The sequence below is a fragment of the Amborella trichopoda genome, chromosome 2 (assembly GCF_054954075.1).
Source record: "Amborella trichopoda isolate Santa Cruz 75 chromosome 2, AtrichopodaSantaCruz75HAP2 v2.0, whole genome shotgun sequence".
In the NCBI taxonomy this organism is placed as follows: domain Eukaryota; kingdom Viridiplantae; phylum Streptophyta; class Magnoliopsida; order Amborellales; family Amborellaceae; genus Amborella; species Amborella trichopoda.
The window spans coordinates 38,186,161-38,330,339 of NC_142337.1; the positions used below are offsets into that span (position 1 = coordinate 38,186,161).

The 144,179-nt window shown below is 40.9% G+C and overlaps 1 protein-coding gene across 13 annotated transcripts; it reads left to right on the forward strand.

The window, feature by feature from the left end:
- Positions 1-44,627: 44,627 nt before the first annotated feature.
- Positions 44,628-105,289, forward strand: CHR4 (chromatin remodeling 4). Of its 13 annotated transcripts, XM_088860069.1 has the most exons (12): positions 44,628-44,922; positions 45,030-45,140; positions 45,460-45,712; positions 65,223-65,482; positions 68,218-68,319; positions 68,426-69,193; positions 85,629-88,403; positions 93,273-93,433; positions 97,695-97,809; positions 101,756-101,823; positions 101,909-102,611; positions 102,872-105,289. In XM_088860069.1, exons 4-12 carry the CDS (start codon positions 65,267-65,269, stop codon positions 104,825-104,827), a joined length of 6,864 nt encoding a protein of 2,287 aa, XP_088716195.1. In that variant the 5' UTR covers positions 44,628-44,922; positions 45,030-45,140; positions 45,460-45,712; positions 65,223-65,266; the 3' UTR covers positions 104,828-105,289. The 13 variants fall into 13 exon arrangements, with proteins under 13 accessions (XP_088716195.1, XP_088716196.1, XP_088716194.1 ...); XM_088860070.1 differs by lacking the exon at positions 45,460-45,712 and having other exon boundaries at positions 45,030-45,150; positions 65,204-65,482; XM_088860068.1 differs by lacking the exon at positions 45,460-45,712 and having other exon boundaries at positions 45,030-45,150; positions 65,208-65,482.
- The last annotated feature ends 38,890 nt before the right edge of the window (positions 105,290-144,179 follow it).

Sequence of the window (144,179 nt, forward strand, 5' to 3'; positions counted from 1 at the left end):
CGTGTGCGAGGGGAGAAGATCCTCTCTCGAGCAACCGCGGAGGGTCTGCGTGCGTCGTACGTTTGGCGGGTGCACGTATGCGAGATCTCTTGACCATGGATAGGAACCAACAATGAGAGAGATTTTTACAGTGGGGGTATGTTAGGTGCTTGCCTCGCGGCTTGGGGTTTAAGGGACACACCCGAGTGGTTCACCCTCTTAGAACAATTACGAAGCCCTTCGACTGTCTGTCAGCGCGGTTTGGATGGGAACTCTCTTCAAGCTTTTCCAAAGGTCTCTCCTCTCTCTCTTGTGCTTGCAATTGTAATGGGGGTTCGATTATCCCTCTCTGTGGCAATCCTCTCAAAGGGGACTGACTGGCAAAAGGATGGAGTGCGGAGGAGGGGTGGTGAAGTTCTTCCTCTCCGCACGATTGCTGGCCGTTCGAGCGCTTGAGGTGGCCGAAGAGTTGGATCCCTCTTGGCTACCAGCTCAAGCTGACTCCTCCCGAGTGACTGAGGGAGAGAGCGTACACATATCTCGGCTCAACTCGATTGTATGAGAGGAAGTTAGAGCAGTGGCCCGAGGGTTAGAACCCTTGGGTTCGCTCATAACCATGCATTTATCGCAAACGGGGTTACTGCACGGGGCAGGTAACCCTTAGAGGAGGAGAGAGAAGAGGCCTAAGATGTAGCCTGGTTTAGGAAAGAGAGAATGAGACCGTGCACTCTGGGCATTTTCTCTCTCAGAAAGTTTTCTCTCTTTTCTCGACGGGATTAAGTGTTTAGAAGCAAAAGGCAAGTGAAAACAAGTGTGATGCCTCTATTTGAGTGATGAATAATTCACCCTTTTAAAATTGACCTAAGCTTGTTTTTATAGAGAACTCACCAAACAAGGGTGAGTGCTCAAAAAGTAAGCTTAATTAGAGTTAAAAGAATTTAGAACAAAACCCCGAAATTAGGTACAATGGCCAAAACGCGCCTAAAACCCTTTTTTACTAATGACGAAACCATCCCTCTCCCACCATTGCCAGATCTTGGGAGATTTTTTGGAAACTTGCAACGATGTTTCAAACAACTTTCCGTTATATGTTCAATGTTATGTTGATTCATAGCATTGTTTATGCCCTTTAATAGTGCTAAGGCAGCCCTTTTTACATGGGGTGGAAGTCTGGCTAGATTCGTGAACTTTGGTCGCCAATGGTATTCAACTTGTGACGCTCTAACTCTTTGCTTTATTTGTAAATGAAAGAGGAGACTGTCACAGTCGTTTGCACTAAGTTTGGTATGTTTTGGCCTTCATTTGCAACATTTCCTAATTTGAGAGGCCACCAAAAAAAGGGATTTCGGGACCGAGCGGCCTTGAGTTTTCTTGTAACCTTGGGATTTATGCTTATATGACCTTCGATTGAATGCAACAATTATACCAATTTTCTTCTCTACCAGAGATGGTTGCATTGAAATCGGTTTCATCATGATCCGATGAGCGGACCTCAAGCTATGCTTCACAAGGTTCGAGATGTCTTCTTCTTGAAACCTTGGTTTCCTTGGTTTCATGCTGACCTTCTTTCTAGAAGGAGTTTGACTCTGGGTTGTGCCATGGTGCATGCCCTATATCAAAATGACGGGGATGTTGTGATCTAGAGTATGTCCAAATTTGAGCTTTTTCTGATTGCGGACAAAATTTATGTGGACCTTTGAAGTCCATCCCGATATGTGAAGTCGCAGCCTCCATGATCGGGGACTGGATCAGAGAAGCCGCACTGTGACAGCGTAAAACCTACCCGTTTTGAGGCAATTTGGGCGTAGGACCCTTTTAGGTGGTCCGATTGAGCCCATATTTGGTCCTCGATGATTTTTTAATATTCTAAATGCAATAGCGGTAGTCTGGAATTTTTCTAAAGCAACTAGGATAGGGCTACATTTGTAAGATCTTTTCTCGACTTGATAATGCTCTCCCCAGGTTGTTCGATTCAAGGCTTATTTTGCAGTACAACTTTGGTCTGTTAGTGTCTTGAGTACCAGCAAGACCTAGTTGTCAATGGCTCTCTCCTTATTCGTACAAGAGATATGAGTATGTCAAAAATGACGTATAACAACTTGCCCCGACGGATGTTGCGCTTCAAAAGAAGCGAGAAGTGCAACATTCGGAATGAAAATTTTACAGTTTAAGTTCATCTTTTGAATCCTTACTAGAACATGTTTATTGCCTCTCAATGGATATTTTTCTTTTTAGCACTGGCATCAGCACGATCCATGAGTAGACCTTGTTGAGCTTTTCCCTTAGGGATGATCAAAGTGGTCTCTAGAAGTCTGGAGCCTCGCTTAGGGGCTTTTTCCCAATTCTGGGTGAATCCGTTTTCTGGGAGGTTGTGCTAATAGGCTACCTCATGGAGGGCTTTCCATTCCATGTCAACAGAACCTCCTGACGTCCCAGGTAGTGGGTTCCCTTGGTGGGTGTTGATCGCAATCTAGATGGTAAAGAGAAAATTTGTTTTGGCCTTAAGGCCGGTGGCGTTTGTTTTGGCACTGGGGCTAGAGAGTTTAGGGTTGGCACTGGGGCCAGTGATTTGAAGTTAGCATTGGGACCAAAGATTTGTTTTGGTGTTAGGGCTGTAGATTTTGAGATGTTGGTGTTAGGGCCAAGGAATTGGGGACTTGCACTGGGGTCAGTGAGTTGTTTTGACGCTGAGACAGATATTTGTTTTAGCGATGTCGCCAGAGGTTTGTTTTGACACTGGGGCCGATGATTTTGAGACTGGCAATTGGGCCAATGAGTTGTTTTGGCACTGGGTAGGAGATTTGTTTTGGTGCTGGTGCTGAAGGTTTGTTCTGGCGTTGGAGCCGGTGATTTGTTTGACGCTGAGGCTAGAGAGTTTGGGACTGACACTAGAGCCAATGAGTTGTTTTGGCGCTGGGCCGTGGATTTTTGGACTGGCACTGGGGCCAGTGAGTTGTTTTGACGCTGGGCCATGGATTTTGGGATTGGCACTGGGGTCAGTGAAGTGAGTTGTTTTGGCATTGGGCCATGGATTTTAGGACTAGCACTAGGCCAGTGATTTGAAGTCGACACTGGGGCTGGAGCTTTTGAGATGTTGGTGCTGAGGCGTGGGGTGTGATGTTAACACTGGGGCCGAGAGTGTTTTTGGCGTTGGGCCGAGAGTGTGGTGTTGAAGTTGGGGTCAGAGGTTTTGAGTTGTTGGCGTTGGGGACAGAGAGTGTGATGTTGGCAGTGGGGCAGAAGCGTTTGAGGCTAGCGTTAAGTCTAGAGTGTGGTGTTGATGCTAGGGCCGAAGGTTTTGAGATGTTGGTGGTAAGGGCCTGGTTTTTACTTTGGTCCTGGCGCGGATGAGGCGTGAGCACAAGGGGGAAGGGGGGGTGGAACCCTCTCTCAAACAACCACAGGGAGCCGTGCGTCTTGGGCACTTATGGATGCACGTGCACCGGCTCTCTTGAGTGCGGATAGGAACCAACAACGAGAGAGGTTTTTATGGCGGGGGTACGTTTGAACGCTTGCCTCATCGTTTGGGGTTTGTGGGACACACCCGAGCTATTCGCCCTCTTAGAACAATCATGAAGCCATCCGACTGTCTGTCAGTGTGGTTTGGACGGGGACTCTCTTCAGGTTTTCAAAATATTTCTTCTCTCTCTCTTGCGTGCAACTGTAATGGGGCTCGATTATCTCTCCCTGCAACGATTCCTTCAGAGAGGCTGACTGGCTGGTGGAAGGGTACTAGAGAACCCGAGGATTAGGACTCGTGGGCTCACTCGAGACATGGGTTGCTGCCTGGGGTAGACGACATTTAGAGGAGAAGAGAGAGAGGGCTCGAGATGTGACCCAGCTTAGGAGAAAAAGAGAATGGGTCCACGCACTCAGAGATATTTCTCTCTTCGGGACGGAACGAGGCCACTCACTCAGAGGTATTTCCTCTGTCTGAAAGTTTTCTCTCTCCTCTCGATGAGATTAAGGGTTCAAAAGCAAAAGAAGAGTGAACAAAGTGTTATGCCTATGTTTTAGCGATGAATAATCCGCAATAATCTGCCCTTTTACAAATGACTTAAGATTGTTTATATAGAGAACTCACCAAACAAGGGTGAATGCTCAAAAACTAAGCTTAATTACAATTAAATAAATTAGTATAAAATCCTGAAATTAGGTAGAACGACCAAAACTCCCCTAAAATATTTTATGTTGATGAAACCATCCCTGCCTAAGGGTCCTTCCACCATTGACAGATCTTGGAAGCTTTTTTTTGGACTTGTAGCGATGGTTCAATCGATTTGCTATTATATCCTCAGTGCTTGTTCGATTATGAGTGTTTTGATGCTCTTTAATCATGCTGAGGTAGCCTTTTCCCATGGGGTGGGCCAGCTTCATGAACTTTGGCCGCTAATGCCATTCGACCTGTGATGCTCTTAGTCTTTGTTTTGCTTGCATATGAAAGAGGAGACTGTCATAGTCGTTTCGCATCAAGTTTGGTCTATTTTGGTCTTCATTTGTGGCATTCCCTAATTTGGGAGGTCAACAGGAAAGGGGATTCTAACGGCCGAGAGGACTTTCTTTTTCTTGTAACCTTGGGATTTGTGTTTATTGGACCTTGGATCAGGCATTTTAATTATACCAGTTTGTAGCTCCTTGAGAAGTGGTTGCATTGAACTCGTCTTCACGATAATCCGATGCATGGATCTCGAGCTATGCTTCATGAGGTTCAAGATGTTTTCTTCTTAAAACCCTGATTTTTCTGGTTTTGTAGCCACCTTCTTTCTAAAAGAAGTTTGTCTTTGGGTTGCATCACAGTGCATGCCCTAGGTAAAAATGACGGGGCTACCACGATTTAAAACATGTCCAAACCTGAGCTTTTTCTGGTTTTAGACGAAGGTGTTGTGGGTCCTTAAAGTCCCTCTCGAGATGTGATGTTGCAGTCTCCGTGCTTGGGGACTCGTTCAGCGAAGGCGTACTGCGATAGTGTAAAACCTACCCGTTTTGAGAAAGTATGGTCATAGACCCCTTTTGGATGGTCCAATTGAGCCCAAATTTGGTCCTCGAGGGTTTTTCGACGTTTTGAACACAATGGTGACCATCTGGTACTGTTCTGAAGCCGCTAGCACAAGGCTACAATTGTAAGGTCTTTCCTTGGCATGATAGCACACCTCCCAAGTTGTCTAGTTTGAGACTTATTTCATGGTACAATTTTGGTCTATCAGTCTGTTGAGTACCAACAGGACCAAGCTGTTACCGGCTCTCTCCTTATTCATGTGGGAGATGTAAGTATGTCAAAAGTGACATATAACAACTTGCCCCGACAGATGTTGCACTTTGAGAGAAGTGAGAAGTGCAATTTTTGAAATGAAAACTTTATCGTCGAAGATCATCTCTTGAATCCTTACTAAGATGTGTTTAATTCCTCTCAACAGATGTTTTTCTTCTTGGTCACTGGCGTCAGCGCAATCCTTGAGGGGTATACTTTGCTGAGTTTTTCCCTGGAAGGTCACCAAAGTAGTCTCTATCGGACTGTGGCCACACATAGGGGCTTTCTCCAAGTCCTATTGGAGTCTGTTTTCTGGGAGAGCACGTTGATAAGCTTCCTTGTGGAGGACTTACCATTCCATACCAATGGGATCTCCTGATGGCCCAACTAGCGGGTGCCCCTTTGTGGGTGTTGGTCCCAATCTAGCTGGTAAGAAAAGAAATTTTTTTTTGGCCCTTTTACCAGGGATTCGTTTTGTTGGCACTGAGGCCGGAATTTTTGTTGGCGCAAGGGCCGAAGTTTTTTGTTGGCGCTAGGGCCAGATTTTTTTATTGGCGCTGGGGCTGGATTTTTTGTTGGCGCTGGGGCTGGATTTTTTGTTGGCGATGGGCCGAATTTTGTTTGTTGGTGCTGGGGCTGAAATTTTTTTATTAGCGCTGGGGCCAGATTTTTTTTGTTGGCACTGGGGCTGGATTTTTTTGTTGGCACTGAGGCAGAAGTTTTTGTTGGTGTTAGGGCTAGATCTTTTGTTGGCGTTGGGGTCGGATTTTTATTGGAACTGCGGATGGAATTTTTGTTGGCGTTGGGGCTGAATATTTTTTGTTTTGCCCGTTTGGCCAGAGTTTTTGTTAGCGATGGGGCAAGAGTTTTGTTTTAGCCCTTTGGCCAGAATTTTGTTTTGGCCCTTTAACCGAAGTGTTTGTTGACACTGGGGCTAGATTTCTTTTTTATTTTGTTGGCACTAAAGCAGGATTTTTTTTTTTAGCACTAGGGCCAAAATTTTGTTAAAGTTGAGGCCGGATTTTTTTTGTTGGCACTGGGGCCAGATTTTTTGTTGGTGCTAGGGCCGGAGTTTTTGTTGGCGTTGGGGCCAGAGTTTTGTTGCCGCTAGGGCCGAATTTTTGTTAGCACGGGGCTGGAAGTTTTGTTGGTGCTGGGGCCGGATTTTTTTTGTTGGCACTGAGGCCAGATTTTTGTGTTTGGATCAAGTGCCCTAGCAGGTTTTCACTTGAACCAGGTGGAAGTGGCACCATGAGGGTGGCTTTCATCAAGTCCTTTTGTTGAGGCATTTTTGTTCTTGACTTTGAGGTCACATCTGCCTTTTGATTTCCATTTTTACTCTTGACGCCCTTGCGGGTTTTCGCCATGCCCGGTTTTCTTGTTTACAGGACACTTTTTATCACGACCCTGCCCTTGACCCCAAATCGTACATGTTTGAGGGCGACAGAGTGCAGGACCACGACATGAGGTGGCGAACGCGACTTAGGTGGGAGTGGCTCAACGCATATAACAAGAAGAATCAAGAGCAAAAGACAAAATAAACTAAAGTCCATTCATAAAGACATATATTTTAACCTAAAAGCAAAGTCATATCTATTTATAATCATTCTCCAAAATTATTTACAATCAGTTTAACGCACTAAAGGCCCACAAAAAACAAGGTAAACACAAAACAACATCTCTGTGGTGCTGTCACCAAATACCTACTATAGAAAGCTTCTCTGAATCCCCTCACCAAGCCCCAAGCTTTGTGCACCCCAAGATTTGTGCGCCCCAATGCCTAAACAGTTGCCCTCTCACCCGGGCCAGAAGCTATCACTCTACAAGGATGAAAAAGAAGGGAAGGAACTAAAAGCCCAGCAAGTAGTTCTTCTACACCATTGCATTCCGACATATACACGGTAATAACAAATAACAGTGCTCACTAATTTACACAGCTATCGAGAAAATTTTCTCTATTCATGCCCTTCAGTACATTAACAATGTAAGAGTATATACAGTTCAATTATAGAATAACAAGCAGTGTATAAGCCATTAGTCATTTACTCTCTAACAGAACAGTAATGCCGACAAGTCACAACTTCACACAGTACACAATAGAAGTTAGAGAAGCCTGCTCCTGAAGTAGAGTTTTTATTGATCAGGCCAAGCCAATCATGTAACTTGGAACCTCTACCCTCGTTCAGGAGGGAGGACAATGATAAGTGGGTGACCCACTTCGTACTGTCCTCACGCACACACCCATCCTCAGCGTGTTTTGGGGTATTTGATAGGCAATGGCCTTGCAAGACACGACCCTCTCCTTATGCCTTTTTGACGAAAGGGCGTTACACTACCATTGAGTGTCCCAATGCATAATGCCCATAACATTTGGGGGGTGCGACCCTCCTTATTGCTCAGTTTTACTTCCCAACCCCAGTCCTATTATTGGGATCGAGCTGCAGTCAGTATTTGCCGGTGTAACAATATCCAACTACCAATGGGTGTCCCATTGCGTAGTGGTCAGTGTCACAGTATATCACAGTATAAATGTATCCAAGTGTTTCACAGTATTACAGTACCTTTTTCTTCCACCTCGGCCCACTTGCATCTCGATTCTTTTGGATTCAACTTTTACCCCCTTCAATGATGGGTATAAGAATTGGACAAAGGGACTCGTTTCCCCTTGGGGGCACCATTTTCTTGACTTGAGTGGCTCGAATGCCTTTTCGTGTTTTCATTTGAGCCCTTAGGATGTGCACCACTTCACCACAGCCACGGGGTTTTTTTTTTTTTGAGGCGATTTTAGGGACATGCAGCCGAGACCGTATATTGTAGTTTGGAGTCGTATTGCCCAGGTCAACATGAGAAGCAGTTTAAAGTCATGCAGTTAGGATGTGTGTTATAGTTTGAGGTCATATAACATGGACCATTGCGCTAAGCAGTTTAACGTCGTGCGGCCAGGACATGCACTATAGTTTTAAGGTCGTATAACTTGGATCATTGTGTGAAGCAGTTTAACGTCGTGCGGTCAGGACGTGCGCTATAGTTTCAGGTCGTATAACTTGGACCATTGCATGAAGTAGTTTAACGTCGTGCAGCTAGAACACGCGTTATAGTTTAAGGTAATATAACTTGGACCATTGTGCGAAGCAATTTAACATCATGCGGTCAGGACGTACGCTTGAAGGCCTTGGGGCCAACATCAGACTGGTGGGGTCGTGCTACTTTCATTTTCTCACGACAGCCTTGGGGGCGCGGGTCGGCTGAAACAGGCCTATCCTCTTGCACCACGATGGTGCAGCAGTGAGCGAAGTTGCATGTCCTAAGCTCCTCTGCGTCTCGTAATGGTTCGAACCTGTTTTGGCTCAGTAGGCCTTCCGAGGTAGAAGACCCTACTTTTCGCAGTCAAATTGGCACTTCCACACCCCTCACTCGTTTAAACCGCAAGCTCCAGTAATTTTTTTTTCCAGAATCGAGAATGATTCAAGTTTCTTTCTTGACTGGCTCACTCGATGGATGTGCGAGCAAAGCTGATCAACTTGGGGATAGTATGGTGTCTGGGGAATGTCTATTTCCCTCTCCTGCTAACGGCATCCTTGAACCTGCAGGTGTGTGCAGGATCCATAGTAGTGTTTGGGGTAGTTATAGGTCCAACCCCTTGTGAAGTAGGGGGTTGAGTATTTACAATACTCTCGCATTTAGTTTGGGAGGCCTTAGGACCTCTAGCATACAGGTGCATTTTTTTATGAGACCTTTGATTGTCTCAAAATTCATGTGCTCGTTTGGTCACAGCCTTTGGGCTGCTCTGAGCCGCAGGGTAGCATGCATGGTATTGGTGGCATTAGAACCACCTGTGTTGAGTCAGGGTCAGAAGAAACCGGAAGCAGTTGAGGAGAGTGAGGTGGGTTGTTGCCTGCCCCGTCTTGTCATAGTGACGGTCAAACCATCAGCAATGACAAATGTGTATAAGTACGCGGCGGTTGCAAGGCCATGCGGAATGACGTAGAAATTGCCAGAGTGTGGTGTGTGCAAGGGCATGCCAACGCTAGCGACACCCTTGTGCTACTTAGGTGGGGTTACCTTTTGAGTAGTGGTGCAAGGACCATGTTGAAGCTTGCGATTGGTGGGGTGCCCCCTAGTGACAGGGTGCTTATGAGAAAGGTTGGAGGAAGTTCCACCCATGCAACTGACATCAAGGGATTTCCCTTTAATGCCAAAGGAGGAGGCACAAGGGGTCTGAATGCTCGTGCGGCTAGTTTTCCTAGGTTGGACTAGGATAGCAGGGCTAGCTAGGCCACTCGAGTAGGATGTGAGAGAGGCAAGATCAGCCAATCCGCTTGCCACAAGTAAAGTCTCAAATATGAGGATGTAGAAATCCTCAATCTAGACAAAGGAGGGATAATGGGATCCCATTGCAATTTTAGAGAGAGAAAGAAGGGAAGTTGTTACCTAAAACTAATCCGAGACAATGATCGGGTAGCATGTCCCTAGTGGAGTCACTAATTGATCTGGGCCTAGTTTTTGTTTTGGTCCTCGCATGGACGCATGAGAGGGAAAACCCTTTCTCAAACAACTGCGGGATCTACGAGTGCTGGGCACCTGTGGGTACACATGCGTGGGCTCTCTTGAGCATGGATAGGAACCAACAATGAGAGAGATTTTTACGGCAAGGGTGTGTTTGAACGCTTGCCTTGCCATTTGGGGTTCGTGGAACACACCCGGGCAGTTCGCCCTCTTAGAACAATTACAAAGACTAGCGGTTGTCTGCCAGCGTGATTTGGATAGGAACACTCTTCATGTTTTCAAAAGATCTCTTCTTTCTCTCTCTCTCTCTCTCTCTCTCTCTCTCTCTCTCTCTCTCTCTCTCTCTCTTGCATGCAACTGCAATGGGGCTTCGATTATCCCTCCCTGCAACGATTCCCTCAAAGAGACTTACTGGCTGGTGGAAGGGTGCGAGAGAACCTGAGGACTAGGATTCATGGGCTCACTCGGAACTACACTAGTTAGGTGCCTCGATCTCGCCCTCCGAGTCAGGATGACCTGGTGGCATGGTTTTGGGTTCGAGATGAACCCAGGACCTGAGATCGCTCTCTCAGGAACCATCTAAGGAGGATGTGGGTAGGAATACCAACTGGTGAGAGAGGAATTTGGTCGTGAGGTGGGACTTACCTCACATGGTGAGTGACACACTCGGGCTAGCGGGCATGAGCGCCCCCTTAGATTATGTGGAATGTCCCCCTGGCTTGTGACCGGTTTGGAATCACCTCCCTTGACATGTTTCTTCTTTCTTACATACACACACACATTAAAGGTACAGACAAGTGGGTCAGAAGACCCCACCTTGTTTTAGGGTGCACACACATATGTGTGTACTTTGAAGTAAAATGGGAAAATAACATGGTAGAATCCACATCAATTTGATACCCTCACGGTGTCTTCTTAACAAAGGACCCTCAATACATATTTTACAGCAAAGAGAACAGGGAAAACTTGTCGTAGAATCTGTGTCAATTGGATAGCCTGCCGGCATCTTCTTTAAGAGGGGACTCGCGACACATTTTTTTTTTGTAAAGAATGAGGGAAAAGGGATGAGATGGAGAAACAAATGATGGTTTAGCTTTCACCCAGCTCTTCAAATATAAAAAGGTTAATTTTTTTAAAAGAGGGGAAAACGAAGGCTAATCTAGCTTTCATATAGCTCTTCAGAGATAAGAGACAGAAAAGTGAGACGAAGGCTAGTTTGTTTTTCACCAAAATCCTTCAGAGATAAAAGAGAGAAAGAGAGACGAAGGCTGGTTTGTTTTTCACCTAGATCCTTCAGAGATAAAAAGTACTTTTGAAAGAGAGAGAAAAGAGGGACGGAGGATAATCTGGCTTTCACCTAGCTCTTCAGAGAGAGGAAGAAGAAAAGAAATGAGAAAGAGAGGGTGAAGGTTAGTTTGGCTCTCGCAAAACCTTCCAAAAGGGGAGAAGAGATGAGACTGAAATAAATGAAAAGGAAGAGAGAAGAGAGGAAAAAGAGACAAGAGAGGAAAAAGAGAGAAAATAAAAGGAATGAAAAAGAGAATGAAGTTTAGCTTGGCTCTCGTTGAACCTTCCAAAAGGGAGAAGAGATGAAAAGAACGACAAAAGAAGAGAAGAGAAGTGAGAAGAAGAAAGTAGAGAGAGAAGAAAAGGAATGAGAAAAGAGAGAAAAGGGAGAAGAGATGAAAAGAATGAGAGAAGAGAAGAGAAGTGAGAAAAGAAAGAGAAGAGCGTGAAGGCTAGCTTGGTTCTTGCTCAACCTTCCAAAGGGGAGAAGAGACGAGAATGAAATGAAACAAAAGAGGTAAATAAAATAAAATATAGTAAAATAAAATAAAATAAATGAATAAAATAAAAATAAAATAAACTAAGGTAAGGTAAAATAGGATAAAAAGCGAATTGAAAGAAATAGAATAAAATAGAATAAAGGAAAATTAAAATAAAATGAGAAGGGGTAACATGAGAGAAGATAGTGGTAAAAGAAAGGAATAAAATAAAATAAAATAAAGTAAAATAAAATAAGAGAGAGAAAGAGTTTGTTAATGGGTTTTGAGAGAATGGATGAATGAAGAACGAAAACAGCACGAAAAGAAGTGGGCGAAACGCAATGAAAAGAAGCGAAAAGAAAGAACGAAAGGAAGAAATGGGGGCGACAGAAACAACAGACATGGGCAACAGGCAGGTCATCACGAGGGGGAGAGACAAGGATGACTAGTAAGAGGTGGCGGTGATGGCTCATGAGGGCATTAGAAAGTGGTGATTGAGGGATAGAGAGAAGGGAGTAGGGAGCGAGAGAGACAGAGAAGTGAGAGATTGGGGGGTGCGAGAGATGACTCGCGAGTGGTTGCAGGTGGGTGGAAGTGGACAATAGGGAGAGAGGGTGACAGCCTGGTTGCAAGCAGCAATGAGGTGGCTCGACAGGAGAGGAGGGCCCGGCAAGAGAAGAGGGCTCGACAAGAGAGGAGAGGACACGACAGAAGAAGAGGGCTCGGTAGGAGAGGAGAGGGTATGACAGAAGAAGAGGCTCTGCAGGAGAGGAGAGAGCATGACAGAGGCGGCTCGACAGCAGAGAAGAAGGCACGATGGAGGCAGCTTGGCAGGAGAGGAGAGGGCACGACAGAGGAGGCTCGATAAGAGAGGAAAGGGCACGACAGAGGCAGCTCGACGGGGTTAGGAGAGTGCACGACAGGGAAGATTAGGTGTGCGGCAGTTTCTGGCTTCCATCTGTGTTTGTTTTCTTTTTTTAGTTTGGTGAGCAAAGGGGAGTGGAGCAGGTGGGAGTGAGGATGCACAAGGGAAGAGAAAGTGGACATGAGGGTGCACAAGGGAAGAGAAAGTGAGCATGAGGGTGCACAAGGAAAGAGAGAGAGAAGAAGTGAGAAACATGGATGGGGGCTTGTGCTTCCATCTAGGAGAGTGAAGAGATAGAAAGAAGAAGGCAGAGAAAGGAAAGAAGCATAGGGAGAAAGGAAAGAAGAAGAAAGAGAAAGAAAGGAGCAGAGAGAGAAAAGAAAGAAGAGAGAAAGAAGATAGGAGAGAGAAGAAGATAGGAGAGAGAAAGAAGAGAGAGAAAAAAGAGAAAAAAGAGAGAGAAAGAGAAGAGGAGAGAGAAAGTTACCTTGCCCTCAAGGTTACCCATCCAAAAATCTTCTCTCTTCTGTCTCTCTCTCTCCAAGTAAAGAGAAACGTGACCCCAGATTCAAAGAGAAGCCCAAATTTTAGATTAAGTAAAGGAGGGTCTTTTACAAGAGCACATCACATGCTTATATAGAAAATTGGTCCAAACATGGCTGGATGCCCAATTCTTAACCTAATTGTGGAAAAATATGAATTAAATGAATTAACAAAAATTATGAAATTAGGAGCAAAATGATGATTTTGCCCCTCTCCCACAAATCTTGAAATTTCAATTAAGTCCCTATCATGGTCATGCAACCTTTGCAATCTTCCGGGGTCCTTCCGGTCTTCATCCACACAAAATATTATCACTTTCTTGATCGGCTCTGGAAGATGATCATTTTGATACCCATTTTGAGCAGTGGATCGAAATTTTGGGTCGTAATCACGAGCTATGAAAATCATGAGAAATGTGCAATCTTTGATTCAAGATAAATCCTGTGTCTCAGTTTTTTTTCATGATTTCTTCGTTGTATTTTGACGAGCATGGCGTCATGAGCATTTGGCGATGGAACTTTGCAGCTGTTCTTAGAAGACCTTTAGTCACGTTTTTTAACATTCTTAAGCCATTTCCAAGACTTTTGGAAATTTCACTTATGGATCAGGGCTTATTATCCTACTGCTTCCGTAGTCCACAGGAATTTTGGTACCTGCGGACCTAGGTCGCAAACTGCTCTGTCCTTATTCACATCGGGGATACAACTATTGAAAAATACTTTCAAACAGCTTGGCCCGCCTAATGTTGTGCTTCGAGAGAAGCGAGAAGGACAACATTCGGAATCAAAATGGTCCTTCGACTTTAGTATTCATCCTAGCCACCAGATCACATGAACACCGAAGGAATACTCGTGCGAAGCTGCTTCCCGGAGGGTTGACTAAGGTGCTTAGAAATTTGGCGGCCCATCTTAAGGGCTTGTAGACCCAGACATGGAGATGTTTGGGGGGAGAAGAGACGTTGAGGGATGTGTTTAAAGTCCTCACCCTTGTTGGACGTTTGAGAGATGATTTTAAAGTCTACACCCTGTTGTACATATTTGCGGTGTTGTTTGCTACTACACCAGCTTAGTTTTGAAAATTAGGGTACCTCTGTGGGCCCCATCATGACCAGTCCAATCGAGGGCTTTTTGTTGCCCTGTCTAGAATGTCGGGTCCGGTCAAGGAGGGGTTTGGCAAGGCAGCCTTAGAAGGGCTCTACCCCGGTTGTTGTTGGCAGGTATTGACCTAATTTGACAGTTTCTTGCCTTTAAGGGATGATTTTAAAGTCTCCACCCTGTTGGATGTATTGACGGCGTTGTTTGCTACTACACCAGGTTTGCTTGACCTGATTTGACAGTTTCTAGCCTATGAGGGATCTTGAGGGATGATTTTAAAGTCCACACCCCGTTGCACATATTGGCGGCGTTGCTTGCAACTACATTAGCTTTACTTAACCTGGTTTGACAGTTTCTTGCCTATGAGAGATTGTGAGGGATGATTTTAAAGTCTACACCCCGTTGGATGTATTGGTTACGTTGTTTACTGCTACTGCAAGTTTTCTTGACCTGGTTTGACAGTTTCTTGCCTGTGAGAGATGGTTAGGGATGATTTTAAAGTCTACGCCCCGTTGGACATATTGTTGGCATTGTTTGCTGCTACACCAAGTTTGCTTGACCTATTTGACAGTTTCTTGCTTGTGAACTTCTTGTTTTTGGGTCCTAATAATGGTATTCTATTACCGAGGATTTTTCTTGAAGTGCCTACTGAAGCTGCATGTGGAGGCAAACGCTACATCAACCTGCTTATTGGTCTAAGCGCCCTTTCGGGTTTTCACTTCGACTGGGGGAAGCAGTCTTGTAAAAGATGGTTTTCACCAACTTCCTTTTTATTAGGCTCTTTTGCCCATGACCTGACGCCCCTGTCTGTCCTTTTCCCATTCTTGTGCATAATGCCCTTCCAGTTTTCATCGTGCCTTGTTTTTATTTTACAGAACACTCTTATTCATGGTTTCGTGACCATGCCCGTCAGTCATTTTTACTCATGGTGCCCTTTCAGATTTTCGCCATGCCCGTTTTTTTGTGGGAGAGTGTTTAAGGTCATGCCTCCATGACCTGGGCTATGTTTTAAGGTCATATAGCCTTGACCATTGTGCGAAGTAGTTTAACGTCATGCGGCTAGGACATGTGCTATAATTTAAGATCATGCAACTAGACTGTGGCTATACAATTTAAGTCCTTGCAACATAGACCAGAATGGCAATGGATGTCTGTGGAGGCCATGGAACGAGTTTGGTGGGGGTTTGACTCATTTGGAGGAGATGGAACGAGACTATATATGCGTGATGGATGGCATTTGTATGGAAGATGGATAATGGTTGACCCACTAGCTGACGTTGAATATGGATGATGGAATGGCTCACCATGATTTCGTGAGCATGGGTATGACTCACTGAGGAATGTTGTGAGTTTATAAAGGCAATGGGGAGGAATTGAAAGTCGTATGCGAGCACGGACGGGCCAGCTCGGGGAAGCATGCGTGGAAGGACATGCAAAGGGTGTGTATGTAGCGGAGGGGGAACACGTATGTGGAGGTGTGTTTAAGGTCATGCCCCTGGGACCAGGGCTACGGTTTGAGGTCATATAGCTTGGACCGTTGCGCAAATCAGTTTAGCATCATGCAGCCAGCACGTGTGTTATAGTTTAGGGTAATATAACTTGGATCCTAGCTACATAGTTTAAGGTTTTGCAGCATGGACCGTTGTGCGAAGTAGTTTAACGTCATATAGCCAAGACGTGTGCTACAACTTAAGGTCGTGTAACTAGACTGTTATGCAAAGTAGTCTAATGTCATGCGGTCAAGGTGTGCACTATAGTTTACGGTCATACAGTTGGACCGTTGTGCAAAGCATTTGAATGTCATGCGGCCAAGACATGAGCTATAGTTTAAGGTCGTGCAACTGGATAGTTGTGCAAAACAACTTACCATCATGCAGCCATGATATGTGCTACAGTTTAGGGTCACACAACTTGGACCATGGTGCAAAGTAGTTTAATGTTATGCGGTCAGGACGTGTGCTACAGTTTAAGGTCATGCAACTGAACCGTGGTGTGAGTCACCATCTATGTGGGTAACTCAGTGAGGGGTGGACTCACTGAGGGATGTGAAGTGAAAGAGGCTCCATGGGGAACTGACTCACTGGGGATGAAAATGGCTAAGACCATTTCTAGGTAGTGGGTTCAGACGATTATGGTGGCCTATTGAGCGATGGTAGCTGGAAGCAGACTCACTAGGGATTAGGGAGTGAATGTGACTCCCTGATAATTAAAATGGGTTGACTTAGTGATCGGGGGCATGAACATGACTCCATGGGGATGGAAAGGTGATGAAGGTCGAACCTTACCGATGAGCACATGGACAGGCCGGCTAGAGAAGGCAAGCACGAAGGCCCATGAAAAAGGCATGGGTGCAATGGCAGAAGGGTTGCGCTCACACGACAGTCGAAGTGGTGATCATACACGACAATGAACATCGAGGTTCACACAGCAGCAGAATGCGCACGACAGCATGTGAAGAGAGGTGAGCTCGATGGGTTCCATGTGGAGATGCGCTCGGCAGCGGGTGCTCAGCAGCATGTGAAGAGAAGCGTGACGGAGGGTCACAGTCAAGGTGCACGACAGCGAACATCGAGCTGCACATGCAGCAGAACACGTACAACAGCATATGAAGAGAGGCGTGCTCAACTGGCTCTGTGTCGAGACACGCTCGGCAGTGGGCGCTCGGCAGAATGCGCTCAGCAGCATGTGGTGAGGGAGCACTTGGCAGCATGTGCTCGGCAGTTGAACATGTGCGACAGCTGGGGTGAAAAGACATGCTTGACGGGCTGCGCTCAGAGACGCATTCAGCAACCTGCACACGGCAGATGAGGCCAAAAGATCAGCTCGGTGGGCTGTGCTAGGAGACGCGCTCGGAAACATGCGCTTGGCAGCAAGGCATGGAGTCGTGCACGACAGTCTGGTAGAGGGGCGCGCACGTCGCCATGCCTCAACAGGTTGCAACGGAAGCGCCTAAGAAAGATGCTGGCCCAGGAGGCTGGATTCTTGATAGTCACCGATGCCCTAGTAGCCCAAGCCAAGGCCGAGTAACCTTCGAGCTCCTATTCCCGTGAAGCTTGTCACGTGATTCAAATCCATGAAGCATCACCCAGTTCGGGGCAAGTACCGAGTGGCCTCAGTCACGAGGACATGGACCCCCCGTTCGAAGTTGACCCTTTCATTGCCCGGTCTGGCCAGAGTCCAAAAATCCCCAGACGAAGAGTTGCAAGAGGCTCCAGAAGAGTGGGAAGAAGGTGGTCAGGCCACAGCTGAAGAGGATGAAGAGATAAACTTAGGCGGTGAGGTAGACTTAAGGCAAACTTTCATCTCAACAAAAATGTCCCCAAAAGGGAAAGAAAGTTATATCTCCCTCCTCCGAGCCAACCGGGACGTCTTCACTTGGAATTATCATGAGAAGCCCGGTCTAGAACCCTCAAATTGCTCTCCATTGTCTTGGCATTGATCCGTCTATCATACCCATAAAGCAGATCGATGTTGAGGTGAACAAGCTCAGGCAAGTTGGATTCATACGTGAAGTCAAATACCCGAGATGGCCAACAAATGTTGTCCCAGTCGAGAAGAAAAATGGCCAAATCAGGATCTGTATTGACTTTCGCGACTTGAACACTGCCTGCCCCAAGGACGACTTCCCCCTGCCGTTCATCGAGATGCTTGTCGATTCCAAGGCTCATTGCCAAGTCTTCTCCTTTATGGATGGGTATTTTGGTTATAATCAGATCAGAATGACACCATAGGATGAAGAGGCCACTGCAATTTTTACCCCAAAAGATGTCTTTTGCTACACTGTGATGCCTTTCGAGTTAAAGAACGTCGGTTCCCCGTACCAGCGAGCCATGACAACCATCTTCAACGATATGATCCACAAGGAGGTCGAGTGTTATGTAGATGACTTGGTAGTGAAATCTAAAACAAAGGACGCCCACATACAAGACCTTAAAAAGGTATTTGAACGGCTGCGGTGTCACCAACTCAAGATGAACCCCTTGAAATGTGCCTTTGGCGTACGCTCAGGAAAATTCTTAGGGTTCATCGTGAGGTACCGTGGGCTGGAGATCGAGCCTGTCAAAATCAAGGTAATCAAGGAAATGCCACTACTTACTACCTTGCATGAACTACGGTCTCTTCAAGGACAGCTGGCCTACTTTCGAAGGTTCATCTCAAACCTTTCAGGATGATGCAGTCCTTTTTCACACTTACTAAAGAAGGACACTCCTTTCATATGAGATGAGGCATGTCAAGCTGCACTCAATGACATCAAGCAGTACTTGTTGAATCCTCCAGTGCTCTCTATGCCAGTGTTAGGAAGGCCTCTCATCGTATACGTGACCGCCCTTGATGAGTCACTCGGGGAACAATGATTGGGGGAAAACAACGCTCTATTATCAAAAGCTGATCCTGTAAAATTTCTCATGACACGCTCATATTTGTCGAGACGCCTTGCCAAGTGGGCATTATTGCTGATGGAGTTTGATGTCACATATGTCCCACAAAAGGCCATCAAGGGCCAGGCCTTGGCTGACTTTCTAGTAGTACACCCCGTGCCGCCCGAATCTCCTATATCAAGCGACTTCCCTGATGAAGAGGTACTTTGTGCCGACCTTGCTCTTATGTGGGAATTATACTTCGCAGGAGCCTTCTAATCGAAACGAGGAGGCGCTGGAGTCGTATTCTTAACTCCTACAGGAGAAATACTGCCACTTTCTTTCTCTCTCGCTCAAGGCAATTCTCATAATGAAGTAGAATATCAGGCCCTTATAACTGGACTCAAGATAGCTTTCGATCTCGGCTTGGAGCAGCTCAAGATCTACGGCGACTCTGAGTTGGTTATCCGACAGCGCAAAGGGATTTATGATGTAAGAAAAGACACCCTCAAGCCTTATCACGATACTGTAAAATTGTATATGGCCCAATTTGAAGACGTATCCCTGAGTCACATCCCAAGGAGGCTAAATTCGCAAGCTGATGCACTTGTGAAGCTCGGTGCTACAATTCAGTTGTCCTCATCAAGAACCATGCTTGTTATGGTGGCGGAATGGAGACACATCGAGTTGAGAACTGAAGTCGATGCGGACGACGAGAGAAATATCTTCCTCGAGTGTCCTCCTTATCCATTTGGAGCACTTCTATCAGCCAAAGAAGTAATCAAGACCAAACAAGAAATAACATAGAGTTGAGGAGCTAAGGGTCGAAATCAAGAACCACAATTATTTGACCCAATATGCACAGAAATTGAGCAAGTCGAAGATTGGAGAGACCCCATTACTAGTTTTGTAAAACATGGCAGGCTCCCTGAAGATCATGTTGAACGTAATAGTATACGTCGAATGTCCACCAAGTGTTCCCTCCACAAAGGTGATGTTCTCTTTATACGGTCATCTGACGGCATTCTTCTGAGATGTGTAGACATCCAAGAGGCAAATAAGGTGTTATAAGAAGTACACTCATGCATTTATGGGCTGCACCAATTCGGTCCTAAGCTCTATGAACGAATATGTAGGTTGGGATACTACTGGCCTTCTATGATCGCCGATTCCTTAAGTTATGCTAAAAAGTGTCAGGTATGCCAAATACACTCCAACTTAGTTCACCAGCCTCTAGAGCCTTTACACCCTACGGTTGCATCATGGCCCTTCTCACAATGGGGTATGGATATTGTAGGGCCCATTGACCCCCCTTCCAGAATGGGCCATGTTTTCATTATAGCTGCAACATATTATTACTCTATGTGGGCTGAAGCAGTCCCCCTTAAGCAAGTTCCTGAGATAGCGATGGCCTACTTTTTTCGACATCATATCATATACAGCTTCGGAGTGCTCGACAAGATCATATCTGATAATGGCCCTCAATTTAGAAGTCATCACATCGATCGCCTAGTTAATCAGTTCGGTTTCGAATGGAGGTACTCGACTATGTACCACCCTTAGGTGAATGGATTAGATGAGGCTTTCAATAAGACTCTATGCAATGCTCTGAGAAAGTCAGTATCAAAAACAAGGAAGAACTGGCATGAGAGGCTTCCCGAAGCACTATGGGTTTATCGCACTACTATACGAAATGCTATTGATTCCACTCCTTATTCTCTGGTTTACGGGGGTGAAGCAGTTTTACCTTTCGAAATACAAATCCCTTCATTGCGAGTAGCTATTCACTAGGGAATAACCGAAGATAAGAAAGTCAAGCTCTGGTGTCAAGAACTAGATGCACTCAATGGAAAAAGGCTAGAGGCTCAACCGAACCTTGAACTCAACAAAGGGAGAATGAAGAGGGCTTTTGACAAATCTATCAAGATCTGCTCATTCACCTGTGGTGATTTAGTCTTAGCTGTCAAGAGGCCTTTTGTTATACATGGCCGGCGTAAAGGAAGTTTGAGCCTAAGTGGGAAGGTCCCTTTATAGTCAAAAAGTTCTCGCCCAATGAGGCCTACATACTAGCACATCCTGGTGGAGAAGAGGCGATGCCCCCTATCGGGGCGATACCTAAAGAAGTACTATTCGTGATGCGTAGGGACTCAACGCGAAAACAAGCAAGATAGTCCAAACAAAATGCTCACTTTTTTCTTTGATATTACAGTAAAAATGAGTTACAAGTTACAAGAACCCATTACTAGGGAGGTTACAAGTCTCTTGCGTCTCAAGATAAGAGGACGGTTACAAACCAAAACTTGTGCTTTTGCTCTTGCATCTGAGAGTAAGAGGATGGCTACAGGCCAAAAAAAATGCCTGGCCCATGAGGAAGAAGTAAACCCACAAAAGGAAGGACCTCCTCAAGAAGAAGAAGCGAAACCACTTGGAGAGTTAGCTTTAATTAATCTGACGAGTAAGAGGATCGTTATAGGCCAGAAGACAAAGTAGAGCCACTCCAAGAAGTTAGCCTCAGTCTATCTGATGTGTATGTCAAACATACAAGCCAGATACCTCATCTGATGTGTATGTCGAACATACAACGTAGAATCCATTCGACGTGAATATCAAACATACAAGAGGGGCTGCCCTGGCAAGGACTTGGCCTATGAAGAGAAGCACACCCTATTCACAGTGGATTCCCTTCCACAGAACAACGTGGACCTCATTGTTGTTCTGGAGGATTTGGCTTCCAACAGATACCACAAGCCACACCTCATCCTTCGCCACTTTTTACCAGCCCATGGACATTGTCGTATGTAGCTCATCACTGAGCGCCGCGAACCTCGCACGTGACTTACTGACACATGCGAACATCCTTTTTCACACCGTGATGAGCCACATGTGCTGACAACTACCAACTGAGGCCAACGTCGGTTGCGTTCTCCAAAGGCCAGCACAGGTTGTTCTCCTAATCCTTAGCGTCGGCTGTTTTGCTTGAGGGTCGGTGCCGGTTGTATCAACACACCAAATCATCAGCGTCAGTTACCTTAGTGTCAGTTGGAATTCTGTTAACGCTGGCCCTGTCGCGACTGCTCACCTCCCGAGACTCCTTGTTTTCACGCCTCCTTAAATGGTCACAGGACTTCCAAGGATGAAGGCCAACCATCACCACCTGCAGCGACCGTATGCCTTCCCCACAACGTTTCACCTCCTGTAGCCAGATGGCCCACCTCCGGTGCCCGTTCATCTTTCGCCAAAATTGCTCCCACAAGGCTGAAAACTCACAAAAAACTTTCCCGTTTATCTTTTTTATCTGAACTTCACCAGAACCTCACGGGGAAACCTCTGTGACACTATGAAAGTGTCGAAAAACTTCCACAACCACCGGGAGACCCCTTAAAAAGCCCTAAAAAGTCCTCAAGATGTGTGAAAATACTCACAATGTGTTTCCCCCCTCTTCCCGAAAGAAAAAAGATAGCAAGAGCATCCTCTGCTTCCCGAAAAGATCCCTGAAGAACTCTCCTTTCCCTACTACTCTCTCTGCAACTTCGTCAAATTCTGGGCAAAGTACGCACGCCGAAGGTCTTCTCAACAAAACCCTTGCCGGAATCATGCTACCTGCCGAAGAACCTTCCCTGCAGAGACTGTTGCTGAAGTCCCACAGCTCGTTGGAAACTTCTACCGAGCACTCTCCCCTCGAGATTGAAGAAAACTTGCTTAAGTTTTTACCCTTGGTGAAAAATAAGGGAAAAACAAGGTTTTTCCCCCTTATATAGACTAACTGCCCTCAAAAGCCCTTCACAAACTCGAAATACCAATTGCATCTAAGGGAAGCCAAGCTACAATGGGTCGGGTCGGGCTTCGACATGAGGCCCTAGGAACTCTCATCAATCCATCCCCAGCCCTGGTTGACGCAGCATCGAGTGAATTTTTAAACAAACCTAGCACCAGTTGACATAGCGTCGGGTGTGTTTTCAAATACAACCTAACGTCAGTGCCGGGTGTGTTTTCAAATACAACCTTAGCGCCGGTTGACTTAGCACCAGGTGTGTGTCCGAAATGACCCTAGCATCAGTTGACTTCAGATGATATCACGGGTCATCCACAACGCCAGCTAAACAGCGCCGATTGTGTTAGAACTCAGCGCCGGTGGTGTTGTGAGAACTCAGCGCCAATTGTGTTGTGAGAACTCAGCGCTGGTTGAAAATTCACAACAAACCATCAGTGCTACACGTGGCGTCGGCCATATTTCAAGCAGTATCTGCCCTACCATTATCCCTAGTGGACTTGCACCCAGGCTGTTGCACCTAAACTGTGAATGCCCCAATGGAGTCATGTGCTGTCCCTCATCCCCCATTAGGAGTCACACCCATACTGCGGCCCATCATCCTCAATGAAGATAGGGTCATTCTTACCTCCCCAATCCCCAGGGAGTCAGGTTACCAGTCATAAAGTCTCATCTTTCACCCCAGAGAGTGCCTTACCCCTTAAAAACCACGGCAAGGTCCACTTCTGTTGGTCATCCATCATCAAGTCACCATTTCCACCTAGCCCACAGTTTGTGAATGGTCTCAACCATGTTATCCCCAGGGAGTCAGATTACCATCCACATACCTATTCCCCATGGAGCTCCACCAACATGGCGATCCACTTCGCGGTTCGTGCTGCATGACCCTAAACTGCACAACTCTAGTCTAGACGCACGACCGTAAACTCTGCAGTCCATGCTGCATGACCCTAAAACTGCACAGACCCTGTCTAGACACACGACCCTAAAATCCGTGAACCGTGTTTCATGGCCCTAAACTCCACAACCCTGATCTAGATGCACGACCCTAAACTCCGCGGTTCATGCTGCATGACCTTAAACTGCACAACCTTGGTCTAGACATAGGACCTTAAACTCCGAAGTCCGAACTATATGACCTTAAACTGTGGCAGAGCTCTAGTTACATGACCTTAAACATCACGGTCCAAACTATATGACCTTAAACCATAGTCTACATCCCGGTCGCACGACGTTAAAATGCACAACACCATGGTCCAAACTATACGACCTTAAACTGTAGCGGAGTTCAAGTTGCACTACCTTAAACTGCATGGTCCCAACTGTATGACTTTAAACTACATAATTATGGTCCGAACTATATGACCTTAAACTGTAGCGGAGGTCTAGTTGCACGGCCTTAAACTACAGGGTCCAAACTATATGACCTTAAACCATAGTCTATGTCTCGGTCACAAGATGTTAAACTACATAACTATGGTCTAAACTATATGACGTTAAACTATAGTGGAGGTCTAGTTGCACGACCTGAAGTTGCATGGTCCAAACTATATAACCTTAAACCATAGTCTACGTCCCGGTCACATGACGTTAAACTTCACAACACTATGGTCTAAACTATATGACTTTAAACTGTAGCGGAGGTCAAGTTACACAACCTTAAACTGCATGGTCATAGTTGTATGACTTTAAAACTGCATAACCACGTCCCACTATATGACCTTAAACTACAGTACACGTCCTGACTGCATGACAATAAACTGCTTTGCCCAGGTCAAGGAGGCATGACCATAAACTCGCCCCCACATACGCGTACATGCCTTTACGTGCACTTTCATGCACACCTTTCCTAACCTACCTGTTAGTGTGCGCGCATCACCTTCATTACCTCCCATGAGTTCATCACCCTACATCATTCCCCAGTAAGTCTCACCCATGCTCACAAAATGGCGAACCATCCCGTCATCCATACTCATTGTAAGTTAGTGAGTCACCATCGTCCACTCACCTTTCATACATTACCCATATCTCATGGGTAGCCTCGAGCCATCTCCCCAAGAGAGCCAAACCACCACCATACTCATTCCATAGCCTTCATAGACTGCCATCCATCACCATTGTAGTCCAGCTATATGACCTTAAAACTATAGCGCACGTCCAGGCCGCATGACGTTAAACTATTTCGCATGGGTCAAGGAGGCATGACCATAAACTCGCTCTCACAAAAATAATAATAATAATAATAATAATAATAATAATAATAATAATAATAATAATAATAATAATAATAATAATAATGGGCATGGTGTATACCTGAACAAGGGAACGATATGAGTAAAAACGATGGACAGGCATGGTCTCGAAACCATGAGTAAAAGAGTTCCGTGAAAAACAACCGGGCACGGTGAAAACCCGGACGGGCTTCTTGAGTAAAAATGGATAAATAGGGTGGACATGGCAGAAAGGTCATGGGTAAAAGAGCCCCAAATAAAAAGAAGTTGGTGAAAACCATCTCTATGGCGCCGCTTCCCCAATCTAAGTGAAAACCCACAAAGGACGCTTGGACCAATAAACAGGTGACTTCAGCTAGTACTCTTATCATCGTCAAGACATCCAATATGATGTAGACGTTAAAATCATTCCTAGATGTTCTTTTTCAGTTCTGAGTGAATAAGTAGCCCAGTCGACACCCCTCTTCACTCCTGGGTGAACAGGTAGCCCAGTAGACGTCCTTCTTCAATCCTGGGTGAATAGGTAACCCAGTTGACACCCCTCTTCAATCCTGGGTGAACAGGTAACCCATTCGACGTCCTTCTTCAGTCTTGGGTGACCAGGTAGCCCAGTCGACGTCTTTCTTTAATCTTGGGTGAACAGGTAGCCCAGTCGACATCCTTCTTCAGGACCAGGTGACAACATAGCCCAGTCATTCTCCTTCTCTTACAAGACCCTCTCCCCATGCACAGAGTGTGCATGCCTTCTCCTTCTCTTACAAGACCCCCTCCCCATGAATGGAGTGTACATGCCTTCTCCTTCTCTTACAAGACCTCCTCCCCATGCACGGAGTATACATGCCTTTTCCTTGTCTTACAAGACCGCCTCCCCATGCACGGAGTGTGCATGCCTTCTCCTTCTCTTACAATACCTCCTCCCCATGAACAGAGTGTGCATGCCTTCTCCTTCTCTTACAAGACCTCCTCCCCATTCACAGAGTGTGCATGCCTTCTTCTCTTACAAGACCTCCTCCCCTTGCATGTAGTGTGCAGGCCCTCTCCTTCTCTTACGAGACCCCCTCCCCATGTACGGAGTGTGCATGCCTTCTTCTTCTCTTATATACCTCCTCCTCATGCATGGAGTGTGCATGCCCTCTCCTTCTCTTATAAACCTCCTCCCCATGCATGGAGTATGCATGCCTCCTCCTTCTCTTATAGACCTCCTTCCCATAAAGAGGTAGCATTTATTTATTAACTAAGGCTAAAATGTCGATGGATCACCCAAAACTAACCCTAATTGATGATAATTAAGGTTTATTTGAATTAAAAGAAATAAAAAAATAGGGTGCAAATTGACTAATTTGCTCCTGCCTAACAATTCATGGAATTCTAAAATAGTCTCTACTGCTGCCTTAGAACGTGCGTGATCTTTCATGGATGATTCGGGGTTACACAGATGCACATTTGTCTGAAAGATGATTGTTTTCTTGTAGGGCTCGACATGGCGATCGGTTTGATACCAATTTCGAGCGATGGATCATGTTTGAAAGTCATGATCATGCGACTTGAAGTTTGGATGAATCTTGAAAACTTCATATCGATAGCGTGCTCGTTTCTTAATGTTTTACCATGATTTCTTAACTAGATCACAATAAGCATGCCATCACGATCGCGTGGCAACAAACGCAGCTCAATTTCGTGCCCAGACGAATATTTAGTAAATTTGGAGTTTTGGTTGGAATTTGGAATTCCAATGCTAGAATTTATAATCACTTTATTGTCTTCATGTGTAAAATTCGACCGTTCATCATGTATGGGGTGCGAACTAGAGATAGCCCTAGACCTTACGCATATTATGGAACTGGTCTCGTATCAATCCGATCTACGAGCCCCGTGATTTGCCACTCGAGCGAGGCATATCACTGCTGATTTTTCTGCAACTTTCTTCACGGATCAGCAACTTCTCTCTAGCATTTTTCCTTATTCAGGAGTCGTCACGGGGCGTACCACATATCAAAATGCTCGTCTTGACGAGACGAACACGCTTACAAAATATGAGCATGATCCGACCTAGGACAAATGAGATATGGACCCAGAAAGTTATTGTGCATGATTGTCCCTTTAATGGAGATTTCTTGCAAGGTGGCCGCATGAGAATAGTGCGCGGCTCCTCTTATTTCGGTCATTTACCCATGACTTCTTCCTGGAGTGTTCGTTTAAGCTAAAATTTGACCCCCAGGGGTTTTCAACCGTGTCGAATCCAATGACAGTAGTCTCAGGGCCATTTGATGCTCCGAGAGTAGGGTTCCAGTTATAGGGGTCCGTTTCAGGGTGCTAGAGACTAATTCTACCGAAACTGTTTCTAGTCTGCACTGCCTTAGAGATGTCGGAATGCGACGAAACTCGACAGGAGGCTTTTAGGAATCCTTATGAAGGTCATTCTAAGACTGTCAAAATTTCCACTGTTTGTCATGCTTTATTATCTGACTTCTCTCTTTTATTACGCATCGAGGAACCATGGTGCTGAAAAATGTCTTCAAATAAGGGGGTCGACCAAGTGTCATCCTACAGAGGATTTTAGGCAACCAAAGTAGAAGTCGAGCAAGGGAAGAAGTTTAGGCCGTATCAAACGCCATTTCCCAAAACTCAAACCGAGATAACCCCGAGGCACAACAACCTCAAAACCAAGACCTACCTAGGTCTAGGGGATTTAACCCAACCTCGAGCCACCATAGTACAACTCACGTTGTCTTGAACACTGTACGAAGCAGAGGTGTCGACCCAAACAGACCCTTAGGCGAGATGGGCGTCCAAGCTGCCCTTAAAAGTCTAGTTGACCTAGGTTACACCATTCATACTCCAGCTTATGAGTCGATCCCAAACCAACCTTAGTGACATAGGTCAACCCTTAGCACAACCGAGTCAGCCGATTATTCAATCAATCCCTTTAGTTCATCTGATCCAACAAATCGTGCAATTTTCACAACCGGTGGCGACACATATGGGTCAGTACGCCCCTCAGGCACAAATTTATCAAACCGCCTCGATGACTGCAGCTCGTCAATCTTAGGCTCATGCAGGCCAACATATACCCCAAGTCTCGACTCATCAGTCTACGCTTGGGAACCCACTGACCTGTGGGCCTACTGTCAGGCCAAATACTCAACATGAAGGCAACTTAAAAGCAATGCAAGATATGCTTGTAAGAATGGGCATGCATGAAATTCTACCCCCGAAGGCCTATGTTCATGAGACCCTTGGAGGCATGGAAGACCTTCCCTTGGGATTTTTCGTCCCAGAATTTAGAAACAAGTTCAATGGGAAGAGCGATCCAGATACTCACGTCAACGCGTACCTCCTCTCCATTCAGGCTTTACGAGACAGGCCTAACCAACTGAAGGCCATATTTTTGCAAACATTGACAGGCGAGGCCTTGAACTAGCATCGAAGAACAATGTCCGCTCAACCACACATCACTCCAGATGAAATGTTCAACCTATTCATCTCTCATTATCCCGGGTCGACACCAAGACCTCTCTCCCTGGGCGAGCTCAATGCAACGAAACAAAACTCAAGAGAATCTTTCGAGGATTTCATCGGTTGATTCTGCGAGGTGGTGATGTAGGTCTTAGAATGTCCACTTACAAACCCAGCCAAAATCTCCATAGTCTTGGAGAATGCCGCACCTGAATACAGGACCCTCTTCAGCCAAGGTCTTATCCCCCACTCCTTTGACTCCATGATCGAGTGGGTGGTGCGACATGAAAGGGCCAGAGGAACACCCCTCAGCACCAGGCCCAATAATAAACCGATAACAAATCCTCAAAATAAGAACGAAAACAATAACAAGGTGAATGCTTCCGGTCAAGTTAATGATATTGTCATTAACGGACCGGCTCAAGATTCAGCTACTCAACGCAACAATCAAAACCAAAATCGAAGGGGTCAACCTAGAGCCAACGCTCAAAATAATAACCGAAGGCGATAGGATAACTTCACCCCTCTCAAGGACCCATTAGATAAGGTGTTGGAATTACTCCTGGCTAGAAACATGGTTTATCTCCTGCCACAATCTGAACCTCGATTTCAAGTCATGAATAAGAGCAAGTGGTGCAAATGGTATCAAACCATGCTCATGATACTCAAAACTGCTTGTATTTGAAATGGGTGATTCAAGGGTTAATTAATAGGGGGACATTATTGTCACACCTAGAAATCAATCTGTCAAAGAACCTAATCAAAAGATAAGTATCTTCACATATCCTTTCCCTAAAAATATGATCACAACAATCGAAAAGCAGGGAGCTCAAGCCAACTCAAAAGAGAACGTCGTCATTCACATGGTTGAGAGTGGAGATGAAGAAGATGATCTTAGTCAATTCATATTTGCTTGTGATCATCACTTTCAAGATCCCGAAGAAGATCTTTTGAGCCTTCTAAGAGGAAACCCTTCATCTCTGAACCTCGATAACTTCTCAAGTGGGACCAATATGATGAGGACGATACACTAGAGATACGGAGTGTGCTTGTTGATAATGGGGCATCCTTAAACATATGCCCTACGAGAACAGAAGAGCCGATAGGCAAAAGCCTAGACTTTGAGCCATGTCTACTAACTATCGCTACATACGACTAGAACAACAGACAAGCTGAAGGCATACTGCCTCGCACACTCAAGATCGGCCCTACCGTCCAAGTGATAAAGTTTTATGTCTTGGGTATAAAACCTTCATTCAACATGCTGCTAGGAAGACCGTGGCTGCACAAAAACCTCGTGGTTGCCTCTACGCTCCATCAATGCTTAAAATTTCCGACTAAATATGGTGTCGTGAAGGTATGTACTGAACCCCCTGCTTTTCTCAATCCTAATATACATAATAGGAAGCTAACCATGAGGGTCGAGCTTGGAGAAATCCCACTTGCTTCCTCGAGCAAGCCGATTGTGCCACCTTACGCCTAGAGGTCGGTGACCCTGTTCCTCAAATTTTGTAAACTTCCACATCGATGGAGGACATCATCCAATGTCAACATTAATGCCGTTTCGAGCCCCTCAAGGCTTGGCACATGCTCTTCTCCCAAGGCTTCCAACCAGGCCAAGGCTTGAGGAGTCAAGGGCAAGGCGTAACGGAGGCAATTTCTGAATCACTCCAAGCCAAAATTGAAAAAGGTGATCGAAGAGGTCTCAAGTGTTCTCTCACCTTATTTCAAAGTCGAATGAAGCCTTCATGTTATTCAGGTTTTGTATCTGAGACGCATTCAAAGCCTCGACCCTCTCGATGCCCATACTTCAAAACGGCCAAAGGTGATCCTTGAATCCCCAACGGGGAATAATTCCTTTTCCACACCTCAACACACACAAGAACTAGGGATTGAAGACCTTTTTGCTGACCTGGATTTGAAGATATGCACAATTGGCTCTAACACAGCCAAGCATTCTCATCCACTGATATAAACCCAGAGACGAAATTGATCGATCATTCCTCTATCTCGAGAATCACTGGAAGCATACCAGGGGCACCTTCAAGTCTTGGTGCCAAAAAATGGATCGACACAAAGTGACCATCTAACCATCCTGCGCATCCAGTCCCAAACATTTCTCTCATGAGTCTCATAAGGGACACCTCTTGTGTTATTTAAAAAACCGTTGAAAATTCAAAACTTGATAAACTTGATAATAATGAAAAAGAATTTTCAAAAAAGGCGAACACTCAAGATAGCCCAATAACAGTACACAATACCTAAGACAATGAATTGAACGACCAAGATGAAGATCAAGAGAGCTAAGAGTCTGAAGAAATCTTTCAACTTGAGGAACTCACTTCCCATGTTGAGCAATTCAAGAAGAGGTTCGATGATGACCCAACAACTATCATCAAAGAAAAGATCTATGTAAATTTAGGAACTGAGAAGGACCCAAGGTTAACTAAGATTGGAACCTCCCTTTCTTCTGAGGAGAGGGAAAATATGATTTCCTTTCTCAAGGAATATCGCGATGTCTTCGCTTGGTCATATGATGATAAGTCAGGGTTAGATCCCACATTGGTGCAACAACACCTCATATTCACCAAAGGGGCAAAGCCCGTGATGCAGAAACTCCGACGTCAAAAGACCCACCTTGAGCTCAAAATTAAGGAAGAAATTGGCAAACTGCTCAAGGTGAAGTTCATTACCCCCATCAATTACTCAGAATGGTTGGCCAACATAGTGGTCATACCCAAGAAAGATAGGAGGATCCGAGTGTGTATTGACTACAGAGACCTCAACAAGGCATGTCCTAAAGACAATTTCCCGTTACCAAATATAGATGCCTTGGTCGACAACACTGCGGGGTACAAGATGTTGTCATTTATGGACAGCCTCTCAGATTACAACCAGATCCTCATGACAGCAGAAGACAAGACCAAAACATCGTTCATAATGCAATGGGGAACCTACTGCTACTGTGTCATGCCGTTTGGCCTCAAGAATGCAGGGTCAACTTATCAACGCACAATGACTAGCATCTTCCATAACTTAATGCACACCATCATGGAAGACTATGTCAATGACATTCTGGTCAAATCGAAGGCTAGGTCTAATCATCTCACCAACTTGAGAATCATTTTTGAAAGACTTCGGAATCATCAACTCAAACTCAATCCATAGAAATGTGCCTTTAAAGTTGAATCCGGCAAATTACTAGGCCTTACAGTGAGCCAAAGGGGCATTAAGGTGGACCCGTCCAAAATACGAGCCATCACTGAAATGCCCCCTCCTCGAAACATTAAAGAAATATGTAGGCTTCAAGGTCACATACAAGCCAAAAGGCATTTTATCTCACAACTGGCAGACAAGTGCGCACCATTCACTCCTTAAGAATGATACCCCATTCATATGGGATAATGAATGCCAAGAAGCGTTTGATCAAATCAAGGAGTACCTCACCGAACCTCCCATCCTTAGTCCTCTTGTCAAGATAAACCCATATTTCTATACATATCTATGAAAGACAAGACCATGGGGGCAATGTTAGGACAATACGATGATTATGGAAAAGAACAAACGATATACTACATCAGCAAAACCATGGTTGACTATGAGACAAGATACACGGACATGGAGAAGCATTTCTTAACACTTATTTGGGCTATGCAGAAATTAAGACATTATGTCTTATCTCATACAGTCAAACTCATCTCAAAAATAGATCCTCTCAAGTACCTATTTGCGAGACCAGTTCTTAATGGGTGTTTGGCAAAGTGGAGAATGCTACTAAGCGAGTTCGAAATCAAATATGTCACTCAAAAATTGGTCAAGGGACAAGCCATTGCAGATCACCTGGCAGAACATGCACTGCGAGAAAACACTCTTGTTAACACGGATCTCCCTGATGAGGATCTCTTCACAATCGAAGACTCAATTTAAAAGCTATACTTTGACAGCGCAAGGAATGAATACGGGTCAGGTATAGGAGTCATACTATGCTCACCCGAGAATATTATAATGCCAACAGATTTTCCATGTACCAATAACAATGTTGAATATGAAGCCTTGATAGCCGAGCTCGAGAACGCCATGGGAATGAAAATTCAGCAAATACGAGTGACTGGTGACTCCTTACTCATCATTAACCAAGTTCAAGGAATTTGGAAGGTGAAAAAAGAAAAGCTCAAACCCTATCAAGAAAAAGTGGAAAAGATGATCCCATATTTCAAGAAAATCACCTTTTAGCACGTAACTAGGGAAATAATCAATTCGCTGACACCCTTGCGACCCTTGCTTCAATGGTTGATATTACTTCAAAAATCACCATGTTGTCATTCTACATCAAGAATAAACATAACCCTTCCCCACCAAGGATCGAAGAAGAAACAGAGCAAGAAAATGAGAATGATGGGGAAGTGTCTCTCGTAGATTCAATTGCGCTAGTTAAGGCAAAACCATGGTTCCACGATGTTCTGTCCTTGCTGAAAGATGAGTTATACCCCGAAGGAGCTACCAAAAAGGATAAAGTTGCCCTTCGAAGTTTTTCTATATGATTCTTAGTAAGAGGGGATCTCCTGTTCAAGAAATCCTTCAATGGCATCATTTTACGGTGTCTTGATTAGCCAGAAATCGACCAAGTACTGACAGAGTTATACAATGAAGGAGATCATTCGGAGCCAACTGCCTCAGCTCAGAAAATCAAGCGCCAAGGCTACTATTGGACCACCATGGTTGAATATTGTTGGAAGTTCGTCAAGAGGTGTCCCAAATGTCAACTTTATGGAGACCTCATCCATGCACTGTCTATACCACTCAACTCAACACCGCCCGTATGGCCCTTTGCCATGTGGGGTCTGGATATCATCGGAATGAACTCACTGAAAGCCTCAAACGGCCACCGTTTTATATTAACGGTTACAGAGTACTTCACCAAATGGGTAGAGGCCACATCATTTGTCAAAATTGAGGAACAACTTGTTGCCCATTTCATAAAGAACAACATTGTATTCAGATTCAATGTTCCTAAGTCAATCATTACTGACAATGGATCCAACTTCAAGAAAGAAAAGGTCACTAAGGTATGCAAAATTTCGGGATAACGCAAACATTCTCCACACCTTACTACCCTCAAGGAAACGGACAAGCAGAGGCCACAAACAAAGGATTTTTCAAAATTATAGACAAAATAATAGAAGGTGGCAAGGATTGGAATGAAAAGCTAACCGACGCACTATGGGCCGACCCGACAATTGAGAAGACTAGTACTGGTATGACCCCATACTCATTGGTGTATGGTATGGAATCAGTGCTACCGATTGAAGTTGAGATATCATCTCTTTAAGTGCTTATCCACAAAGATTCAGATGAGGAACAAAAGATCGAAGCACGAATTGCTGCCCTTGTTACTTTGGATGAAAGATGACTACGAGCAACACAGAATATCATTGCTTATCAGTTTAGAGTCGAGAGGGCATACCAAAGGAAAGTTGCTCCTTGACAATTCAGAGAAGGGGACACGGTACTTAAGAAAATCTTCCACATTCTGGCAAATCCATACCCTTAGGCTAGTTCAAACCTAATTGGGAGGGGTCATTTGTGGTTACCTGAGTGCACACATGCAATGCTTACAAGATCAAAAATCAGGAGGGGTACAAGCTCAACAACCCCATTAATGTGATTATATCTCCGAAAATACTACCCGTAACAGGCTCAAAAGCATTGTGAAAATCTGAAAAGGCATCACAAATAAAAAAAAAAAACAAAAAGGCAAAAAAAAATGAGCGTGGTGAAAACCTGAAAAGGCATCACAGGTAAACAAAAGAAGAATAAAAAATCTCCAAGAAGAAGCTTCCGATTCAAAACACTCAAGTACAAATATATACTTGCAAGTTCCAAAAAAACTGCACAAGCAGACTCTGAGGACGAAGACTCCTCCTAAACCCTACAGGTTCCCAACATAACCAACTCAGAAAGATGTGGGAGGTTGATATGAATGGAAAACAGAAGTGACTTCGATGAACCCTGGAAGAACGTTGAGACTTCTCCAAGATGGAAGCCAGGCAAGAATCAAGAGAACTCTTCATGGAACCGCGAAGCACAGGATGAAAGCTCCAAAGGTAAAAAGATAACTTCGAGACTTTTGAGTTCTCACGATCCCACAAGGAAATCTTGTCATCATCTTCGGATAAAACATAATAAAGAAAATAACCACCAAAGGGGCCACAGGTGACAAAACTGTAAGGCCCGTCCCATTTGAAAATGCTTTTCAAATTGACTTTTAAATCATCAATTTTCAAAAAAAAAAAACCCTTTTAGAAAGGACTCCCTCCATCACTACAAGAGGCTAAACTGTTAGTCGATCTAGCCTCGTTCTCGAAGCCAACTTCCTATGCCTGTTAAGAAGGCTTGAAACAAGTCAAGCTCCATGGTTGTATGATTATAACTACTAACTACCACATATAGGAGATGGGTGAACCTCGCAAATGACGAAATTGACAAGTCTGGGAGCGTTTTTCTCTCAGCTGGATCCCCTGAGGCAAAATGAGGCAAGCTCATCACCATGTGTGCATATGATGAACCAATAGTTAGAAATTCGGGACAAAAACCCTATACAACTAGGGGGCTGAGTTTGTAAAAATTCAGTTTGAAAAGTGTGTGCAAAGAAAGTGTCTACTATGCTTTGATGAATCAAATGCAACGTAGAGATGAATAAAGACCCCCCAACAGGGACAGCAACAAGGAGAAAATTAAAAAGAGTAGAAGGGATTCCACAATTCTAGAGGACCAATCAAATGGGAAATAAAATTTTGATTCTATTCATCCATTGAAAATGGGCTTATTATATGCAATTACGCAATCAACTCTGGTTTCGAGACCAAAATTTCTACTGTCCTAACAGACTTCAACGAAAATAAAACTACTGAAAAATAATGTTGATCATGAGATCAACTTATTCATGCCAAGAAAAATAAATAAAGAAAAAGAAAATATTTGGCTATTTAGTCTTCGGCTTCAGATCAACATCCTTCTCCTTGAGTTTCGCCAAGGCCACCCATCGAGCTAGTTCGATTCCAGCCTCTTCTAAGCCAATATCAGACACGTCCTCATTGGAATTGATTCATTTATTTGAATAAGAGGCGTCATCTTTTAGATGAGGCACGGGATCCTAAGCAAGAGTAAAAGGTTCTCCACGAAGTCTCTAAGATCTAGGGCACAGTGGAAGAGGACATGCACATTCCCACCAATAAGCGTAGTTGGGGGTGGTCATGAGCTTATCTTGCTTGACCAACCCCTCACTAGAAGAGGACTTCTACCCCTTCCACGACAAACCTGCCTTAACCAGAAGTGTGGAAGAGTGTCGTTGAAGCGAAAAGATAGGGCGACGATCGATCGCTTCTCCTGGGGAAGTGTAATTCTAAGTATGGCGAAACTGGCAAAGTACCCTTTGAGGGAAATTCCCCTATGTGAAGAACTGTCCCGCCAGAATAAGACATGAATGCCCCATAATAGGCAGAAACTGGGGCATATTCTCAAGACCCCTGATCACCTAATTAAAGGACGACAACTCGTCCAAAACCTGACGATAATAATTGACATCTCGAGGTCGGGTGGAGTCATTTACATATGCCAGTCCCAGAGCAGTAAATACAACAATCGTTGATGGAGGAGGACGGACAATGGTGATGTGTTAATAGGCCCAAATTTGCAGAAAATAGGAGCCAAAATGATCCCAACAGGTCACAGAACAGAAACCCTGTACCCCGGAACCATCCGGAGCAGATTGACCTGGGCGACACTGCTGGTGTCACCCAGCCTGTGTGGGCAACACTGGCGTGTCACTCAGGTGACACCACTAGGTCGCCTAACTGAGACACTCTCGGTTCAGTCCGAGCTTTTTCCAATACTTTTTTATTGCAAAAATATGGGATCTGGGGGCCAAAACAAGAAGAAAAACTGAGTTGCAAGGGAAAAATAAAATAAAATTGAGTTTGAAAATATACTTGCAAAATCAAGATGCTTCCCTCAATGAATCGGTCGCCTCGGGTGACCCGGTCGTGAAGACCCCTTTAAATTCCCGTCAACACGGCTGGATGGTGTAACCCGCTCGCTCCCAGAATGCATGGGCTAAAGGAACAAGGGAGCTACGAACCTCCTTACGACCACTCAAAAAAAGAACGGAGCCCAACAACACAACAAGGAAAATATGGATCTGTTCAGTGGCCCGAGACCGCTCTCGATTCCGGACCAGCAACTCCATATTGACCCATTGACCATGTGAAGAGTAGGCAGCCCCCAACAGTCGCGCACCCATGATGGAATGATTGTCGGTAGCAGTAGAGGGTTGATACGCAATTCCGACCAAGCTCAAGCCAAAAACCCTGGCAATTTCCTCCAAAGTTGGCGTTGTCTCTCTTGTAGAAAGGAAGAAGGTGTTTGTTTGATAGTTGAATCTCTCATCAAGAGCCTCAAGGAGTAGAAAGTTCACATGGCAAGAGGCCATGTTCAATATTCCTATCATCGAAACTGAGGTCAAGAAGGCTAAGAGCTCGGGCCATTGCTGAGCAGAAAGAAACCAATCCCTGAACCAAGGTCCGATAATAAGGAAGTCATTGACACGTCGAGGAACTTTACCAGATCGAGGGCCCTGCGAGATATGGGAGGGCAGAACTTCAGGGAAGCTCCTAACCCTAGGAAAAAGAGGGGAAGCCTCCTCCTCTCCTCTATTATCAGCCCGCTCAGAAACCTTCCCCTTGCCCTTGGAAATAGCTTCGCCCTTCCTAGGAGCCATGAAATTCTAAGAGTGAGAGTAAGAAAAAATAGTAAGGTTAGAGGGAAGATGATGAAGAAGAAAGAAGATGAAGATGGGAAGAAGAAAGATGAGCTTGAAGGATGAAGGGAGAATGGGAAGGAAGATGCTTTTTTATAGAAAATAGGAAATCCGACCAAAAACTCATCCTGAAGCTATCCACTTCGGCCAACAGAAGGTTTAGATAACCCTAAAACCTTCCAAAATGATAAACTTTGATTTTGGATGTTACAGGTCTAGGCGACACGCCTGGTGTCGCCCAATTCTGTACTCAGGCTGGGCGACACCACCAATGTCACCCAGGTCACACTACTAGTGTCGCCCACAAAATTTTGAAAAAAAAAAAGATGCTCTTTTCATCTCAGCATTTTACAAATAATATATATATATATATATATATATATATATAGGCATGTCGCCCAGCCTGTGAGGGCGACACTCCTTGTGTCGCCCGGGCGACCCAGGGCGACACCACTGGCCTCTTCCAATTCAAAATTATGCTAGGATGTTGTTGGTTCGTCCATCCCTCAACGTTAGTGGCCTCTTTGATGCTGCCACCAAGGTAGTTCAAAATATGATAACCAATTGTGCACTTGCAACCGCTACGTTTATGGGTAACGTGACTTAAGTGGTGGCGTGGTCAGAAACTAACAACCCCGGTGCCTTTGTTGGCACTGCCACTAACCTCTTCCAGATCGAAATCAAGCTAGGATATTGTTGGTCCCAGCTCCAATGACATGACTCCCATAGTCTAGGTAATGATGCTTGCGATTTGCATATCTCGAGTCCCGGCAATTGATGGTGGTTTGGGACAATCAAACACACAGCACTGCTAGTGGCTAGGAAGTTTAAGTAATCATGACCACTCGTGACCATGATGTTTAGCTTGCAGGCTCGGAAGTTGGGCCACTGTCTTCTCAATGAGGCTTTTGCCCTCTCTTGCGCTACAAGTAATGTTGTTGATTTGTTTGCTGAACAACCCCACCACTGGAGTTAGCACTGCAAAGTGTAGTTGAACATTATGGCCAACGACTTTTCAACAAGGCCTTTGCCCTATTCTACAATACAAGTAATGTTGCTGACTTGTGCACCCTATAACCCCACCACCAGAGTTAGGCTCTGCCAGTAGTGTAGTTGAGTTGTGTGATCAACGACTTTCTAGCAAAACCTCTACCCTCTTCTGCACCACAGGAGATGTTGTTGACTTGTGCCCCCAACAACCCACCGTCAGTTTTATGTTATCCCAGTGGTGTAGTTGGGTTGTGAGGCCAACAACCCCACCAATAGAGTTGGCCAGAATTGGAGCTACTTGTGGGATAGTTGAACCTCGGTGGCCTTGCAGACTATTTTGGAAAGCTTCATCTAGATTTTGAACTTCTGTGGGGTAGTTTTTGACCGCTTAGGGCTTCTTACTGAGGTTCAGGGATACTAGTTTCTTGGGTTCCTAGTTTAGGGCTCATGGTAGATGTGTCGGAGTTCTTTGGTTTCCTACAATTCTTTTAGTCGGTATTGGGGTGTCTACAAGAATGCTCAAAGTTAAAATAATAATCACTTGGTTTGGGGTAAGAGGAGGACAAGGAGAGAGAGAGAGAAGAAGAAGCGTGGATTAAAACAGATGGTTTCTTTTGGTTTGATCATAATGGTGAGAGAGAGAGAGAGAGAGTGGTGGAGCCAAAAGAAGGGGAGAGGGGCAGAGAGCGTCACTAAGCTATTAATGTGGTTGGAAGTAGGGGAGAGAGAAAGAAAGAGAGAGTTATGGATGTGAAGAGAGAAATGGGAGAGAGTGTGTGGTTTGGGTTGAGAAAGAGTGGTATGATAAAGAAATGTAAAGATATAGAGCCCATGTCAGGGCATCAAATGAGTTTTTGAGAGCATAGAGAGAGAGAGAGAAATGGGAAAAGCAAAATTTTGGCCACCAGTAACCTTCTATAAAGCAAGTTAGCCAGTAAACCCCAACCCAGTCTTGAGATTTGGGTTGAGATCAACAATGATCTTTAAGGGACTCATGTTATTGTGTGTGGCAGGGTCCTATAAGATCATTACTCGAATTTTTTATAAAATCTAAAAAAACCTATTTTGTGGTTGTTGAATGATATCAGTTTCAGTCTAAATCATGTGCACCCTTCAAGCGTATACATGATGTGAATACTATGCCATCCCTTGTATATTTATTTTGGATCAAATTGAGTTTTTTAATTGAAAAAAGTTAAAAATGTGATTTCATATACCAATAAAAAAGGAGAGGGGGGTTTAGGCAAATAAATTTCCATAAGGCTCACGTGATGTGGGTAAATTTAAGGTCTATATTTGAGAATTACTTAATTAATTTCATGAGAAGAAGGATGAACATATTGTAATGAGGTTAGTTGCTTTGTAATTTATATCATAAATAACCTTTATATAAGGAAAATTGATATTTAATAAAAAGATGATAAAAAATAGAGTGTATGTAAAAAAGGAATAATGTAAAGTGTAAAATAATTGAAGAACAAAGGGACCTCATGCTGAAATATCTCATAAATGGAAAAGATTAAAATAAGGCCTAGACTTTATAGAAAAAAGCAAGGCCTCATCTCAAACCTCACCAAAAATTACAGTTCTGGCATAAAAAACCTTCAAATTGATCATCTCAATTTTGCTTATGGTCGTGACAAAATGAAGATTTCAAGTCCTAAAAATAGTGTATATTATAACTCATTATCTAGACCGTCTATTTTTAAGTGACTACAGATCCATAAGATTTGTACCATTTTTTTAGGTACAAATTTTGCTAGTTTGAATGTGTGCATTGCATGTAGAACAGAATTATCATTCATGTAAATAATCATGTAAATATATAATATATGAATTTATCAATTTTGAGACTATTTGTATAGCATATGTTGATCTGCCCTTTGCAATACTCTTAGATGAGCACAAGAACATGCATCTCTACGTTGATCTTTGTTCAAAGAACTCTTACAAATTGAATACTAATTAAGTAAATCATACAACAAATAACTTAGGAATGGTTTTTAGAATTATGATTTATTTCCTATTATGTAATATCAGTACAAATTTTGACAATCTTTTAACATTTTTTTATGATTGAGAAAACAATTATTATCAAAGATATTGCACTACATAATAATGAACATATGTTATTTGATTTCATGGAAATACAACATGCATGATGATAAAAAAAAAGGGGGGGAAAGAAAAAACATAGTATGCATGCATGGGGCCAATTCCATTGATTTTGATAAATATTGCACTACACAAAAATGAATATATGTTATGTGATTTCATGAAAGTACAACATGCATGATACTATCAAAAAGAAAAAACAAACATGCATGCATGGAGCCATCTATTGATTTTTGGTAGTTTTATGGGTACATGGACTATTATAAATTAAATAATAGAAATCTGATTTCTTAGAATTGGGAAGCTATTCACAACTAATTCCTCGAATGGATTTCTTTTAGAGAGTAATTTAGATCAGTTTTTTATCAACATATGATTTTCTTCGTTTTAAAAAATAAATAATCTCATATTATTTTAGGAAAATTATCAGAAATATATCATAAAGTTTTTCATATTTTATATATACCAAAATCTTCCATTTAATATACTCATACCCATGTTTCCATTTTTTATTTTATTTTTTGTAGGAAATTTATACTTACTACACTATTAAGCCGGGATTAAGGGACCTAATTGCATAGACGTTGTAGAAGATGTTTGAAGAGAGAGAGAGAGACATTTGAATTTTGCAAGCACAAAGAGATAAAAATTTAAACCTATTCTAAAATAGAAAGAGATAGAGATTGCGATCTCATACTTTTTTATTTAAACGTAATTTTTGTTGAAGATATAGAGCATGGAAGAGACGGGTTAAGACTTAAGAGAGAGAGGGAGATAGAGAAAATAGGATTTGAAAAGTAGTAAGAGATAGATATTAGAATGTACAATAATCAGCAAAATCAATTTACAACAAAATCAAGAGAGATACTTACCATATCAATACCTATATTTAAGGGAAGCGAGAGGCCAAAGAACTATTGTAAATAAATTATTTTTAGGTCCCATTTAAATTCATTATAATTTGCTCAAATAATAGGCCGGTTAAAATTTGGAGATTTGCATTGGTTCATATGTATATTAACATGATAAGGAAGTTGAGCATCTCTATGGTAGGCATATGTATGGCTTACCACGAAATGGAAGTGCAATATATATTATATGGAGGTTGACCATATACGGAAAATCATGCTGTTCAAAACATTTGATGGTAGCATTAAACATACAGTATGTTTACATAAGTATTGATTTTGTTGATATGGTAAGCAACTCTCTCTTGATTTTATTGTAAATTGAATTTGTTGATAGAGAGAGATGAAGTGGGAAATCTATGGGTGCGAGATTAAATCTCAGCCTACAACCATTGATAAATTATTATGATCTAAGGATTCAAATCACATCCTTATCCATATTAGGAATCTTCCTTATAATTTCTCAATTTGATTTGAATTGCTACTTCTTAGAAACCAATTGCATCCTTAAAGTCGTAATCCAATTAGATCTTATTCTAATCTTTGAAAATCTCTTTATAACTGACTAAATCTTGTAGATGATTTTCTTAACCTGTAATTTTCTTTTGATGAGACAAAATTAGTGTGTGATACTTTTTATTATGGTAACTCCAATTTTTTCCTAAAATTATTGCATATCACTCGTCTTTAAAATCTCTTGCAATGAATCTAGCCATCTCCATCTTAAAATATGTATATTCTAAAATTAGTAGGTGGATGTGTACTCTCTCTCTTCCCTAAATTAGTGCAAGAATGCATGCGCTATATCTTCATGGCGTGGGTGCGTACTCTCTCTTCCCTAAACTTAGTATGTGATGCTCTCTCTCTTCCCTCGAATTAGTGTGTGGATCGCATACTCTCTCTTTCCTAAGATTAGGCTATGGATGCTCTCTCCCTTTGTCATTCAAGGTCGAAATGTCTAGTATAGCCTCTATAAACTTGCGGTTCTTATTTTCGGACATGTTTCTACCCCGGATTAATAATGTAATATAGATTGTCCTTGGTAGAATTCATTTCAGAGTCATAGTTTTTATGTGAGACTTTACTTTTTTTTCCAAAAAGTTTATGCGTTATAGAAATTATATCCTTTATAAATATATCAATTATTTTTTTTAGAAGGACATTGTTGAAAAATAAAACAACTATTTTTTTATTAAAAAACTCTTCTTATTTTACTTTTATTTAATGGGGAGTGATCTCATGCAACGGTTTTATAGTAATATAATGAAATAATATTCAAAACTATATTAGAGTCATTTTTTTTATCCAAAATTTTAAAGGGAAAAGTTTATATATAACTGAGGCTCTAAACAATCTCAAATTGGAGCCCACCTCAAAAATTTCATTATAAGAGGTTGTTTTGATGCCCAAATATCTTCAAGTTGATCATCTCGGCATCAAGATACGTGAACATGAGAAAAAAATGGATTTCAAGTTTTGGAAATAATGCATCTTGTAACTCATTTTTGGACCGTCAATTTTCAAGTTTTCCTAGATGTGCTCAATCTACACTATTTTTTAAGCTTTAAATTTTATAATTAAAGATGAACATATATTTTAAGGCTATCACAAAGATTTTCAGTATTGAAATCACATTTTTCGATACTATTTGAAGGTAGGCTCTAATTTGATTGTTTAAAACCTCGGCTCTATACAAACTGCACCCATTTTTAAATATACAATATTTTCATTTTACTGAACAATCACTAAAAAGTAAAATTTGAAAAACACGCTTAGAAGGATTTTTTTAGTCCAATTAATGTAGACCATCTATTTTAGTGATATTCTTAGTTCTAGGCCTTAAAAGGATTTTTCCTTTCCAAAATTTTTAGATAGCTTTATTATCGTTAGATTAACAATGTTAAAAAAAAAAGATTTTGAAATTATAAAAGCATAGACCATGTAATTCACCAAATAGATGGTCTAGATTTGTTGTTAGAAGGGACTCATTTTGATCATATCTATAGTGCAGATTGAATCTTTTATTTTTTTGGGATTGAATATAGGGATGAAGAGAATGTGCGTGCAAAATTTGAAATCAAACAAATACCATGGTTTTCTAGAAGTACAGTTTATTATATTTCAATAACATGACGGTATGAGATCTTTCTCCTTATTTAATAGTTTATATAAAGGCATGTGAAGAAAAGAAAATTGCACCTTAGTACACCACTAGAAGATGTAGTTCTGGGGTCAGAAACACCTACGATAGCCTGAGAAATCTACTTTTGCCATTGATTTTGAATTTAAAGATAAAAATGTGGTCCATATGGCAAATTTGTGAATATTTTAAATGTAATGTCTAGATAACATACTATAAGAAAAACTAATTTTAGGGCTTCAAATCCTTTTTTCCATACCTATAAGTGATGAGATTAAGATGATTAATATGAGAGTTTTCCTATGCCATAATTACGATTTATTCTGAGATTTGCAGCGCATCTTCGCCATTATTCAATAAGGCCTCATCCCATACTAACCTTTTTCTAACTTAAGTACTAAATTTAGAAGCCCGATACAACAAGCATCGAGTTATTATCATATTGTCTAAAAAAGAAGAAATTTTTGTCCTTTATTGAATAAAAGTAGTATAAATGGCTTTCATTTTTACTATAGTGTCCCCCCAATTTTCTATTCTACTAAAATCCTTCTCAAATTGTATTTTAAGCTGATAATTTTTTTCTTCAAGATGCCCATATTTTGAAATTCAAAATGAGATTATCCAAGTTTTTTCATTTTTAAAGGCATATGATTTTAAATTTATCCATTTTAAAACACATCCCCTCTCCCTTATAAGCCTATGTAAAGGGGTGTATTCGTTGGGAAGCATTTGGACAAGTTTCATTGCAAAATCGAACCGGAATGGTTAACCGGACGTACACCTAAAAGCGGTTTAACAAGTCTAACCGGTAAACTGGTCGATTCAACTGTTCTAAGTTTTGACTGGGTAAGTCCCGGGCGGTCAAAAAAGTGCTGAAAAAAATAAAAACGATACAAAAATATACTAAAATATGAAAAAACATACAAATAATGATTAAAATAAAACACATTAAAATTAAATTGAAAATTAATGAAAAAATGGATTTTAACTACCAAAATTGACTTTCAGAAAAAGATGGGAAAATATAAAATTGAGTATTGATGACCAAAATATTTTTTAATCTTTGCTATAAAAATATTAAAAAATGAATTACAAACCAAATTCCTTATTTTTGAGAATTTATATATATTTTGATTTTTTTTTTCAAAATACCAGTCGATCACCAAAACCACCCAAAACCAAAACCGACGGGTTCCAATCTAACTGGGTGGTTAGAGATTAGATCGCCTGATTTTTTCAACAATAATTTCAAAACACCATAATCTTATGGACCACGCTGTAATCCATAATCCACAGGGTCATTGCTCTTCGGTGAAGTGATGAATGGCAAAGACTAAAGAGAGAGGGCCCAAGAGATAAGCCCCAAGCAACGGTGGGTTGTTCATCCCTTAAATAGGCCGTAATCAACCCTTTACCAGCGAGACTGCAATGAATGGTAGTTAGTGTTAGCAATGGGTGGTAGACCCCGGACCGCCCGGTTGGGGTACGGCTTGGGCCATAAATTGTTGCGCTATGGGGCATTATGCAGTTAGCTTTTTTTTTTTTTTTTCTTTTGTATTTTATTCATTTGTTGTTTTTTTTTTTATATTTTTAATTGATAAAAAAAAAAACTCAAATGATGATTTTCTTCATTTGTTTTTTCTGGTCTTGGCCTGGCAATATGGGGCAACTGTCGGGCCAGGGGTTTTCTTAAGCGATATGAAGTTTTCATTGGGTCACCCCTAACACGTGTGGAATACAAGGACGAAGGCAGTTTGGGTGGATTACTAAGGAAAGGGGTGGCCAAATGAGAGGGAGAGGAAGGGGAAAAGAGAAAATGGCGGCACGGAGCAAAGCGCGAAACCGAAGTCGGAGGTGACGCACTTTCGCCGTTCCCCCGGTCGCAAAGCAAGAGAGACAAAGTGGGAGGATCGAGGTCGAGGGAGGGAGGAGAGAGAGTGTCTCTCCATTGCATGGCAATGCATTCCTCATCAACTCCTCTTGCTTCAAAGTCCTCAAAATATGGGGGAAGGGGAGGAGCACCCTTCCACACCGCCACGTGGCGCTCTCCCAGTGGCTCTACTCCCCGTGCACCCTCCAACTGTTGCTGGCTGCCATGTCAGTCGCCTTCGATGGATGTGTAGGCCTACGAATGCGCCGGTATTCCATCTCCGTATATATAACACAACACATCATCGCATCATGTGTCCTCCTCCCCCTCTCTGTCTCTCTCTAAATGCCCTAATTCATCCCCCCTTCCCTCTCAGATTGACGGTCCCTTCTCTCTCTCTCCGTGGCCTCTGCAACGCTTTGGGGCTTCCCTGTGTGGAATTCGGGTGAAGATTTGGTGTTTGCTGGTTCATTTGAGCTCAAAACTGGTGAGTTCAGGTATGTGCCTGTTTTGTCATTCTGTTTATTTCTTTGCATGTTGTGTTTTTGTTGATGCTTTTGTTTGTTTATTGTTGAGTGGGTTTATTAGCTTGTTTTGGAATGGGATTTTGGTGTTGGCATTGTTGAAATGAGTGCTCTGTACTATTTTGGGTTGATATGGTTTTGATTAACTTTTCAATTTGATTTCTATTGCTGTGTTGGTGGTTATCAATTAGGTTGGATGTTTTGAATCTGGTGATGATTGTTATGCAATGGGGATTAGCGGTTTAGGAACTTGATTTTAGGTTGGGTTTTGGCATTCTGCAGAGAATACGTCAGTGGATGGATTGGGAGTTTGTGAGCTCAATTTTAGGCGGGAATGGTTTAATGTGAAGGTTTTGCTTCACAAGAACAAAGTTCAGTTCTGTTTTCTTGCATGGAATTCTTCTCCTCCTTTGCTTTCTCTCTGACTGTCAGTCTTCCTCAAAGTTTTGACTTCTCATGCAAAAACCATATAATGTCGCAGCTATTTTCATGTTTTAGAATTTTGCATGGGGCATAACTGAGGAGCTCCCAAAAGGTATATTTTAGCATGTACATTCTCAGACAATTGCTTCTTTCAAGGACTAACTGATCCATATTGAGTGTTTCCTGAAGCCCTGATGCAAGTTTAGCGGGCTTTAGTTGTTTAGCAATTGGTTCCAAAGTTATTTCTACTAGTGTTAAATCACTGAAGAGAGTGACCTAAAGTGTGTTATGTTAAATGCATTAAAACCCATTGAGAATTTTGTCAATTTTAATGTATTTGCAACTGAAGCTCCTGTCCTTTGTGTGCAGGATTAGCTTATTTCATTCGCAAGTTTGGCTGAATGTAAAATGGAAAACATATGAAATCCAAGTTTATACTATGAAAGCTGGTTCCACAATTTGTCCTTCCAAATATTTACGCGTTCTAGCTGTACACGACTTCTCATTCAGGAGCACAAGTGACACCTTAATAATTGTTTTCTATAGAAACTCTATATTTGTAGTCCATTCAACTGCTACAAGCCAGTTGGAAGGTAGCCTGTCTGCTGACTCCTGCTTCTGAGTTCGTCTAGCATGATATGCTAAACTATCACCATGCCTTTCACTAGGATGTGTAATAATCAGTTTTGCTGTTAATGCCTTAAAAATGGTGCAGGAGAACTAATCAAGAATTTTCACTTCAAGGGAATTCTAAGAAATTTCTATTTCAAACCTTAAAGAGTTGGATGGTGATCCTTTTTGTGTAGTGCTCCTTAAAGAATGGCTAAGATTTTTATCGAACCCTTGAAAATTCTCACATAAAGCATGGCTCTTTTCAGATGGCCTAGTATATCTCTTCATGAGTTGTATGTTTCAGCTCCAGTACTTCAGCTGCTGAATATTGGGATTTCCTCAATCAGCAGCTTAGTCACTATAGGATTGTCCAGTGGCTACAGTTGCCACCATTTGATTTTCTACCACAACTGGGGAATGAGCTTCTTTTATGGAAAAGAGAATGGGAAAAAACAAGTAACTATTGCTGGACCTTAATGGTTGGTTATTCAGTACCCTATCCCACTTCTACCAAAGCCTTGTAGGGAATCCATCCTTTTCTATCAAAATTGTGTCCTCACTAGAGTGAGGAGGGAGCCTTTTAATCACAGGAATTGCCAAGAGCTGTGGCCTTGTGCTTGACTATGTGTTTGACCATGCTGCATTTCTCCCTTGCTAGTCAAGTAACTCCCTAAGTTGAGGGTATGTATAGTATGCAAAGGAACAGTATCTAAATGAAGTTGAGCTAATTGTAAAAAGTGTTCTCTTACCGTCACTTGCCAGTCGCTGATTGTAAAAAGACGAGGGGCAAGTATCAAAAGTGAAAGAGCTTTGGTCAAGTAGCTGGGAAGTGTCATCAAGTAAAGCTATGGTAAGTGTAAGCTTGGCAACTAGCCAGAAGTCTAGGAGAGATCTAAGGGATTGCTATGACTTCTGCAAAATTCAACACATTCACCCTCATGCTTCTGCTGCTGTTGGCAATAAAATAACACTAGTACAGCCTCTGTGCAAGACATCCTTCACAGCAGTTGCCTAGGCTGGATCCTTCTCCAAAATGGATGAAAAAGTCCCTTGGTTAACATGGTCAGAGGATCCATTCTTCCCTAGTGCAAAACCGGCACCGGAAAGTATAGATCCGAGGCCCGTTGTGCAACAACAATCTGGCTTCCTTGCTCTCGATCAAGGGAATGAAGAGAAATGGGATTTTTGGTCCCTAACTCTTACCAAACTCAAGGTACTTACAGTACACAAGGATGGCCTTCCAACTCAAGGTACTCTTGTCACACAATGAATGGAACTTTGTCTCACTCTCTCTACATCAAGGAGGAGGAAGATTTCATTATCAAAGTATCAACAAAACTAGCTAATTGTTACAGCAATGTTCCGTGCATATAAAAAAATGTTCCATACATATGAACCAGTTTGCTAGAACTAGAAAATGACCAAAATTCCCTTAACAAAGTGTGAAATTAACTAGATTATCCTTGTGCCCTATTTCCCATACTTGCGTGCAACTTTCATGCACCCAAGTTCTCATACATGAAACCCAATTTCTAAGCATCGAAACCACACATTTTGGCCTTTGGGCTCATGAAAATTTCCACACAATAAATTACTTGTCTCTACGCCAAATTCCCTAGACCATGACAAATTAAAAAATGACCAAAACAAACAAAGAGAAAATGACAAACACATCCTGGGACCCAAAACAAAGAAACAATGACAGATTTGTCCCGGTGACCAAAAACAAATCATGAACATGAGGATTACGTTCTCGTGACCGAAGAACTTGAAAATGGCAATTTTGTCTTGGGACCCAAAACTTCCGGATGCAATTTGCATCATACTCCCCGGGTTGGAAAAGACTCAACTCTGTCCAGTCGCCGTTACCATGACATTCGAAGAGGTCTTGTACGTTGAAGATTAGGGAGGTATTCTATCCTCTTGGCAGCTCTACTTCATAGACATTGTCATTGATTTTCCTTTTGATTTTACTAGGGTCAATCTTCTATGTTTTGAGCTTGCCATATGTATCGACGAGAAATCGCTCCTACATTAGATACACCATAACAAGATCTCCAACTTTGAACAATTGTCTGTCGGTGTTGGTTCACGACATCTTGATACTTGGCATAACTTTCCTCCAACTTCTTTCGAACCTTTTCATGTAACTCCATGTAGTTAGCCATGTTTGAAGCATCTACATGATATTAGGCCATGAAAATGCAAAGGTAATATGCCATAGACCACATTAAATGGAGCTTTCTCAGTTGATCGATTTAGAGAATTATTATACGCGAACTTAGCCTGTGGTAACACCATGTCCCAAACTTTTAAATTCCCTCCAACCAAGCTTCTTAACATATTACCAACACTCCTATTAACCACCTTAGTTTGGCCATTAGTTTGTTGGTGCTATGCACTACTAAATTGCAATTTAGTTCCCATTTTACTCCACTAAGTTCTTCAAAAGTGGCTTAGATGTGATGGTCTTAGGAAGACCATGCAGGTGCACACTCTCTTTGAAGAAGAGATTGGCTACCATAGTGGCATTAGTGGTTCCCCTAAACAGTATGAATTGTGCCATTTTTGAAAACCTATCCACCACCACCATAATCGAATCATGGCCTCTTGCAGTCCTTGGTAAACCCACTATGAAACCATGGATAAATCAACCCATGGTCTATTTGGAGCCGGTAATGGAGTGTATAGTCCCCTATATTTTGAGAATGCTCCTCTGCCTCTTGGCATTTTATACACCGGTCAACAAATCTATACACATATCGCCTCAGAGAACGCCAAATATACCTCTCCTCCATTAAAGAAAAGGTTTTATCTCTTCCAAAATGTCCACCAAGACCACTGGAATGCAAATCAGCAATAAGATGCTCCCCCAAAGTCGTACTAGGGATAGGACACAATAGAACAAATGGCTGTTGGATAAAAGAAATTGGTGATAAGAGTTTCCATTGCTTGTTCGGTGCCTCTCCAATATGTCCTTGAAGTATGGGTCATCTTGATAGGCTTTTCGCACTGTTTCTAAACCCACCACTTCAATTGCTAATGTCCTCATCAAATGAACTCGCCGACTAAGTGCATCATTTTTTTGCTCTCTTGATTGGTGCCTTATAGTGAAGGTGTACTCATTGTTTTAAAATGTGGCCGCATCAGGCGCTTGCGCATTGAAAATCCCCGCATATGCGGTTTGGAGAGATGGCTGCATATGTGTCGCATCTCTCCGCATTAGAGCCACATCCCGTATCTCTCCGCATCAGGCCGTGTAGTCTTCTGCCATTTTTTTTTCTAAACTGCATCCCTCGAGCTAGGGTAATAAGGTCATTTTGACCTTCGAAATGGGGGGAAAGGGTTTGGGGGGTATTAAACCCCCAAACAACATTTTTCAGCCACATCCATGGCTTTTGTTGGATCGATTGAATCAAAAAAAATTTTGGGCAGAAATTTTATTTGTTGAAGTTCTTCGATTTGTGCATTTGTTGATGCTTGATTGTTGATTTGTATCTTTTGGGTGTTGATTTGAGGAAGTTTAGGTGAACTTATGACAACAAATCGAGGGTTTCAAGGGCAGTGAAGAAATCGATATTTGCTTGTTGAATGTTTTATGAAAGCTAGTTTCAAGCTTCTAGTTTCTATCAGGGGATAGTAGATACAGAATCTCTGGCATCTAATATTTTTGGAGTTAATGAATAAACTAAATACCTACTATCACATATATCACCTCTATATTTTTCTATGCATTAACTTAGTTTTTTAGATTTTTTAGAATTTTTTTATATTTATTGGCCGTATCGGTGCGATGCACCCGCATCTGGACCGCATTGAGCCGCATCACACCCCCCCACCGCTTTTGGCCGCATCCTGCATTTTAAAAGACTGGGTGTACTCATTGCAAATAAGCCACCCTCTTAGCATGTCTTGCACTCAACTTCTTTTGGCCATTAATGTGCTTGAGTGCATGATGGTTAGTATAGAGAACAAACTGCCGGTGAATCAAATAATGTCTCCAATGGTGAAGAGCTTGAATGATAGTATAGAACTCAATGTCATAAGTTTAATATCGCCGCTTTGCGTCATTGCGTTTCTCATTGAAAAATGTAATGGGTCTCTTCTCTTGACTCAATACAGCTCCAAGTCCCACATGAGAGGCATCACACTTTGCCTCAGATGCCTTATTGAAGTCAGGCAAAGCAAGGACTGATGTGTGGGTCGTCCTCTCCTTAATCTCCTCAAAAGCCTTTATAAATGCAGGAGTCCATCGGTAGCCATTAAACTTTAAACACTCATTGATTGGGTATTGGAATTTATGAAAACTTCGCACTTCAATCACAGTTTCAGGTATTGACCAATCAACTATTGCCTTAACTTTCTTGGGATCCACCTTAACACCATCCGAAGAAACTCCATTACCCAAGAACACCAAACTGTTTGTCATGAAACTGCACTTCATAAGGTTAACATACAATTTCGCAGCCCTTAAAGCAGTAAGCACTTGGTGCAAATGATTAAGGTGTGAATCAGTACTATATATCGAGATATCATCAAAATATACGATTACAAGCTGGCCAAGGAAATCTCGCAAGATTTAGGTCATCAAATGCATGGAAATGCTAGGTGCATTGGGCAGTTCAAATGGCATGACAAACCACTCATAGAAACCATTCTTGGTCTTAAAAGTTGTTTTCCACTCATCCCCTCTGAAATTGAATTTGGTGATACCCACTCCTCGAATCCATTTTCGAGAGCACCGAAGAGCCAGCCAACATGTTTAGCATGTCGTCAAATCTTTTTTTTGAGCACTGTTAACATTGTATTACTATGACAGTAAAAGTTTACAAGAAGTGTGGGATTGAAAGCACCCTCACAGGGTGTCATTCAGTAAAAAATACATTTAGTCATCCATGTTCAGGTAGGCTTATAAGATCCGCCCAAGTTACAAGGTATAGAGTTAGATTTACAAAAATAAAAAAGGAGCTGTGGCTTGCTCGTATGAGGCTGGCTAAGCATTGCGGCTGTGGTCCTGAACAAAACAGGAGTTGGATCGGGCCTGGTTATCGATTTCGAAGCTAGCTCCCTCCTTTGCTAAAAGATCTGCGAGCTCGTTGGATGTCCTCCACGTATGCCTCCATGAGACCCTTGTACCCCTGCAGATGTGGGTAATTTCATCAAAAATAGACGACAGTTGCTATGGTGGAGTGGACAATCCTCTTGCCCAAGATATGGTGTTCAAGGAGTGTCCTTCCACTATCAGAATTGTGCCCGAGGCTGGATTGAGGTGTCTCAAGCCCAAAAGTAGAGCCATAGCTTCTGCGTATTGGGAATCAAAGGTCCCGAGGTACACAGAGAAAGCGAAAAGGACGTTTTGCTGGCAATCTTTGAAGACACCCCTTGCGCCTGAAGGGCCGGGATTACCGAGAGAGCAACCATCAAAATTTAACTTGATGTTGCTCTCTGGTGGTGGTTGCCAATTGCTAGCTGTTGAGGGTTTTGAAGGCCTGTGGTTGCGGACATTTTTCCATTGAGAGAGGAAGGTATTCCTAGATAAGTCCAAGAAAGTCGTGGCTTGCAGCCCAAAAAGTGGTCAACGAGATAACCTTGTGGAAGAGAGCTGGTGGTTGTAGCTGAACACCATTGAAAATTCTGTTATTCCTTACTAGCCATAAAGTCCAAATGGTAGCAGCCACTGTAGCCTTCCATAAGGATTTTCCGGCCAAGGGCCACAGTGCATCGAAGTTGGAAGACACCAGGGTCCTGACCGTGGGAGGAATGACCCATTGGATGCCGAAATGTTGAAGCACATGGGACCAAAGTTTATGGGAGAAAACACAATGAATAAAGAGGTGGGGGTTGGATTCCTTCCTCGCATAGACAAAGAGAACATCTATTGGGGGTGGAGAGGCCTCTTTTTGTAGTTGGTCTACAATTAGAGCTCTTTGAGAGCAGGCCATCCAATTAAAGAACTGAAACTTAGGTGGGGCGATGGTGGACCAGAATTTTGACAAGATGGAGGTGGGATTGAGAGGAAAGGTTCGGGTTTGGGTGAGACTTTTGTAGAAAGAAGCTACTGTAAAGAGACCTGAGGGGGAGAGGCTCCAGACAATAGTATCTCTCCCAAACGGTGGGAGGAAATGAGAGGAAAGAGCATACGAAAGTTGGAACAGAACACTTTCGTCATCCGAGAAATTTCTATGAAAGGAGGGACACCAGATTCTCCGTCCATCAGGGAGAGGCATCTCCTTGGCGATGGTAGAGTTAATGTTAGAGGTGAGTGAGAAGAGGGTTGGGAAAGCTTTGCACAAAGGAGATGTGCCCAGCCATTGGACTCTGGTATCCAAGAAGGTGCGATTGAGACGAAGGCGCGATTGAGAAGAAGGCGACGACGGCCTCTAGATCCGTCTGCCAGCATCACCCGCCACTGTGACCTCCAACCACATCCGTCGTCGGCCCCGCTGCTTCAGTCGCCGGTCTCGTCGCTTCCCCCTGAACCGACTAGTGGCGGGCAGGCCTCCTCTGGCCTGTCCACTGTTGCTTCCCCTCCTCTTTTCCGCAAACCCAGAAAGGAGGCCCGGAGTGATCTCCTCCCTCTCTCTCCCTTCAGGCCCACCAATGGACCCGGGCCCATGATGACACCTGCATGGAGCCAACACTTGCAGCCCACTTGTCCCCCACGCCCTTTCCCCTTCCTCCTCGATCACCTTCTGCCCACCTGTCGCCGACTTCACCTCCCTCGATCGCTGTTCCTTGCCACCCGTCCTCCTTTCGTGCCCCTTCAGCCCATCAGTCATCTGAGCCGCCTCCGCCACCCTTCCCCTCTGGCGAAATGACATCTCCTTCCTCCCTGTCTTCCCTCGGTCCTCTGCCGACCCCTTCTCTGTCTCCCAGTTTTTTCAACCTGGAAGCATCCCTGTTCTTCTACTTGAGCTAGAAATAAGTGCTCTACGCCGCCTTTGTCGTGCCCTTCTCCTTCCTCCCTAGTTCCGTCCCCCTTCCTCCCTCCGCTCTCCATTACTTACCACCCTTTTAGCCTCTCAGACATCCTAGCACCCTTTCTCGGCCTTGTGGAGCCTACTGACCCTCTACACCTCCTCTCTATGGACAAAAACCGCCTCCCCCAAGGCATTGTAACCACCTAGACCCGGATACTGATTATTTCTCCTCTATGCTGTCTCCCTATCTTTCCTACACCCCTCACCTATTTCAATTCACCAGAGTCAACTCTCTCCATTTCACCTGTCCACTGTTCAGACTTTTCACTACCTCACCTATCTCCCCTCTTCCCTTTTGTCTCCCCCCCTGTTTCAGCACCCAGTGAACCACCAAGCATACAGTTGGCCTTTTGAACCCCCTTTCCAATACCCAGGAGCCCACCTCTCCTTTGAACCTGTCTTCAATAACCCAGCCACCTCGCTACCCCCCCTCCAGTCGGGAACCTCTTTCTTCCTCATTAACTCCTGTGCCTGAACCTCTCTTTGCACCCTCCCCTTTTCCCTGCTCCTGTGTCACCACTTGAGCCCCTCCCTCCTTTACCCTCTGATCTCTACTCCCCCTTCAGCCCTAAAGTGCAGATGTCTCTAGGTGATGATCTTCCGGAAGGCCTTAGTCAGCATAGCCCCCGCCCCCCCCCCCCCCCGGCCCACCCTGCACTTGAGAGGGGGACGCAGAAGGAGCAATGGACATTAACCCCCCCCCCCTTTACCCTGCCCAAGAGAGGGGGAGGCAGAAGGAGCAATGGACATTAACATTGATGAAAAGACGAAGGAAATTTATAGAATCATGGGCTTCCACCACGATAAACCAGAAGGACCAGCTCACAAGTTCCTAACCACTGACGCGAAAAGCAAGATCAAGGTGAGACCCAAAGGACAAAGAGAGTTACTCAACCTTTTTTCTTCTCCCTCATTTCAGGACAAGCCTATCCGGGACACTCCTTCTGTTCCCCTTATTTCTTGCCCCAGGAGGTCTTCCAGGTTTGCCTCCTCTCCCCTTCCCCCCTCTATTCCATGAAGATTGTCATATGGAATATTAGGGGATTGGGTCAACAGTCCAAAGAGAATACTGACAAAGATCTTTCTCTCAAACGCTTTCCCACTGTCCTTGCCCTTGTCGAAACCAAACTGCCAGAGCCTACCTTGCAGCTCATCCACCAAGTCTAGGGGAAAAAGCCTACCCAGTGGGTTGCTCTACCGGCGAATGGAGCTTCAGGGGGTATCTAGGTCGTCTGGAACCCGTTGGAACACACCCTCATCTCCTCACATATTGGGGATTTTTCTGTTACCATTCTCCTTTCTAGCATCCCTGATGGTTCCCCTTGGAAATTCACGGCTGTCTATGGGCCCAACTCTTCCTCGCTCAGACACAGATTTTGGTCTGAATTGGATCTTGTTGCAGCTCTCCCACCACCCTTCGTGGTGTCTAGGAGGAGACTTCAACGTTACAAGATGGTCCTATGAGCGAAACTCTTCTACCTCCATATCCCAGGACATGAGGGATTTCGCTGATTTCAGTTCCAGAAATGAACTCATCGATATCCCTCTTCAAGGCAGCCATTTCACTTGGTCAAACGATTCTCCTAATCCCTCCCTCTCTAAACTGGACCGATTTCTCTTCTCTACAAACTGGGAGGAATCTTTCCTGGGATCCCTCGCTTTGGCCTTACCCAAACCTACATCTAACCATTGTCCCATTCTTTTGGATACCAACGTTATACAAAGAGGGCCTAAACCTTTTAGGTTTGAACTAGCTTGGCTAGAAGAGGCATCCCTTCTTACTCTGCTACCCACCTGGTGGGTTTCCTTCTCACCTCAGTTAGGGGTAGAGCAGGTTACAGACTTCAGACTAAAATTCAGCTCCTCAAAGCCTCCCTCTAATCCTGGAGTAAAGCTCTACTTGACAATTACTCCCAAACCAAATCTCTCCTCCTAGACACTATCCAACATTTAGACCACTTAAAAGAAACCAGAGCTCTGACACCTTGGAACTTAACCTCAGAACCCAAATCAAACTTGACTACCTGTCCACCCTCAAAAAAGAAGAGATCTACTGGTTCCAAAGATCAAGGATAAAGTTGTTAAAAGCGGGAGACCTAAACACCGGTTTTTTCCATTGTATATCGGTACTCAAAGTGAACGACAACTATTTGGCCCAACCAGCACAAATTGAGCAAACCATTATAGAGTTCTTTCAAACTTTATACACCACCCCTGCTGGCCCGAGGCCAAGAATGGCTGACCTCGACTTCTTGCTTCTCCATGAGGACTTAGCTGCGTCGATGGAGCAACCTTTCTCTGAGGTTGAAATCTTACAAGCAATTAATGCCCTTGCCATAGATAAAGCCCCAGGCTCTGATGGATTCTCAATTGCACCCTTCAAAACCTTTTGGAGCACTTTTTGTTCTGACTTCTTCGAGGAATTCTTCCAAAGGGGAATCATACATAAAGCCATTAATGCCACCTTCATTGCCCTGGTACCTAAAGTCGAAGGGACAGAGGAAATCAAGGACTTTCGACCGATTAGCCTCCTGAATTTGACTTACAAAATTCTGGCTAAGGTCCTTGCCTCTAGACTTGAACTTGTCCTCCCTACAGTGATCTCTCTTTCCCAATTTGCTTTCATCCAAGATAGGCAGATTCTGGATGGGTCTTGGTAGCCAATGAGTGCCTCCACTCAAGGCATTTAGCTAAGAAACCAGGCTTAATCTTTAAAATTGGCTGGGATAAAGCCTATGACCACGTTGACTGATCCATCTTGGAAGAAACCATGGTGAGAATGGGGTTTGGGGATAAGGAGTATATAATATTGTATTGGCCTTATTCTGGGATCTAGTTTTGCCAAATCTACAGGCATATAGAATGAGCCCTAAGGAACATGAGGAGTTACAATGCCAAGTTAATGATTTACTGTCTAAGGGACTGATTCAACGAAGTATGAATGCATGTGCTGTCCCGACATTGCTCACAACTAAAAAAGACAGGTCATGGCGCATGTGTGTTGATAGCCGAGTCATAGACAAGATTACCATTAAGTACCACTTTCCTATTCCAAGACTTGTGAGCAGTTTCGGGATAGCACATGCGCTCATACTTCGTTGATGCAGTCCCTTAGACAGTAATTTATTAACTTGGCATTGTAACTCCTCATGCTCTTTAGGGCTCATTCTATATGCCGGTAGATTTGACAAAACTAGATCCCCAAAATAAGGTCAATACAATATTATATACTCCTTATTGACAATAATCTAGATGGTAATTCTTCTGTCATAAGGTCAACGAATTCATCCATTAGAGCCTTAAGGATTTTCGGCACTATAGGACACTGCCCAATTCTTTTTTAACCATCATGAAAACTTTGCCCACTTCTTCACTAGCTTTAACAAATTGTTGATTCGTGAGCGCAGCCACACCCTCTTCCTTGACGAATTTAGGTGAAACTTCTTCTTGCAACAGCAACAAAAACAATCTTTTCATAGGTCATCCCGGAGACTATGTCAAGCCCCTTTGTCTGCCCCAAAAGGAGCTGTAATCTCTTATGTTGGAGCGAATGATAGAACTGACATCTCCCTATGCGGCTTCCCTGCCATTCCAGCCAGATGAAGCAATGCAGAAGGGATAGATCTACGGAGGAGGAACCTGCTTCCAGCAACCACTCAGGCCCTGTGTAAGTCAAGCCCTCTGGTAGGTAGTTCTTCTTCCTAAGCTACAAGCGTGAGACTGCCAGGGGACCTCAACTCAATTGCTCAGTCCCCAGGAATGACCAGCCATCTTCCCAAAAAGTATAAGTGTCACGCTCTCCATTATAGAATGTCTTGTGATCATATTGCCATAGGCAACCAAATAATATATGGCCTGCATCCATTTGTACAACATCACACCACACCTCATCTTTATAAAAATTTCCAATAGAAAATTTAACAAGGCAACTAATATTAATGGGTACCTCAACTCCTCTTTTAAACCAATCAATCTTGTATGGTTGTGGGTGCTTTACCTCCTTTAGCCTCAACTTGTCTTCGACCTCCTTTGACACCATGTTCTCGCAACTGCCGCTATCGAGGATTAGGTTGCACAATGCACTCGCCCATCACAAGTACACCGGGTGTGAAAGATGTTTGATCTCAGCCAACCATCACCTTGTGGGGATTTAGGAAGCGGGAGAACCCTTCGGACCAACAACATCTCTCCTTGGTCCGCAGGCATCTCCTCTCCTTGTTCATCGTGACTGATATCCTCATCACACACCGACTCTCCAAAATCAGCAACTGCCACCTCTTGAACTCAGCAAGATTAACATGCTGTTAGGCAGCTGCCAATGGGCTCTCTGCCACTCTATAACCCACTTCATTACATCGGAAACACCGTACACCAGATTGCTCATTTGTTCGGGCTTGCAATTGAGTGTTGTATGGTGGTATGGCACCCGATCGATCACCAGGTTGGAGGTGTCACCCTCTTGGATTGTGATGTGCCTACACCTGGCCTCCAACTAGTACTCTTTTTTTGCCTCTCCTCGGCTCACAATGCAGCTTGATATGCCATTTCTAGTCGGAGAGGTGTTGCAAGGAGAGTTCATCTTGGATTTGAAGCTGCAAGCCCGAGATATACCTTGCCACCTGTTGGTCCTCCGTCTCATCTAACCCTGTGCGCAAGGACAAACGATGGAAGCCTTTCGTATACTCACGGACTGATTTCGATCCTTGATGCAATTGATGGAACTGTTTATACACAGTTTGTGCAAAAGTTTGGAGGAAGAAATTGCTCACGTAGTTCTGCCCTCATTTTACCCAAGTTTGAATCTTATCTTTTCCCTTTCGCAATCTTGCTTTTGAATCTTATCTTTTCCCTTTCGCAATATTGCTTCTTGAAGCTTAATTGCGACTGACTTTACTTTCTTTGAATTCGACAAATCGTTCCACTCAAATAATCTTTCTACCATGCTCAGCTAATCTAAAAACTCTTCCTACAATAAACTACAAGAAAATTCAGGTAAGTCAACTTTAATACCTGAGTCGTCTTCGCGAAATCGTGCTCGCCTACTCCTCCCAGTTTCATCACTTGAGTCACCATCCGACTCATGCCTTCATCGGTACCTTTGTGAATTCATGTTTTCCCTTGAATCAGCCCCGATTCTGAGCTAAGTGAAGTGGTCTCCATCTTTGACTAATGGTACTCTCCACACAAGCCCTCATGGATGGAATCTATGGCCGAGGATCTTCTCGCATGGCTGATTTCTATCTTGCAAATTTATAGCCATGGAGTTTGTTAGATTGTGCATAGTCTCCGCCAACCTATCGAGTTCATGGCCTATATTTCTTTGGCCATGACCCCTACCTAGAGCAGCCATCACAATTGACAAACCCCACCAACCATGACTCTAATACCAAATGGTGCAAAACCAGCACTGGAAAGTATAGATCCAAGGCTGATTATTCAACAATGACCCAACTTCCTTAATCTCGATCAAGGGAATGAAGAGAAAGAGGATTTTTGGTCCCTAACTCTTACCAAACTCAATGTCCTCGCTGTACACAAGGATGGCCTTCCAACTCAGGGTGCTCTCGGTACACGAGGATGGGAACTCTCTCTCTACACCGAGGAGAAAGAAGATTTTATTATTAAATTATCAAAAAAACTAGCTAAGTGTTACATCAATGTTCCAAACATATAAACCAATTTGTTGGAACTAGAAAATGACCAAAATGGCCATAACAAATTGTGAAATTGACTAGATTACCACTGTGCCCTATTTCCCATACTTGCATGCAACTTTCATGCGCCCAAGTTCCCATATATGAAACCAAATTTCTAAGCATTAAAACCACACATTTTAACCTTTGAGCTCATGGAAACTTTCACACAATAAATTACTTGGTTCTACATTAAATTCCCTAAACCTTGACCAATGAGGAAAAAGTGGTGCCCCGGCCAGCTAGGCGGCCTGGCTAACAAACTGCCTAGGTGTAGCCTAGGGTCTGGGCGGGATTGGCTAAGGCGGGCACCTACCTAGTGCCATCTCTTAAAAAAAATAAAATTCACCCAAACAAAAAAAAAGCTTGGTATTGCCCTTCTGTGTGTGTGTGTCTCTCTCTCTCTCTCGTGTCTATGCACTCGCTCTACATATGAGAAGAAGAAGAAAAAGATGGACTCCAAGTGTTCGATGTGCAACCTCTCTCTATCACTCTCACACACACATACACACAAAGATACACATGAACCCATATGCTCCCTTTTTACATGTAAGAAGAAGAAAAAGAAGACGACCTCCAAGTGTTCGATGCGAGGTCCCTCTCTCTCAAAGACTCTCTCTCTCTCTCTCTCTTGACATATCATCCAATTGTTCAAGACCTCTCTCTCACAAATACAGATCCAAAAGAAAAAAAAGAGGATGATCTGTAAGAATTTCATGCGAGACCTCACACACACACACACACACACACTAGACACACACACACATTCACAAAACACACACACACAAAAAACATATGGCCCCCACCCCAAACATCCGAAAGTGACCAAAACAAACAAAGTGAAAATGAAAAACACATCCTGGGACCCAAACCCAAAGCAAAGAAACAATGATAGATTCATCCTAGTGACCAAAACAAATACTGAAACTGGAGATTAAGTCCTGGTTACCAAAGAACTTGAAAATGAGAATTTCATCCTAGGGCCCAAAACTTCTAGATGCAATTTGCATCATTTGCAGTCCTAGTGCTATGGTTCTACAACTCCATTGTGTGTCTAGCTTCCTCACATGCTAGAGACCCAGTTCAAAAGCCGACAACCCACTACGTCAAGAAAATTCAGTTGCCATAACTTCTCTGATATTTTTCTATTGTTCTAATAACTGAGATATTCACATTTTGATATTCTGTGGGCATTCTTTTCTTTTCTTTTTTGAGTAAGTTTTTATTGTTATTATTAGTATTATTATTATTTTTATTTTTTTTGAGTAAGGTGGGCATTCTTTTCTTTTTGATTAGAACATTGGTTTCTACATAATTAATTGGTTATAGGTTTCTTGCAAGACATTGGATCACTCACCCATTGTTGTTGATGTTTCCTAATGTACTTCTCCAATTGCCATGTTTCTCTTAGTGATTTTGAGGAATTAGAATTTCTATGCATTAAGAATGTTTAATGTCACCATCAGGTTGTCTTTTTAGTGATCAATTGTAGTGGTAGGTGTCAACATATGGTTGATTTAGTTATCCATGCATTTTGATTCATTGAGATGCACCAGTAGCTCAATCCTTTTGTTAGGTGCTGCTCCCCTCTTTGAGAAGTGTACCATTCACTGTTAAGAATTTTGAGGTGCTTGCTATAAAAAGGAAAATATGCCTTCAAATCATCTATTGGTAATATAGAAATCAGTGTTTTGGACTTAGCTGAGTCCACTCAACCTTGGCTTCACCTTATGGGCGAGGCAAGTTGGGATGCCCAACCCAGGCACCAAAAAAATTAGCTAAAAATAAAAAAAATGTTAAAAATAAAATTATTTAGAAATATGCTTTTAGATGAATTTGATGGTCTTTAAGATGATTGGGAACTTTTCTTATCACATCATTCAATTTTTTGTTGTTTTCCTTTTTTTTCCCTAAAATGTTCATGGTATAAATCAAAATTTTGAATGATCAATCCATTATGTATTTTTTTCATCTTCTATAGTCTTTTATTGATTTCTATTACTCTTTTATTTTCACTATTTTAACTTTTTAAACAACGTTTTTACCTTTTCTTTTATTTGTTAACCTTCTTCATGGTATACATTACTCGGAAGAGTCCGAGTAGACTCGCTCGACTATCTCGCCTCGGGCCAATGGCGAGTTCCAGGCCTAAGGTGATTCTTAAAACATTGGCACAAACTAACCCAGGCTGGTACTCCTTAATAGTTATTTAAACTTGTAGTGAAAGTCTACTGGCTATGGAGCAACATCCTCCCAAGATTGTCTCTTATTGTAGTTCTTGTTATATATATATATATATATATATATATATATTGTTTGTGTATATATATTGTATGTGCATATATATATTGCTGGGCAGGTTTTACCTTATTGCATGGGACAAATTGTGTAACCTTAAGTCATCAATGGAAATATGGTTTAGAAGATTCATGGTGGTTCGCGAAATACCCACCTTTGGTCTCAGGAGCTTGGAATGGTATTGCCCTTTCCTGGCAGAAGTTTAGGCTCTGTATAAGATTCTGCCATCGAAGGGGTAATAGGGTCCATTTCTGGTTGGATCTTTGGTTAGGTAATCAGACCCTAGCCGCCAGGTGGCCTTCCCTCTTTAACATTGCCCAGAATCCTGTGATCATGATTTCCAGTGTGGTAGATAAGACTACTATGCCCCCACATCTGGTCCCAACCTTTGGAGGAGTCTTAGTGACAAAGAGATGAGAGAACTAGTTAGTTTTCTTCAGGAACTGCACAATGTCTTCCTTCTGTCTTTGGGTCTCAATAGAATCATTTGGGATCACTCTACCTCTGGCCTTTTCTCAGTCACCTCCTTTTCTATTCCCTCTCAAACGAGCACCCCTCTAAATCCATACTAGCCAGGGCTTGGTCCATACAAGTCCCATAGAGTCCAACCTTTCCTGTGGATAGTGCTCCCTGGTAAGACTCTGGACCAGCTGCAGGAGAGAGGTCTTCCTCTTGCCGATAGGTGTATCATTTGTTCCCACGAAGAAGAAACCTTAAACCATCTCTTCACCCACTGCAATAAGACCTCCAGGTTTTGGTCTAACCTTCTTCACGAATTCGGATGGACCTGGGTTCAATCCCAGTCGCTGAAGCAACTTTACCAGGCCTTTCAATCCCCTTCCTTCCGAAAGTGGGGCCTTTTCCCTTGGAGGATTTTGGTGGCCACCTCCTTATGGTCTATTTGGAAAGAACATAATAGAAGGACCTTCCAATCTTATTTCTCTAGCCTGAGTACCCTTTCGGACCTCATCAGGGGTTTACTGTCTTCTAGGCTAAGGCCAATAAAGTTCTCCAACACTTCCCCACCTCCTCCACCAGCAACTGGCAAGACCTACTCTATCTCTATCAGAGGCCTCGTCTATAACTCCCCTCTGGTCACCCCCCTCCGAAGGATCCTTTAAGCTGAATGCAGTTGGATGCTCCCTGGGGAACCCTGTTTTGGCAGGTATAGGAGGTCTCCTTGGAAACAATGAGGGAGAGACTTTAATATCTTTGTCCGCATTCTTGGGTATCCACGACTTGGCCTTTGCAGAATCAGTGGCCTTGTTGGAAGTATATAACAGGGGTGCCATTTCGTGGGCATACTGAGTATAAAGCCCTTGGTGAGTTCACCATATATTTGACCATTACATCTTCTGTGCAGCGATCTCAAGGTGAGATTTCACCATGTTCATGGAAGTGCTAACCAGGCTGCATACTCCTTGGCCAAGCTGGGGGCAATCAGTGCAGCCCAGATAGCAAGCCAACAGGTATGGCCTTCAACTTTGCTTCCTCCTCCTCTACCCTTGCTTAAAACCTGAGTCTCACTCTCGTCCCCGATCTAGCATTGCTCAGGCACAGACATTTCTCATCTTCCTTTTCTCTTCTCCTGTTCTGCCGCCAACCTCACCACTATTCTCCAACCTCTTACTGTCTTCCTTTTCTCTCCTCCTGTTCTAACCCAATCTCACCACTACTCTCAAGCCTTAGGACCTCAACTTTGCCCCTACCCCTTGAAACCCTTCACCTCTTTTCTCTCCTCAACATTATCATCACTTCCACCCCTGTTTTAAGCTCTGCCTCCTTTAGCAGTAACCCTTAATACTGCTTCTTTGGTTTTTCATCATCAGCCTTTAGGTGGGCTTTTTTGGAACTCTTTATTGACTTTCCTTTTGGAAATAGAATTACTAGAATAAAGGAAGGAGGAAAGAGGAAAAGGTACAAAAGAAGTAGAAAGTTAGAAAAATAAAAAAGGAACAAAAAAAAACACAGAAAAGAAAATGGAAACGAAACAAGAACAACGAAGGAAAAAAAATACAAAAATGGGAAAAAAGGGAACAAAAGGTAAAAAGGAAAATTGAAAGACGCTCGAAGTAAATGTCTTAACTATGGCAGAGTGCATCTAAGATGATCACTACCCTCCTTTGTTACACAGAACTATCCCAAGAGGTGCTCTGCCACCTCTCCTCTGCACCTCTCTACTCCTGTTACTCTTTTTCTTACTCCACTGCCCCACTGTAAGCTGCTTTTCCTTTTACTCACTACCAAACCTCTCTTTATTTCTGTCCTACTACCCATTCCCTCGCTACATACTACTCCTTAATCCCCTTTGTTCTCAGCTCTCTTATTGATCTATCTAGATTTATTGTAACCACATAGCCTTCTATCTTTATCTCTTTTCTCAATTTCTCAAACTCTTCATCTTAAATCTCCTTTTACTTTTTCTAGTTCTCTCTCTCTCTCTCTTATCTCCAAATCTATTTTCTGGCCCCCGTCATAAATATCTTCTTTTCTGTATTTCCCTCTTCAACATCTCTCTCCCATGCTCTTCTGTCGCCTACCCCTTCGGCCTTAGATACTATTGCATCTCTTTCTTTGCATAGGCATCTCGCTCTCCTCGCAAAACGTCCAACTCCCAGCACAACGATGACAATCACTTGGAGTAGCTTATCAGCAAGTAGCAGCTTCGGAACCCTCTAGAAGCTTATCTCAGTATCTTCTCTGTTCTGCCTCACTCTCTTAATCCTACTTGCCCAGGATGACAAACTATTTCAACATACAGTTCTTCTCTACCGTGTACATAAGATTTTCATTGACCCTTTGGTTTTCAGTTCTTTTGGTTTTTGTCTTTCTATAACTTTCTGTACTGGGTCTCAAAGATTTTGCTTGGTACAGTGATACACACATCCCTTCCCGCAAAAAAAAAAAATCTAAGGCCATGTAAGAGCTTCTCTCTTAATTTAATTGTCGAAGATCTTTTGTCCTCAACAATGTTCAAGAAAATTTGTGACCTTCCATAATATATGAGGAATCAGTTCATATTATGATATTTACTGTCCAATCTTTCAAATTTCCAGTTGGTAATGACCTGTTAATGAAGCATATGTGCTGAAATTGTCAAAGAGCGATGGCCCTGAGAAGTTCATTTTTGGTGAATTAACTTGTCAGTTTTCAGATCTTCTTGTAACTATTGTTTCATTTTGTCAGAATAAATTCCGATACTAAATTCTCATTAAAATGTTACGTTAGTCTTTTTGTTTCAAGACTCAATTTTAAACTGGGCAGTGGATGCTACTGAAGGCGGTGTGCCAAATTTCAAAGTAAGAGTTTGATGATTTCATCTATGTTTTCTTGTCAGTCTTTTTTGGGACACAATTGAATGTGGAGAGTGCGTTTTCTTCTTATCATATGTACAACTAAATATGGAGAGTGCTGTTTCTTTCTCAGTGATAGTCTAAACTAGATGGCTTTAAATTTTAATAATCATGGATTCTATCTTTTAATGTATCAAAGTGTATCATACTTACAATATGCTTCTTTCCTTTCCACATTAGAACATGCTTTTCTTTCTGCAATAAGTTTGAACCTTCTCTGGTAAATGAGCCTTTAGCACCATACAGTATTCAATGCTATAGAGGATTCAGAGTAGCTTCAGTGTAACATGTTAGGTAGTTGATGAATTGTCAGATTGTGAGATCCATGAATCTTTTCTTGTCAGTCTTTTTGGGACACAAATGAATGTGGAGAGTGTATTTTCTTTCTTATCATATGTACAACTGAATGTGGAGAGTGCTGTTTCTTTCTCAGTGATAGTCTAAACTTGATGGCTTTAAATTTTAATAATCATGGATTCTATCTTTTAATGTATTGTAATGTTAATGATAGTGTATCATACTTACAATATGCTTCTTTCCTTTTCACATTACAGCATGCTTTTTCTTTCTGCAATATGTTTGAATGTGCTCTGGTAAATGAGGCTTTAGCACCATACAGTATTCAATGCTCTAGAGAATTCAGAGTAGATTCAGTGTAATATGTTAGGTAGTTGATGAATTGTCAGGTTGTGAGATCCATGAGTCACGACCTAGAGCCAGGGATTGAATAATGATGGAAAAGGAGTCACCACAGAATAAATTAATTGATGGAAAATGGGTTTTGAAGCGGAAGCGCAAACGACTTTCAAGTGGCTTGGAACCAAATAATGGAAAAGAAGTCGGGGATCCATCTCCAGAAACTCTGAGGAGTTTCCCTTCTGCAAAACAGCTGAAAGATGAAAGCAATCTATCTCAGTCTGTGAAGAGAAGGAAAGGAAATGATGGCGTAAGTCAATATTGATGAATTTGATCACTTATATGTTCTCATTCTCCATGTCTTCTCTTATTGGGCTTGTTTATGGCTCTTCAGGTGCTATTATTGGCAAATGATTTTGGTCAAATTCTTGTGGATTATTGACCATGATGTATCAAAAAATATGTTCTTGAAAATTTTTGCAGAACACTCAAAAACTCTGCTGAAGGAAATCTGCTTTACAGAAATTTAGAAGCTTATATTATTCACGTCTTTAGATTAGGATCCTTGATTCATTTGTTAAAGAATGAATGTTTAATGTTCACTTGCTTCATATCCTGTTGTATTGATCAATCAATTTTTGTTTGAGCTGCCTTGTAATATTCGGTTTAAACTATATATATATATATATATATATATATATAGATATATACACACACATACATACATATATATGGAAAAAGTTTATATGAGGTGTCAACCTTGTACTGTAGAAGTGAGGTGCACCTCGAAAACCCATCGACACTAGAAAATCCCCAATTGATCATATTGACCTTGATATGTATGGATATGAAAGAAAAAATGAATTTTAAGTATTAGAAATAATACATCGTGTAACACATTATTTGGACCATCCATTTTTAAGATTTTCAAGTGTTCATAGATCTGCTAGATTTGCACCATTTTTTTAACTTTCAATTTCATAATAGAGGTGAAAAATAGACAGTTAGGCCGTGATGAGAGTTTCGGCTCCGAAAATACATCTTTTAATGAGATTTTGAGATGCACCTTACTGTGATTGTTTAAGGTTGATACCTTATACAAACCTCAGCCATATATATATAGGAAAACTCTAAAAAATGCCTATAGGTGAAATTGAATAGTGTTTTGCTCCGTCACGGACATAGCTTTTGCCTTAAAAACCTCCATAGATCTACGGGAGCCGTGGCGGTTTCCCGTGTTTTTTTGCTTGAAAAAATACTGTCATGGATATGCTATGTTCATTGCGGTACCGCAACGGACATAGTAGGTCCGTTGTAGTTGTTTAATCCACGCCGTTCAAAAAAATTGGACATCACGGAGCCTATGGTCGAAAACAATATTCATTTTCGCCCATAGGCATTGCGTAGTGGCTTCCATATGGGAGTGATTTCATGCAATGGTTGTATAGTAATATAATGAAACAATCTTCAAAAACCTATGTTAGGGCCATTTGATTGACCCAAATTTTTAAATATACACTCTTTTCATTCTAATAAACAATAACAAAAAAGAAAAATTTCTAAACACAACACAATCACAAAAAAGAAAAATTTCAAAACACAACCTAGAATGTGTTTCTCTAGCCTAGTTAACATAGGCCGTCCATTTTTGGGAGATGCTCCGATCTAGGCCTTAAAATGATCTTTTTCCTTTCCAAATTTTTTAGATAACTTTATTGTCATTAGGTTAACAATGTTAAAAAGGAAAAAATTGATTTTGAGTTCTTAAAGGCCTTGATCTTGAAATTCACCAAATGGACAGTCTATATTCATTATTGGAGGGGACTCATTTTGACCATACATAGGGTGCAAATTAAATTTTGTTTTATTTTAAATTGATTATTGAGATGAAGAGAGTGTGTATACAAAATTTCGGATCGTACAAATACAAATATGGATTTCCAGTGGTGACATGATATCATTTCCCATATATATATATATATATGTGGTCAAGGTCATTCACAAATAACAAGTTATATACCTGCCATAAGTAATAAATTGTAGGAGAAGGCCAACAAGTTGCTAATCTCGGATGTTTCCTCTGGAATGCTTGCCATCCTGCATGAGCTGCTGCCTGCTGTATTACCTGAACCATCAGATGCTCTGACAAATTCCAGAAGAATTCTTGGGATATGGTTAATAGATGTTGTGTACTTGAGTGACAACCTTTTATGAGTTTGTCATGGGAACGATAGCCACACAACCATAAAGCAAAATAAGTTCTTAGCCTAGGGGTTTGACTTGCTGCATAGATTTCCAGGAAAGTTGAGAAGATACTGATGCAGTGCTTTAATTCGTTCGAATTTTCTGCACGAGATGTGTCTAAGACTTAATAATAGGACAAATGGAATTTCTTATCAACCCATCAAACAAGTTTGAATTACATCTCAAATATTGCATTTGCTGTGCAAGGAAATGCGATATTCTTTCCCACTTTGAGTATCTCCAAGAGATTATTTTATCTGCTTGGATTCTGTTCTCTGTTAGGTTTTATGTATGGAGAATAACTTCCTTTATTATTTTTTCTTTTGTTTCTTCTTTAGCTAAGAAACTCAAATATAAGAAAGTTCTCCTCCAGTTTCTATTTCTTTCCTAAAATTTAAGTGAATTTTGATATTTGGTTCCTGCTTTTTTGGCTGGCTAAATGCAAAAATAGTGAGAAAGTAGATGTTCAGAATTAGGCAAAATGAATTATTACAATGAAACTCGGAGTCACATGTTTTGCAACTTGCATAAAAGGGATTCTAGTCTTTTAGTTTTGCAGTAGGGGTGTAAGGGCTACAATCTATGGGAGTCTCAGCCAGTTCTCATATGTTAGTATATCAAGGTGCCTTACATTTCCTTTCTTACATTTCATGCTAACTTCTTGATCGATTTTCTTATGTTCTGATTTTTTTGATATCAAGCATACCAATATTCCCAATATTGGTAATTTAGTTGTACCCCTCATGTATTATTACCTTTTATATTGGCTAGGCTTGTAATTATCTGAATTTTTTCTTGCAGCACTATTATGACTGTGTAATTTGTAATACTCGTGGCAACTTGTTATGTTGTGATAGCTGCCCTCGCACCTATCATTTCCGTTGTCTTAGTCCACCACTCAAGGTATGCACTGCATCTTTCATCCATAATTTCTTTAAGTAAGTACTTGGCAAATAAATGAATTTTGTGCAGCACTCAAACTGATTTAGTTACTTTGGTTCACTTGAAGCGCACCCCTCTTGGAAAGTGGCAATGCCCTACCTGTCGTGAGCAAACCAATTCTGTGGAGCCAATGGGCTCGCCAGATGCAATATCAAGGGAAACGAAGGCTTCAAAAAATATCAAAAAACGTAAGGTAGTAACAAAGGGACTTCATTCTCATAAGGGGTTAGTAATGGGGTGTAACTCAGCTAGTGAAAAGAAGAAATCATATAGCAAGGGAAAACATCCTCACCATTCTACTGAAATGCATGCCAAAAAGAATTCAGAGATCTTGGAAACTAATTTATCTTGTGACACAAATTCAAGCCGGTCATGCAGGGATGGATATACAGCAGGCTCCAATTCGAAATGTGAAGATATCACCATTGAGAAGAAACCCAGCCTGCACCCGATAAATAAATTTATAGACAAGAGATCTCGTTCTTCATGCAAGGAGAGGCAATCATTAGGGAAACGTTCTGGGTTAAAACTGAAGGATGAGAGTTCTGAAGTGAAATCTAACTCTAACAATGGCCGTGTTGGAAGCAAGTTACTTTCTGCATTTGATGATTCTACTCAAAAGGCCAGAAAGAGGAGAGACAAATGTAACAAAGGAGATAAAATGAAGAAATCAAGGTCTGAGAAGGGAAAACGGGGTGTGACTACCTGTATCAATTGTGGGTCACACACAAGCTCTAAAAAACATGATAGTGATGGCCCCTGCCAAAGTTGCATGGAAGTCGACAAGGGGGGTGCTCCTGGAACACAAATTCTGAACAATCAAGAACAGAATGAGGTATTCAGTACTCTCAAATTTTTTCATGCTTGTTGCATTATTTGTTTGGGTTGCATGACCGGTTTTCAGATTTTGCAATGCAATGAATACCGAATGTTGAAATTTGTGCATACAAATTTACTTATGGTTTATCGATTAATTTTTTTTAATTAATGACTGAATGCACTCTTTATCTCATGTGTATGAAGATCTTATAATTTCTTATGGCCAATTTTTGGAGTATCACTAGTTGCCATATTGGTGGGGATTAAGCTATATTACCCCAACCCTATCTGAACAAATACAATGTCTTTAACTGGAATTTGCCCAGTAGGATGCAGCTTTTTATTCTGTCTTATACCTTAAGAGAAGGGGCTCTAGGCAGTGGTGGAGGGTGCCACAATGTGATGTCCAGAGTTCTTTCCTCACCAGGTCTAAAGTCGACATTGAAAAAAAAAAAAAACAGAGAAAAAAAGAAAAAAGAAACCTCTTTTACACCTTAAGTAACTTAGTAGTATTTGAAAGTTGCGTAATAGCCTGCAGCATGGCAAAGCCATTCCCTTTGAGGATCAATTTACTGCTACCATATTGCATGAGGTTGTTTGAAGCAATTGACATATGACTGAATAATGTTGTCTGTAGCCGAGAAAGTCCATATTCAGGTTACAAGTAGGAGTTGTTTTAGCAGGATACTTCAGGAGGATTTCTGTTAATAGTAATCTCAACCTCTTGGTGTGTGAGGGCTCTATTCTTCTTTTGTGAGCCCAACATATGCGTAGGAAACATAAAATGATTTATGACCTTCTTGCTCCAAAGCATCCATGCGTTGCCATCTTTTACAAACACACTACCTCAAAGATTATGAGCTTTTTTCTTGAAATTTGCTAGATGAGCTTTTCATAATTTTATGTCAATTCTGAAAGCGTACCTGTGAAGCAGATCGTTTGAGGACATATTCTATGAAGAGATATTTTTATGTGGAGTTGCTGATTGTTAGAGAGCTTAATCTGGTGAGAAATCTGATGTGGTATTAATGCAATGGACCTCATTTGTGCCTGTGAGAACCGTATGGCCAGAGACAGAATTGGAGATGGCAATGTGCCAGGAGCATGAATGAGACATTGTAGTGGGATTGAATTCATCATAACTCCATAATGATGTGGATCCTGTACTTCAGCTGATACTTGATTCATTGAGTGGTGCCCCAAGATGCCATGTAAGTTGGAGTACACAAGTGATCAAATGTCAGAAGAAATATGGCTACTAGCCGTTTGAGTTTGGCGCTGTATTGCCACAGAAAGAGAGCATAATAAGAGGAACCTGGTTACAATATTCGCTGTTGTATAGAATGTGTTGGTGTGGAGAACTTGGGCATCTTGGATGTGAGCAGTTAAATTAAGATTCATTTAGTGTGCTGGTATTTTGTCGAGGCCACCTTTTTATTTCGATTTGCATGGCCAAGACATCTTGTTGTGATTACATAGGGCTGGCAATGGACCCGGACCCGGAACCGGACCCCACTTGGGACCCACCAGGTATACCCGATATGGGTCCGGGTATGGGTCCAAACCTTGGACCCACGGGTAGGGTCCGGGTCCTTCATAATGGAAAAGATTCTCGGATACGGGTCTGGGTACTAGTGGACCCGCCCCATACCCGACTTGGGACCCGAACTTTCCCACCCCTTTTGAAATGTCCAAACCCCCTCACATTACCTCTCTAAATCTTTCAATGTGGGACTAAAAGATTTTCCGACAAAGCAACAACAACTTTCTCTCTCTCTATCTTTAACCCCTCCCACCTACGGAGACCAAAAGCAATAGGAAATCTCTCTCTTCCCTCTCTTACCGTAAGAGAGAGAGAAGAGAGTTATTTTAGAGAGTCTCTGAAATTGTAGATGCCCATTTGAACCAGAAAGTGTTATATAGCTGCCCAAAAGAAGAGAGAGGGAGATCTTATAAAGGACCCATTTGGAGAAGAGTGTGTGAGATATATATATATATATATATATATATATATATATATATATATATATATATATATATATATATATATATATATAGAGAGAGAGAGAGAGAGAGAGAGAGAGAGAGAGAGAGACTGAAATTGTAGAGACCCATCAGAAGTTTTGAACCAAAAAGTGTTCTCCTGCTGCCCAAAATCTCCTCTGCCTGCAGACTGCATTGATAGTGATCGTAAGCATATATTCGTTCTCTTCATTTCCATTCCTCAACTGCTCAAGAAGAAGATTCATGGCCTCATCCAAGCGATTCTGCTTACAAAGAATCTTCATCCTTATACAATAAGTGATCCCATTCCTAAAGCCCCTCATGTCAATCGTTTTGCTATTATATCCTTTGCATCAAAACAGTTCTCTTCAACCAATCCCTTCAACAAAACATTGTAAGCAAACCCATCTAAATCCAGCCCCTGAAACCTCGTCTTTGCAAATATCTGCAATGCTATCTCAGGCTTTCCAGCTTCTGCATAGCTCATCACTAGAGTGTCATAAAACCTAACTGTGTAAACACTACCCTGCTTTGTGAAAGTCTTTAACCAATCAAGCATCACAGTCACCAACTTAGCCCTAGAAAGCATCTTCAAGATCGCATAGTAGGTTGCTCTTGTATGGCGATACCCTACTTGCCTACCTGCCCAATCAAAGAACTTCAAAGAAGGAAGCACATCTTTCTGCAACTTGAAAACCCTAACTACGCATTATTCAATTATCATGTTTGTACAAAGGCGTTCCTCTCAAAAAGCCCGTTTCTCTTTCTCTCTCTCTCTCTCCTCTACATCTCTCTAATTTCAGTACTTACTAGTCTCCCTCAAATCTCTTATTTCTCACACTACTCTCTCTTTCTATTAGATGCTTACCACATTCTCTACATCTTGTTTCTCTCTCTAACTCCACCCCTCCCTCTCCACTAGTGTGTGGGATAAATCCCACATCGAAGAGGCAAATAGAGTCACGGGGGTGTAAGCCCTAATAAAGGGGCGGGAGAGTTTATGATCAAACACATAAACACATAAGAGAAGGCTGTAAAGCCCAAGTTCGGGCCCGGGTTCGGGTCCTGGGTCTTTAGTATTCTCTTGAGTACGGGTACGGGTACTATTTTATTGGACTCGTCTGGTATGGGTCCTCAAGTAATATTTTGGGTTTGGGTCAGGTTCCAGCGGGACCTGACCCATACCCGGCCCGTTGCCACCCCTATGATTAGTTGTATTCTAAGTAAGTGACGATAGGTAGGGTAGCCAAGTTCAAGCCACTTAATTCTTTAAAACTCAGTATTGAAAAGGCCAATGTTAAAAAATTCGGCTCCTTGGCCACCATTGTAAACCTAGGGGGTTGCCCTAGACAGACATGTTTAGGCACCGGCCTCAGTGGGCCCATGTTGCCTAGTGTCACCCCCTTTAAAAAAAAGAAAAAAAAAAATGCAAGCCCTCTTAAAAAAGAAACAATACTAAAGGGCTATAAAAATGGTTGAGGCCCTTTTCTCTTGCAGTCATGGACCAATGCTCTCTCTCTCTCTCTCTCTTGCTACATATAAGAAGTAGAAAAAAGACGATCGTTTCAAATTGTTCGATACGAGGCATTTCTCCCTCACAGATACGCATGCACAAATACACACATGGACCTATATGCTCTCTCTCTCTGCATATAAGAAGAAGAAAAAAGAGACAATGACCTCCAAGTGTTCGATGAGAGGCCCCTCTCTCACTCACAGACTCATATTCTCTCTCTATGTATAAGAAGAAAACAAACACATCCTCCATGTGTTCGATGCAAAACCTCTCTCTCTCTCACACACGGATCCCTATGCTCTCACTTTCACTCTACATGTAAGATATGAAAAAGATAAGATGACCTGAAGTGTTTGACATGAGGCCTCACACACATACACACATGTTATTTTTTGAGAAATTGTTTTTCAAAACATGTTTTTTGAATATTTTAGTGTTTGGACTATATTGTTAAATGTAGTTATACAACTACTTTTATTATATATTCATATCTTGGTCACTTAACTTTGAGATGGACAGTCCATTTTATTTAGAACCCCCAGGGTGCACCTAAACGTTTACCTTTGTAATTTATGCTCACCTTTTATGGTTGGTGCATACTGTTGGTGCACTTATCTTGTTTTCATAATCATAGGGACAATTTTCGCTCTCCAATGGAGTATTCGTCCTCTCTTTCATGAATAACGTTTTTGGACATTCTGGTTTGTGTCCTACACATTTATTTTCAATCAATGGTTGTTGATAGCAGTATCAATTGGAAGACAACTCAATATCTGATGTTGTGGTTTTAGACAAGTTATTAAGAGTGTTGCTCAATAATTCAAGAAGTGAAATACTAATCCTGGCTTTATCTTGGGAGTGTTCTTGCCAGGATCGATTACATCTCGAGATTTTACCGAGGCGGGATGATTTTTTCACACTTAAAAGAAGTGAGACGACCTCGTGTTTCCAAGTGCCTATTAATTTTCTAATATTTAATTATCGACTCTCTTCCCCCCTATAAATTTTGAATCCAAACCTAATCACTCACAAGGTTAACTGGAAGTAAAAGTATTCCCATAAACTCCAAATCTGTACCTAATCCCTCAGAGGGTTAATTTGCTAATATTTAATTCTTGACTCTCTCTTCCCCCCTATAAACTTTGAACCCAGAACTAATCCCTAATGAGGTTTACTGGAAGTAAAAGTATTTTTATAAACTCCAAATCCGTACTTAATCCCTCAGGGGGTTAACAAGAAGTAAGAGTGTCTCTAAGATTCATACAGAGAGTTGATTCTGGTTAAGGGGAGATACTGCCAAAATTTTGTTACTGAGGGTGTCAAGGAAACCAACAATTTCAAAGTGATAAAAGATTGTAATACGGTATGGAAACCAACAATCATGGAAACTAGGAGTTTCTATGATTGGATAATTTTGGTGGAGCAAATTTGTAAGAAATGGTGGTCTGAAGTCGTTTTCTCTTGAAGACTAGTGGATTTCTCTTAAAGCCTTTAGGATGTAAATGGATTTTTAAAAGGATAGTATAAAGTAGGTTTGGTTGTAAAAGGTTTTAGACAACAGGAATACAAGGTTTATAAATTCGTGAAGTCCCTGTCCCTATATGGATTTAAACTAGCACCCTAATAATGGCATGAAAAAATCAGGACAATTGTTTTATCACTTGGATTTTAGATTTGCGATTCTGATATTTGTGTGTATGCCACTGCTAATATGGGTGTATGCCACAGTTTGTGATGGTATGATTGTAATTAATAGCTGGTATGTAAGAATTGATATGCTCATACTAGGCACTAATACTGAAATTATTTTCTTCTGAATTTAATGTGAAAGGCATGGGGCAAGCTGATATAGTACTTAGAATTAAAATAGTGCAGAAACTAGCTGGGTATGTTTTAATCCAGTATAGAGAAAGTGCTCAAAGATTTGATCACTTTGAATGCAAACTAGTTTCATCCCCTTATGATGCTTATATTAGACTAAAAAAGAATCATGATGGTCTTGTTTCCCAGTTGGACTATGGGAGTCTTTGGATAGATAATGTATGGAATTTCCTGTGCTGGACCTGATATAACCTTTGCTATTGGTAAATTGAGGAGATACCACTAACCTAGGTCAGAGCATTGGAATGCAATCTATAAGATCCTAAGGTATCTCAAAGGAACCATAGATTATGACCTATACCATGTAGGCGATCCCGCTGTATTAGAAGAATGCAGCGATGAATCCATGTTTACTAGCTGATGGATCTTCACTTTTGGTGGGGTGCCATTGCTTTGGTCCAAGTAGCAGCCCTGTATCTCCAAATCCACAATGGAATAACAGTTAATTGACTTGGAAGCCACTATAACAGAAATTGAGTGGCTAAAGAACTTGTTAGTAGACTTACCACTTGTTCAAGAGCCCATGCTTGCAGTTTCTATATGATGTGACTGTGAAGTTGCTTTATGCTAAGCGAAAACGAAGATTTATTATGGAAAATCAAGATATATTTGCAGAAGGCACAGTTAGCTGAGAATTTGGATTGAAGATTAAGTCAAATAAATACTATATGTATGTTCTGAGTAGAACTTGCAGATCCATTTACAAAAGCCCTTGCAAGAGACCAAGTCTGGAAGACAACTAGAGGGATGGGAATGAGGCCCATATGGAACATGCCATTGAGTAATAGGAACCCTACTTGAGGATGAGGAGGCCCAAGTCTAAGGTTAAAGGGAAAAACAAATCACTTAGGTGATGTCAGATGTATCCATGTACCACAATATTATTTCATGAAAATTTAAAAATTTCTACCCCATCCTTGGCTGTGGTACAATGTACATGCAATAAATTGAGAGGTTGAACATTGCTCTTTTTGCCTAGATGATGTAAAGCCTAAGCTGGGGTATCTTATTCCAAGACATCTTCCATGGATTCACCTAAATGTATGTGGAAGGTGGGTCTGATTCCTATGAGAATTGGGCATTCTCTAGAGCAACCGTGAAAACCAGGAATGGTGTAGGGCCTTTAAATGCGCAAGCCTTTTAGTAATCCACAACCTTCTGAAAGAAAATGTATGGTATGTAGGAGGTTTAACAATAACGAACATAGTTCGAGGTTCGCTACTCACTGTCTTGGAGGTTTGAGTATCGCCATCACTGATGCATTGTGTTCTGCATAACACAATGTGGAGGTTTGAGTATCGCCTTCACTGATGCATTGTCTTTTCCTGATTCTTTCACAAAGAGTTGTTATTTTGAAACAAGTGGGGGATTGTTGTTATTTTTTTTGAGAAATTGTGTTTCAAAAGATTTTTTTTTTTTGCCGGGGGGGGGGGGGGGGGGGGGCCTATAGTTTTACACTATGGTATTCTAGGAAGATGTGACTAGGCCACATCACCATACATAAATTCCCCTCATGAGCGAAACACCTGGTCCTACCACTATACCTCCTCCATTCTCGCCAAACCGGTCCGCTTCCTTATCTATCATTTCTGGAAGTCTCAATACCTATTGATCTGATCGAGAGCACGGCCCAAACCCATGTCCAATCACTTATCTACCCTACTGGACACAGCCCCACTGCAAACTGGCTCTAAACCTTTGGGGTTTGAACTTGCATGGTTGGAAGACAAACAGTTGACCAAACTAATCATGGAGTGGTGGTCTTCTTTTCAAGGAAGCCCCATGGCTAGTATTGATTTCTTGCATTGTCTAGAGAAAGAAAAGAGACCTGACAGAGGTTGAATGCATCATGAGAAGCTGGATGAGAACAGATCTACAGGTTTTGTTAAGATGTGAGAGGTGTTCTTGCACCAGAGGCCAAGGACGAGGTGGCTCAAAGAAGACTAGAATACAGTGTTCTTCCACTGAATGGCGAGCCAAAGAAGAAGAAACCACTATATTTCAAGCATCAAGGTAAATATAACACTTTTGAAGGGCAAGATGGGATAGCTACAGGTACTGCTAATTTCTTAAGAGAATTCTTCTCAGCTCAGCATACCAAAAGAAGCTAATTCTGTCAAGGGGTGCTTCAAAGTATCTCTCGACATCATCTGAATGGTTGGAGTGAGCTTTAGAAGAGGGAGAGGTAAAATGACATCCTTGAGCTTGTAAGAGATAGGGAACCAAGCCCAGTTGGTTACACAACAGCAATATTTCAGGTTTTTTGGGAGGTTGCAAAAGGGGATATCGTAGTTTCTTTAACTAATTCCATGAGATAGCCATCATCCAAGGAGAAATCAGTGCAAGTTTTATCACTCTGGCTCCGAAATTGGACGGAGTAGAGGGTGTCCACAACTATTGCCCTATTAGTGCCCTCAACAATAGCCAAATAGGTTCTCTCCAAAGTACTTGCACCCCACATGCGAGATGTACCAGACCAATTCTGTGTCTTGCCTCAAGGGACCTTTGTTAAAGGGCACGAAATTTTTTTAGGAGTCAAGCAATGTTCAAGAAGGTGGGTGCGGTCGCCTAGGCGGGTGCCCAGACACAAAGGCGGCCTGTATTCGAGGGAGGGTTAGATCCTTGCAGATTGTTGAACCCCCCACATCTCCCCCCCTTTTATTGTATATAGAATTTTCTTTCTTTTATTTAATAAGTAAGTTTTGTATATAGTATATTGTTTAGAAGTCAGAATTACGGATTAAACATAAACATACACGAGTTTATACTATAAATGAAATAGTTAAAACTCAAACGCAACATTAAAAGAGGAAAGCAACTTGAGATGTCCATTAAGTCTCGCAAGTCACCAGTCACAACAGAGACTCATTAAGTCTTAAAAAAATGTCACATCCAACAATCAAACGCCATAAACTACGAAAAGTAGTTTAAAACATTTACAAGAAGTGAAAATTGCAAAATACATACCCAAAAGCAAGATTAATTCACAACCACTAGTCTAAAAATTTTAAATTTCAAATTAGTCATCCAATTAATATTAAAAAATAGTTATAAAAAAAAATTACAAATAGCAAATGAAGTAGAAAGAATTGTAACATTGACCTTTTAATATCTTGAGTTCTTAACAATCCAAGGACAAAGTAAATCGATCATAATCAAGCAAGCATAATCTAGGTGAAACCTGCACATCAAAATTGCAATGATATAACGCATAAAATTGAGAAAACATATTACCCATGCAATTATTTAATAAACAATTGTTAAACTAACTCATAAAAAAAAGAATTATGGGGTTAAAAGTTATGCTTTATAAATCATACAAGTGAACTCATGCGTAAACTTTTTTTTTTTAAAAAATATCCATTCCGTATCGGGGAAATGGACTTTTTCCATTGAATTGCTCTCCTAAAGACCCAAACTTAATATGAAAATGAGAAAATTATCCAAACTGTTTTTTTTGGGTGAATAATAATCCAAAATAGTCGACAACATATCAAATATTATATCTTAAAGTATCAAAAATAAAATAGAAGATGCAAAGAATAATATCATAGGACATTGTGAACAAAAAAAAACTTAATAAAAAATATTGAAATATGCCAACTTCTTGAAATGGAATCGATATTGGTCCAAACTCGAAAGTTTTGGTTCCCCAATCTTCTCTTTTACAACCATTATAAGCCTCAAAAAAATTGGGGATGAATATCCTTTAATTTCGTGAGCATTCGAGGAGGTTGAAAAAAATTTTGATCTCTACAAATTTTCAAATCTGATTTTTTTCAAGGTTTTTCTCACTCTAAACATAACTAAAAACATATTTGGGGGCATTAATGGCCCCCAAAACCCTTTTTCCTTCTTTCTAGGGGGGAAATGACGAATTTACCCAATGGCTGAGGGGCGTTTTCCACCCTCGGTCTCGATTGGTTGAGGCTGCACCTAGGCGCCAACCTTTTATGCTTCCTAAGCGGGCGTCTAGATGAACCCACCTAGAGCATATTGCCTAGTCCATGCCTAGGCAGTTTGAGAAAATGGCCGTCAAGGCGGCAAGGCGGCCGAATTTTTGTTCATTGGAGTCAAGATCTCAGGAATGTTCGGCAGTCAAGAAACATCATACCCCTAAGATGAGTGTAGCTGAGATAAGGATGTTGAGATGAATGAGTGGCAAGATAAGAAGAGATAGAATTCAAAAGTAATACATTTGAGAGAACTTAAGTGTTGCTCCAATAGGCGATAAGATGAGAGAAAGTAGACTTAGATGGGCTGGCCATGTCCAGCACGTGTAGACCCAATACAACACCTATTTGGAGATGTGAGTTGGTTAAAGTAGAAGGCTCAAAAAGGGCTCGGGGAGCCCCAAAAGGACATGGTTGGAAGTAGTGAGAAAAGATATGGGGACTTATGGCTTCATTGAGAATATGACCCTTGATGGAGCAGAATGGCAGATGAGGATTTGTTTAGACGATTCCAAATAGTTGGGAAAAGGCTCTAATGATGATGATGATGAGTCAAGATCTCAACCTTTGGGGGATCTTGCTCCTGACCTTTTGGGACCTTGATCCCGACCTTTTGAGGTTATTGCTCCCATAGTTAAAGAGCTTATATAGTTTAGGACTAGATATACTCTTTAAATTAGGATTCTCTTCATTTATAGCCATCAAGCAATGCAACTATATTTAAAGCATAGTTGTGTTGTTAACTGGCTATAAATAAATAAATAAAATCATCAATTTAGTTGCTGTCTTACTCTTATGGTTGGGATTGAGATTTCTAGTGGTATGAATCAAGATCCCTATCAGTGGGGATCGAGATCACCTAAAATTTGAAAATCGAGATCCCTTTCCTGGAGCATTAGAGCGAGATTTCAGAGCTGGGCTGCTGCCTATGTTTTCGACATCCCAGTAACAATCCAATGGAATCATGTAGTTGAGGGGGTGCAAGGCCTATGGAATGAATTAGATGGTAGCATGTGTTTAATTTGGTACAATGGGGCAGAATATGTTCAGCCATTGAAGTCCGGTGGCCTGGGAATCAGAAAAATTAGAGATGTAAGACGACTGCTCGACAGCGACATGCATCAAAGTTGTTTGTGTAAGGAAGAAATAAAACTTGTTCACAAGATCTTTGGCAAGAATATTGAATTATGGTTGGAAGAGCAGATAAAATATCTTTTGGAATGACTTTTGGGCCTGCGATACGACATTTAAGGATTCCTTTAAATAGGTTGTTTACATTGATAGTTAGCAAGAAGATTATAGTCTCGGAAGCTTAGGAGGGAGTGTGGGGCTAGGTTGTTTGTAACTTTAATCTTAGGGAGAACCTCAGAGAACAGGATAGCTAACCTATACAGGTTCTCCTAGCTTTGCTTCTAGTCACCTTCTTACTGACTAAAGGGAAGGGTAGCGTGATCTATATCCTGATCTGAGCTGCTATTTCTTTGTCCAATATTTTTCTATCATGATTGCAGTTCAAGGAGCTGTAGGATAGGCATCGATATGGTTTTGTCCATACTTGTTAGCCATCATCAAAGACAAAAACTGCTTACAATAGACCACCTTTAGAACCGAGGCATGATGATGCTAAACATTGCTGCCTTTGCAAATCTGATGAAGAAACCATTCCACACCTTCACTTACATTGTCATTTAAAACAATATCGGGGTGTTCTCTTAGACTATTTCATGTCCCATGGGTTGTTCCTAGCTTAGTGGAACAATTATTTCACTAGCTGGTGCTCTCTCCCTTTCCTATGACAAGGAAACCCACTATGGCATATGGGAATTTTTTGGAAACTTCGGTTTGAGTGAAATAAGAGGGTATTTGAAGGGAAGTATGAGCAATCACATACCCTCATTGATAGCATCAAAACAATCTTCATAAATTGGGTGACATTAGGAAAGAGTTTTGGGCTATTGTGTTCATATCGACTCTTAGTGAAAGGAGACCTCGAGGAACAAAAAGAAATGTGTCTAGTGGATGGATACTCACAAATACATAGTCAGTCCACCATCAATCCATCATCAACCCCATAGAAAAATAGTGGAATTGGTTGCACTGTCTATGGTGTTGTGAGACTGTGCTAGATATGTCGGGTAGTGGTAATCAATGGAGAAAATGGATGATGGCGGTGCATCTCGATGCCTTCCTTTTTTTCTATTAGTGAATGATTGGACACTGATTTTCTTAAGAAGCTCTGAAGGCCTGAAGCCTGAGAATGCCCCACCCTATTTTTTTTGTTAATACTCAACTTGAAGTCTTAGAGACATTTTGATTGCCAATGAGGCTGGGCTGGCTTCATAGAAGTAGATGTGTCGTTTATTATAACTTTTTAACACCACATTGGTTTTGTGCTGCAAGAAGCAAATAATATGAAAACTTGCGGTTGCCACCTAGATGTCGCTAAACAATGTCAGGTCTGAATATAAGCTCCACCATTGATGATGGTATTTTGAACGATAAGTCAAAAGGTCATGCTTATAGGTTGTTGTATGGGCTGGGGATGCTTTGAACGTTTAGTTAGATGGTCATGCTTATAGGTTGTGATATGGGTTGGAGATGCTTCAAAATGGCCATCGTCGTGCCAAGTTTTCGCTAGAAGTGTAAGAAAACTCTTTGGGACCTGTTGAAGAGAAATATAAATTCGGGCTTGCTGTTGGAAGAGTGAATTCCTCACTTTGTGCTCCGATTGACTCTCATTCATGAAATGCTTTGTCATCTCCAGCTCTTCTCTAGATACTTTTTAGATATTAACATGTGTGAGTGGAGATAGTCAATAGGGTTTATAGGGATCTCATATAGCAAAGCAATGATAAGGGATCCAAGGTTCACTTGATGTGGACTAAGAGGTGTCCAAGCCTTAGGCTTGGGGTGGTTGAGCGTTAGGCATGTGGGTCACGCTAATAAAGGCATTGTTAAGAAAGTGTAGTAGCATTTTTTGGGAAGTGTTTAGGTGTGTGGGCCTTTGGGGTCCAAGGTCATCAAGGAAAAGTATGGTCACAGTTGGGATGGGTTGGGTGTGAGGATATGGTTTATAGTTACCCGAATCGTGTACTGAGGTCGCGATTCACGACTCTGTGGTTGCTAGGATGAAACATGATTTTGGAAGATAGGAATCACGTTTTCAAGTTTCTCGAAACATGTTCTAGATTATTATGTGAATCTCGATTTCGGGAAGCTTGGAATCTAGATTCCATATTTTAGAATTTGTGATTGATAATTGCACAACAATCACAAATTGATAGTTGCCAAAAGTTAGGATCGTTTCTAGTCCACCCCTCCTTGGGAACTTGCTTAGGCGGCACTAGCACCGGGTTACGGCCCTTTAGTTGCACAACAACGCATCCTTTATTAGCGTGACCAACATGCCTAACATCCAACCACCCCGAGCCTAAGGATTTGACACTTCTTAGTCCACATCAAGTGAACCTTGAGTCCCTTATCATTGCTTTGCTACATGAGATCCCTATAAACCCTATTCACTATCTCCACTTACACATGTTAATATTTAAAAAGTATCTAAAGAAGAGCTGGAGATGATAGAGAATTTCATGAATGAGAGTTAATCGGAGCAAAAAGAGAGGAATTCACTCTTCCAACAAGAAGCCCGAATTTATATTTCTCTTCAACAGGTCCCATAGAGTTTTCATACGCTTGCTGCTAAGGGGTTTACTCGAACTTATGGAATTGACTATCAAGAGACATTCGTTTCAGTGAGCAAGATGAATTCTATTGGGTCCTTTTATCTCTGGCAGCTAATATGGAGTGGCTGTTGCACCAACTAGATGTCAAGGAATGTGTTCTTTCAAGGGGATTTGTAGGAAGAAGTGTACATGCTACCTCCACTTGGATTTAGGGCTCCTGGAAATGAGAGAAAAATGTATAGATTGAAAAAGGCCATTTATGGGTTAAAGCAGTCTCCCCGAGTATGGTTTGAAAGGTTTAGTGTTGCTGTCCAAAGAGTTTGATATTGTCAGACTCCTGCTGATCATACTTTATTTATGTATGTAGATGATATGTTGTGACAGGGAATTGTCTTAAAGAAATTCAACAGCTCAAGAGCTTTTTGGCAAGAGAATTTGAGATTAAAGATCTTAGCTCACTGAAGTATTTTTTTGGGATAGAAGCTGCCAGGTCTAAGAAAGAAATCTTTATCTCTCAAAGGAAGTATGTGTTGGATCTCCTTAAGACCTGCTGATACTTCTATGGAACACAATCACAAGCCTGATGCCAAAAAGGGTAAAGCACTTAAAGATGTAGTTATGTTCCAAAGGTTGGTGGGTAGATGGATATATCTTTCACTCACACGTTTAAATATTGCGCATGCAATGAGTTTGATCAGTCAGTTCATGCATGTTCTTAGAACTACTCATCTTGAATCTGCTACAGAGTTCTTAGATATTTAAAATCATCACCAGGTACAGGATTGTTGTTTGCTAGTCATGGTCATCTATGAGTTGAGGCTTATACAAAGGTTGATTGTTATGAACCAAAGATGTACATCAGGGTATTGCACTCGAGTTAGGGGTAACCTGGTCACTTGGAGTATAAAACAATCAGTTGTAGCCTTGTCACGTGCTGAACCAGAGTATTGTTCATTACTCATGGTATGTGAATTGTTATGGATAAAAATCTTATTGTGGGAGCTTGGTTTTGCTTTGAAGGTATCAATCTCCTTACATTGTGATAACAATGCAACCAGTAGTATAACTCACAATCCTGTTCAGCATGATCGGACCAAGCATATCTAGGTAGACCAACATTTTATTCGAGAAATAGTTGCTTCCAGAGAAATTTGTGTTCCTTATGTGAAGCTAGACGATCAGCTAACAGATATTCTGACTAAGGCTGTTGGTAAACATCAACTATGAGTTATCTAGCAAACTGGGCATGGTTGATATCTATGCACCATCTTGAGAGGGAGTGTTGTGACATTGATTATTAAAGGCTTAGTCATCATTATATTGCATTCAAGTCTCTAAGGACTTAGTTGCCCTTTTTTTCCACAGAAGGACATTCTTGTACAACAAGTAAGTCACGGGGATATAATTAAGCATTTCAATTTGGGATAATGAAAATATGGAAAATCATTATAAAAGAAATGACCTTAATACAATGGAAATGAGAGATTGTGTATATCACTATGCACCGCAGCTATTACCTACAATTCAACAACTAAGATTTTTACAATTATACATTTAAGGGATTGAAAATAAAATAGACAATGTATGTATTATTCCATCTTAATCAATGAACCCTAAATTTATTGGGGGTATGCCCAAAACTCTTTTTGAATGTAGCCCCTCTATAACTAAATTTAAAACTCTTAATGAGATTCAAAACTTAGATGTATATGAAATTTTCCTTTTCAAGAGTAGTAGTTGAAATCAACTAATATAAATAAAACCTTTGAAACTAAAGCACATTGATGCCATGGGAAAGGAAAACGATACCGGCTTTGTTAGAGCATAGGTCCAATAGGGAGAGCTCTTCTTTTATGTGGGAAACATCTGCATGGAAGATTTTTTACATTGACGATAGAGAGAGGTGCACCCACCAGAAACTTACACAGCTATAACAGTGTGTTACATTCTCCAGATCACCCCATCCTGTGGATCAAAATGTGATGACCACATGACCATGGACATTTGGAAGTCACGAGATCATATTATATTTTTTCATGTATTTAAGATTTTTCAAATCAAATTAGTAGATGAAAATTTGGCAACCACAATTTTTGTGCTTTCCAAAAGAAAGAAAAATTTAAACCTGTTACAAAAATAACATAGCTATGCCATCTCAAAGAAGAAAGGAAAACAAGAAAGAAGACTCTTTTTCGGCTAATTGGGATAGAAAATACATTAAGTAATTACTGCACCCCAACTAGCCCCAACTTGAAACTAGAAAAAAAAAATGAGTGGTACTGGAGGTCAGCATGACCTAACATTGCCTTCTCTTTTTCTTCCTCACTCCACATCCTCTTCCTTCTTCTTTGCTTCTCTCATGTAGCACTTGATCTCTTTATCTTTTTTCTTCCTTTTCCTCATCCTTTGATCATGTACTGCTGTATTTTTAACTTGGGGTTTTCTGATGATAAACATTTATCTTCTTTGAAAGGATGCTGAGGAGGTGGCAGATCATTAGTTTTCATCTCTTTCTACTATGTCACTGTGGCTAGGAATATTTTCTGAAGCATCTTGGATCTTTTCGTATTATCTGGATTCTTTCTAATTTCTTTCCTCATCATGAGAGTGGTAACTTACATCCTAGAGAAAAATGTTTAAAGTGCTTTGACAAGTCTTAAACAGGATATTTGATAAATAATGAATCATTGCTGGATATTCATTATTCAATGCAACAGCCCTCCATGGCGACAATTGCACTTATTTCTTGAGGTAGATGGAATCTAAGTTGAAAGAGACTTATACAGTTATACATGGAGAAGTTACTCCAGATGAAGTTCAATAGTTTAGATGCTCTTAACGATGTTTTGGAGGAACAAAGTTGAATATCAGCTATAGAATTTGATATATGCGTGCAAATACACATGTACACACACACACACATGTATGCATGCATATGTAGACATATTTGTTGCTAATTTAATATACACATGTGCTTTTGCGTATGTGCGCATTACAGAGTCACACTTCGGTGTATTTTGAAGTCAACAATGTTTGTGTGAGGGTCTACGTGCATAAATCTATGGACACACTTACACTCACACTCACACATATAGACAGACACATACTTACATACACGCACAAAACATAGACAGAAACACAGTATGGGTCTACGGAAACTATTCAAATTCTGTAAGAGATGCTTGTAATAAATGCATCAATTGGCTAGCCTAATAAACACATTCATATCAGTTTACCAAAATGCGTGACACAAGGCACAAAACATGAAAAAAGAAATAATGGCATTGTTGAGGGGAATTAGAGTAGTGTTTGCCTGCAAAATGCATATGTTCCATGTCTCCATCATTCTGTGTGCATATTTACGAAGTTTTTGATTGTATTGCTAATTGAGTTTTCTTTCTCCCTTCTGTTAAGGTTGATCGTGTTCTTGGGTGTCGATTACGAAATTGCCAGGCAATTTCTGCTGCTCTCGATCACACAAACATAGATTCGCTTTCATCTCACTTGGAGTTGAAGACGCATCCTGTGATGCATGCAGCTTTTGCTGAACCCTCTTCTGATGTAATCGTTCTGGAAAATAATGATCTATTGGAAGATCATCCTGTTGGTATCGAAGTTGCCAATGTGGATGGCCTTGAGAATAGTGCTATCGAGGACATCAAGAAAGAGGACTGTTTTGTTGATGCAGAATACTTGAATGGTAACACTGAAATTAACACAGAAAAGGACCATATCTTGGCATTTGAAGGACAGCCTCTTGGGGTTATGGGTGGCAGATCATTAAATATTGAGACCAGGGATGGATCTTCTTTTAATTTAGAACTGAAAAAAGAAAAAAAGGGTAAAATGATAGGAAAAAATTCAAATGTTGAACTTGGCGATGCTGACGTTTGTGATGATCCTAAATGTACAACTCTGGTTTTATCCGAGTCCAATGTTTCATCCAAAGAAAAATTATGTGGTAGTGTTGTGGAGAAGGGAAAGGAAATATCATATTCTGGTAATGGGGCTAATGCCACAGATGATGATAAACAATATGAGTTTCTTGTGAAGTGGGCTGGAAAATCTAATATTCACAATAACTGGATTCCTGAATCAGAACTAAAAGTTCGTGCAAAGAGGAAATTAGACAATTACAAAGCAAAGTTTGGAACTGCTGTAATAAACATTTGTCAGGAGCAGTGGAGCCGGCCACAACGGATAATCGCTTTGCGTGTTTCTCAGGGGAATACAACAGAGGTGCTTGTTAAATGGTGCGGTCTGCCTTATGATGAATGCACTTGGGAAAGACTTGATGAACCTGTTATCAAGAAGGCAGCAAAGTTGATTGACAATTTCAATCAATTTGAGCAGAGGACATTAGATATGGATGCTGCTCCTTCTGCAGGTATGGAAAATGCAAAAGGTGAGTGCCAGATAAATGAAGTTGCAACCCTTGTAGAGCAACCTAAAGAGCTTAAAGGAGGTGCTTTGTTTTCGCATCAGTTAGAAGCATTGAACTGGTTGCGTAAATGCTGGCATAGATCAAAAAATGTTATCCTTGCTGATGAGATGGGGCTTGGAAAAACTGTTTCAGCTTGTGCTTTCATGTCATCACTATATTGTGAATTCAAGGTCAGGTTGCCTTGTTTGGTCTTAGTTCCTCTATCCACTATGCCTAACTGGCTGGCTGAGTTTGCTTTGTGGGCTCCACATCTGAATGTTGTCGAGTATCATGGATGTGCAAAAGCAAGATCAATGATTCGTCAGTATGAATGGTATGCAACTGACCCAGATGGGAAGCAGACGAAACTGAACAAGTTCAATGTTATCTTAACTACTTATGAGATGGTGATGGCTGATGCTTCTCATCTGCGTGGCGTGCCCTGGGAAGTTCTCATTGTTGATGAGGGGCATCGTCTGAAAAACTCAAGTAGTAAACTTTTCAATTTGCTTAACACATTCTCATTCCAGCACCGCGTGTTGCTGACGGGGACTCCTCTGCAAAACAATCTAGGTGAGATGTATAATCTGCTAAATTTCTTGCAACCACTCTCCTTTCCTTCACTTTCATGGTTTGAAGAAAAGTTTAATGATCTTACAACTGCTGAGAAAGCGGAAGAACTAAAAAAGATTGTTGCTCCACATATGCTTCGGAGGCTTAAGAGAGACGCAATGCAAAATATACCCCCTAAGACTGAGCGAACAGTTCCTGTGGAGTTGTCTTCTATCCAAGCAGAATACTACCGTGCCATGCTTACAAAGAACTATCAGATATTACGCAATGTGGGAAAAGGTGGACTTCAACAGTCGATGCTGAATATTGTTATGCAGCTCCGGAAGGTTTGCAATCATCCGTATCTCATCCCTGGAACAGAACCGGAATCTGGGACCTTGGAGTTTCTACATGAAATGCGTATAAAAGCTTCTGCAAAGCTGACTCTGTTACATGGTATGCTCAAAATATTAAAAAGGGAAGGTCATCGTGTCCTCATATTCTCACAAATGACAAAACTTCTTGATGTCCTTGAAGATTATTTGACAGTTGAGTTTGGGCCCAAATCATTTGAGAGAGTGGATGGGTCTGTAGCAGTCGCAGACCGTCAAGCTGCTATTGCTCGCTTTAACCAAGACAAGAGCCGCTTTGTGTTTCTTTTATCAACTCGTTCATGTGGTCTTGGAATAAATCTGGCTACTGCTGACACTGTCATTATTTATGATTCCGACTTCAATCCACATGCAGATATTCAAGCAATGAATCGAGCACACCGGATTGGGCAGTCAAAAAGACTCCTTGTATATAGGCTTGTCGTTCGTGCTAGTGTAGAAGAACGAATCCTTCAGCTTGCTAAGAAGAAATTGATGCTTGATCAGCTCTTTGTGAACAAGGCGGAGTCTCAAAAGGAAGTGGAAGACATTCTACGCTGGGGAACAGAAGAACTCTTTCACGATTCTGCTGGTGCACCTGGAAAAGATTCTCTGGAGAACTCTGGAAACAAAACTGGAATTCCCTCTGATCCAGAGCAGCGACATAGGAGGAGGACTGGTGGCTTAGGAGATGTTTATCAAGACAGGTGTATGGATGGGTACACAAAATCTGTTTGGGATGAATCGGCGATACTAAAATTGCTTGATCGTTCAAACCTTGATTTGGGAGCATCTGAAAGTACTGAAGGAGAGGTGGAGAATGACATGCTTGGTTCAGTTAAGGTGATTTCTAGAACCACTTTTTGCTATTTTTTATTCGCAAGTTCTGTACACCAGATTATTTGTTTTTACTCTTCTTCAATTCTATGTATAATGTTGGGGATACTTGGCTAAATGCCTCTTGTCTGGCAAAGCAATTATTATTAATTTTTTAGATGATTCCAATAACAGCTAGGTCCAGTTAAGGTGATCTCTAGAACTGTGTTTTTCTATTTTTGGTTGTACTTGCTGCATTCCAGTTTCTATCTTGAACTCGTGTTCAAAATCTTCTCCAAAAATGCATTTGTAAATTTATTGATAATACTTTTGTAAATTTCCTTCTGCCAGGAATACCCAGTAGTCATAATTACTGCCAGATCATTCATCTGATGCAGTGTTCATACCTTTATTTATATTTTTATTTATTTTTATTTTTTCCCCTAATGGTGATCTACTACACTATGTGTTATTTTGAAGAGGGCTTTATTCTGTACAGTATCTTCTATTTAACAGGATATACATAAAAAAAACTTTTGCTATGGCAAATAAAATTTTAATAGGTACTATGACCAGTTATGACGCATTGTCATGCATATCTTCATAGGGAAACATTGCATGCTGAGAATTATTATTAAACCACGTGGTAATGTAAAGGGCTGTAACCCGGTGCTGGTCCTGCCTAAGCAGGGTCTTGGTAGGGGTGGGCTGGACCCTTCTTGGGACTCAACGTGGCGAAATGGATTCAGCTTGACTTGGGATGGGCTCCGAGTGTATCAAGAAACGTTTCTAAATGATTGTAAAAGATGATAGTAAATGGGGGAGAGAGATTCCAGTGAATGTATAAAAAGAAATAACAAGAAAAAGTCCTATAGTTATGTTTTCTGTAAACTGGATACGATTGCTGTAGAAGAATTTATTCGTAAATATTATAGATTGTCCGTTGCGCTCTAGCTTATTGGTAGTCTCATCAGTTTGGGTGAGGGAGGTCAAGCGTTCGAACCCTTGAAGTTTGTCCCGAAAAACCAAACAAGCTGACCTATACTTTTTTGTAAAATATTATAGACATATGCGAAGGTATGCATACCTTAAAATGAATGGAAAAAATTAGTTGGGTGAAGCATAATTATGAGGGACTGTATAATACTCAATTATGAGTGACTTTATGATACTCTATTTAGTATTATAGAAATTCTAAACACCTGTTCAGTTTGAGAGGTACTGGAAATTCAAGAAAAGCTCCTTTAGCTTATTAAAATCTTGAACTGTATGGTCTAAAAGATATTTATAAAACCATGCATGTTGGCTATTGCAATATAATGATCCTAAAATTGTTCTTGCAAAGAAAAGAAATGATTGATACCTACCAAAAGTGGATAAACATCATCGGGTCATAAATTTTCCTATCTGGTGATTGAAACCTCCAAAATCCTTCCGAATCATACGAAATTCTTTGAATGTTTTCTAAAAGAAGTAGAAGTTTCTAAAAAAACATTTTAAAGGGAATTGGTGTCTTGTTATGATTAGAAGTAAACCTTTTTAAAGGGAATTGGTTACTTGTTACAACAAGGCGATTCTTCATCAAAGATGCCAAGCTATATTAGAATCTGGCCTGTCCCGCACAAACTTGTCTTGGTAGTTACTTATGCTTTTTTATTTTGTTGGGTTTTTTACGTAGCATTCGCTTCCACATGGCTCAGTAGGGCCATGCAGCGAGTTACCTTGGGACTTCCAATTCAAATTGCCTTGTTCTCAATATATGGTTGGATAGACCTTGCTATCTATAAAGAAGAAAAAGAGGACCTTGCTATCTTAACTTTCATATTGATTTCTTGAGTCTCATAATAAACCTTGTGTGATTATAACAATGCTTTAGGCTAAGTAAACATTCAAGAAAAGAAAACCACCATTCTTTAACATTATGTATTCTGGTGAGAACTATAATCTATTAGGATGGGTCAAAAAACCTTCTTGTCATCTATTAAATTACTTTTTTTGTGAATATCAAAAGAATTGCTCACAAAGAGTGTTGTCTATATTCTAGGAATGTAGTTGGATTAGAATTGAAGATTCTTACATCCTCACAGCATGTTCATTGTGATGAACCATGTTTTAGAACCAAACAGGGCATTGAAGTGCAAAGCCGTCATGTCTAATTTTCCTTGTCGTAGGTTAGAAGAATTATATAATTGTTAGGAAATTAGAGATAAATGGCAATTATAAGAAAATAAAATATATGAGAGGATAAAATAAAGAAATAATCATCAAAGTGGACATCTTTATTTTTATTTTTTATTTGTTTTGTTGGGGGGGGACTTTTTAGATTAGTCCCACATTGGCATGTGAAGTGGTTGTCCTTGTAGGTGCTCTGGCATCTATAAATACCACAACCCATGAGGTAAATGTCACTCTGCATGGCAGCCTGTCATAATGAGATGACTTTTTTTAGTGGCAAAGCGAGACAACCAATAGGTGGCTTATCTTTCTACATTTTATTTTTCTAGAAACCGGCATGGTGAAAATGGAAAAATGGGGCAGTACTGGTTCATCAAAAGCCGGGTGACCTGGTTTTTTCACCTAACCAGTTCAAGTCTGGTTCTTGGTTCTTGGGCAATTGTGGTCTTTGAACTGGACTGTACCGATCCCTTGCCGAGTCCCAGTCAGACTCGTTCAAACTGAGCAGTCCAGTCTTGTGCTGATAGCGTTGCTGATGAGTACGATCTAGGTTATGAGTAAGTTGAAAATTCTTCTCTTTGAATAACATAACAAATATAGTCCATTATACACTCCATGCATACTGTCTTGAGCTTGGAGCTTTTTATGCCAGTAACTTAATGTCAACTACCCTATTATATTTGGTTTGAATATCTTTTAAAACTTCCGACTTGAAACAGAGAATCATATTTACAAAATGACTCTCCTCTGATTTTCTTAGATAACAAAGCAGGTCTGAGTACAAAGTGAGAGGTGAATGACTGTGGATCCCCATACTTTCCAGATCACTTTTCACAACCTCAAATGCATCGAATAGTGTTGTCTGTTTGATGTTGCAACTGCTGGATTGATGGACAGCGTTGCATGTGCACTATATGAATCATTGATGTAGGTGCAGCTTGCATCGGACACCATTTTCATAGCACTGATATTTGACACTCAGTACGCAGCTTGAGTGCCCTGTAATCTTAGGGCTTCCAGTTCAATTTATGGAGACTAATATTGCATGGCCGAATTATTTATCCCCAAGAACCATGATGCTATTTAGGATTTGAACAAGTTTTGGAGAATTCCTGCAAGTGTACTTGGCTCCTGCTGAGCTAGGTAACATGCATATCGGAACCGGCCAATTTTGGCTGTTCCAATTATTTTATTATTTTTTGCATCTCAGTCGAGTCTCTGTCAGACTCGCAGAGTCCGTCAGGCATGATTTGGACACAAGACCCTTCTGAGTTTGCAACCTGAGTCTGTGTTTTCTAGCATTGCTTGTAAGTATTGCTTATGAAGATGGGCCAGCATTTTGCCTAATGTTATTTGCAGAAATGCTTTGGATGGGCATCAATAATCACCGTGGGCATCTTGCCATATGTTGCATGTGGGCGTTTAAGAGGACCTTGGGCAGAACAAGAATGGAAACAACTATTACGATAATGCAACTCATATCGGCATTTTATTAGGGTTCACTGGGAGAGAACTAATTCTTAGGTGTCCATTCACATCGATTGATCTCTCTGTATCCATACAACATGTATAGTGCATATAATTGTGCACGTTCGTATCTGCATGTTTGTGCATTTAATTGTATGATAAGTTTCATGAGGGCCAAATCATGAGCTTCATGGAAGAATATTGGTTCTTAGTTTGTGAACCTGTGCATCATATTCCTGTGTTTGTTACCATGTCATAATGACAGACATATAGAACTGAACATGTACATCATATTACCACTAAATAGTTACATGCAAAAGCTACCATCTTGTGTCTCAAATTGCCTGAGATGTTAATGAGGATGATGACCTTTAGTCATTTATTATAATGTTATTCATGATGAATCTTCAACATTAATTCCCATTGAGGAGGATATGGTGACATGTCATTTATCAGTCTAGAAGTAACATGAGCCTACATAGTACTATCAGCATATGAGGTCTGAAACGACAGATTGAGGACTAATTCAAAACCCAAATGATGATGAACCAATCTGAAATCCTGATTGTTATCTTGGAGAGGCATAAAGGTGCAATCATTAGCAAATCACTTATCTACCAGTCAATGTTTAAGCAATTAGGTTGATTTCATTATTCATTTTCCATGGAACTTTCTATTAGCGGATTAATGAGGTTGCAGGTGTTTTGAAGACTCTGAAAGCAATCTCTTTTTTCTACTTATGAAGTTAGCCTTGCATTATAATTTGCTCTCTCATTCCCAATCATGAACTTATTTCTTGGAAGTTTTACCGATTAAATTACCATGACTTTCTCTGTTTCCCAAAATTTTAATTGTATAATTGCTTCTTTAAATTAAAATGCTAAATGTTGCAAACAACTCTTATATGACTAATTTCTCAATGAATTGCTTCTTTATACTTTCATTTCATGATTGTGGCACAAGCAGCAGTGCTGTAGTCCTGGATGTAGTTTTTTCATTCTTGAAGCATTCACCCTTGGAGCAAGACATATATAGCTTGAGTTTAAGAGCATTAAGTTGCTCCATCTGCCAAATGAGAACTGTTGCTTTGCTGAAGTTTTGCTTGATTAAGTATTATGTTCTATTATCTTCATCTTTCTTAAACCAGCTTGTTCAAGGATTTAAAATTTATAGGCTGCATTTAAGGTGTCTGTTTCTAATTTTTATTTTATTTTATTTTTCTGGTGAAAACTTTGAATGTAATGAATCGGTTAGTCCGTGGAGTGGAATGATCGTGATGCTTCTGAAGAACAAGACGGTATGGACTTGCTTCCCAACGTGGTTGGAGATGCTGGCACTCAAAGTAGTGAAAGGAAAGCTGATCCTACAAGTAGCAACCCTGATGAAAATGAATGGGATCGGCTTTTGCGTGTGAGGTGAGTGAGTATTTTTTGGATATTTGGGAGTGGATGATTTTTTATGACTGTTATTGCTTCAATGTGTTCACCAACCAGTGTATCTCCATTTCTTGCTCCCATTACTAGCTAGACATATGCTGCAATTAGCAGCCTACAGTTATGTGCTTATTAGTGTGCTATCATTTTTTTTTCTTTCTGAAATGTGATATACTGGAGTTTGCCATGTCTTAAATTTGTGGTTTCTTGCAATTCAACTGACTCTAGCCTTTTAAATGGATATCACAAGGTATTATTGCAATGCTTGGCCTGAATTTCTATTTTCAGTAATACAACAAGGTGTTGAGGATTGATCATGATTCTTGAGTTTCTGAAACTTGATATTTATTAGTGTTGAGCACCAAGCACCCATTTCAAAATTCTGCTGTTATAGTAGGATTCATCTTATCCTTAGTCCCAATAAAGTTGTGGTGGAAGTATCAGCACAAATGTTTAGCCTGAATTTCTAGCTTCAGAAGGACAAGGTGTTCAGTATTGATCATGTTTCCTGGGCTTCTCAAACTTAATTGTTCCATCAGTTTTGAACTTCAAGCGGCCTCTTCAATATTGTGGCTGTCATATAAGAATTTATCTTTTGGCCTTGAGTCATAACAGTTACTGCGAAATATTGCGAAAATTTGGGGAAATGGTTTATTTTGTGTACATGCTAATCATCTTATGAGTATAGATGTAAGTTTGATGTTATTTTTGCTGTGATTTTTCCTTGCTATGCATTCATATGCAGACTTCTTTAAAATCTTTGAAATTTTAGAATATATAGTTGGCAAAATAAGTTATGGATTTAATGGCATAATTATTAAAAAATACGTGTATATTTGGCGTTATACAAAATATAATGCCAAAGATATGGTTAACAAGAGTAAGTAGGAGAATTATTTTGCCTCTATGCATATTTATAGCAATAGAAGTGGTTTTAAGTGTTATTCAAGTATCAAAAATCAAAGGTCGCAAGATTCCCTCCCAACTTTGTTTAACAAAAAAAGGAAGAAATAATAAAATGAGCAGCCCACCAAGGCTAGCGCATCATTCGCATGGTGTAATTACTGAGGAAAGTGTTGTTTCCAAATGTTCCCAGGTTAAAAGTGCCTACAGATGGCCTTTAAAACTTGATTGTTTAAATGCATTTATTTGCTTAGAACAATGTAACTTTGAGAAACATGTAATTTTTAAATAAAACCATGCTAAGCCAATCAAAAAGAATATATGACATTTACATGTATAAAATAATGTTCTGATAGACCTTGTCAAAAAAAAAAGAAAAAGTAATGTTCCTGTAGATGTGAAACTGGAACCATGTGTTGTGTTAATTGCATCCCCCATTGTTAAAAAATGCAGACACCTAGTTCACTAGGCGGCCGTCTAGGAAACTTACGGGTATAAGGATCAGGGAAGCTTTTTGAAGGGCTTTGGTTGCTTCTAAATTATCTTAGAAACTATAGTTTTTTAGAAATACTAGCAAAACGCATTATCTGGGTCTCTGATACACCGTATTTCATGCATATATTAAATATGGAATTGCAATCGGCCCCAAATAATTGGGGTAAGGCTTGGATGATGATGATGATAATCAAATATGAAATTTCTTTTGAATTATTGGAAGTGTATAAGTCAAATAAAAAGAAAAATATGTCCAATAGGCCATGATTAACACACATTTTCCAAAGTCAACATTCCACAATATCAGTTTATCATTGCCAAGTGAAACAAAGAAAACCAAAAAAAAAAAAAAAAAGGTCCCAACTCCATACTCCCAAGTTCCAACATTACATTAGATGTGATCATGATGAACTCAAATTGGTAATTGAGTTTCATCATCACTACCAACAATGTCTCTCTGTCCACCACGACCATCATCAAAGCCATTATCTGATGATTATGGTGCCATGCCATCATCATTAGAGTCGTCTCCCTCTACATATTCTTCCTTTTGCCCAGTCTACTAAAATCTGCCTCATCCTCCTCCTCCTCTTTACTCTTTTCATTCTCTTCGAGCGAGATTGAGATCTTGTGGCCCTCCTGGGGCTTAATTGACTTCCGGCTGCCCGCCATACTTGGCTTCAAGTCAAGTCTTCTCCTTCGAATGTGGGATCATCTCCGGAATTGACCAACCACTCATGTATCATCCATCTCACTGATAACGATGGTATCAATGGTATCCCTTTCTAGATAATGTTCCTTGAGATTTTGATTATACTAAACAAAAATGAGGTCGTTCAGTCTTTTCAGCTCAAGCCTGTTTCTCTTTTTTGTATCTGTTAAGTCAAATATAATGATTAATGAATGATTTTGAAAATATTAAAGAATATTAATTTAGTGGACAACAAATTAAGTTTTCAAGAGAAAGAGATTACCATCTCAAAAGAACTAAAGTTGTGGTCGCAACCAGATTAAGTGCATGTCAAGCTCCAAGATAATCTATACTTATCTAAATTTCTTGACACTTGGTCTTATTCTTCTACATGAGTTTCATTAAACACTTGTCGATTACCGACATAAAGCATCCCGTAATATCAAGAACATCTCCTTCCTAACATTTGGAGCACTTGGGTACATAGAGCCAAATCCCTTCTCATACCGGCTAAATGTTTCTTCAATCTATTGATGCCGGCATTGTATTTCTTTTTACAAAATTTGCACTCCACACAATTCTTATCATGGGCATTAGGGCACATGACATATTTTCACCTTGGATCAGATTGTTTGTTAGAACTAGAAGAAGACATCTTCACCCAATCAAAACTTGATAAGTGATAACAAGTTGAAACTTCATTAAAAAGTATAATTGCTTTACAATTGATAATTATAGAATTAAGTTACCCAGTCTTAGTAAAATGCACGAAACACAAACAAAACCCCGCTATCTATTATGGAATATGGGATATAAATCTAAAATTAACTTTAAAACAAAATACAAGAGCAAGAAACCAAATAAGAAAATTAAATAGAAATAAACAATTTCGATTAAGTTTCACAGATTTTATGAAGATTGGGTTACCCAATCTTAGTACAATGCACTAATCACAAACGAAAACCCACTATGAATTATTGGGCACAAATCCAAAATGAGAGAGAACAAAAAAACAAGAAGAAAATAAATAGAAATAACCCATTTCGATTAAAATGCTATTAAAGACAAACAAAGAACCATAATGGAATATGGGGCACGGCACAAATCCATACATAAACTCAAAATAAAAAAACAAGAACAGAATCCAAACCAGAAAAAAAAAACATATTATTGGTCCTTTTTCAATCAACAATACAATAACACACATACACTCCTATACTTGGAACTGTTACAAGAATAAAAAACAAATAATAGGGTGAAAAAAAACTAAACCATACATTCATAAACATCATATAAATCATAAATCAAGAAAATTAAAACACATGAACTTTTTAATATGCACTAGATCTTGGCTCGAATTGATGCCCCGCGAGAGCCAAAAGTCTTATGTCACAACCAAATCGACCTATAAAAAGTACCGGGTTGATTTCATTTCGATTTCGCAAGAAATCGAAAACTTTGAGAAAATTTTCATTCTTCAAAAAATCTAAAAAATTCTTGCTTTTAGGGAATTTTTCTCTCTCCAACTCAAGCAAAATAGGTTTTGGGAGGTTACAGTGGCCCCTATATTCTTCTCCCCCTCTTTTGAGGGGGGCAATTATATTTTTTTACCCTCGGCGTAGGGCATTTTTCCCCCATCTCGCACCAGGGAAAAAGGTGGCGCCTTGGGTGCCTACTCCCCTGCCTAGACGAAACTGCCTGGGATCCTGGCCTAGGCCCTAATTCGTGGCAATTGCATATTTAAACACTGGCATACCGTAACAATAGCATATGAAACTTCTTTCAGATGGGACAACGAGTGAGTTGATGAGAACTTCACTTAAAAGTGCCCACTTTATAACATATGCTGGCTTAATTTTTGGTATTAATGGAGTTAACAGAGGTTAGAGGTTGAAAATTGTTTTGAAGATTAGATAAGGTGATAACTGCAATTGCAATGGACTGGATTTGCTTCATCTTGGAAGTTGATGCTAACTGCTTGAAGTCATTTTGATTTGAGACTGGATTTGACTGTTGAAATGATCAATTAAACGATGAATGTGTAAAATAGTTCTATCTCTAAGATTTAATTTCTGAAATATTGATGTAGAACGTATTAAAGCAAAGAAGTCATTTCGTTCTCCGAAATCAAAACTATCATATTATTGTGCATAGGTGGGAAAAGTATCAAAATGAGGAGGAAGCAGCTCTTGGTCGAGGAAAACGTTTGAGAAAGGTTGTTTCCTACAAGGAAGCATTTGGTCCAAATGCAAGTGAAGCCTTAAGTGAGGTATTGAATATAAATCTAGTACATTTCATGCCTTTCTGAAAGTCTGTGTTATTTATGCCCCTGCATGTGCTTCCTATCCACTGTTGCATCCTTTCAATAGTTAAGGATCTTTGTCTTTGAAATTATTGTTCTTTGTTGCATTGCTCGACTGCTATATTCATATTACTTGCAATTCACCTCTATGGGAGTTGTTCTGGTTCTGATTCAGGGGACATGATTCTAGAAATTTTTATTTCTTCAATGCTCTTGTACAATTCAGCTTAGTGCCAACAGGAATCCAGCATTCGGTCCAAATTTATACTGTAAAAGGTCTGATTTAAGTTGTAGGTAACTGCAACTACAAATCTGGGTGATAAAAGACAAATTTAGGAAAATACAAGTGCTCTTAAGAGTTTGGAATTTTTAACTAATCACCTATTTAATGTCTTGTTGGTAGAGTTATTTGTAACCACTATCCCTTCTGAGTTTATCAATGTCTTCAGCTTACATGGCTGACAGTTAATTACACTTCAAAAATTCACATCATTGCTTCATGGTAATTGGAAAATCGCCAACTTGTGAACTCATGTGACCAAAAATGTACATCTCCCCGGAATTGATTGTCTGAGCTTGGGCTTCTAGTTGTTAGCCAAATGTACTGCCACATGCCCTGTAAGTGTTTTGCTTTCCCAAATGTTGGTCAGGAATCGGTATGAAATTGGAAGGTGTCTGCATCGTGCTGGATAAGTCCTATGTGAATGTCACTTTCCCGTTCCTTCATGAATATGTTGTAAAGTTTGTCTCATTGTTCTTTTGTACTGTATGTTGCATTTAAATATAAAAAAATCACTCTTGCATATCCTTTCATTTTCAGGAGTCATCTGAGTCCTTTCATCTCAAACTCTAGAGCATGAGTTTATAGAATTTTCTGCTATTTACTAAATCATGCTTCAATGTATTCTTGCATTTCATTTTCACACAAAATTTATTCAGTTTGTTATTCTACTGTGGATTTAGTCCAGATAACACCTCTAACTTACATTGAATTCTCTCAAAAAGCTGATACCCTAGCTATGCTTTGTTGAAAGAATAAACACCTGTCAATTAATCAGAAACTCTTTTCACAAATCGCCTGCATTTTCAAAACAAATGTATTCTTGTAGTTTGTTATTCTATTCTGAAATGAGTCCAGATAACACCCCTGGCAATTCTTGGCAAAAAGAAAAACCACCTGTCAATATATCAGAAATTTTTTCCACAACTGCCTGTATATTAATTGTTCTCCATTATGGAAATTTGTTTTCTTTTTTTGTAGAAATTTATCCTATAAAAGGTTGTTCTTACTGAAAAAATACCCACGTCAACTACTCGGAACCTAAATTGAAAGCTGAATGTTCTTGGAACTGTTTTTGGTTGTTTCCCCCAACCCCGCACCCCATCCCCCAAGAAACACACACACACAAAAAAAAAAGAGAATGAAAGAAAAAGAACTTCCAGATGTTTTCTTTTTTTTTTTTTGGCTCCCTAACTTATAGGTTATATAATGTTGTCTTACTCCCCCCCCCCCACACAAACAAAAAAAAAAAACCACCCAAAAAAAAAAGAAAAAAAATCTCTCTTTTGTTTGCATTTTTTGGGAAATTATCCAAAAATCCCTAGTTTTTTTTTAAATTTAAAGAATATCAGAACTATTAAAAATTTACATTCATACCCAATTTTGTATGTTTTTTTCCCGCCTGAAATGCCCTTCACAGCCCTAATTGCGCCATGATGCCCAAGCCACCCACTTGAGCGGCATTCTGACCCTATCATGGCCAAGACACCCCCTTGTGTGCTTCATTATGGCCCTATTAGAGCCATGATGCACCATTAGGCCCACGACGCCCAAGGGTGCATCAAGACATCCAAAGGGGTGCCTTGGGCATCATTACCCAATTATAACCATGAAGGGCATTTTGGGCAGGAAAAAAAACTGTGAAAAATTGGGTATAGATGTAAATTTTAAAAGTTCTGGTATTTTTTGAATTTTAAAAAAGGTATATTTTGGATAATTTCCTCTTTTATTATTATTATTTTTCCAGGTCACTAATCTAGCTTGGGGTCCAACAATCTGACACGGATCTATGGGGTCTACGATCGATCCCACTGATACGTGTTTTCAAACACTTCTTTTTAAATATTATGTTTAAGTTTTTCTTGAGTTTCAACCAAAAAACAATTTGATTTCATTAAAAATTAGAGAAAATATTTGAACCCTTTCTAGCACAACTTAGAACAATTATAACAAGATTAAGAAAATATATGCAAAAAAATTCAGATTTTAGTGAAACTTTTCAGGAAAATTCTAAACTGATCCAAAAAATTAAATAAATATAAATACTATTCAAAAAACTAGTTGGTTTAAATGAATTCCCAAAGAGGTAGTTGATTGGAACGCCAACAAATTTCGGATCAAAGGAAAGTTTTCAAGAAAACCCTAAACCGAGCCAAAAATTTTAAAATAAATATAAATATCATCAAAAAATTAGATATTTGATTTAAATCGATCCTAACCCCTTTTGGATCAAATTAGAAAAGTGTCGTTTTTGTTTTTTTGAAACTGCAAAATTAGAGATGAGTTTTTCAGGAAAACCATAAACCAAGCCCAAGAAATATAAACTAAATATAAATATTACTCAAGAAAATCGGACACCTGGTTTGGATGAATCCCTACCCCTTCTGGGTCAAACTCCCTCATGAAATTATTGATTTAAACTCTAAAAAGTAATTTCAGGCCATAGAAAAATTTTCTTGGAAAACTCTAAACCAAGCAAGAACTAATTAAGATAAATATAAATTAAAAAGCATAACCAATGTTAACCCCTTCTTGATCAAAAATCCCAAAAGAAATCTTTGATTCGAACTCCAAAAATTTTCATATTAGAGACTCAGAATGTTGATGACAAAAATCCTGAAAAGTTTTTGTACACGAACACCCGTTATGTGGGTGCTTCATTTTTTGTACTCCTTTTAACACTTACAAAAATACAACAGTTTACCATTTTCAAAAAAAAAAAAAAAAAAAAATCCTGAAAACTTTCGTCATTGATCTCTTCAAAAGCTGGTGGATTTGATCCAACATATTTGCAAAGCACTTTGATAGAGGACTGAATCAAGTTTTAACAATCAAATTTCTAGTACTTTGGTTGCAATTCGAGTGAGAAATCAATAGTTTAGTGGATGGGCCATTTAGGGATCAATAAACTGCTGTTTTTGATGAAAATATCCCGAGTTGTACCTGTGACTTCTTAAATCATGATCAAAATATTGTCAGTAAGCCACTAATGGGAAAATCCTTGCTTGTATAAGAAGCTAAATTCTTCTGTCCTAGAAACAATGGTCTGAAATGAATGACATGCTATGGTGGTTTAGAGTCTTCTGAGAATCTTTTAAACACTATTTTATTTTTCAACTCTTAAATTTACTGCTCTGAAGTATTTTATTATTATTAAATGTGATTCAGACCTCTTCCATTCAGTTTCTTAGGCTAACAATTCCCCTTAGGTTGTATAATCTTACATGCACGTTTTCTGAAAACTGTTTTTGTGTGCGGCATCTAACATTTCTGGTTTATTGCCTCTAGTATTTCCACTGTCAGCTTGGCATGTGCAATTAACTTGCTGCCAAATTTACCACACACGTATTCAATGTTTCTTCATTTGAAATGGTTTTGGAATTTTGAAATCTATTCATCTTAGATACATGCGTATCGCATCCAACATGTCAAAAGACCAAGTTGGGAAGAAGGAACCAATACACAATAGGTGCTCCCCCCATATGTCAAAATAAAGAGTGGTTTTAGAACTTTGAAAACTATTCAGCTTAAGTGGATGCTTATTACATCCAACAGGTAAAATACAGAGTGATTAACTTAAAAATCTATTCAGCTGAGACAAATGCTTATTGCATCAGTTTTGTCAAAATACAGAGTGAGAATGAAGAAGAGGAACCTAAGGTGGACTATTCCCCTGCAGGCCGTGCTTTCAAGATGAAGTTGTGAGTGAAAAATATCTGATTCTTGTGCTCAATGTTTGCCTTCTCAATTCGACGTCCTTGTCTGATTTATCCATTATTTAAACAGTGCTAAGCTCCGTGTTCGACAAAAGGAACGGATTGCTCAAAGGCGTGTCATTCAAGAACATCTTTCTGCATCAGTTAAACAACATCAGGAACCAGAGCAGATTCTTTTGTCCAGCCCTCCGCCCTCTAGCAAAGTTGGTGAGGATCATCATACCGATGCCAACAGAGATCAAATAACTAAACTTAGCTCATCGGACCAGAAATGCTCAGAACCTCAGTCATCTGATGCTCCAAAGGACATTGGGCGCGTCAAGCAGCTTAATGGGTCCCAAGGGCCTAGCTATATGATCTTTCCTTGCCCTGCTTTTCCTGACCTCCCTCCTGGAAATCTCTCGACCAACATATTTTGCAATCTTCCAAGTATGGGTTCACTGAATTCAGTTCCCACAAAAACACAATTGCCAGTTGAGACAAGCACGTGTCATAAAGTCGATTCACTTTCGAAGACATTTCCATTGTTTCAGATGCCATGGCAACCAAACTATGAGCGGATCCCCGGAGTTCCAGAATCTTCAGATCATGCAGCTCAAAGGATGCTTCCTTTTCATCTGCCCCGTGGCATTGGGGCTGGCACAGAGGTCAAAACTAGAAGCCGAGAATTCATGGCTCCCGGTAGTTTTCTTTCCCCTGATGCATCTCCAGATGTCATGCTTCAACGATGGCCAAACAATGGCACCCATGACAGCTCCTTCCCTTCCAGTTTGGTATGTGCGTTTGTTTGCTTTCCATCTTTATAATGTCTAGGGCAATTAGGCTATTATCTTATGACTATGGAAAATCCTCACGTATGAGGGCCATACCCCATCCATTGTTTGGGATGGGGGAAGAGAGGGTGAACATGACATGGTGGTCACCCTTGATTTCCTTCAATGATGAGGATTGTAGTACATTTCCCTAATCTCTGGATCTTGTCCCAACAAGCTTGTTCCTCTTTGTCTAAAAAGAGTATTCTTTTAATGTGCAGAATCCCTTGAATGGAAGGATTCCTTCTCAAGATTCTTCAGGCGCCTCTCACTTGGCTTTCCCAACCAAAGCACCCACACCAGAAGAAAGAAGCCTACTCAATATGAACCCTCCACTATCATCAACTGTTTCGGAGTCCCTTCCCTTCCCTTCCCCAAGCTTGTCACTGGGTAGGAACTCAGAAGCTTCCAGGAGATTGCTTCAAGACTTGCCCCTATTACCCCCACTGCCTAATTTCAAGTTTCAAAGGAACAATAATGAGGTGGAGGAGCCCAATCAGCAACAATCGAGAGAAATGCCGGATTGTTCTTATGGTTTGGGCCAGATTCAAGCCACTTATTCCTCGTTAACAGAAAGCCACAAGCGGGTGCTAGAAAACATAATGTTGAGGTGTGGAAACTTAAAGTCGAAGAAGCAGCCATGGTCAGAGGACGAGCTTGATTCCCTATGGATTGGTGTTCGAAGGCATGGAAAGGGGAATTGGGACATCATGCTGAAAGACTCAAATCTAGGCTTCTCAAAGCACCGTGCAGTTGAAGACCTTTCCAAGCAATGGGAAATGGAGCAGCTCAAGATCACAGGTGGGTCCACACTCTCACCAGTGCAACCACCACCGCCACCACCAAAGCAGTCTGATCCTTTTCCAGCCATTCCAGAAGAGATGATGAACCGAGCTTTAATGGGGAGTCGGTTTGCTACTCCTGGTGGGGCTGATGAGTTCACTAACCCACCTTTATTTCGCGGGTTTCCAACAGATATCCAACTTAGGCAGGGGGGCTTGACAAGGGGCCAGAACTCCTCTTTTTCAATGCCAAAACTCAGCAGAATGAATGTGGGGAATATTATGGACAGATCCTCAAAAAGTGGAGGAACACCAGCTCCTGAACTCCCATTTCTAACCGAAGGCTTAAGTGCTCTCCCTCCTTTAGGCCTTGGTGATTTAACCCAAAAGAAAGAGGACAAATATGGAAAACTGCCAAGCTATTTGGACCAGTCATTGAGTTTTCTGAGGGACTCAAGAAGTAAGCTACGTAATGTGGATCCCCCAAATGGATCAGGGACCATCTTTCCAAATGAACAAGATCATGGGCTTGGCTCTGGCTCTTGTCCTTCGCCAATGAAGGATGAAAATGAAAACCTCTCTGCAAAAAGCAATCTACCTCATTGGCTTAGGGAAGCGGTTCGGCCTCCAAGTCCTCCAATTCTTCCCCCGACTGTCTCTGCTATTGCCCATTCGGTGCATGTATTATATGGAGACAAGCAATCGATCCCCCCATTTCCTAAACCAGGTCCCCATCCTTTACCACCGAAGAATCCTCTGAGGCTCAAGAAGAAGAGCAAAGCACACAATCATGGAGAGCAGACAGGCAGTTCCCATGAAAAGAGCCATGTTCCCTCACCCATTCTGTCGTCTCCAACTTCTTCAATGCCGATGATCTGCTCGAGTGGTTTTTCAGGGGGTGAGACCAAGATTAGTCTCCCTCCATTGGGCCTTACGATCCCATCTACCTCAGTTCCTTCCGGACCACTCCCCCTTCCCTACCCTACTGACCGCAAGGCATTGCCTTTGGGATTGGGCCAAACAACCATTTTGCGTTCCCCTGACATACTCGGCTTGGCAGCCTCGTATGTCACACCAGCCCCTGGGGTTTGTGTGGGTCCCATTGATGTAAGCTTGAGTCTCACAAACGTTGACGGGCCTTCATTGGTTAATGGAGACGGAAATGAGGAGTCTTACGACAGGGAAAGGGGACTTGAGGGGCTCAGTGATGGTTGGGGGTTGGGTATAAGAAAGAAGCGTGGGGGTAGGAGAGCGTATCAATCAGGGTCTTGGAGGGCTGCAAGCTTAAAAGTGGAGAGTGGTTCAAGTGAATCAAAGGGGACGGAGTCAAAGGAGACTGCATCGGAAGATGTTGAAGAAGCTGCAGGATCGGGGAATGGTAGCCCATCTTCTTGATGTTTAAGGCTTCAAGGTCTCTATTCTTTTTGCAGGCAGTTTAGAGAGCACAGTGATGGCCAAAGGACATAGGGAAGCAGCGGCATTACTGGTTGGATCTGCTGCTTTCAAAAGCAATTTCTTCCCAATAGAGAAAAGAGCAGACATCTTACCCATCTTTGGATCTGTTGCTATGTATAGAGATTTCTTACCTAAAAATTTTCTTCTTTCAGGGTTAGCTTCCTTACCCTTTTCTAAAGAGAAAAACAAATCACATATATATTTTTTGGTTTTTACTTGGGTAGTTAGATGGGGATTGGGTCCGCCTCTATATCATATATACTGCATTTCTTGTGATGTCGCTTACCAAAAAAGAAGGGAGTTTCATATCATGATCATTGTCCATTTTTTAATGAGAAAACTATATCATACATACTGGATTTCTTATGATATCGCTTCCCAAAAAAGAGAAGTTTCCTATCATGTTTATTGTCCATTATGATCTTGCCTTGCTATAAGAACCATTGATTTGTTATAGTTATTAATATCGTTGGAGTATATTTCTACCCCCACAACCGCCCTTGATAATCAGTGTTACCTTGTTGCGTGGTAGGATGGTCCCTCAGAGGTACCAAAGTTAGAGTAAGTAAACCATGCTCCCTTGGGAGCATTGTTTACTCCTACTCCCTTGGTCAGAATATCTATTTAAGAGGACTTTCTTAATTTGAAATTATGGGAAGTACTTAAGAATTATTAGATGACTATTCAAACAAAAAAAAGTATCAAAATTTGAGTTTCTTAACACAGATTTCACCGTCCAAAACTTGGATGATTTATATTCGAGACATTATTTTATTCAAGTTTATAGATGGTACAATTAGATTTCATTTTATTTTATTCTTTATTAAGGTTAATCGACCTTTTGAAGAGGTAATGTCTCCAAAGTCTTGACCTAAAATTAATTCTAGATGGAGTTTTACCCGAGGGAATAAATGGAGATTTCCTGAACGGAGTATACTATTTTTTTGGCCAAATTATTAGTGAGCAACCACGAAAGCAACAGGCGCCTGTGACATATGGTGAAACTTTATTGCTTACTTGTGGATTGCACATGTGCTACACCTAGAATGGAAGAGATGAAGAAATATAATATCAGTGGACAAAATATTTCATGAATTATTTCGTATTTGATAGGGATTTGAAAGGGAAATGCTGCGGACTGCAGATGATTGTACAATGAAGCAAAATATGTGTTGTTTCAAACATTTAAATAACGAAAAAGTTCATATAAGGTTGACGTCTTTGAGGTTGAAAAACCATCTACTTGATCATCTTGACAAAGAGATGTATAGATATAGAGATGTATGGATATGAAAAAAAAAAGATTTTAATTCCCCCAAAATAGCACAATTTGCAATACATTATCAGGACCGTCTATTTTCAAGATTTTCATGCGTTTAGGTGAAAAAGAGAATCCAAAGTTTGTCTATTTTCAAGATTTTGATGAAAAAGAGAACCCAAAGTTTATGAAGAAGTAAAGCGTCTCAGAGGGAGATGAGGATTGGCATGTCCTAAAATGTCATCCCCCATAAAAGAAGCTCATTGAGTAAATGCCAAGAGAGTCATGCCAAACCAAAGGCTATCGAATGCGCCATAGCTTAGCTCACCTCTGCCCAGCCAACATTTAACTGAGCTGGTTGAGGTGATTGAGATAGATGACAAGGCTCCAAATATCTAGATGAATATGCTAGACAAGGCGCTAGCGTGTTCTTTTAGCTCCCCAGTAAAGGACTTTAACATGCTTTAAGTTTGGGCCACTGATGCAGAGCTATCCTAAGGGATAGGGCCATCTGCGTTTTTTGAAGGTGGAGACGATTTCAAAAGGCTGTTCGTGCAAAGATTCTTGAGATTTAATGGTGTTGATGACTTTGGATAATGGTTGTCCATGACGAATGATACATTTTATAAACCTCATGTGATTTGGCTGTGGTTTAAAGGGATCCCTATTCATGCTTGGACTAAAGAGGTGCTCTCCAAGATTGCTATGCACTATGAAAAACTAGTTGAAGTTGACTGGTTCACCTTGGTTGGGCCTTCCTTGGGGTGCTTAGACTCAAAGTTCAAACAATGCTACGTACTTCTATCCCCACTAAGTTCTCCATCAAAGTCCTTCGAGAGATTTTTGCAGCTTTTGTCATTTAAGAAGAAGGTCCGGCAATAGTTCTTAGATAGGACTCAAAACCTTCTTGCTCAGCTGGTGTTAAGCCCTGTATGAAGGATGTGGAGGAAGTTTTCAAGAACCAGCAAGCTCTTTCTCTAAAGGGTGGAACTTTGGCCCAACAATGGAACTTGGTTACTAAAAAGAGAAAGAGCCACCATCACCAAGCTAGTCGTTTGCCAAAAAAGCAATCCAATAAGCAGGTTTGACGAAGAAAGGCCATTGGCCTAGGCTCTGCTCCCTTGAATGGCGAGAAGGGACTCAGCAACTCCAGTTCAAATTCAAACTTTTCAAAAGTTGTTTATCATGCCATGCACTAAAGTGTTGGTGTACCCAAGGGTTGATTGGATTCTCGGCCCCTATTCCAAAAGTCTACCTTCGAAAAAGGTGAATTGTTGAGGTACAAAGATTTTAATGCCTCACTCGAGAGTACCCAAGCCATGTCTCTTTAACGCTCTTCATTGACATCTTTGCTTGAACTAACCCTCATCGTACATGTGGCAAATCTGATGGCCAGGCAGTAGGTTAGTGTCATGAGCCTGCCTCCTGCCCCCTGCCGCACATGCCGAAGGACGATACGGTACAAGACTGCGACCACATATAGTGAATGCCACTTAGATGGGAGTGTGCTCAATGCTTGAAAAAAATGGAAATCAAAGCCAACCACAAAATAAAAACCAAACTAACAAAACACGAAGCACACAACCCACAAACATACTGCGCAATTCACAACATAAAATTTCATAAGGTAGATCCAAAATATTACAAGAGAATCCAGGGCACCAAAGGCTCAACAACAATACATAGTTCCAAAGCAAAAACAACTATATGGCCAAACTGCCATCCAACATATACAATCAAAACGAAGCTTCCTCAAGAAGTCCAGGGCTCCAACCGCCAGCCGCGATCACCAGAGTGCCCTTCCACAAACTCAGCGGCTATCGTTCCACATAGATGAAAGTTAAAGGAGTGAGCGGTAAAGCGCAGTAAGTAGATCACGGTGCCATGCTTTCCTACCTATGAATATCATCTCACAACAATGCTCAAGGTGCTATGCCATTCTTATAAAACATGAGTCGTGTGTCATAATCATATCTATCATTGTTCCATGCATGATTCAAAGTGAAGCAATAACAAATCAGATCAATCATACATGATAGGAAGCAGAAGTCAATTAAATCATTCGACCATACAACTCTTAGCAAATCAACATATGAAGGTAAGCATCAACAATTTCTAACTAACTCACTCCTTAATTCGCCTACTCTTGAAGTAAAATCCCTATCCGTCAAGCCAACCTAATCCCATTGCTTAGGATTTCTACCATCATGCAGGAAGGAAAACAAGGGGAATCCATTTTGTAATGCTTTCACACACACACACACAGTCCCCAGCGTGCTTTGGGGCAAGACACTATCCGTTACACTACCGTGGCCAGAAGTGTTCTACCTTTTAGATGCCAATCACTAGGAATGGGGGAGCGACCACCCAAACATCATCTACCCCTATCATTGGGCGAGCCGGAGAGGTCATAAGTCAGGTAATGGAATACCCTCAAAGCATGCCAATCAATCACATATCACAGCATGGTTATGCAATACGCTCAAAGCATGCCAATAAATCACATATCATAGTATGGTCATGCAAGATGCTCAAAGTATGCAAATCAATCACATATCACAGTATGGTCATGCAATACGCTCAAAGCATGCCAATAAATCACATATCACAGTATGGTTATGCAATACTCTCAAAGCATGCCAATCAATCATATATCATAGTATGGTCATGCAATATGCTCAAAGCATGCCAATAAATCACATATCACAGTATGGTCATGCAATACGCTCAAAACACGTCAATCAATCACATATCACAGTATGGTCTTGAAATACGGTCAATGTATGCCAATAAATCACATATCACATATCACATAGCTGACCACACAAGTCTTTTCACATATTGCATATCACATGTCACATAGCATGTCTCAAAATCATGCACACATGTCACAACAGAACATGTTTCATAACATGTACACATATCATAACAGAGTATGTCTCATTACATGCATTCATAACATAACAGAGCATGTCTTACTACATGCATTCTTATCATAACAGAGTATATCTCATTATCATGCATTCATACCACAACAAAGCATGTCTTACTACATGCATTCATATCATAGTTGAGCATGTCTTACCACATGCATCCATATCATAACAGAGCATACTTTCATTTCATAACAGAATATGCCTCTTTGTCATGCATTCATTTCATAACGGAGCATGCAATCATTCCATAGCAGAGTATGCCTCATTGTCATGCCTTCATTTCATAACAAAGCATGCGTTCATGCACACATATCATAATAGAAATAGATTCATATGAAACAATAATATGTCCAAAGCATACTACATATCATCAGGCTCAATAGCTCAAATGACATCTTTCGATTATTTTTCTGGTTTTTCATTGTGAACACGATCCACTTAACGCTCTTCATTGACATCTTTGCTTGAACTAACCCTCATCGTACATGTGGCAAATCTGATGGCCAGGCAGTAGGTTGGTGTCATGAGCCTGCCTCCTGCCCCCTGCAGCACATGCCGAAGGACGATAGGGTACAAGACTGCGACCACATATAGTGAATGCCACTTAGATGGGAGTGTGCTCAATGCTTGGAAAAAATGGAAATCAAAGCCAACCACAAAATAAAAACCAAACTAACAAAACACGAAGCACACAACCCACAAACATACTGCGCAATTCACGTCATAAAATTTCATAAGGTAGATCCAAAATATTACAAGAGAATCCAGGGCACCAAAGGCTCAACAACAATACATAATTCCAAAGCAAAAACAACTATATGGCCAAACTGCCATCCAACATATACAATCAAAACGAAGCTTCCTCAAGAAGTCCAGGGCTCCAACCGCCAGCCGCGATCACCAGAGTGCCCTTCCACAAACTCAGCGGCTATCGTTCCACATAGATGAAAGTTAAAGGAGTGAGCGGTAAAGCTCAGTAAGTAGATCACAGTGCCATGCTTTCCTACCTATGAATATCATCTCACAACAATGCTCAAGGTGCTATGCCATTCTTATAAAACATGAGTCGTGTGTTATAATCATATCTATCATTGTTCCATGCATGATTCAAAGTGAAGCAATAACAAATCAGATCAATCATACATGATAGGAAGCAGAAGTCAATTAAATCATTCTACCATACAAATCTTAGCAAATCAACATATGAAGGTAAGCATCAACAATTTCTAACTAACTCACTCCCTAATTCGCCTACTCCTGAAGTAAAATCCCTATCCGTCAAGCCAACCTAATCCCATTGCTTAGGATTTCTACCATCACGCAGGAAGGAAAACAAGGGGAATCCATTTTGTAATGCTTTCACACACACACACACAGTCCCCAGCGTGCTTTGGGGCAAGACACTATCCGTTACACTACCGTGGCCAGAAGTGTTCTACTTTTTAGATGCCAATCACTAGGAATGGGGGAGCGACCACCCAAACATCATCTACCCCTATCATTGGGCGAGCCGGAGAGGTCATAAGTCAGGTAATGGAATACCCTCAAAGCATGCCAATCAATCACATATCACAGTATGGTTATGCAATACGCTCAAAGCATGCCAATAAATCACATATCATAGTATGGTCATGCAAGATGCTCAAAGTATGCAAATCAATCACATATCACAGTATGGTCATGCAATACGCTCAAAGCATGCCAATAAATCACATATCACAGTATGGTTATGCAATACTCTCAAAGCATGCCAATCAATCATATATCATAGTCTGGTCATGCAATATGCTCAAAGCATGCCAATAAATCACATATCACAGTATGGTCATGCAATACCCTCAAAACACGTCAATCAATCACATATCACAGTATGGTCTTGAAATACGGTCAATGTATGCCAATAAATCACATATCACATATCACATAGCTGACCACACAAGTCTTTTCACATATTGCATATCACATGTCACATAGCATGTCTCAAAATCATGCACACATGTCACAACAGAACATGTTTAATAACATGTACACATATCATAACAGAGTATGTCTCATTACATGCATTCATAACATAACAAAGCATGTCTTACTACATGCATTCTTATCATAACAGAGTATATCTCATTATCATGCATTCATACCACAACAAAGCATGTCTCACTACATGCATTCATGTCATAGCTGAGCATGTCTTACCACATGCATTCATATCATAATAGAGCATACTTTCATTTCATAACAGAATATGCCTCATTGTCATGCGTTCATTCCAAGACAGAGTATGCTTCATTGTCATGCCTTCATTTCATAACAGAGCATGCTTTCATGAACACATATCATAACAGAGACAGTTTCATATGAAACAATAATATGTCCAAACCATACTGTATATCATCAGGCTCAATAGCTCAGAAGACATCTTCCGATTATTTTTTTGGTTTTCCACAGTGAATACAATCCACTTATAAAAGAATATCATGAGATAGAAATATTATTTGGACCTGATATCACTTTTATAACAATGTAGACTCATGAAAACACACCTTTCATGAAGGGGGTATTCCTAAAGTTTGGGTTGAAGTTTTCCAAACTGTTTATTGTTCTTGAACAAAATTCCTGTTTTCACAACAAAAAATCTATGATGACATACTCAGAGGAAAATAGGTATAACTTTCAAACCAAAGGGAATTTAATCATGATTTCGAATCTATTTTCAAATATATTCATTTATCTTTCATTTAGAAGCAGTTTGACCTTATTCTAATATATTTTAGTCAGAAAAAAGCTTCATACAAAACACATAATAGTTTTAGAAAGTTCATGTTTTTGCAACAGAAAACCTTGTGTGATATCCTCATGGAAATTGGGCATAACATTTCAAATTATAGGAAATTTATCATGATTCCAAATCTATTTTCAAAATAGACTCATTTATCTATCATTTAAAAGTGATTTGACCTCATTCTAATATGTTTTGGTCTTTGAAAAGCTCTACACAAAAGTACGTTAAATCCCTAGAATTTCATTTCACAAATCTGGCATACTTCAGAAAATGGCTAATAACTTTCAAACCAGATGAGGTATTGATATGAGGCTTTTTCCATTTTAAAATAGACTCAAAGCAGTACTTGTCCACAAAATTTCATGATCTAAAGACATATATAGGATACTGAAACAGTTTCTTAAACCGGAGCCACAGTTCTGGAAAACAGAGTACACTCTAGCAGAATTTCAGTAACTTGCATGCACACCCATTTTCACACGCATATTTATACTTAAATCTCATACTTTGATAAACTAAACAAAAATGCATCAATCTAAAGTATGCAAATATGGAAACCAGATCCACTTACCGTACTAAATGAAACTCCAAAGGTCTCAACCAGCATTTTAAAAAACGCCGAGTCGAACCGGACTCGCCCGGTTCGACTCGGAAATAGTGAAAAAGGAACCGGATCGCCCCGAAAATCGGAAATCGTCCGGTTCTAGAGAGAACCGGACGATTCTGTACAGTGAATCGCCGATTCACTGTACGGAATCGGCGAGTCCGAACAGTGAATCGGCGATTCCGTACGGAATTTTTTTTTTTTTTTTTTTTTTTTTTGGTAATCCATGATAGATTTTTTTTGTAATCCATGATCGAATTTTTTGGTTTTTTGTAACCCATAATAGAATTTTTTGTAATCCATGATCGAAATGTTTGTTTTCTTTTCTTGTAATCCATGATCGATTTTTTTGTTTTTTTTTTTTTTTTTGTAACCCATGATAGAATTTTTTGTAATCCATGATCGAATGTTTTGTAATATATGATCGAAATGTTTGTTTTTTTTTTGTAATCCATGATTGAAATGTTTGTTTGTTTTTTTTTAATCCATGATTGAATTTTTTGTTTTTTGCTTTTTTTGTAACCCATGATAGAGTTTTTTGTAATCCATGATTGAATTTTTTGTAATCCATGATCGAACTATTTTTTTCTTTTTTTGTAATCCACGATTGAATTTTTTGTTTTTTTTGTTTGTTTTTTTTTGTAATCCATGATCGAATTTTATGTAATCCATGATCGAATTTTATGTAATCCATGATTGAATTTTTTGAAAATTTGTGATTTTCTTTGTTTAATCCATGATCGAATTTTTTTTTGTAATCCATGATAGAATTTTTTGAAAATTTGTGATTTTTTTTTTAATCCATGATAGATTTTTTTGAAAATTTGTTTTTTTTTTTTTTTAATCCATATTATTCAAAGAGAAAACGAGAGAGATGATGATTCCGAGGCCACCCTATCCCAACCATATTATTCACATATCGAGTCCCAACAGCAACAGTGTAGGGATGAGCACGAAATACTGTAAATTAAATGCTGAACGGCGGTTCATGCAGGGAAAGAACATATCAATATTTGCATATTCATTCAAAAACATGAAAATTCTTAATGGAGTACCCTCATTTTTTATTGAATTCCTAAAAACCAATATTTATAATGAATTTTAATAATTTTTTCGGATTTTTTTGAAGCTTTATTATGACCGATTCATCCGATTCCGATCCGGATCGCCGATTCGCCGATCCGGATCGCCGATTCGCCGATCCGGATCGGTTTTTGAAAAGCCCGATCCGGGTCACCGATCCGGTTTTTAAACCATTGGTCTCAACACAGATTTCACTCCAAATGCCAAGCTCCAAAGGATGGGTTCAAGCTCAAAGGCTTAAGGCTGGGAAAGGTCTCAAAGCTCACAGTCTTAAGGCAAAAAGGGAGAGAATGTAGGTGAAAGAGAGCAAGGAGTAGAGAGAGATCAAACCCAATGGATGGGTGTGAAGGGGGTATATATAAGCAAAAAAGAGTGGTAGCATGCTAATAACAAGCAACACACAAGAGGCATGCATGAGGAGAGAGAGAGAGAGAAAGCAAGCATGGCAGACATCATGATTATGGTACAACAAGCATGGGAGACAAGCATATTATGGGTACATCAAGCATGAGAGATAAGCATGGAAGACATCATGATTATGGGTATAATAAGCATTGGTCACTTGGAACCCACGCATGGAGAGAGAGAACATGAGAGAGAGAAGGAGCTCCCTAGATTACTGTACACCACATGCGCCCAACGGCATGCTCATCGACCCGTGCCCTCAACACGCGTTCAGCCATCCATGCCCAACCGTGCGACCAACCACCCTCGCTCTCTCATGCGTTCACCCACACTCCTAGCAGTGAACTCGTCTACCCGCGCTCACAACACGTGTCCATATCCATCTGTGCTCGCTAGCGCGCCATAACCATTCATGCTCGTCAGCGCGCCATAACCATCCGCGCATCATCACGCGCTAGCTGCGCTCACCAGCGCACTAATTCATCCGCGCCTTACTGCGTGCACACACACTCGCGCTCTCACCTGCACACACACACCTCCCCGCATGTGCGCTTCAATACATATCCACCAGTGTGCAATCACCTACTCGCGCTTAACTGTGCACTGATCCGCCAGCGATTTCACATGTACCCTTGTGCCAGCTCCCTCGTGCCGACGATCTGTCGGTGCCATACAATACGTCGAAAAAGTTTGGGTCCTTACAGTTGGCCCTCCTTCCAAAGATCATCTCTTTAAAAAGAGAGAGAAGACCAACCAGTGCTAGGCCTCACTGACTGATAGAAAAAGAGAGAGAAGGCCAACCGGTGCTAGGCCTCACCAGTCGTCAAAAGAAGATAACAAAAACCAACCGACGCTTGGTCTCGCCAGTTGACAAAAGAAGATAGAGACGAGAAGAGAAGATGAGAGAGAAAGATATAGAGATGGGAAGGGGAGAGAGAAAGAGATAAAGACAAAGAGAGAGAATGAGAGCGAGAAGAGAGAAGAGAGAAAGAAGAGAGAAGAGAGAAGAGAGAGAGAAGAGAGAAGATAGAGAGAAGAGAGAGAAAGAGAGAGAAGAGAGAGAGGAGGAGAGAGAAAGTTGCCTACTTAAAGGGTACTGACCCTTTTATTCTCTCTCATCTCTCTCTCTCCAAGACGTACTCACAAGCTCAAGCAAGAGTGGAAATTTTATTGAATCCTCAAATAATGAATCGAGCCTCCTTTTTACAATGAGGCAGTGCCTGTTTATATAAAATTGTGCTCAAACATGAGTGGATTGATCAAAATTAGACATAATTGTTGAAAATTAAGATTTAATTGAATTAAAAGAAATTCTAAAAATGGGTATAAAATGATTGTTTTACCCCTGCCTAATAATGTGTGGAATTCAAAACAATCCTTGGTACTGCCCGAGATCTTGCGTGATCTTCCATGACTGACCCAAGGGTGTTCTGATGCCCGTTTAATCGAAAGATTATTGTTTTCTTGTAGGGCTCGGCATGACAATCATTTTGATGCCAACTTTAAGCCATGAAACATGTTTTTGAACCACGATCACAAGACTTGAAATTTGTTTGAGTCTTGAAAACTTTGGATCTATAGTGCGGTCGTTGTGATTTATTCATTGTAGTGCACTAAGCATGCCGTCACGATCGCGTGGCAACAAACGGGATGCGATTTGGAGCTCAAACGAACATTTCACAGCTTTTGAGTTTTGGCTGGAATCTAGAACCCGGTGGCCGGAATTTTAGTTACTTCATTGGCTTTGTGAATGAAATCTGACCATCCATCATGTACGGGGTTCGGACCAATGGTAGCCTTGGACCATATGCACACAATGGAATTGGTTTCGCATTGAACCGTTGCGCGAGCGTCGTGATTTGGTCCATTGAGAGAGGCGTGTCGTTACTGAATGTTCTACAAATTCTTCATGGATTGGCAACTTCTCTTAAGCTTTTCTCCCTGCTCGGACATCATCTCGGGGCATGCCACATATTGAATTGTTCGTCTTGATGAGACGAATACGCTCACCAAATTTGGGAGTGATCCGACTTGGAACGAGTGAGTGACGGGCCCCAAAAGTGACTGCCAGTGACTGTAAAAACAGCCACCTTTAATGGTGTTTTGGTGCAGTGAGACCACACGGGAATGGAATGTGTCCCCTCTTGTTTCAATGTTTTGCTCATATCTTTGTTCTGGAGTGTTCGATTAAGCCAAAACTTGTCCCATAAGAATTTTCGACCGTACTGGATCTAATGGCAGTGGTCCCACAGTAATTTAAGACATCGAAAATGTAGTTCCAGTTGTAGGGTCCGTTTTATGGTGCTAGAGGCCATTTTTTCGAAAACTTTCCTTTGTGTTCACTTCTTTAGACATGTCAGAATGCGATGAAACTTGGCAGGTGGTCTTTTGGAATGCTGATGACAATCTTGACCAATTTTAGTGCAATTCTGAGACTATCAAGAATTTTCACTCTTTTGTAGGCTTTATTGACCTTCTTCCTACCAGGGACCAAGGTGCTGAAAAATACGTTCAAACAGCTTGCCCCATCGATTGTTGTGCTTCAAGAGAAGCGAGAAGGACAATCATTCGAAAATTTTCCTTCGGCTTTTAGTTTTTACCTTCCTAGCCATAGAACCACGTGAACGTCGAGGAGATTCACGTAATGGTGTAACTAGGCTGCTCAGACGTAGGGATGCATTGTTCGTGGGTCCGTCCATGGAGAATTTAGGGGGAGAAGATACTTTTTTAAGGGATCTTGTCAAAGTCCTCACCCTCGTGTGGACTGTTTGTGATTCTAAATCGAAGGATTTTGTACGGACCTCGTCAGTCAAACCTAATCAATCAAAATTGGGCTCATCTGGCAATTGAGTGCCATGGCGAAGGAAATTGTTCCCATTTTGTCTGGGTTCATTGGTTTGCATTGGTAGGCGTTGTTTGCTGCTACACCAGGTTTGCTTTTGACATTCAAAGTACCACTTTGAGTCTCGACTATCGAGTTCAGTCGGGGGCAGTGTTAGCCGGTCCCGAAGGTCTGGGCCTGTCGGCTAGGCAAGCTGAAGTCTCTAGCAGGTTCTCCCCTTGCTTTGTCAGTTTCTTTCCTTTGTAATGTTTGTTTCTTAGAGTGAAATTGTGATAGCATGAGAATAATGTTCTTCCACATGAGACTTATCTTGCAATCTTGGCGAGTCTTCTGTCTTTCAAGTCCTTTTTGCAACTGGACTCAGATTGTCGGAATCTTTTCCTTGAAGCTCATATGTTTGGATCCCTGATTTTATGCCACCAGGGATTTTCTTCCTTTGAGTGAGGGTTGAAGCTGTCTGTTGAGACGAGTGTTGCATCAACCTGCTTATTGGTCAAGCGTCCTTTGCAGATTTTCACTTGAACTTGGGAAGCGGCACCGTGGAGACGGTTTTCACCAACTTATTTTTATTTGGGGATCTTTTACCCATGACCTTTCGATCATGTCTACCCTTTTTGTCCATTTTTACTCACAATGCCCTTTCGGGTTTTCACCGTTCCCAGTTTTAATTCACGAAACTCTTTTACTCATGGTTTCGTGACCATGCCCGTCCGTCATTTTTACTCATGGCGTTCCCTTGTTCAGGTATGCACCATGCCTGTTATTCCTTTTTTTTTTTCTTGTGAGGGCGTGTTTAAGGTCATGCTTTTGAGACCTGTGCGAAACAGTTTAACATCATGCGGCCTGAACGTGCACTATGGTTTAAGGTCATACAGCTGGACCGTAATGGTGTTGGATGGCAGTCTATGAAGGCCATGGGGTAAGTATGTGTCACTCCCCAAGAATTTACAGTACTGTTATTCCTGAGATGTGGCAGACAAGGCATATATATATCTATTGATAGAACAAATTTACAGTGGCGAGGTCTTACAAAGTAAATGAAAGAAAGTTTAAATAAAACTACAATATCTTCCCAAAGTTGATCTTGACGAGGACACAAATGAAACTGCAGTTATCCTGAAAAATGTTTACCATAGTTTGATGAGTTTGGCTACTCAGTAAGTGATCATCATAATCCTAAAAATAATCATGGTTGAAAGATATCAATATTTTCCAAAATGAGATCTATTAACAGAAATACATTAACAGGTTCACTTTAAAAAAAATGCATAATTAAGTATAATCCGAATAATTGAAATGCACATAACACTTTAACGCGTCAATGCATAATTTAAAGGATTTCACAAAATACCCTACTGGCGTCCCAAGTAGGTCACCTATATACCCCATCAGCGTCCTGATAGGTCCACTTAATCCCTATCGGCGTCCCAGATAGGTCCACTTAATCCCTGCAGGTCCACTTATACCTCACCGGAGTACCGGACGAGTCCACTTAATCCCTACCGGCGTCCCGGATAGGTCCACTTATACCTCACCGGCGAACCGGAGAGTCCACTTGCATACTTAAATTATTTCTAAATCTCTTTAAACATTCGAAAGCAGCAAATATCATGTACTCAACATATCACTGAAATCACTAATATGAATTTCACTTAAACCATTAATAACAGTCACTTTCAATAACATTTCAACCAATCAAATATTTTGGGCTCAAATTTAGAAAGGTAGCAAATCGTAAAGACATTCTAGCATAATTGCCAATCTAATATGTATAGGAAAACTCTTATAGAAATTCAAGAATACGGAATTATCACAATTTATGGGATGTTAATTTGCAAATAAACATTTCACAATAATACTATAATCAATTGCAAAAATGTCAATTTTTAAATAATACGGCAGTCATTTGCACATGAATTTTACAATGTCTAAATACTCAAAACAGTAGAAAGAAATATCACAATTTTACTAAAAGCAGAAATATCACATTAATTTCTAACAATAGACAAGAAAAATAAATAAATTTATTTTTCTAATTTACAGCATTCAAAATTTATAACATAGATAAAATATCACAATTTTTATTAAAAAGATTATTTTTCAAGATAATGAGGTCACGTGCGCATAAAATTTATCGCGCCTAAAATTCATGATAATAAGCAGAAATAATTATTTCATTTCATTTTTAAAGAGAATGGATTATTTTTCGAGACAATGAGGTCACTTACACATAAAACTGATAAAATAAAAATCCTAGACGGAAATATCACTATTTATTAAAAATAGACTATTTTTCAGGAAGACGATGTCACTTACACATAAAACTGATAAAATAAAGATCCTAGACGGAAATATCACTATTTATTAAAAATAGACTATTTTTCAGGAAGACGATGTCACTTACACATAAAACTGATAAAATAAAGATCCTAGACGGAAATATCACTATTTATTAAAAATAGACTATTTTTCAGGAAGACGATGTCACTTACACATAAAACTGATAAAATAAAGATCCTAGACGGAAATATCACTATTTATTAAAAATAGACTATTTTTCAGGAAGACGATGTCACTTACACATAAAACTGATAAAATAAAGATCCTAGACGGAAATATCACTATTTATTAAAAATAGACTATTTTTCAGGAAGACGATGTCACTTACACATAAAACTGATAAAATAAAGATCCTAGACGGAAATATCACTATTTATTAAAAATAGACTATTTTTCAGGAAGACGATGTCACTTACATATAAAACTGATAAAATAAAGATCCTAGACGGAAATATCACTATTTATTAAAAATAGACTATTTTTCAGGAAGACGATTTCACTTACACATAAAACTGATAAAATAAAGATCCTAGACGGAAATATCACTATTTATTAAAAATAAACTATTTTTCAGGAAGACGATGTCACTTACACATAAAACTGATAAAATAAAGATCCTAGACGGAAATATCACTATTTATTAAAAATAGACTATTTTTCAGAAAGACGATGTCACTTACACATAAAACTTATAAAATAAAGATCCTAGACGGAAATATCACTATTTATTAAAAATAGACTATTTTTCAGAAAGACGATGTCACTTACCCACAATTATTTGAGAGGGAGCTTCCGATAAAAAATTTCGGTTCTAGAGAGAAGTTCACTGTGTTTCGACCAGAGAGAGAGATCTCAAAATTTTGTTTTAGGGTGGGAGTGCTCACATCCCCTATTTAAATTCTTATAACATAATATTATATTGTTTTCTCACGCTCTACCTCATACCTGAGGTGTCGCGTTAAAAGCAGACTTTTATCGTACGAAAACCACGTCCGCTAAAGGACGCTGCCAGCTGCAAGCAGCAGGAGGCAAATGGGGGCAAAGGAAAAAGTAAAGGCAAAGCAAAAGTTAATCCAAAGTAAAAGTTTTTGAAAACAGTGATGGTCCCCAAGGACAATCATACTCAAACAGAACATCACTTATTTATAAGCATATTTTCTCCTTTTTTTTTTTTTTTTTTTTGAAATTTTAGGATTGTTACATTCTTCCCTCCTTAAAGAAATTTAGTCCTCTAAATTTGTGTACCTGATTATTGCAAAATATTTTTAAATTTCCTAAAAATCTTAAACCTATTGCTCTGATACCATAATGGTCACACCCCGAGATGTGACAGACAAAACATATATACATCTATTGTTAGGACAAATTTACAGTGGCGAGGTCTTACAAAGTAAATAAAAGAAAGTTTAAATAAAACTACAATATCTTCCCAAAGTTGATCTTGACGAGGACACAAATGAAACCGCAGTTATCCTGAAAAATGTTTACCATAGTTTGATGAGTTTGGCTACTCAGTAAGTGATCATCATAATCCTAAAAATAATCATGGTTTAAAGATATCAATATTTTCCAAAATGAGATCTATTAACAGAAATACATTAACAGGTTCACTTTAAAAAAAATGCATAATTAAGTATAATCCGAATAATTGAAATGCACATAACACTTTAACGCGTCAATGCATAATTTAAAGGATTTCACAAAATACCCTACTGGCGTCCCAAGTAGGTCACCTATATACCCCATCAGCGTCCTGATAGGTCCACTTAATCCCTATCGGCGTCCCAGATAGGTCCACTTAATCCCTGCAGGTCCACTTATACCTCACCGGCGTACCGGATGAGTCCACTTAATCCCTACCGGCGTCCCGGATAGGTCCACTTATACCTCACCGGCGAACCGGAGAGTCCACTTGCATACTTAAATTATTTCTAAATCTCTTTAAACATTCGAAAGCAGCAAATATCATGTACTCAACATATCACTGAAATCACTAATATGAATTTCACTTAAACCATTAATAACAGTCACTTTCAATAACATTTCAACCAATCAAATATTTTGGGCTCAAATTTAGAAAGGTAGCAAATCGTAAAGACATTCTAGCATAATTGCCAATCTAATATGTATAGGAAAACTCTTATAGAAATTCAAGAATACGGAATTATCACAATTTATGGGATGTTAATTTGCAAATAAACATTTCACAATAATATTATAATCAATTGCAAAAATGTCAATTTTTAAATAATACGGCAGTCATTTGCACATGAATTTTACAATGTCTAAATATTCAAAACAGTAGAAAGAAATATCACAATTTTACTAAAAGCAAAAATATCACATTTATTTCTAACAATAGACAAGAAAAATAAATAAATTTATTTTTCTAATTTACAGCATTCAAAATTTATAACATAGATAAAATATCACAATTTTTATCAAAAAGATTATTTTTCAAGATAATGAGGTCACGTGCGCATAAAATTTATCGCGCCTGAAATTCATGATAATAAGCAGAAATAATTATTTCATTTCATTTTTAAAGAGAATGGATTATTTTTCGAGATAATGAGGTCACTTACACATAAAACTGATAAAATAAAGATCCTAGACGGAAATATCACTATTTATTAAAAATAGACTATTTTTCAGGAAGACGATGTCACTTACACATAAAACTGATAAAATAAAGATCCTAGACGGAAATATCACTATTTATTAAAAATAGACTATTTTTCAGGAAGACGATGTCACTTACACATAAAACTGATAAAATAAAGATCCTAGACGGAAATATCACTATTTATTAAAAATAGACTATTTTTCAGGAAGACGATGTCACTTACACATAAAACTGATAAAATAAAGATCCTAGACGGAAATATCACTATTTAATAAAAATAGACTATTTTTCAGGAAGACGATTTCACTTACACATAAAACTGATAAAATAAAGACCCTAGACGGAAATATCACTATTTATTAAAAATAGACTATTTTTCAGGAAGACGATGTCACTTACACATATAACTGATAAAATAAAGATCCTAGACGGAAATATCACTATTTATTAAAAATAGACTATTTTTCAGGAAGACGATGTCACTTACACATAAAACTGATAAAATAAAGATCCTAGACGGAAATATCACTATTTATTAAAAATAGACTATTTTTCAGGAAGACGATGTCACTTACACATAAAACTGATAAAATAAAGATCCTAGTTGGAAATATCACTATTTATTAAAAATAGACTATTTTTCAGGAAGACGATGTCACTTACACATAAAACTGATAAAATAAAGATCCTAGACGGAAATATCACTATTTATTAAAAATAGACTATTTTTCAGGAAGACGATTTCACTTACACATAAAACTGATAAAATAAAGATCCTAGACGGAAATATCACTATTTATTAAAAATAGACTATTTTTCAGGAAGACGATGTCACTTACACATAAAACTGATAAAATAAAGATCCTAGACGGAAATATCACTATTTACTAAAAATAGACTATTTTTCAGAAAGACGATGTCACTTACACATAAAACTGATAAAATAAAGATCCTAGACGGAAATATCACTATTTAATAAAAATAGACTATTTTTCAGGAAGACGATGTCACTTTCACATAAAACTGATAAAATAAAGATCCTAGACGGAAATATCACTATTTATTAAAAATAGACTATTTTTCAGAAAGACGATGTCACTTACCTACAATTATTTGAGTGGGAGCTTCCGATAAAAAATTTCGGTTCGAGAGAGAAGTTCACTGTGTTTCGACCAGAGAGAGAGATCTCAAAATTTTGTTTTAGGGTGGGAGTGCTCACATCCCCTATTTAAATTCTTATAACATAATATTATATTGTTTTCTCACGCTCTACCTCATACCTGAGGTGTCGCGTTAAAAGCAGACTTTTATCGTACGAAATCCACGTCTGCTAAAGGACGCTGCCAGCTGCAAGCAGTAGGAGGCAAATGCGGGCAAAGGAAAAAGTAAAGGCAAAGCAAAAGTTAATCCAAAGTAAAAGTTTTTGAAAACAGTGATGGTCCCCAAGGACCATCATACTCAAACAGAACATCACTTATTTATAAGCATATTTTCTCCTTTTTTTTTTTTTTTTTTTTGAAATTTTAGGATTGTTACAGTATGGTGGTGGTTTGGTTCACTTAAGGAGATGGCTCGAGGCTACCTATGAGAGATGGATGATGTATGAAATGTGAGGGGATAATGGTGACCTACTAACTTCCAACGAGTATGGATGGAAGAATGGTTCATTATTTTGTGAGCATGGGTGAGACTCACTAGGGAATGAGGCAGGATGATGAAAGGAATGAACTCACTGGGGAGGTAATGAAGGTGGTGTGTGCACACTAGCAAGTAGGTTAGAGAAGGTGTGCGTGAAAGTGCACGAAAAGGCATGTGCGCATATGTGGTGGTGAGTTTATGAACATGCTTCCTGGACCTACACGAAGCAGTTTATCATCATGTGGTCAAGACATGCACTATGGTTTAAAGGTCATACAGCTGGACCGTAGTTATGCAATTTAAAGTCGTACAAATAGGACCATGTAGTTTAGGTTGTGCAACTAGACCTCCGCTACAGTTTAAGGTCATATAGTTCGGACCTTGGTGCTGAGACTTTTATCAACAAGCGGCTAGGGCGTGTACTATGGTTTAAGGTCATACAACAAGACTATGGTTATGTAGTTTTAAAGTCATATAACTAGGACCATGTGGTTTAAGGTCGTGCAACTAGACCTCCGCTACAGTTGAAGGTCATATAGTTCGGACCGTGGTGCTATACAGTTTAGGGTCATGCAGTATGGATCGAGCAGTTTAGGGTCTTGCAACTAGACCATGGCTGTGCAATTTAGGGTCATGCATCTAGACCAAGGCTGAGCAGTTTAGGGTCATGCAGTATGGACCGAGCTGAACAGTTTAGAGTCATGCAGTATGGACCGAGGTTGAGCAGTTTAGGGTCATGCAGTATGGACTGAGGCTGAGAAGTTTATGGTCATGCAGTATGGACCGAGGATGAGCAGTTTAAGGTAATGAAGTATGGACTGTGGCTGAGCAGTTTAGGGTCATGCAGTACGGACCGAGGCTAAGCAGTTTAGGGTCATGTAGCATGGACCAAGGCTGAGTAAATTAGAGTCATGCAGTATGGACCGAGGCTGAGCAGTTTAGGGTCATGCAGTATGGACCAAGGCTGAGTTGTTTAGGGTCATGCAGTAGGACCGAGGTTGAGCAGTTTAGGGTCATACAGTATGGACCGAGGCTGAGCAATTTATGATCATGCAGTATGTACCGAGGCTGAGGAGTTTTGGGTCATGCAATATGGACCGAGGCTGAGCAATTTAGGGTCATGCAGTATGAACCGAGGCTGAGCAGTTTGGGTTCATGAAATATGGACTGAGGCTGGGCAGTTAAGGTCCTGCAGTATGGATCGAGGCTGAGCAGTTTAGGTTCATGAAATATGGACCGAGGCTGAGCAGTTAGGGTCATGCAGTATGGATCGAGCTGAGCAGTTTAGGGTCATGCAGTATGGACCGAGGCTGATCATTTTAGGGTCATGCAGTATGGACCGAGGCTGAGCACATGCAGTATGGTCCGAGGCTGAGCAGTTTAGGGCCATGCGGTATGGACCGAGGCTGAGAAGTCTAGGGTCATGCAGTTTGGACCGAGGCTGAGCAGTTTAGGGTCATGCAGTATGGACCGAGGCTGAATAGTTTAGGGTCATGCAGTATGGACCGAGGTTGAGAAGTTTAGTCATGCAGTATGGACCGAGGCTGAGCAGTTTAGGATCATGCAGTATCGACCGAGGCAGAGCAGTTTAAGGTCATGCAGTATGGACCCTGGCTGAGCAGTTTATTGTCATATAGTATGGACTAAGGCTGAGCAATTTAGGGTCATGCAGTATGGATCAATGCTGAGCAGTTTAGGGTCATGCAGTATGGACCGAGGCTGAGCAGTTTAGGGTCATGCAATATGGACCGAGCAGTTTAGGGTCTTGCAACTGAACCATTGTGTAGGTCGCCATGTAGGTGGAGCTTCTTAGGGAATAGGTCTGTGGATGGTAATCCATCTCCCTGGGGATAAAATGGCGAAGACTATTCACAAACTGAGGACACATATGGAAATGGTGGCTCGATGAAGGATGACCAGCATAAGTGGACCTCGTTGTGGTTTTAAAGGGGGTGAGCATACTCTCTGGGTGAAAGATGAGTCTCCATGACAGGTAACCCCTCTACCTAGGGGTTAGGTAGCTTAGTGTGAAGTTGACCCACTGGGGATTGGGGAAGTAAGAATGACCCTAACTTCACTGAGGATGATGGGCCGCAGTATGAGTGTGACTTCTAATGGGGGATTAGGGACAACTCCTGGCTCCATTGGGGAAGTCACAGTTTAGGTGCAACGGCCTGGATCCAAGTCCACTAGGATGACATATCCTGGCTTGGTTACAACTCCACTAGGGATAGTGGTAGGGCATATCCTGCTTGAAATAGGCGCCATGTGTAGCGCTGATGGTTTATTGCAAATATTCAACCAGCACTAAGTTCTCACAACACAACCGGCGCTGTTCAGCTGGCGTTGTGAATAACCCGTGGTATTATCTGAAGACAACCGACACTGAGTTAACCGGCACTGGGGTCGTTTTAGAGACATACCCGATGCTAAGTCAACCGGCGCTAAGGTTGTATTTGGAAACATACTCGACACTAAGTCAACCGGCGGTAGGGTTGTTTGGAAATTCACCAGGCGTTGCGTCAGACGGCGTTAGGGTTATCTTGAAATTTACACCGCGCGCTAAGTTAATCGGCGTTGGGGATGAGAATTACCTTGGGCCTCGGGTCGAGGCTCGACCCGGCTCGTCGTTGCTTGGCTTCACTTGGACGCAACTGGAATTTCGAGTTTATGAGGGGCATTTGAGGGCAACATAGTCTATATAAGGGGGTAAAATCTCGTTTTCCCTTACTTTTCACCACGGGTAAAAACTTAAGCAACAATTTTCTTTAACCATGAGGAGAGAGCGCTCGATTAAAGTTTCCAGCGAACAGTGGGACTTCAGCAACAGTCTCTGCAGGGAAGGTTCTTCGATAGGCAACAGGATTCCAGCAAGGGTTTTGCAGAGAAGACCTTCAGCGTGCAGACTTTGCCCAGAATTTAGCGAAGTTGTAGAGAGAGTAGTAGAAAAGGAGAGTCCTCCGGGATGTTTTTTACGAAAGGAAAGGAATTTCTGCTGTCGTTTTCCTTTCTGGTAGAAAAAGCAGGAAACACAGCAGTGAGTATTTTCACGCATCCTAGGAATTTTCCAGGGATTTTTAAGGGGTTTCCCGACAGTTGTGGAAGTTTTTTAGCACTGCTCGTGGTGTTGCAAAAGTCTTCGGGAACTTAGGGGAAGTTTGTAGGAGTTTTCTGGTGAGGTTCTGGTGACACTCAAGCCGAAAACACAGGCGGGAAAGTTCTTCAGTGGATTTTTGGTCGTATAGGAAAAGTTCCAACGGGAGACGAACGGGCGCAGGAGGTGGGCCGTATGATTGTAGGAGGTGAACTATCATGGGGAAAGCGTACGCTTGCTGGAGGTGAACCGTCGTCCTTGGAAATCGTGTGACCATTAAGAAGGTGCAAAAACTTAAGCTTTGAAAATGAGGAGTCTCGGGAGGCGAATAGTCATGACAGAGCCGACGCTAACAGAAGTGCAACTAGTGTTAAGGTAACTGGGCTCATGATTTGGAGTGCTGATACAACCGACGCCGACCCTCAAGAAAAATAGTCGGTGCTAGGGGTTGGGCACGCAACCGGCGCTAGCCTCTGGAGGACCTAGCCAGCATTGGCTTCAATCGAAGCTGATCAGAACATGTGGCTTATCACGATGAGAAGAATGATGCTCGCATGTGTCGGTAGGTAACATACGGAGTTTGTGGCATTTAGCGATGAGCTTCATGCGTCAAAGAGTGATGAAGGATGTGGCATGGATTGTGGTACCTATTGGAAACCAAATCCAGCAGTACGATAGTGGTCATTCTGTGGAAGGGCCTTCATTGTGAACAGAGTGTTCTTTCCATCATAGACCAGCTTCTTCCCAGAGGAGCCCATCTTGTATGTTTGATACACACGTCGAATGAATCTTACGTCTTATGTTTGATATACATGTCAGATGAGGAATCTAGCTTGTATGTTTGACATACACGTCGGATGGACTGAGGCTATCTTCTTGGAGTGCCTTTGCTTTGTCTTCTGGCCTGTAACCATCCTCTTACTTGTCAGATGAATTAAAGCTAACTCTCTAAGTGGTTTCGCTTTTTCTTCATGAGGAGGTCCTTCCTTTCGTGGTTTTGCTTCTTCCTCATGGGACAGGTATTTTTTTTGGCCCGTAACCATCCTCTTCCTCTCAGATGCAAGAGCAAAAGCACAAGTTTTGATTTGTAACTGTCCTCTTATCTTCAGATGCAAGAGACTTGTAACCTCCCTAGTAATGGGTTCTTATAACTGGTAATCATTTTTACTGCAATAAACATAAAAAGAGTTGGCATTTTGTTTGGACTATCTTGCTTATTTTCATGTTGAGTCTGTTTCTTTTGAATACACATCATGGATAATACTTCTTTAGGTATTGCCCGTTGATAGGAGGCATTTCTCCATCAGGATGTGCCACTATATATGCTTCGTTGAGCGAGACCATTTTTACTGTAAAGGGACCTTCCCACTTAGGCTCAAACTTCCCTTTGCACCGACCATGCATAACAATAGGCCTCTTGACAGCACAGGTGAATGAGCGGATCTTGACAGACTTGTCAAAAGCCCTCTTCATTCTCCCTTGGTTGATTTCAAGGTTCTGCTGAGCCTCTAGCCTCTTTCCGTCGAGTGCATCCAATTCTTGATACCGGAGCTTGACTCTCTCATCTTTGGTTATTCCTTGGTGAATAGTAACTCGCAATGAAGGGATTTGTATTTTGAGAGGTAAAACTGCTGCACCCCCATATACTAGAGAATAAGGAGTGGAATCAGTAGCATTTCATGTAGTAGTATGATAAGCCCACAGTGCTTCGGGAAGCTTCTCAGCCAGTTCTTCCTTGTTTTTTATACTGACTTTCTTAGAACATTGCATAGAGTCTTATTGAAAGCCTCAACTAATCTGTTCACCCGAGGGTGGTACATAGTTGAGTACCTCCATTCGAAACAGAATTAGTTAACTAAGCGATCAATGTGATGACTCCTAACTAAGGCCGTTGTCAAATATCATCCGATCGGGCACGCCAAAGCGGTATATGATATGATGTCGAATAAAGTAGGCCACTACTATCCCAGGAACTTGCTTTAGGGGGACCGCCTCAACTCATTTAGAGAAATAATCTTTGCAGCTAGGATAAAAACATGGCCCATTACGGAAGGAGAGTCAATAGGCCCTACGATTTCCATACCCCATTATAAGAAGGGCCATGATGCAACCGTAGGGTGTAAGGGCTTTGGAGGCTGGTGAACCAGGCTGAAATGTATTTGGCATACTTGGTACTTTTTGGCATAGCTTAAGGAATCGGCTATCATGGAAGGCCAATAGTATCCCAACCTGCGTATGCATTCATAAAGCTTGGGACAAGACTGGTGTAGTCCACAGATGCCTGAGTGGACTTCTTCTAACACCTTACTTGCTTCTAGGAAATCGACACATTTAAGAAGAATGTCGTCAAACGACCATCTGAAGAGAGCATCTCCTTCGAGGAGGGTATACTTGGTCGACATTGGACGTATGTTATTGCATTCGGCACGATCTTTCGGGAGCCTGCAATGTTTTAGGAAATTGGTGATAGGCTCTCTCTAATCTTCTACATGCTCAATTTCTGCACACATTGGTCAAAGAATTGTGGTCCCTGAATTTAACCCTTAGCTCCTTGACTATGTGCTATTGCTTTTTCAATTTTGATTACATCTTTGGCCAACATAAATGCTCCAAATGGATAGGGGGACACTCGAGTAAGATATTTCTCTCATCATCTGCATCGACCTCGGTTCTTAGTTCGATGTGTCTCCATTCTACCACCCAAACAAGCGTGGGCCCTAATAAGGATAATTGAATTGTAGCACCGAGTTTCGCAAGTGCATCAGCCTGTGAGTTTAGCCTTCTGGGGATGTGACTCAGGGATACATCCTCAAACTGAGCCATATATGATTTTTCAGTAGCGTGATAAGGCTTGAGAGTGTCTTTTTTCACATCATAAATCCCTTTGAGCTATCGGATGACCAACTCCGAGTTGCCATAAATCTTGAGTAGCTCCAAGTCAAGGTCGAAGGCTATCTCCAGTCCGATTATAAGGGCCTGATATTCTGCCTCATTGTGAGAACCGGTTTGAGCAAGAGATAAAGAAAGTGGCAATATTCCTCCTCTCAGACTCAGGAATACTACTCCGGCGCCTCCTTGATTTGATTGGAAGGCTCCGTCAAAGTACAATTCCCACACAAGAGCAAGGTCAGCAAAGAATACTTCTTCATCAGGGAAGTCGCTTGATAGAGGAGATTCTACCGGTACATGGTGTGCTGCGAGAAAGTCAGCCAAGGCCTGGCCCTTGATGGCCTTTTGTGGGACATATGTGATGTCAAACTCCATCAGCAATAGTGCCCACTTAGCCAGGCGTCCCGACAAGTATGGGCGTGTCATGAGAAACTTTACAGGATCAGCTTTCGATATAAGTTTCACTTCATGACCGAGCAAGTAATGGCGGAGTTTTTGTACTGCGAAGATCATGGCCAGACACATCTTCTCAATAGGGGGTAATTCTTCTCGGCCCCTTGCATCTGCGACTAGGGTAATATAACGTGGTTTCTTTTCCTTCTTCATTGTTCTGTGCCAACAATGCTTCGAGGGACTCGTCTAAAGCAGTCACATATAGAATGAGGGGTCTTCCCAATATTGGTGTCGAGAGTACTGGAGGATCAAGTAACTAATGCTTGATGTCTTCAAGGGCTGCCTGACATGCTTCATCCCAGATGCTTGGGGTACAGTGATCTGAGAGGTTGGAGATGAACATGCAAATGTAAGCCAGTTACCCTTGGAGGGAGAGCAGTTCTCAAAGCATCGTCGATGACGGCATTTCTTGGATTGCTTTGATCTTGACTGGTTCGACTTCAAGCCCTTGATGTTTGACAATGAACCCCAAGAATTTTCTGAAGCACATGCCAAAAGCGCATTTCAGCGGGTTCATTTTAAGTTGATGAAGATGCAAACGCTCGAATACCTTCTCAAGGTATCTCATGTGAGCATCCACCTCTTCAAATTTTACCACCAAATCATCTACATAGAATTCCACTTCTTTGTGTATCATGTCTTTGAAAATAGTCGTCATTGCTCTTTGGTATGTGGCGTCAGCATTCTTTAATCCAAAAGGCATCATTGTGTAACAGAATACCCCTTTTGGAGTTAAGAATGCAGTGGCCTTTTCATCTTCAGGCTTCATTCTTAGCTGATTATAGCTGGAGTATCCATCCATGAAGGAAAAGGTTTAGTAGTGAGAGGTAGAGTCGATGAGCATCTCGGTGAATGGCAATGGGAAGTCGTCCTTGGGACAGGCGGTAATCAAATCGTGAAAGTCAATACACACCCTGATTTCACCATTCTTCTTAACCCTTTTATCCCCAGAGAGTCAATTCCCTTCTACACACTTAATCCCTATGAAGCTTCACCTACATAGCGACCCATGCTATGGTCCGTGATGCACGACCTTAAACTGCATAGCTTTAGTCCATGCTACATGACCTTAAACTGCACAGCTTTGATCCGTGCTGCATGACCTTAAACTACATAGCTTTGGTTCGTTCTACGTGACCTTAAACTACACAGCTTTTGTCCATGCTGCATGACCTTAAACTGCACAACTTTGGTCCATGCTGCACAACCTTAAACTGCACAGCTTTGGTCCTGGCTGCATGACCTTAAGCTGCATCAGAGGTCTAGCTAAACGACCCTACACTGTACAATTGAGGCTATATGACCTTAAATTATAGTGTACGTCTTAACCGCATGATGTTAAAAGGCGCAGCGTCATGGTCCAAACTATATGACCCTAAAACTGTAGTGGAGGTCTAATTGCACGACCTTAAACTGCATGGTCCTAGTTGTATGACTTTAAACTGCATAATCACGGTCCAAGCTATATGACCTTAAACCATAGTGCACGTTCTAGCAGCATGACGTTAAACTACTTTGCATAGGTCCAGGAGGCATGACCTTAAACTCACCCCCTCATGCGTGCGCACACCTTTTACGTGCATTTTCATGCACATCTTCCCTAACCGACCCATTCATGTGCGCACATCTTTTTCATTACCTCCCCAGTGAATCCATTCATTTCATCATCATCATTCCCTAGTGAGTCTCACCCGTGCTCAAAAAACGGTAAACCATCCCGCCACCCATACTCGTCATAAGCTAGTGGGTCACCATTTTTCACCCACCTTTTGTACATCATCTATCTTTTATAGGTAGCCTCGTGCCATCTTCCCAAAGTGAGCTAAAACCACTACCATACTTTCTTTATGGCCTCTACAGACTGCCATACATCACCACTATGGTTTAGATGTATGACCTTAAACCATAGTGCATGTCCTGGCCGCATGACGATAAACTACTTAACACAGGTCTCGAAGGCATGACTCTAAACACACCTGGACAAAAAATAATGGGCATGTTATATACCTAGACAAGGGAAAGCCATGAGTAAATGTGACGGATGGGCATGGTCATGAAACCATGAGCAAATGAGTTTCATAAAGACAAAAGAAACCCGGCATGGTGAAAACCCCAAAAGGGAACTGTGAGTAAAAACATATGAAAGGGGTGGACATGGTCGAAAGGTCATGAGTAAAAGAGCCCTCAATAAAAGGAAGTTGGTGAAAACTGTCTCTACGACCCCTCTTCCCAAGTTCAAGTGAAAATCCACAAAGGATGCTTTGACCAACAAGTAGGTAGATGCAGCGCTTGCCTCAACAAACGGCTTCATCCCACATTCAAAGAAAAAAATCCCTGGTGTCACAATACCAGGACCCAAAAATACGAGCTTCAAGGAAAGGATTTCGAGAGCCTGAGCCCAGTTGTAAAAAGGACTCGAAGGACAGAAGATGCATCAAGAAAGCAAGACAAGTCTCATGCAGAATAGCATCATTCCCAGGAGGTTACGAAACGCACTCCCAAATGTTGGAGACTCCCCAAGAAGGCTAAGTCAGCCATGATTTTGGACCTGCTATGTAATGACCTGATAACAGTGGGTAAGGGTTATACCCAAACCTAGTCACCTCGATAAATTGAGGTACCCTACTCGCCAAGGCATCAGCCATGACTTTGGAGCGGGAATGACGATTGAAGCCTCTCTCAAAGAAGAGAATGATCTTGATTGTCGTAGGTACACAGCAATGGGTAGGGGTTATATTCAAAGACGGTCACCTCGATAAACTGAGGTACCCTACCTGCCAAGAAATAACTGGTGCATGACGTAGACGAGCGCCGACAAAAATCTCTTCAGCAAACCGTCCATAACAAACAAACAAGGAAATCATTCCGACAAACCAAAAGACGCCCCAAGAAGGCTAAGTCAGCCATGACTTTGGACCTGCTATGTAACGACCTGCTAGCAGTGGGTAGGGGTTATACCCAAAGCTGGTCACCTCGACAAACTAAGGTACCCTACTCACCAAGGGATAACTGGTGCACGACGCAAACGAGCGCCAACCAAAGGCTCTTTTGTTGTCTATCCAAGATAAAGAAACCCATACCAAATGGAAAAAATTCCCTTCACCATGGCAGTCAATTGCCAGATAAGTCTGATTCTGACTAACGATGTCTGTACAAAATCCTCAGCTTCAGAATCACAAACAGTCCACATGAGGGTGAGGACTTCGACAATATCCCTCAAAAAAAAAAAATTTACTTTCTCCCCCTAAAGTCTCCACGGATGGACCTGTACATTGCATCCAAACGTCTGAGCATCCTAGTTGCAACATTGCGTGAATCTCCTCGGCGTTCACGTGGTCTTGTGGCTCAAAAGAAAAAAGTAATAAAGCCGAAGGAAATTTTTCGAATGTTGTCCTTCTCACTTCTCTCGAAGCACAACATTTGACGAGGCAAGCTGTTTGAACACATTTTTCAGCACATTGGTCCCTGGTGTGGAATAAAGAGGAAGCAGGTCAATAAAGCCTTAAAATACAATGGAAATTTTGACAGTCTCATAATGGCCCTAAAACTGGTCAAATATCTTCATAAGCACTTCAAAAGGCTACCTACCAAGTTTCATCGCAATCAGACATTTCTAAGGCATTGAACATAAAGAAACAATTTCGGAAAAATTAGCCTCTAGCACCCTGAAATGTACCTTGTAACTATAACTATATTTTCGGCGTGTTAAACAGTTGTGAGACAACCGTCATTGGATCTGTCATAGTCAAAAACACCTATGGGTTAATTTTAGCTTAATCGCGCACTCCAGGACAAAGTTATGGATAAAAAATCGAAAAGGGGTAGGCCGCACACTATTCCCGTGTGGCCACCCTGCAACAAAACACTATTAAAGGTGGATGTTTTCACAATCACAAACAGCAACTTTAGGGTATATCTCACTCGTTCCAAGTCAGATCGCGCTCAAATTTTATGAGCATGTTCTTCTCATCGAGGCGAGCGTTTCAATAAGTGGTACGTCTCATGATGTTGCTCGAGCAGGGAGAAAAACTAGAGAGAAATTGCTGATCTGTGAAGAAAGCTGCATAAAATTCAACAGCAGCATACCTCACTCCGGTGGTCAAATCACGACGCTCGCATACCCGATCAACACGAAACCAATTGTATTATGTGCATAAGGTCCGAGGCTATCTCTGATCCAAACCTAACATACAATTAACGGTATGTCGAAGCTGTTGTAAATTCCGGCCACTGGATTTCAAGATTTCGGTCAAAAATTCAAGATGGCAAAATCTTCATCGGGACACAAAATCGAGTTGTGTTTGTTGCAACATGATCGTGACGGCATGCTTAGTGTGACTCAGTGAAGAAACTGAAGAAAAACATCAATGAACGAGCGCACTATCGATCCAAAGGTTTTAATATTCATCCAAAATTCAAGTTTCATGATCATGACTTAAAAACATGATTCGTGGCTCGAACTTGGTATCAAATCGATCACCATGCTGAGCCCCACAAGAAACCAATCATCTTTTGATCAAACGAGCATCAAGGAAACCCCAAATCAGTCATAGAAGATCATGCAAGTTCTCGAACAGCAGTAGGTACTGTTATAGAATTCCACACATTGCTAGGCAGGGGCAAAATAGTCCTTTTACACCCATTTTTAGAATTTCTTTTAATTGAATTAAATTATAACTATCTTCAATTTTAAGTATTTTTTGAGCATTCACCCATGTTTGGGCCCAATTCTATATAAACATGCAAAGCCAAATTGTAAAAAAGGAAGAGTTCATTCTTCATCGATTCAATAAAGTTTTCAATTCTCGCTTAAGCTCGTGGGTGAGTGTTGGAGAGATAGAGGAGAAAGAAGAAAAGGGTTGATACCCCTCGATAAAGAAACTCTCTCTCCTTCCTTCTTTCTCTCTCCTCTCCTCTTTCTCTCTCATCTCCTCTTTCTCTCCTCACCTCTTTCTCTCTCCTCTCCTCTTTCTCTCTTCTCTCCTCTTTCTCTCTCCTCTTTTCTCTCTCATCTTCTTTTCCCATATTTATCTCTTCTTTTCTCTCTCATCTCTCCCTCTCTTTCTTACTTTCATCTTTATCTCTTTCTCTCTCTTCCTCCTCTGGTCTATCATATCTCTCTTTCCCTGCTCCTCTTTCTCCATTCATGCATGGCGAACCTATCGTCTGGTGTGATGCCTTATTGCTCCTGAGACAAGAACAGTGAGTCCATCCTTAGCCCGATTGGCTCAAGCCTAGCGCTGCCTGGGTTTTTTTTCTTTCTTCTCTTCTGTTACAGCTGGCACAAGCCTAGCACCGCCTAGGTTTTTGTTCTTTCTCCTATTCCGTCACAGCCGCCGCAAGCCTAGCGCCACCTGGGTTCTCTTTCTTTCTCCTCCTCTGTCACAACTGGCGCAAGCCTAGCGCTGCCTGGGTTCTCTTTCTTTCTTCTCTTCTGTCACAGCCGATGCAAGCCTAGTGCCGCCTAGGTTCTCTTTCTTTCTTCTTTTCTATCACAGTCGACGCAAGCCTAGTGCTGCCTAGGTTCTCTTTCTTTCGTCTCTTTTGTCACAGCCGGCGTAAGCCTAGCACTGCCTGGGTTCTCTTTCTTTCTTCTCTTTTGTCACAGCCGGCGTAAGCCTAGCACCGCCTGGGTTCCCTTTCTTTCTTCTCTTTTGTCACAGTTGGCACAAGCCTAGCGCCGCCTGGGTTTTCTTTCTTTCTTCTCTTCTATCACAGTCGACGCAAGCCTAGCGCTGCCTAGGTTCTCTTCCTTTCTTTTCTTCTGTCACAGCCAGCGCAAGCCTAGCACCGCCTGGGTTTTCTTTCTTTCTCCACTTCTGTCACAACCGGCACGAGCCTATCGTCGCTTATGTTTCTCTCTCTTTCTTCCCTTCATTCACAGCCAATAGAATCCATCGCCGCCTGAGTTTTCCTTCTCCTCTTTCTTCTGATAGTTGACGCAAGTCCATTGCCACTTGCATCCTTTCTCTCTCTTCTTTCTTTATTTCATAACTGACATAAGCCATCACCGTCTGAGCTCTCTCTCCTCCTCTCATTCTCGTCTGCGTCTCCTTTCCTTCATTTTCTTTCCTCTTCTCCTCTCATGGTTATCTCTCTTACTATGTTTCTTCTTCTCTTTTTTCTTCTTCTCTTCTCCCTCCCTGTTATTTTTTCTTTCTTTCTCTTACTCTCTCATTTGACAAAGAAGGGTTGAAACAAGCCATTGTGTCTAGCTAATCAATATTGGTACAGTCGTCTAGTAGTAACTCTGTTGAGCCGGTCTGAGCTACCAAGCCTATTTTACTACCACGACTTGTGAATGACCTACTAATCAAGTCACTGTGTCAGTCTCACCACTCAATCAAATTCTTCTCACTCCAATCTTCATCCTCTCACTCTCTTCCTCTTTTTGAATGTGCACGCCTGTGTACATTCGCCTAAAGGCAAGGTGGGGTCCCTTGACCCACTAGTCTTATAACATTTACCATATGTGTGTGATTGCATAAACAGGAGCATAGAACCCAAGGGAGGAGATTCTGAACCAGTTTTATGACTGGGGAGCTTTCTTTGTGATCTAAGAGGGTGCCCACGTGAGCCAACCCGAGTATGTCCCGAACCCATCTTAAATTCCTCTCTCATCGGTTGGTCCACCTGCGCTTGTTTTTTGGCGAGGTTCTCAAGAGAGCGATCTCAAAGTCCCAAGTTCCCCTGAAAGAGGTGCATGCCACTCGATCATCCTAATCCGGAGGGCGAGATCGAGGCACCTAACCAATTACCACTTACCACCACTCGGTTATCACAATTGCATTGGATACTCTCATTCAAACATTTTAGCACAAACTAGATGGGTGAAAATACAGGTAACTCTCTTTAGGGGGCCACATTACCGTCATAAAATTCATCTTGGCAAACCTGCCTATTTATTATCTCTCACTCTTCAGAGCACCAGCTTAAGTGATCAAGAAACTTCAACATTTAATGCGAAATTTCTTATGAAGCGGAAGCCAACATAAGAAAAATGCACATCTACTTAGGTGAGCAATTGTTGGCCACCTATGAAAGATGGTGGCCAGGCCATTAGAAGACTTTCAGTAGTCAATGAAGCCCTTTTGACCAAATGATAATGGAGATTGTCTAGACAGTAAGGCCAACTTTGGGAATCAATGATTCTAGAGAAATGTGGCTGGGACCCTAATGGCTTCATTGTGAGACAGTATTAGAAGATTTCTGGTTTCTTAGGTATGGATGGGTATTTTATTAATCAGAACCCTCAGTTGGGTTTCTATGGCCATTAAAGGCCTTATGAGAGCTTGTCATCAATACTTAATATAGTGGAATAATGAACTTCAGTAGAAGTGTGGTCCGGATGGACTAAGAGAGAGTGGTCAAGAGGGACCAAGAGATTATGCTCCAAAGGGATTAAGGTAAAACAAATGCTTTTTGTCGATACTCAGACTTGGCTTGACGTGTTAGGCTAGTCGAGTTGGAAAACCTTTAACTACCTGGGTATAGAACACAATGGAGGAGGGGGGTTAGCAAGGTCATCCCTTGAAAAACAAAGTCACCATGATGCAAGTACATGTACGAGATATTACCCCTATACACCATAGAGTTGTGGTTGCACCAGGTCAGTGTGCCTTTAGACTTGTCTTTAGGGGAGAACTTATAATCCATAAACTAGGATTGTGTCCCCTCACCTATTGACTGACTTTGGTATCCCAATCATGAACCCCTACGTTGGTCTGTGGGTCATGGGAATTGTTGGGTCAGTTTGAGAAAGTGAGTATGGATTATAGGCCACAGTAGAGAATGGAGTGCTTTAGCAATTTTATAATTCCTTGACTTAGTTGGATCTAAATCCCATCAAAATTATTTGGAATTAATTATGTTGATGTTAAATGATTTTTATATTGATAGTTTGCATTTTTAAAAGTCTTCGGATATTTTATTTTCTCAAGTTGGATTTATAAATGGAGAGATATTGAATTTTTAGTATTTTAATATTCAAATAGACAAATAAAATACTCATGTTTTTCTAAAACTCATTATTATAATTTTTTAAATTTTTAATATATAGGGGCCCACTATAAAACATACATGTGGGGGTGCATGGGGACCACTTGGGGCTCCATAAGGGGCATGCCCCACATAAGAGGGAAATTTTCTATTCTAATGGTTTGTGAAAGAAGCCATGCCTTTTTTCATTGAAATTTATAAAAAGTGTTTTATAGAGATTTTGTTTGAAACTAGCAAGGAAAGTTTTTTAAAATTAAGAGATTTGATTTTCAAGTTAAAGTAAGTGTAATAAGATAATAGAAAGGAAACAAAAATATGGTATATTTGTTATGTTTTTATTACTTGCTAAGATTAAGTTAAAGAAGCTTAATGATAAGGTTCTAACACCTTCCTTTGAATCATTATGGCTAATCTAAGGAATGTATGGCTCAGACCTCCCACCCCATGTGTCTCCTATGATCAATGGTCTGGATCTAATCTCTATAAGGATGGCAAACCTAAAGAAACCCTAACCCTAGAAAAGTATATAAAAGGGGGGACCAAATCTCTACAGTCTCTACACCCCTCTCTCTCTCTCTCTCTCTCTCTCTCTCTCTCTCTCTCTCTCTCTCTAACGATCTCTCTCCTCACTCCCTTTGAAAAATATTAGGTTAGAAAATAGGGGGCATGCCCACCTAGCTCCAAGAGAGGGGCACACCCCATATTCTAAGGCATTGAGGCCTAATTTATATTGGATGTTCCACCTTTGCTTTCATATTGATTAAGGGTTGTATCTTATAGTTTATCATGCTTTAAAGATCTGAGATAGACCATAGATCCTGTATGCATGGGAGGAGGAGACTCAGTGTAGAGAGTACAAAGTCCAGTTAAAGTAATCTTCTGGCAATCATCTTTATGGTTTGCAGTTTATGGTTTTTAGTTCCCATGAGTATTATGTGCTTCATGATCCCAAGATCAAGTTTATATAAATTTGTTTGTGTAATAAAGAAGTTCACTTGCCATCGTCTTTACCCTTTTGGATAAGATATGTTCTTTCTGATTATCATTATTGGGGTCGTTCTGATTCCTTTGTTTTCGAAAACATTTTTAAGATAACGTTTTGAAAACACGGGGGAGAAAGGTTTTTTAATTAGATACTAATATGGAGTTACGATTTAAGCTAAAGAAATTTAAGATTTTGAAATGAAAAACAACGGGAAAGTTTGAGAAATTACCTGAACTAAGTTGCCCCAATATTAGGGTTGTTTAAAAGAGGATAATATTTGCACCATCGTAGGGCTATGGGCCACCGTCGGGCTATATTTTAAAAGACGACTTTTTAAAAACAAAAGTGGTCACAAGTTTTAAGCTTATGCAGCCAAGGAGCCGACAGAACAGTTTAACATCATGCAGTGAGGTAGGAGACCAAGCAGTTAAACATTTGACGGTTAGTGGACGTTAGCAACAAGTTTAATGTCTTGCGATTGGTGGACGTTCTTATTGGTTGCCCCAAATAGGTATTGCCAAAATCATGTTGAGGTGGGTTAATTATCAATCTTAGGTTGATGATTCTGTCATATGGGGGTCCGGTATCTGTCCGAAGCGAGTCCAGGGCAGTTGGTGGGTTTTGATTCTTTTGTTTCATTACCCATGGAGTTGATGCCATTCCAACTGTCTTTATTATGTTAGGTGTATTTCAGCCATTTTAATGATACTCAAGCCAAAGAGAATCGTACTTTTGTCTGTGAATGGACATTTTAGATTGATGTATCGTACTCTAATCCCTTGGGCTTTGCACTTCGAAATGACTAGGTGCAGCCTGTGGTGCTATTGGCAGTGGCGCTGGTGCTATTGCCTCTAGCGACTCCCTGTGTTCATGCAAGGCTATATATAGGTTTCCCTTGTAAGCATGTGGGGCATTTCCAAGGATAGTGGTCCTGGAAATCCTCGGTACTTCTGATTTTAGCTTCTCAATTCCTTTGCTACTTATGTTGTCTCGCTCATCCTCTAGGGGTAGTGACACTAGCGATGCTTTCGTTGTTGCTGACAACTTGAGGGGTTCGCCATTTTCAGTGGGTCATTTTGAAACAGGGCATAATGATACCGAGGGTGGTAGCAAGCGAGAGCCGATTTGCCTTGATTTTGTAAACTAGTATTCTTGATGATGGGACAGATAATAGGATTCTCAAAGGTATTTATTAGAGTCTAAGTTATGCCTCCCTTGAGGAACTATTCATTTTTCTGTCCCTCATGAAAGGGCCAATTGAGAAGTTGGTGGGGCTTGGTACCCCTGGGGCCATTCCTTCCTGATAAGGTGGCCAGGTTGACGGGGATAGTTAAGGAAATCCTGGAATTGGAGGACCAATCCTTGGAAGGGACAGAGTTGGCCGAGTTAAGGAACAATCTTAAGGAGAGGTAGGAGGAATACATCAAGAGAGGATTTTAGATGATTTCTCGTGACATTTCTCCTATTTTTTCTCTGTTTTGCTTGTAGTTTCATTTCCTCTTATTATGTAATAATGGTCCTTTGTGGACTTCCTTCCCTTTTAATGAAAGATGAGTTTCTTTTGCTTCCCACATCTTTTGAGGTTTGTGTCTGAGGCCTAAGGTAATAATGTCCTCTTTGGGTTTTCATTATTCCCTTGATTTTTGTTACGACTTTTTTGCCCATAGTGTTTCCACTATGTCTGTCATTTCATTTCTTACTTGCGCCCTTTCAAGTTTTCACCATGTCTAATTACTTTGGTATTTTTACCCATGGGCACTTTGTTCGGGTTTTCACCATGTCCACCTTTCTTTTTCTCTAATTCTTTTGTTTTTCTCTTTTTCTTTTTCTTTTTTGTTGGTCTTTCTCTGTTTTCGTGTTTTTTTTTTTTGGTTCCTTTTTCTTTGTCCCCTTATGAGTAATATCTCTTAAGGTATGTAATGTTGAAGGGGTTGTTTAACTCTGCTCCCTCTCGATCCATCATCCTATAAGAGTTTCTGGGATGTACTTTGGTTATGACAAATGGCCCTTCCCAGTTGGATTTGAATTTTCCCAATATATGGGGGTTGGCGGACGAATGGAATATGTTTTTTAAGACCATGCTGCCGACTTAAAATTGCCTTGGAACAACATTTCTTAGGTATGTTCACGCAGCCCATTTGTGGCAACTTCTCATGGTGTGGCAAGTCCGAAGCCGTCTTTCATCAAGAGCAATGAAGGAGGCGAAGTGAGCCTCATGCAACTCCTTGTCATTAGAGGTGTGGTGAGCAAGTATCCTGAGGGTAGGTATGGTGATTTCCATGGGCATTACTGCCTTGGTGTCGTATACTAGTGAATACGATGTCATGCCCATAGGCATTTTCTCATTTGTTCAATGGGGCCCATAGGGCTCTTACAACCTCTCATGTCAATCTTTTTTATTCTCTATGATTTCATCAATGATTCTGAGAAGGGATTTATTAGTGGTTTCAGCTTGGCCATTCTCATGTGGGTAGTAGGGGGTAGAAAACTTCTAGGTTATGCCAAATTGTTTGCATACCCAAGTTATGATCTCATTTTTAAAGTTAGTCCCATTATCTATGACAATTGTTTATGGGACTCCAAACTTGAAGATTATATTGTTTTTTATGGACCTTGCCACATGTCGCCCCTAGATTATTGTGAAGGAGGCGGCCTCAACCCACTTAGTAAAATATTCATTGGCAGTTAGGATATATATGTGACCATTAGATGCTTTACGAGATATCATCCCTATAACATCAACTCCCCATCTTGGAAAAGGCCACACAGGTGGTGTCGAGTTTAAAGGCATAAATGGTGTATGAATGAGATCTCCGTAGATTTGGCACTTGGGACACCGCTTTGCATGTTTCCAACAATCTTATGCCATTGTTGTTCAATAATACCCTTGACGTCGAATCTTTTGGGCGAGGGCGGCTGCCCCAGGATGTCCTCCCTCATTGTGTGCTCCTTGGAGGATGCGGTCGATTTCAAGGTGGTTGACACATTAGGAGGACTCCTTCGAAAGATTTATTATAAATTTGGTCGCCCAAGATGACGAAGTTCACCGAGAACCTCCTTAGGGCTTCCTTGCCTTTTGTGGTGGCTCCTTCTGGATACTCATTATTTTTTAGGAGAGTCAACACATCTATTTAGCCTTGTGCGTTAACAGAGAAGAACCCTCCCACTTCTTCTTCTTTCTCATCTTCTTCTTCCATGTCTCTTCTTGTTGAGAGAGAGGGCCTATGTTTAGGCCTGATGTAAAAGGTAACATCTATCCCTGGTGGGATACTAACCATTGAGGCTAGGGTGGCGAGAGTATCCGCAATCTGTTATTTGATCAGGTCAAATGTTGGAAGGCGATTTCTTAAAAATTTTGATTAAGCACCCTAGTTTTTCATGGTAGGTCACCAACCTTTCTTCTGGATTTGGTTTATCACTAGGAGGGAGTCACCGAAGACCTGTAATCTTTCGATTCGGAGTTCGACAGTGTTTTCAAGTCCTGTTATTGGGGCTTCATATTTTGTAATATTGTTTGTACATGGAAAGTCAGGCCTCACTGCCGTGGGCATTAGGACCCTTTCAGGGGAGCATAGGATATACCTATGCCGGCCCCATATTCATTTTTTGCACTGTCGAAGTGGATTTCCCAAGTTGGTTCCTCTATATTGAAGAAGTCCTCATCTGGTAAGTTAGTTTTGACCAGCATGTTGTTAGGAAATGAATGTTCTGCTAAGTGATCCGTGATTGCTTGCCCCTTGATAGACTTTTGGATGACATAAGCAATCTTGAAATCACTTACGAGCATACACCACTTGGTTAGCCGTTTGTTGAGGATCGGCTTTTCAATGATATATTTTGATGGGTTCATCTTTGAGATGATTTTGATGGAATGAGACAAAACATAGTACCTTAGTTTTTTTGTTGCCCAGATGAGGGCGAGGCAGTGTTTTTCAGTGTCCATGGATCTAGTTTCATAGTTGTCCAAGGTCCTACTTATGTAGTAAATAGTTTGTTCCTTTCCTTGGTCATCATATTGCCCCAACATAGCCCCCATGGTCTTGTCCTTTATAGAAAGAAACAAGAACAGGGGTTTGTTGGGAACATAAGGGCTCACCACCGGCAGATTGGTCAAGCATTGTTTGATGAGTTTGAAGGCTTCTTGACACTTTTTATCCCCTTCAACGTATCTTTCTTTGTTATCCAGTTGAAGAGTTTACATTCATCTACTAATTAAGAGATAAATAGCCTTATGGCTTGTGTTCTTCCTTGCAGGCTTCGTATTTTTCTTATGTTCCTTGGGGGTGGCATCTCGGTAATGGCCTGAATTTCGAACGAGTATACTTCAATGCCCCTCTTACTGATGATAAAGCCTAGTAATTTCCCTGAAGCAACACGAAAAGAATTTGATATCTCCGGAGCTGATCGAATGCCGATCTTAAGTTGGTTCGATGGTCATCCCTGGTGCTCCACTATGGCAGGCTCTCTAGGCATGTCGTTGCATGTCCATGCGAAGACATCGTGATATTCCTTAAGGAAGGCGATCACCTTTTCTTGTTCTTGGGATGATAGAGAAGTCTCGATCTTGGTGATCTTCGAGTCATCATCGAAGCCGACGTGGACATCCAATGTGTCTTTGACGACGACCGTTAAGTCACCATTCAATTTCTGCTTGAAAATTTCGATGTGGTTTTTAAGCTCTTCCAGCTCGAAATCACTTTCGATTTTTGCCTCTGCTTGATTCGAGAAGGAAAGGTCCTACTCATCATTGTGAATTATGTTTTCCATTATAGGATTTGTCGAGTCTTTAATCTCTTCAAAATTGCTTTTCTTGGAGAAATCCATATTTGAATTGGGTTGGTTCAGGTTTTTATTAGTTTTAGCATTAATTCCCCATGCGGGGTTAGCAAAAATGAAAGGAGGGAGAGGGGGGCAAGGGTACTCCTGTGGTTACCCTGCGCCTATGTTTTTTTTCGCATCGGTGTTTGCTAATGTCGTTGAAAGCCTTCTAGTGAGTTGGAGGTCATCAGAGAGAGGGACCAAGTTTGTCATGGTCCAGGTTGGAGCTTACAACTAAGCTACTCAATTTGAGCTAGGTGCGATGGTCCTCAACTGGGAAGTGTGTTCATTGGAAAACGGTGGAACCAAGAACATCGGTCGAAGGTATAATGCTCCATTGACCCGAATCTAAAGGCTTTGCGGCTCCGGTGAGCAAATTAGTGATGTTTCCCATTTGTGGGTTTAAAGGAACCAAGCTTATAGAGTCGAGCCCTTGAGGACGAACTTAATCGGCCCTTCGGGCTCCTCATGATTCTCAGTGAGAGTGCGTGAACACCCTAGCCCTCTTCAATCCTTCTTTTTCCTTTTAGTACTTGGGGCT

What these genes read in the sequence shown, in the direction of transcription:
- CHR4 (XM_088860061.1), top strand. Translation starts at nt 44,785, where the DNA reads ATGGGGGAAGGGGAGGAGCACCCTTCCACACCGCCACGTGGCGCTCTC. An exon ending in ACATGCTTGGTTCAGTTAAG is followed by an intron (nt 88,404 to 93,272) that starts GTGATTTCTAGA and finishes TGAATCGGTTAG; the next exon opens with TCCGTGGAGTGGAATGATCG. An exon ending in GATCGGCTTTTGCGTGTGAG is followed by an intron (nt 93,434 to 97,694) that starts GTGAGTGAGTAT and finishes TATTGTGCATAG; the next exon opens with GTGGGAAAAGTATCAAAATG.